This window comes from Trachypithecus francoisi, unplaced genomic scaffold (assembly GCF_009764315.1).
Source record: "Trachypithecus francoisi isolate TF-2019V2 unplaced genomic scaffold, Tfra_2.0 Lachesis_group4, whole genome shotgun sequence".
NCBI lineage: Eukaryota > Metazoa > Chordata > Mammalia > Primates > Cercopithecidae > Trachypithecus > Trachypithecus francoisi.
In genome coordinates this window covers 119,235,525-119,375,866 of record NW_022681469.1, presented here as the reverse complement: position 1 = coordinate 119,375,866, position 140,342 = coordinate 119,235,525, and the positions used below count along the sequence as shown (strand labels likewise).

The window sequence follows — 140,342 nt, the reverse complement described above, 5'->3', positions numbered from 1 at the left end:
TCCTTCCCTCCTTTCCTTCCCTCCCTCCCTGCCTCCTTCTTCTCCTCCTCTTCCTCCTCCTCATCTTCCTTTTTTTTTGAGACAGAGGCTTGCTCTTTCACCCAGGCTGGAGTGCAGTGGTGCAATCTAGGCTGACTGCCACCTCTGCCTACCAGGTTCAAGTGGTCCTCTTGCCTCGGCCTCCCAAGTAGCTGGGATTACAGGCCCACACCACCAAGCCCAGCTAATTTTTGTATTTTTAGCAGAGACGGGGTTTTGCCATGTTGGCCAGGCTGGTCTTGAAGTCCTGACCTCAAGTGATCCACCTGCCTTGATCTCCCAAAGTGCTGGGATTACAGATGTGAGCCACCACACCTGGCCTGGAAGACTTAATATTATTGTGATGTCAATATTCCAATACTCCCCAGTTCACATATAGATATAAACCAATCCCTATCAAAATCCTCAGCTGGACCGGGAGCAGCAGCTCATGCCTGTAATTCCAGTGCTGTGGGAAGCTGAGGCAGGAGGATCACTTGAGGCCAGGAGTTCGAGACCAGCCTGGCCAACATGGTGAAACCCCATCTCTACTAAAAATATGAAAAATTAGCTGGGTGTGGTGGCAGGTGCCCATGCCTACCAGCTACTCAGGAGGTTGAGGCAGGAGACTCGCTTGAGCCCGAGAGGCAGAGGTTGCAGTGAGGCGAGGTTGCACCATTGCACTCCAGCCTGGGCGACAGAGCAAGAGTCCGTCTCAAAAAAAAAAAAAAAAATCAGCCTGGGAGGTCAGGAGTTTGAGACCATGTCTCTACAAAAATTAAAAAATCAGCAGGGCATGGTGGCATGTGTCTGTATTCCCTGCTACTCAGGAGACTTGAGATGAGAGGATCACTTGAACCGAGGAGTTCCAGGCTACAGTGAGCTGGGGCTGTGCCAACTGCACTCCAGTCTGGGCGATAGAGTGACATCTCATGTCTAAAGAAACAAACAAACCCCCCGTTGGCTTGTTTTCAGAAATTGACAAGCTCATCCTAAAAATTCATGCGGAGGCCAGGCATGGTGGTTCACATCTGTAATCCCAGCATTTTGGGAGCCTGAGGTGGGTGGATCACTTGAGGTGAGGAGTTGGAGACCAGCCTGGACAACATGGTAAAATCCCGTCTCTACTAAAAATACAAAAATTAGCTGGGCGTGGTGGTGCATGCCTCTAGTCCCAGCTACTTGGGAGGCTAAGTTGGGAGAATTGCTTGAACCCAGGAGGCAGAGGTTGCAGTGAGCTGAGATCTCGGCACTGCACTTCAGCCTGGGTGACAGAGTAGGACCTTGTCTGAAAAAAAAAAAATTCATGTGAAATTCAAGGGACTTCAAATAGCCAAAACAATCTAGAAAAAGAAAAACAAAGCTGGAAGATTCATATTTCTCAATATCAAAAGTTACGACAAAGCTACCATAATGAAGACAATTAGTATTGATACAGGCATACAGGTAAGCCCCCAAATTGTGATTAGCCTGAGAGGGTTTGTGGTTTCACTCAGAGAATTCAAGGGTAAGCTGGTGGTGTTAAACAGCAATCTTTTATTGAACCAGAGCTGCTCCTTGCAAAGCAGGACTTAACTCATAAGCAATGCACCCAGAGCTGTGCTTGTGGGCATTTGGCTAGGTGTAATTTTTTTCTTTTTTTTTGAGACGGAGTCTTGCTCTGTCGCCCAGGCTGGAGTGCAATAGCACGATATCAGCTCACTGTAACCTCTGCCGCCCAGGTTAAAGTGATTCTCCTGCCTCAGCCTCCCAAGTAGCTGGGATTACAGGTGTGGGCCAACACACCCAGCTAATTTTTGTATTTTTTTGGTAGAGACAGGGCTTCGCCAAGTTGGCCAGGCTGGTCTCAAACTCCTAGCCTCAAGGGATCCTGTCTTGGCCTCCCAAAATGTTGGGATTACAGGCGTGATCCACCGCGCCTGGACTCTTCTTTTTTTGAGATAGCATCTTGCTCTGTTGCCCAGGCTGGAGTGCAATGGTACAATCCGGCTCATTGTAGCCTCGACATCATGAGTTCAACCAATCCTCCTGCCTCAGCCTCCCAAACAGCTGGGACCACAGGTGTGTGCCACCACACCCAGCTAATTTCTTTCTCTTTTTTTTTTTTGAGACAGTGTCTTGCTCTGTCACCCAGGCTGGCACGATCTCGGCTCACGGCAACCTCCGCCTCCCAAGTTCAAACAATTCTCCTGCCTCAGCCTCCCAAGTAGCTGGGATTACAGGCACCCGCCACCATGCCCATCTAATTTTTGTATTTTTAGTAGAGACAGGGTTTCACCATCTTGGCCAGGCTGGTCTCAAACTCCTGACCTCGTGATTCACCTGCCTCAGCCTCCCAAAGTGCTGGGATTAAAGGCATAAGCCACCATGCCCAGCCTAATTTCTATTTATTTATTTATTTATTTATTTATTTATTTATTTATTTATTTATGATGGAGGCTTGCTCTGTCGCCCAGGCTGGAGTGCAGTGGCACAATCTCGGCTCACTGCAAGCTCTGCTTCCCGGGTTCACGCCATTCTCCTGCCTCAGCCTCCCGAGTAGCTGGGACTATAGGCGCCTGCCACCACACCAGCTAATTTTTTGTATTTTTAGTAGAGACGGGGTTTCACTGTGTTAGCCAGGATGGTCTCAATCTCCTGACCTCGTGATCCACCCGCCTTGGCCTCCCAAAGTGCTGGGATTACAGGTGTGAGCCACTGTGCCCGACTCTTTTTTTTTAAAAGTAGAGATGGGATCTCCCTACATTGGCCAGGCTGGCTTGAACTCCTGGGCTCAAGAGATCCTCCTGCCTCAGCTTTCCAAAGAGCTGGGATTATAGGCGTGAGCCACTGCACCTGGCCCCTAGTGGCTCTTTTCTTTTTCCTCTTGGGATATTCCTTCTGGAGGCTGCTGTGGGGACTCTGAAGTAGCCCTATGGAGAGGCCCATGAGATAAACTGAGGCCTCCTACCAGTGAAACCGTGCCCCAAAGAGTTAAAGAAACCAATGACTAGCAGAAATTTTCCAGTTTGCAGGATGGCAGATAAAAAAAGAAACGACTTGCAGAAATGCTGAAATTCATCTGCTGGTGGGATTAACACGCTGGCTGAAATAGATTGGAACCAATATGGCCAACTGCAGTTTGCACGGAACAAGCTTGCTGATGTCACAGCGTGAATTTCCACTGCATGTTACATACTAACCACCCCCAGAATTTGCACATGCCCCCCATGAGGTAGCATGAATAGGGACCTGCGCATGCCTAACTAAGCACTTTCCAGGCCTCCTCTTTCCTTCCACCAATCACCTAAACTCAGAATCCACTCCCTAAATCTTTCCTAATAAAATTACTGCCCTAAAGCCGGCACAGGGAGACAGATTTGAGCTAGTCTTAGACTTCTGTCTCCTTATTGGTTGACTTGCAATAAAGCTATTCTTTTCTCAAAAGCCTGGTGTCAGCTGGGTGTGGTGGCTCATGAGTGTAAGCCTAGCACTTGGGGAGGTCAAGGCAGGAGGATCATTTGAGCCTTGGAGTTCAAGACCAGCCGGGACAACATAGCGAGACCTCAAGTTTAAAAACAAAAAACTGGCCAGGCGTGGTTGCCCACGCCTGTAATCCCAGCACTTTGAGAGGTTGAGGCAGGTGGATCACTTGAGGTCAGGAGTTTGAGACCAGCCTGGCCAACAGGGTGAAACCCTGTCTCTACTAAAGATACAAAAATTAGCCTGGCATGGTGGCACACGCCTGTAGTCCCCAGCTACCAGGGAGGCTGAGGCATGAGAATCGCTTGAATCTGGGAGGTGGAGGTTGCAGTGAGCCGAGATTGCGCCACTGCACTCCAGTCTGGGTGACAGAATGAGATTCTGTCTCAATAAATAAATAAATAATAAAAACGAAAAACCAAAAGCCTAGTGTCATAGTATTGGCTTGTAGCACATTGGCTCAAGCCCGTTGTGCTCTGTAGAATCAACTGCTAGCACCAAATTGCCCGCCATGTGAGTGTGAGCCACATACGAGGGTTCTTGGAAGGGACTTTCAGCCCCAGTTATACCCTCAAAGGACTACAGCCCCAGCAGAGACCCCCACATCCAAATCCTCCACCCAAATGACTACCAAATTTTTGACAAACAGAAATCGTGAGCAATGAGTGACCACTGTTAATTTAAGCAACCAAGTTGAGAGGTGATTTCCTGTGCAACATTAGGTAACTGTGGTCACGTCTCCCCTTCAATCCCCCCGCCAAGGGTGGTAGCTCTCTCCTGCAATCATCTCTGGGTTACCTAAGTATCCACTTTTGGCCTTTCCTCTTTCAACAGCCATGTAAAAAATTCCTCGAATTAAATGTGGCTGAGCATGGAGGCTCATGCCTGTAATCCCAGCAGTTTGGGAGGCCCAAAGTAGAGACTTCTTTGAGCCCAGGAGTTTGAGGCCAGTCTAGACAAGAAAGTGAGACCTTGCCTTTAAACTTTTCTTTTGAGGTGGAGTTTCACTTTTGTCACTCAGGCTGGAGAGCAATGGCGTGATCTCGGCTCACTGCAACCTCCGCCTCCCAGGTTCAAGCGATTCTCCTGCCTCAGCCTCCCGAGTACTTGGGATTACAGGCGTCTGCTACCACATGCGGTTAATTTTTGTTTTTTTAGTAGAGATGGGATTTCACCATGTTGGCCAGGCTGGTCTTGAACTCCTGACCTCAGGTGATCTGCCTGCCTTGGCCTCCCAAAGTGCTGGGATTACAGGCGTGAGTCACCGCGCCTGGCCTCTCAAACATTTTTTTTTTTCTAATTAACTTGGTGTGGGGGCGTGCATCTATTGTCTCAGGTACCTGAGAAGCTGAGACAGGAGGATTGCTCGACCCTGGGATGTTGAGGCGGCAGTGAGCCATGATTGTGCCACTGCAGTCCAGCCTGGGTGACAGAGTGAGACTTGTCTCAAAACAACAAAACAGAAACAAAAAAACAAACTAAATGCCCTATATTTGCAATACCTAGTGTGTTTTTTAATTTTTTTATTTTTGAGACAAGGTCTTGCTGTGTCATTCAGGCTGGAGTGCAGTGGTATGATCACAGCTCACTGCAGCCTTGACCTCCCAGGCTCAAGTGATCCTCCTCCCTCAGCCTCTCAGTAGCTGGTACTACAGGCACACACCACAGCATCTGGATAATTTTTTTATTTTTTGGGTAAAAACAGGGTCTTGCTATGTTGCCCAGGCTGATCTTGAACTCCTGGCCTCAAGTGATCCTTCCACCTCGGCCTCCTAAAGCGCTGGGATTATAGGTGTAAGCCATCATGTGCAGTCCATCTTCTCGATAGGACCCTTTAGTTTTGTTTAAGATAGAGTTTCGCTCTTGTTGCCCAGGCTGAAGTCCAATGGTGTGATCTCGGCTCACCGCAACTTCCTCCTTCCAGGTTCAAGCGATTCTCCTACCTCAGCCTCCCGAGTAGCTGGGATTACAGGCATGCACCGCAGCACCTGGCTAATTTTTATTTTTAGTAGAGACGGGGTTTCTCCATGTTGGTCAAGCTGGTCTTGAACCCCCGACCTCAGATGATCCATCCACCTTGGCCTCCCAAAGTGTTGAGATTACAGGCGTGAACCACCGTGCCTGGCCAGGGCTCTTTAGTTTTACAAGAAAACATTAAGTATGAAAGCAGTACCTCCTGAATATGTGCGGCCATCCAAAACCCAGCTTTTGAAGAATCTTCACTTGGCCCGGCTGGGCCACCACCTCAGCTCCACCTAAAACTGAGCTGTGCTCTCTTCCCCTCTACATCCCCTGACAGGCCCTTGCTGCCCCTCCATCCCTGCCTTTTTTTTTTTTTTTTTTGAGACAGGATCTTGTTTTGTTGCCCAGGCTGGAGTGCAGTGGTGTAAACATGGCTCACTGCAGCCTTGATCTCTTGGACTCAAAGGATCCTCCCACCTCAGCCTCCTGAGTAGCTGGGACTATAGGTGCATGCTACCATGCCCAACTAATTATTATTTTTTTGAGACGGAGTTTCAATTTTGTTGCCCAGGCTGGGGTGCAATGATGCGATCTTGGCTCACTGCAACCTCTGCCTCCTGGGTTCAAGCAATTCTCCTGCCTCAGCTTCCCAAGTAGCTGGGATTTCAGGCATGTGCCACCACACCTGGCTAATTTTGTATTGTTAGTAGAGATGGGGTTTCATTATGTTGGCCAGGCTGGTCTCAAACTCCTGACCTCAGGTGATCCTCCTGCCTCGGCCTCCCAGAGTGCTGGGATTATAGGCGTGAGCCACTGTGTCTGGCTTGCCCAATTATTATTATTATTATTTTTTTGAAGACAAAGTCTCACTGTTGCCCAGGCTGGAGTGCAATGGCACCATCTCTGCTCACTGCAACCTCCGCTTTTTGGGTTCAAGTGATTCTCCTGTCTCAGCCTCCCAAGTAGCTAGGACTACAGCCATGTGCTACCACGCCCAGCTAATTTTTGTACATATATATGTGTGTGTATATATGTATGTGTGTGTGTGTATATATATGTGTGTGTATATATATATATATTATTATTTATTTATTTTTTGAGACGGAGTCTCACTCTGCCGCCCAGGCTGGAGTACAGTGGCGTGATCTCCACTCACTGCGAGCTCTGCCTCCCGGGTTCACGCCCTTCTCCTGCCTCAGCCTCCCGAGTAGCTGGGATTACAGGCGCCCGCCACCTCGCCCAGCTAAATTTTGTACTTTGTTTAGTAGAGACGGGGTTTCACCATGTTAGCCAGGCTGGTCTCGAACTCCTGACCTCGTGATCCACCCGCCTCGGCCTCCCAAAGTGCTGGGATTACAGGCGTGAGCCACCGAGCCCGGCCTAATTTTTGTATTTTTAGTAGAGACGAGTTTTCACCATGTTGGCCAGGCTGGTCTCAAACTCCTGACTTCAGCTGATCCACCTGCCTCAGCTTCCCAAAGTGCTGGGATTACACGCATGAGCCACCACACCTGGCCCCTGCCCAACTAATTTTAAAAAATTTTTTATAGAGACAGGATCTCACTATGTTGTCCAGACTGGTCTTGAACTCCTGGGCATAAAGGATACGTCCTGTCTCAGCCTCCCGGAGTGCTGGGATTACAGGCATGAGCCACCAAACTCATCCTTGTCTTCTCATCAGGGAAGACTAACTCCTCTTATCTTGACTGTTTCCCCAGGGCCCCAGACACACATCGCCACGCAGGACCTGGGTGGGGAGTACGGAATTTATTTTATTGTTCTGCGTCTGGGTTTGGTTCCTTGGACGTCACGGTTCCTGGATGGGGGTGGGTGGGTCCCACCTCCCTAAGTCATGGTCCCACGGGCCTGTCGGGATTGTTTTCCAGGTTCAAAGTGCACTGAGAAAGCTTCACAGTTTTAATACTTCTAGATGCTCAACTGAGGCAAAGTGACAAAATGGCCCTCCCACCCCCGCCCGCCACAAAAATAAAACCCCAAGCCCCTGGCAGCTGCTGCTGCAGCCGTATGAAAAAATAATACAAACTCTTCTTAAAAAATAGATTACACAGAAAAAACGCAGAGGACAGAGGGGCATGAGGAGGGGCAGGGAGCCTCGGGGGAGAGGCCCGGGAAGGGGCTCTGAGATGACTGCAGGGGTTGAGCTGCTGGTGGACACCTGCCCCGTCCACTGTGCCTATCCTCTCGCTGCCCGAGCCGGCTCCTCCCCATCAGCTCTGGCCCAGGCACCACAGCTCCACGCTCCCTCAAGGGATCCCCTTCACCCTGAGGCTTGGTACCTGCTTCTCACTAAAGTGGCTTTGAGAAAGAAACAAACAAAAAAAAGACCCAAAGCGAGAGAAGGGGCTGTTTGCTCAGCCATCGGGGACCTCCACCCCATGGGATCAGTCCTCTCTCTGCTTTGGGGGTTTGGAGAGTCCTCGATACCTGTTGCTACCTAGACACCCCCTGGGGGGAAAACGGGCCCCAGACTCCCCGTTTGGTTCCTGGGAACACAGACACCTGGGAACTTGGCCTCTGCCCTGATGTGCGCCCGCCCATGCACCCAAGCGTTACATGGGGCATGGTTCAGAGGCTGCCTCCTGGCCCAGCCTCTAGGGAGCTACGGACCAGACAGGTGGAGCGTGCACAGGGTGGCTGGGGCAGCAGCGTGTGGAAAGGGGCACAGCTCACACACGCCCTCCAGCTCATGCAAAGAGAAGCGAGAGGGGACAGCCCTGCCAAGACAGAAGTTACAGCAGGGCGAGGGCATGGTGTGTGTGTGCAGCTCGGCCGGCTCTGGGCCATGGCAGAGAGAAGGCAGGGGAAGCGGTCCATGGGGTGGGAGAAGGCAAGTCAGGACCTGGCTCTGAGGAGAAGCCTGGGCCCCCACTGTCCCAGTTGAGGGCCACCTCCCATGGAGGAATCTGGTGGGGGTGGATTCCCTGGAGGTGGGGACAGGGGCGGCTGAGTGGCCCTGGCTCAGTCGGGGACCTCAGGGTGGGCAGGCAGTCCGCTCTCGCCGCGCCGGTAGGTCTCCCAGAAACCCCTGTCCAGCTGCTCCAGCTGCGGGCCCAGTGGCAGGTGGCCAGCCAGGTGCATGCGGAGGGTCTCCAGCCAGTGTTCCAGCTTCACGAAGGACGGCCTGGGTGACAGGCGGGTGGGGAAAGGTGGGTCTGGCTCTCCCAGGAATCGGCCCCGCCGTCCCCCAGGCCAGGGCCCCACCCTACTCACCTCTTCTCGGGGTCCAGATCACAACAGCGCACGGTGATGGGGAAGAAGCTCGGGGGGCAGTTTGCAGGGCAGTAGCGGTCCAGGAAGCCTCGTACGTTGAGGCCAAAGTCCATGGTGCGGGGCAGGTAGTCGGGGTCTGCGTTCACCCGCCCGATGATCTGTCCAGCACAAGGCCCAGCAGTTACTCCAGGGGGGCCCTCAGCCTGGGCATCTGGGTGCCATCCAGGTGGCTTGAGGGCAGGTGGCACCGGGCCTGGCTGCAGCCTGACTGCGGCACCTCACGGGGGACAGCCCGTGCCTTGCTGTGGGCAGCCTTCCTGGCCTGCAGCCCCTGCAGATGCTGAGCCTGCAGCCTGGGTGAGTGGGGAGGAGCCCAGGCCTCAACACCCCTGGACCTACCTCGCACAGGACGATCCCAAAGGAGAACACATCCACCTTCTCATCATAGCTGCGGCCTGAACAAAGAGACTGACTGTCAACAGATGAACACACAGGGGTGCCAGGGATGCCAAAAGGCAGGGGACCGGGCCAGCTGGGAGGATGCCCCAGTTGGGAGGTCCAGGCCCAGGAGGCAGATGCCGGCAATCTCCTTGGGAACCCAGGCTTAGGCTCTTTCCCCCAACCCCACCAGGTCTGAGCAAGTCTTTGGGAGCTCTGAGGAGCAAGGGGCAGAGGCCTGGACAAGGAGTTCTAGGCACCAATCAGCTGCGTGACTTTGGGCAGGTCATGAACTCTGTGCTGGTCCTAAAAGGCAACCATGTCAGGTCTCTGGAATCCGTGAATGTTACTGGATCAGAAAAAGGGTCTTTTGCAGATGGGATTAAGTTAAGGATCTGGAGATGAGATGATGCCAGATGATCTGGATGGGCCCCAAATGCCACTGCAAATGCGCTCTTGAGAGAGACACAGAGAAGACACAGCAGAAGAGGAGGAGGTGGCCCTGTGAAGACGGGGGTAGAGACTGGAATGATGTGGCCACAAGCCCAGGAATGCAAAACAACCAGAAGGTGGAAGAGGCAAGGAATGCATTCTCCCCTAGATCCCCCTGGAGGGAGTGCAGCCCTGTTGGATTTCAACCTTCTGGCTTCCAAAACTACGAGGGAATACATTTCTGCTGTTTATTTTATTCTGAGATGTAGTCTTGCTTTGTCGCCCAAGCGAGAGTGCAGTGGCACGATTGTAGCTCACTGCAACCTCTGCCTCCCGGGTTCAAGTGATTCTCCTGCCTCAGTTTCCTGAGTAGTGGGATTACAGGTGTCTGCTACCATGCCCGGCTAATTTCTGTATTTTTAGTAGAGATGGTGTTTCACCATGTTGGCCAGGCTGGTCTCGAACTCCTGACCTCAAGTGATCCACCTGCCTCGGTGTCCCAAAGTGCTGGGACCACAGGTGTGAGCCACCATGCCTGACCATTTTCTGCTGTTTTAAATAATCAAGTTTCTAACAGTTTATTACAGCAGCCTCAGGGAACTGACATGGACTCTCTGAGCGTGTTTCCTTATCTGTAAAATGGGAATGATACCAGTTGCTTAATGATGTTAAAAACAATTGGTACATGGCCGGGTGCGCTGGCTCACACCTGTAATCCCAGCACTTTGGGAGGCTGTGGTGGGCGCATCACCTGAGGTCAGGAGTTCCAGACCAGCCTGGCCAACATGGTGAAACGCCATCTCTACTAAAAACACAAAAATTAGCCAGGCGTGGTGGCAGGTGCCTGTAATGCCAGGTACTTAGGAAACTGAGGCAGGAGAATCACTTGAACCCGGGAGACGGAGGTTGCAGTGAGCTGAGATCACATCACTGTACTCCATCCTGGGCAACATAGCAAGACTCCATCTCAAAAACAAAAAACGAAATGCCCAAAACAATTAGTACTGAATACCAACTCTCATTTACTGAATGCCAACTAGGTGGAAATGAGTTTACACCCTTTAATCCTCACACCAATCCCTACAGATAGGAAACACTAAGACTGTTTTGTTTTTTTGAGACAGAGTCTTACTTTGTCACCCAGGCTGGAGTGCAATGGCACGATCTCAGCTCACTGCAACCTCTGCCTCCCGGGTTCAAGCAATTCTCCTGCTTCAGCCTCCTGAGTAGCTGGGATTACAGGCGCCCGCCACCACACCCAGCTAATTTTTGTATTTTTAGTAGAGATGGGGTTTCACCGTGTGGGCCAGGCTGGTCTCAAACTCCTGACCTCATGATCTGCCTGCCGCAGCCTCCCAGAGTGCTGGGATTACAAGCATGAGCCACTGTGCCTGGGCACTAAGACTGTTTTATAGTCTTCTTTGGGGGCTATGTTAACTCTGTGTGTGTGTGTGTGTGTGTGTGTGTGTGTTTGAGACAGAGTCCCACTCTGCTGTCAGGCTGGAGTACAGTGGTGTGATCTTGGCTCACTGCAACCTCTGCCTGCCGGGTTCAAGCAAATTCTCCTGCCTCAGCCTCCCAGGTAGCTGGGACTATAGATGTGTGCCACCATGCCCAGCTAATTTTTTTTGTATTTTTAGTAGAGATGAGGTTTTACCATGTTGGCCAGGATGGTATTGATCTCTTGACCTCGTGATCTGCCCACCTTGGCCTCCTAAAGTGCTGGGATTACAGGTGGGTTTTTTTTTTTTTTTTTTTTTGAGACAGTCTTGCTCTGTCACCCAGGTTAGAGTGCAGTGGTGCAATCTTGGCCCAGTGTAACCTCTGCTCCTGGGTTCAAGTGATTCTCCTGCCTCAGCTTCCCAAGTAGCTGGGATTACAGGCATGCACCACCACACCCGGCTAACTTTTGTATTTTTAGTAGAGATGGGGTTTTACCATGTTGGCCAGGCTGGTCTCGAACTCCTGGCCTCAAGCAATCTGCCTGCTTCAGCCTCCCAAAGTGCTGGGATTACAGGTATGAGCCACTGCGCCTGGCCTATTTTTTGTTTTCTTGAGACAGGGTCTCGCTCTGTTGTCCAGGCTAGAATGCAGTGGTATGATCATAGCTCACTGCAGCCTTGACCTCCTTGGCTCAAGTAAATCTCCCACCTTGGCTTCCTGAGTAGCTGGGACCACCGGCGTTAGGCACCACGCCACATGCCAGGCTAATTTAACTAGGTTAACTATGATGAGGTGATGGCTGGGGTCTGCCTGCCCTGAACCTATGTTCGTGTGCCACCTGCTTATAGAAGGACTTTATAACCTATACTCTGGGCATATATAGGACCACTGACAGTAAAGAAATGGACTGAGGGAGGTAGACCCTGTGGGAGGCAGAATTACGGTCCCCAAAGATGACTGCATCCTGATCCCTGGGACTTGTAAACGTCCTACCTTCCATCGGACTCTGCAGATGGGATTAAGTTGAGGGTCTTGAGACGGAGGGCTGATCTTGGATTTTCCAGGTAGGCCCAATGTCATCATAAGGGTCCCTATCAGAAGGATGGAGGGCCAGGCATGGTGGCTTATGCCTGGAATCCCAGCACTTTGGAAGGCCAAGGCAGGAGGATCACCTGAAGCCAGGAGTTTGAGACAAGCCTGGGCAACACAGTGAGACCCCTGTCTGTATTAAAAATTAGAAAGAATTAGCTGGGTGTGGTGTTTCATGCCTGTGGTCCCAGCTATTCAGGAGGCTGGGGTGGGATGACAGTTTGAGCCCAGAAGGTCGGGGCTGCAGTGAGCTATGGTGGCACCACTGCACTCCAGCCTGGGCAACAGAGCAAGACTCTGTCTCTTTAAAAAAAAAAAAGGAAAGAGGAAGATTAGAGCCAGGGAAGGAGATGCAGGGATGGATGCAGAGATCAGAGAAGAGAAGATGCTTTGCGGCCAGCCCTGAAAATAGAGGAGGGGCAGCAACATGAGGAATGAGGACGCCTCCAAGAGCCAGAAAAGGTAAGGAAACAGGTGCCCCAGAGCCTGCAGAAGGAGCTCACCCTGCTGGCGCCTTGATTTCAGCCCGGTGAGGCTGACGCTGGACTTCAGACTCCAGAACTGTATGATCATTTATTTAAGCCACTAAATGTCTTTTACTTATTTTTTTGTTGTTGTTGAGATGGAGTTTCGTTCTTGTCACCCAGGCTGGAGTGCAATGGCGTGATCTCAGCTCACTGCAACTTCTGCCTCCCAGGTTCAAGCGATTCTCCTGCCTCAGCTTCCCTAGTAGCTGGGATTACAGGCACCTGCCACCATGCCCGGCTAATCTTTGTATTTTTAGTAAAGATGGGGGTTTCACCATGTTGGCCAGGCTGGTCTTGGAACTCCTGACCTCAGGCGACCCACTCGCCTCAGCCTCCCAAAGTGCTGGGAATACAGGTGTGAGCCACCTTGCCCAGCTGCCACTAAGTGCCTTATAGGAGAAAGAGGGAGCTGATGTAGGACCCATAGGGTAACTGAAGAGCCAAGGAGGCTGGGAGGGGCCGGGGCTCCAGAGGTTGCAGCTCTGCTGGGCCCCCCGTGGCTCCCTGTGAGGGCCATGACGGGCAGGGCTGAGCAACTCACCATTGATCATCTCGGGTGCCATCCAGTAGGGGTTGCCCACCACGGTGTAACGCTTCTTGCGGTCTGGCTTCTTGAGGCTCCGCAGGTCCTCGGGTTGAGTCTTTTCATCTACCATGAGCCGCGCCAGCCCGAAGTCGGCCACCACCACATTCTTGTTCTGGGAAGGTGAAGCCGGGTCACACTGGGACCCGATCCTGGTACTGCCTGCCTGGCCTGCCCCTCGCCAGGACCCCAAGCCAACCCGTAGACAGACCACAGAACATACCTCTGATACCCTGTATTGGCACAGGGTGGGGACTCCTTCCTTCCCCAAAGCCATCAGCTCTTTGCAAATGGAGCTGCTGAAAGCACCTGAGGATGGCAGTGTGGCTTCCTCCCTCCCACCACATGCTGCACCCTCTGCCCCTTCTCCACGTGCTCCCCAAACCATCCCGGTGCCCCCACTGCTCCCTCCTGCAAGCGCTCCCTCCCACCTACGAGGGTACCGACGCTGCTTTCTTTTGGAAAGATAGGCATTCTTTTTTTTTTTTTTAGATGAAGTCTCACTCTTTTGCCCAGGCTGGTGTACAGCATTGCGATCTTGGCTCACTGCAACCTCTGCCTCCCAGGTTCAAGCCATTTTCCTGCCTCAGCCTCCTGAGTAGCTGGGATTATAGGTACCCATCACCATGCCTGGCTAATTTTTGTATTTTTATTAAAGACAGCGGTTTCACCATGTTGGCCAGGACGGTCTCGAACTCCTGACCTCAGGTGACCCACCCACTGTGGCCTCCCAAAGTGCTGGGATTACAGGTGTAAGCCACTGCCCCAGCAAGACAGGAATTTTGATGAGAGACCCAGGTCCTGTGCATGGCATGCCACCAGGTTTATTCTTTATTTATGTTGATTGACTGATTGAGATAGCGTCTTGCTATGCTGCCCAGACTGGTCTTGAACTCCTGGCCTCAAGTGATCCACCTGCCTCAGCCTCCCAAAGTGCTGGGATTACAGGAGTGAGCCACCATACTTGGCCCAATTTTATCTTTAATATTCCCAATAACTAGGTGAGGTCTGTGTTCTTTGCTTTTTGGGTTTCTTTGTTTTTAGGCAGAGTCTCCCTCCCGTGGCCCAGGCTGGAGTGCAGTGGCATGATCACAGCTCATTGCAGCCTCAACTTCCCAGGCTCAAGCAATCCTTCCACCTACGCCCCCTGAGTAGTTGGTACTATAGGTACTTGGCACCATGCCAGCTACTTTTTTTCTATTTTTTTGTAGAGACAGGGTTTTGCCATGTTGCCCGGGCTGGTCTCGAACTCCTGGGCTCAAGTGATCTGCCCACCTTGGACTCCCAAAGTGCTGGGATTACAGGTGTGAGCCAACACAGGTCTATGTTATTTTTTATTTTTTTATTTTTATTTTTTGAGATGGAGTCCCACTCTGTTGCTGGAATGCAGTGGCGTGATCTTGGCTCACTGCAACCTCCGCCTCCCGGGTTCAAGTGATTCTCTTGCCTCAGCCTCCCGAGTAGCTGGGATTACAGGCATGTACCACCATGTCCGCTAATTTTTGAATTTTTTAGTAGAGACAGGGTTTTGCCATGTTGGCCAGGCTGGTCTGGAACTCCTGGCTTCAAGTGATCCACCTGCCTTGGCATGAGCCACAGTGCCCGGCCTTGTTTCGTTTTGTTTTTTGAGACGGGGTCTGGCTCTGTCACCCAGGCTAGAGTGCAATGGCGTGATCTTGGCTCACTGCAACCTCTGCCTCCCAGGTTCAAGCGATTCTCCTGCCTCAGCTTCCCTAGTAGCTGGGACCACAGGCTTATGCCACTATGCCCGGCTATTTTATTTGGTATTTTTGGCAGAGATGGGCTTTCGCCATGTTGCCCTGGCTGGTCTTGAACTCCTGAGCTCAAGCAATCACCTACCTTGGCCTCCCAAAATGCTGGGATTATAGGTGTGAGCCACTGTGCCCATTTCTGTTGTTTTGAGCCATCTGGTTCACAGTACTTTGTGATGGCAGCCCCAGGACGCAAATACACCACCTCTCCAGACAGGCATGGTGACTCCCTCCTCTGCTTTTGGTGGAGAACCAGGCTCCCCTCCCTTGACAATCCTTGGACACTGGGCTCTTGGACCATGGGCTCTTTTCCTGCCCGTCCTCTGCTTAAATATCCACCTAAAGCCTCCTCTTTCAGAAAGCCTGCCCTGACCACTCCAGCCCACATGCCTATGACCCCGCTCTGTGGCCCCCAGATGCTGGTGCTGTCTAGTGTAGCCCATGGCCACTGTGCCGTGGGCTGCACTCTATGAAGACCAGGGTCCTGGTCCTTTGCAGCTTACATGTCACTTTCTGCACTGATTTATAAGACCCTCCTACAAACCTGGGATGCTGATGGTCCACCATGAGTCAGTGGCAGAGACAGGACTCAAACCCAGGTCTGTCTGCCTCCTGAAGCTGGGCTCTTCCCCACAGGCTGCTGCCCTCTACCCCCACCTCAAATTGAAGTCATGGAGGCAACCCAGGGGCCTCCAGTTCTGGGAAGGCCCCGAGGCTGGGAGTGGTTGGGCTCCTGCTGTCTCCCCGACACCCAGCCACGTGGGGCCCTGATGCTCACCTCACGGACCAGGCAGTTGTGGGAGTTGAGATCTCGGTGGATAATGTTCATGGAGTGCAGGTAGGCCTGGGGGCGGGGACACGGGAGTCAGGGGGCAGCTGTGCCGAGGGACCCCAGCCCATTCTGGCCCCCCAGGAACTCCCTCTGCTCCCACCCCAATCAGGCCAGTCAGGACGATTCTTCCCACTCTCCCATCGATCCCCTCTGCCCTCTTTCAAAGTTTCTCTGTGGGTTCTGTTTGCAAATTCCTGGTGGGATTGTGAATGGAGCTGGAGCACCCGGCTCACTCACCATCCCCGACGCGATGTCCTTGGCAAAGCTCACTCTCTGGCTCCATGGGTACTGGCTGTCCTGGGATAGAGAAAGAAAGGCCAGGGTGGGGCCGGCGGGGGCCCCGGTGGCAGGGATGGTTGCATGAGAGGCAGGAAAAGGCAAGTGTCCTAGAGGGTTCTATGAGCTCCTCAACACCGTGATTTCTTCAGGTGCCCACAACTGTCTGCTTCTAAAGAGTATGAGTCAACACAGCTCACAGGCCCCATTTTCTTTCTTTTTTTTTGTATTTAGATGGAGTCTCACTCTGTCACCCAGGGTGGAGTGCAGTGGTACCATCTCAGCTCCCTGCAACCTTCGCCTCCTGGGCTCAAGTGATTCTTGTGTCTCGGCCTCCTGAGTAGCTGGGACTAAGGGCATGCACCACCATGCCCAGCTAATTTTTTGTATTTTTAGTAGAGATGGGGTTTCACCATGTTGGCCAGGCTGGTCTTGAACTCCTGACATCAGGTGATCTGCCCACCTTGGCCTCCCAGTGTTGGGATTACAGGCATGAGCCACTGCACCTGGCCTCAAGCAATTCTCTTGCCTCAGCCTCCCAAGTAGCTGGGATTACAGGTGTCTGCCACCAAACCCAGCTAATTTTTGTAGTTTTAGTAGAGATGGGGTTTTATCACATTGGTCAGGCTGGTCTCAAACTCCTGACCTCAAGTGATCCACCTGCCTCAGCCTCCCAAAGTGCTGGGATTACAGGCGCTCTGAGCCACCGCACCCAGCCCCTACAAACATTATTTCCTAACAGAACTGATTTCAAACTCTAAGCAGGGATAGCTCCCAATCTGCCTCCTCTGAGAAAACAAGATAGATTTATTTTCTATAGAATCTCATCTTTCTGTCAGGTGCGGTGGCTCATGCCTGTAATCCCAACACTTTGGGAGACCAGAACGGGTGGATCACGTGAGGTCAGGAGTTTGAGACCAGCCTGACCAACATGGTGAAACCCTGTCTCTACTAACAATGCAAAAATTAGCCGGATGTGGTGGTAGGCGCCTGTAATCCCAGCTACTCGGGAGGCTGAGGCAGAAGAATCACTTGAACCAGGGAGCTGGCGGTTGCAGTGAGCTGAGATCGTGCCATTGCGCTCCAGGCTGGACAACAAGAAAAAAACTGCATCTCAGAAAAAAAAAAAAAAAAAAAAAGAAAGAAAACCAAGAAAACAAAAAACTCATCTTTCTAGGTTTTTAAAAAATTGGAACCTACTTTCACAGATAGGTAAGAAGTAGAAGGGCCCGGCAAGGTCACCTGCAGAGGGGCAGCACCGAGCCACGCCAGGAGAACGGGGCAGCACTGAGCCACGCCGGGAGAACGGGGCAGCACTGAGCCACGCCGGGAGAACGGGGCAGCACTGAGCTACGCCAGGAGAACGGGGCAGCACTGAGCTACGCCAGGAGAACAGGGCTTTGGGCTCAAATCATTTGGGGGAGACGCCTCATTCCCAAACCCCATTCCCTTGGAGATCTTTATTTTTTATTGAGACAGGGTCTCACTCTATCAACCAGGCTGGAGTGCAGCCTCAACCTTCTGGGCTCAGGTGATCCTTCTGCCTCAGCCTCCCGTGTTGCTGGAATCGCAGGCATGCGCCACCACATTTGGCTAATTTTTTGATTTTTTTGTAGAGATGGGATCTCATTATGCTGTCCAGGCTGGTCTTGACCTCCTGGCCTCTAGGGATCCTCCTGCCTCAGCCTTCCAAACTTTGGGAACTCAGGTGTCAGCCACTGCACTTGGCCTAGCCCAGAGTTTCCAAATTGCACTTGACAATGGAACTTGCTGTGAAGTTACACCTAGCAGGAGCCCAAAGGGTCCACAATTTGGATACAAAGTAATCCAACCTGAGGAAGATCCCATGGTCTCAGGGTGGTACAGAAATGGGGCTGGAGGCCAGGGCTGGATCCCCAGGACATAGTCCAGGACAGGGCTCTGCGAGGCTTCCTCCGAGCACTTTCTTTTTTTTTTTTGAGATGCAGTCCCACTCTTGTCACCCAGGCTGGAGTGCAATGGTGCAATCTCGGCTCACTGCAACCTCCGCCTCCCAGGTTCAAGCGATCCTCCTGCCTCAGCCTCCCAAGTAGCTGGGGTTACAGGTGCCCGCCATCATACCTGGCTAATTTTTGTATTTTTAGTAGAGACGAGGTTTCACCATGTTGGCCAGGCTGGTCTCGAACTCCTGACCTCAGGTGTTCTGCTGGCCTTGGCCTCCCAAAGTACTGGGACTACAGGCATGAGCCACCGCGCCAGGCCTGAGCCCTTTACTTCTAAAGATGGATTTGTAATTTTATTCAAACCCTTAAGGAAAGCTCTGAATTTTATTTTAGTTTTTGAGACAGGGTCTTGCTCTGTGGTCCAGGCTGGAGTGCAGTGGTGAGATCACAGCTCACTGCAGCCTTGAATTCCTGGCCTCAAGTGATCCTCTTGCCTTGGCCTCCCAAAGTGCTGGAATAACAGGTGTGCACCATTATACCTGGCCTTTCCCAGCTTTCAATGGAGTCGGTCATTCCCCTATTTGACTAGGAATCAGGGTTCAGAGGGCCTTTGAGACTCCCGTGACTGCCCCCCACTGAAGAGAAGAGACTGAGGCCCACAGAGGGAGCTGCCTTGCCCGGGGCCACACAGCGGGGGTGGCTGGCTCTGCCCAGGACTCACCATGCTCTTGATGATGCCCCGGAGGGTGCCGCCCTTGATGTACTCTGTGATGAAGTTGAGCCTCTTGTCCTTGTAGAGCACCCCGATGAACTTGAGCACGTTGGGGTGTTCCAGGCATCGCATGACCTTCACCTGGCAGGGCACAAACAGGCTGGGCCTGGGCGCTGTGTGGTCTGAGCTGTGCCTGGGTTTGCTTCTCCTTTCTCCATCCCACCAGGTGTTATAGACGGTCTCCCCAGCTCCCCTCTCCTGTCTCTGCCACACTCAGCGGCTGCTGTGCCCTCTGCTTGAGCTGCCCCCACCCCCAGCGATGCTCTTTTTCCCAGTCCCCTGCCTGCAGTTACTTTCTTTTTGTTTTTTTTTTTTTGAGAAGGAGTCTCACTCTGTCACCCAGGCTGGACTGCGGTGGCACGATCTTGGCTCACTGCAACCTCTGCCTCCTGAGTTCAAGAAATTCTCCTGCCTCAGCCTCCCGAGTAGCTGGGACGACAGGCACCCACCACCATGCCTGGCTAATTTTTGTATTTTTAGTAAAGACAGGGGTTTCACCATGTTGGCCAGGGTGGTTTCGAACTCCCGACCTCAAGTGATCTGCCCGGCTCAGCCTCCCAAAGTACTAGGATTACAGGCGTGAGCCACGGTGTGCGACCAATGCAGTTACTTTTTTTTTTTTTTTGGAGACAGGGCCTTGTCTCATTCCCCAGGCTGGAGTGCAGTGGTGTGATCATGGCTCATTGCAGCCTCCAACTCCTGGGCTCAAGCAATCCTCCCACCTCAGCCTCCCGAGTAGCTGGGATGACAGGTGCACATCGCCAAGCTCGGTAAATTTAAAATTTTTTTGTAGAGACGGGGTCTTGCTATGTTGCCCAGGTTGGTCTCAAAGTATCCTCTCTCCTTAACCTCCCGAAGTGTTGAGATTACAGGTGTGAGCCCCTGCGCCTGGCCTGCTCTCTCTTCTTTCCATGGGTCTCTGAGCCCTTTCCTGACCTGTGTTGAGGGGCAGGGGTGAGCACTTGGAAGGCCCTCTGGAGGGAAGAGGGCCTTCTGATCACTGACCTCCTTGAGGAACGTCCTCTGGGTCTCCTCGTCGAACCGAATCAGCTCCTTCATCACCATCACCTCACCCGTCTCACGGTGTGTCACCTGCGTGTGGGACACAGAGGTGTAAAGACAGAGTCTCTGCTGTAAGCTCGCCTTCTTGGAAGCCCCATCTCCACCCCAGGACTGCCAGGGAGACGTGTAGATGGCTTCACACTCTAGGCTGCGCATGGGATGTTCCCAAACACCCAAGTGGAAGGGATGTATTCATTTTCTTTTTTGAGATGGGGTCTTGCTCTATTGCCCAGGCTGGAATGCAGTGGCATGATCATAGCTCACTGCAGCCTCGAACTCCTGGTTCACAATCCTCCCGCCTAAGCCACCCAAGTAGCTTGGACCACAGGCGTGCACCACTATACCCAATTAATTTTTAAATTTTTTGTAGAGATGAGGTCAAGGCTGGTATTGAATTCCTAGTTCAAGCAATCCTACAGCCTTAGCCTCTCACAGTGCTGGGATTACAGGGATAAACCACTGCGTCCAGCTAGGGGCCACCTTTCAATGACCTCCTGCATGTAAGGTCTTAGTCTACCTGTGGGAGGTCCCCTGCTCCTAATTAGCTCCAGGAGGCCAAGGTGGAGGAGAGGGCACTGGCCAGGGAGTCTAGAAGCCAGATACCCCTTCCACTGTGTATCCATAGACTGGGGAGGAAGGAGAATGGAGGGGTCCCACCCAGACTGTCCCCCGAGACCCTCGCATGCTCTGTACCTTGATGGCCTGGCCAAAGCAGCCCTTGCCCAGCACCTCCCCGTGGATGAGGTCCGACGGCCGGAAGATGCGGTGTGGCCGGCAGACTACGCGGAGGGACTCAGAGCGACCCAGGTCCTTGCGCTGGGAGGCCGGGGAGCCCAGTGAGCCGGCACCTGGAGACCTGTCGATGCTGCAGCTTCTCCTGGGGGGCACACATGGTGCCCAGTGCCACTAGGGGACAGGTGGCACCTGGCCAAGGCCCTGCCCCTTCCTCCTCCTGCCTGCATGCTCCTGTCCATGCCAGTCTATGCAATCACCCCCTGCTTTGGGAGGGCCTGCCTGGACAGTCCAAAGGCTGCCCATCCCAGTGTCTCAGCCTATCCTGGCTCTAGTGGCAGCCCCCAGCTCCCCCCAACCCCTCAGATCCCACGCTGTCATCCTTTTTGTTTTTGAGACAGAGTCTCGCTCTGTCACCCAGGCTGGAGTGTAATGGTGTGACCTTGGCTCACTGCAACCTCCGCCTCCTGGGTTCAGGTGATTCATCTGCCTCAGCGTCCCAAGTAGCTGGGACTATAGGCACCCGCCACCAAGCCTGGCTAATTTTTGTTATTTTCAGTAAAGATGGGGTTTCACCATGTTGGCCAGGCTGGTCTTGAACTCCTGACCTCAGGTGATCCGCCTGCCTCGGCCTCCCAAAGTGCTGGGATTACAGGCATCAGCCACCACGCCCGGCCCCGCCCCCGGTTTTTTAGAAAATGTGTTTCCTCTCTTTTTTTTTTGAGACTGGGTCTTGTTTTGTCACCCAGGCTGGAGAGCAGTGGTGTGATGACAGCTCACTGCAGCCTCCACCTCCCTGGCTCAAGCCTGGGCTGCATTTGTGCAGGGCTGGCTCCCTGACCTAGGTCCCACAGCCCCTGAGTCCCAGCAGGAGTGAAAGCACCCAGCTGAACCGAGGAGCAGACTGACTTACAAGACAGGTTTCTGCCGGGCAGAGCCGCCTGCCTCCCCGCTGGGAGTGTGAACCGGAGAGCTCAGGGGGCTGGTCTCAGGCCCCAGCCCGTGGCCCAGTGTATCATGAGGGTCGTGCTCGAGGGTGAGCTGGAGCAGACGGCTGGTTTCCTGAATCAGCAGGTCAATCTGGGGACAGCAGGCATGTGAACGGGGGTGGGGTGGGGAGGGGGCTAGGCATGAAGGCACTGCCTCCCATCCCGCCCCCCAGACTCAGGACCGTACCTCATCCAGGGGCACATTTCGGATGGGTGTGCCATTGATTTCCAAGATCCGGTCTCCGATGTGGATGGAATTCTTCACATCTGGGCTCATGCAGCCTGGATCCACTCTGTGGGTAGGGCACGGGTCAGGCCAGTGCCCGCCTGTCCCTCACCCCAACAGGAAACCAAGGCGAAGGGGACCAGATCTGGGGTGAGCAGGCGGAGGATTCTACCTCACGTGACTGGGAAGTAGTAGATGGCCAGAACACCGAGTTCTGGTTTCAGAGGAGGAATTCTGTAATCAATTACTGATGTCTGCCACAGGTGTGAGCTGGAGAAAAGTGGCGCGCTTGTAGGCACTGGCCACCCACACGAGATGCTCAGCTGCTCCCATTCAATGGACCATTGTCTCCACCCTGGGGGAACAGATCTATCCTTCCAACTCCCAGGTATGCTTGGTCTCGATATTTGGGTTTTTTGTTTTTTTTTTTTTTGGGACACAATCTCACTCTGTTGACCAGGCTGGAGTGCAGTGGCACAATCACGGCTCACTGCAGCCTCCACTTCCCGAGTTCAAGCGATTCTCGCACCTCAGCCTCCTGAGTAGCTGGGATTACAGGTGCACACCACCACACCCGGCTAATTTTTTGTATTTTTGGTAGAGACGGGGTTTCACCATATTTCCCAGGCTGGTCTTGAACTCCTGAGCTCAGGCAATCTACCCGCCTTGGCCTCCCTAACTGCTAGAACTGGCCGGGCATGGTGGCTCACGCCTGTAATCCCAACACTTTGGGAGGCCGAGACGGGCGGATCACTTGAAGTCAGGAGTTTGAGACCAGCCTGGCCAACTTGGTGAAACCCCATCTCTACTGAAAACACAAAAATTAGCCGAGCGTGGCAGTGGGCGCCTGTAGTCCCAGCTACTTGGGAGGCTGAGGCAGGAGAATCGCTTGAACCTGGGAGGCGGAGGTTACAGTAAGTTGAGATTCTGCCACTGCACTCCAGCCTGGGTGACAGAGCGAGACTCAGTCTCAAAACAAAAGCTAAAACAAAGTGCTAGGATTACAGACATGAGTCACTGCGCCTGGCCTGTCTGGTATGCTTGGGGCAGGTGAGTGCCTTGGGTCCCAAAAAGGTCTTGGATTAGTGGCTTCCTATCTGACTCCCAAACTCGCCCTGCAAGAGGAGGCCAAGCTCTATTGCTCCTGCATTGGCAGAAGGGATCTGGCAGCTTGCTCTGAGACACAACTGCAGGGCGAAGACGGGAAAGAGACCCTCAATCAGTTGCCCATAAGCTAACTCACAAAAAGATCAATTTGCCAAATGTACTTGTTTCTTTTAACTCTTCGGTGTTAGGGACCTGGTTTCCCTTCCCTTTCCCTTTCTCTTTCCCTTCCCTTTCCTTTTTTTTTTTTTTTTGAGACAGAGTTTCGCTCTTGTTGCTCAGGCTGGAGTGCAATGGCACAATCTCGGCTCACTGCAACCTCCGCCTCCCAGGTTCAAGTGATTCTCCTGCCTCAGCCTCCCGAGTAGCTGGGACTATAGGCATGCGCCACCACAACCGGCTAATTTTGTATTTTTAGTAGAGATGGGGTTTCTCCATGTTGGTCAGGCTGGTCTCGAACTCCCGACCTCAGGTGATCTGCCTGCCTCGGCTTCCCAAAGTGTTGGGATTACAGACGTGAGCCACCGTGCCCAGCCTGGGACCTGGTTTTCATTCTGCCTCATACAAGCTCTTCAGGGAATGGTCGCTTTGTCTCCGCCCTAGGTCCTGGAGATGGAAAAGGGGATGGGGTCTAAGGCAGAGAGGAGACTGAGAACTTTAAGAAAAACGGCCAGGCGTGGTGGCTCAAGCCTGGAATCCCAGCACGGAGGCCAAGGTGGGAGGACTGCTTAAGACTAGGGGTTTGAGACCAGCCTGGGCAGCATAGCAAGACCCCATATCTATGAAATTTTTTAAAGAAAATTAGCTGGGCATGGTGGCACGCTCCTGTAATCCCAGCTATTTGGGAGATTGAGGCCAGGAGTTCGAGACAAGCCTGAGCAAAATAGTGAGACCTAACCGTTACAAAAAATAAAAAATTAGCCAGGCATGGTGGTGCTGCCTGTAGTCCTAGCTACTTGAGAGGCTGAGGTGGGAGGATCGCTTGAGCCCATGAAGTCGAGGCTGCAGTGAGCTATGATCGTGTCACTGCACTCCAGCCTGGGCAACAGAGCGAGACCCTATCTCAAACAAACAAGCAAGCAAACAGAAAGACTATTCTCATATTGGGGAGAAGCTCTTCCTTACAGTCATAAACGCAGAAGGAAGAACAGAGTTAGAAATTCAGCATTTGGTAGCCACCCTAGTAATAATTGCTACAGGCAAGAATCATCAATAGATGCTAAAATCATTTGGGGAAGGGTTTTTGGGAACAGGATATTTACAGACTCAAATCTCACAAATGGTTTATTGATGACCAAGGGAAAAAAATCCTTACAGTAGAGAAAAAACAAGTAATCAAAGCGAACATCCTCAGCAAAGGGCACGCTGACATCATATGTCTTGTGGCAAGATCCACTCAGAAGGACAGAGGATCACTTATTCAGTGTCAGGCCAAACCCGCAGAGCCTGTCTCCCTAAGAGGAAACATTAGTCAAACCCAGATACGAGGGCAGGCGCGGTGGCTCACGCCTGTAATCCCAGCACTTTGGGAGGCTGAGGAGGAAGGATCACTTGAGCCCAGGAGTCTGAGACCAGCCTGGGCAACACAGTGAGACCCTGTCTCTCTTTCTAAAAAAAAAAAGGAAAAACATTTTACTTTAATGACTGGCCTGTATACTTCAAAAATGTCAAGGTCATTAAGGGCAATGAAAGGCTGAGGAAATGGCCGGGTGCAGTGGCTCATGCCTGTAAACCCAGCACTTTGGGAGGCTGAGGTGGGTGGATCATTTGAGGTCAGGAGTTCAAGACCAGCCTGGGCAACATGGTGAAACCCCATCTCTATTAAAAATACAAAAATTAGGCATGCATAATGGTGCACGCCTGTAATCTCAGCTACTTAGGAGGCTGAGGCAGGAGAATCACTTAAGCCTGGAAGGCTGAGGTTGTGATGAGCTGAGATTGCGCCATTGTGCTCCAGCCTGGGCAACAAGAGCTAAACTCCATCTCAAGAAAAAAAAAAACAAACAAAGATACTGATGAGACATGATGATTAAATGCAATGTTGATCATGGACTGGATTGTGAATCGGGGAGACTGCTATAAAGGACAGTTTAGTAGTTCAGTATAGAGACAACTGGCAAAATTTGAATATGGTCTGTGTATTAGATAATGGTATCAATGTTAAATTTCCAAAATGTGATCACTGTACTATAAGATACAATTGATAATTATATAAGAGAATGCCTAGTCAGGTGTGGTGGCCTGTGCCTGTAGTCCCAGCTACTGGGGAGGCAGAGGTGGGAGGATCACTTGAGCCCGGGAGGTTGAGGCTGCAGTGAGCTGTGATTGCATCACTGCACTCCAGCCTGGTTGACAGTGATACCCTGTCTCCAAAAATAAAAAATAAAAAAGAAGGCCCTTCTTTTGAGAATCTCTAGCATATTTGTGGGGGAGTCAATCATCCCTGCAACTTACTCCCAAACGATCAATAAATAACAACATATACATATAGGTACAAATATAAACAAGTCACTAAACATCTATATGTATCTGTATCCGTATACGTATATACAGAGAGACACACATATAACTCCCAAATATGGTAGTTACGAATTGGTGAACCTTGGTGAAGGGTGTGTATGTATTCAACGGACTTATTATTTTAGATTTTCTATAAATCTACAAAATGTGAAGATGAAAAGTTGAAAAAAACCAAAGAAAATATTTTTATTGATACAGGCTTTGCATGCATATAGCCTTAAAAATAAGCCAGGCATGGTGGCTCACGCCTGTAATCCAGCACTTTGGGAGGCCAATGTGGGAGGATCGCTTGAGTCCAGGAGTTCGAGACCAGCCTGGGCGACACAGCCAGGCTCAGTTTCTACAAAAATTTAAAAAATTAGCTGGGTGTGGTGGTGTGTGCCTATAGTCCCAGCTACTCAGGAGGCCAAGATGAGTGGATTGCTTGAGCACAGGAGTTTGAGGCTGCAGTGAGCTATGATTTTGCCACTGCATTCCAGCCTGTATGACAGAGCAAGACCCTGTCTCAAAAAAAATTATATATGTGTGTGTGTGTGTGTATATATATATATATATATATATATAAAACATACATATATAAATTACTTATAATCTCACATCCTCTCCCTTGGTTTGCTCAAGCAGCAGGTGGCCTGGATAAATTAGACCTTCCTTAAAATGCTGCTATACACAAAATGAAAAGCAGGCAACTAAAACCAGTTTAAAACAAACAAGTAAATCTTTGGCAAGTTGGACTCTTTCCGGGAAGGGTGTGGCTCTTTGCAGAAATTACTGGGATGTTCCAGATGTTGGCTGGGCAGAATGCTTACCCAGTGAGATAGACAGGGAGGAGATGTCATTAACTCTCTTTTTTATTTTTATTTTAGAGACAGGGTCTCGCTCTGTCCAGCCCAAGCTGAAATGCAGTGGCATCACCATAGCTCGCTGCAGCCTCCACCTCCTGGGCTCAGGCAATCCTCTCACCTCAGCCCTCTGAAGTGGCTGAGATAACAGGGATTAGCCGCTGCACCCAGCTAACTGTCTTCATTTCTAAAATTCTGCCTGGATTTCAGGGACCAGCTGCAGCCTCTGACTCTGTGGGGACCTCCCTTGGCCCTCTGGAAAGAGCCGTTGGTCTGGGAGTTTCCTCGTCTCTTTCAGCAGCTGTCTGCTCACTTGTGTATGTAAAGCAGCTGCTGGCTTGGTTGATGTCAAGGCAGGGATGGAGACATACAGTCAAGCCCAGTATCATTTTCTGTCCCCAGGGCCACCTTCGCATCTCACCAATGCCTATGCAGTCCTCGGCACCTGACAGGTGTACAAGAAACATTCACTGCATCAAATGAAAGCTAGCACTTGGGCCGGGCATGGTGACTCACAACTGTAATCCCAGCACTTTGGGAGGCTGAGGAGGGAGGATCACTTGAGCCCAGTAGTTTGAAACTAGTCTGGCCAATATGGTGAAACCCTATCTTTACTAAAAATACAAAAATTAGCCAGGCATGGTTTGCCTGTAGTCCCAGCTACTTGGGAGGCTGAGATGCAAGAATTGCTTGAACCTGGGAGGTGGAGGTTGCAGTGAGATGATATCATACCACTGCACCCCAGCCTGGGTGACAGAGTGAGACTCTGTCTCAAAAAAAAAAAAAAAAGAAAGCGAGCAATGGCCCAAAAGTGGAAACACTGCATGCTACTTCTCAAGGTGTCAATAAAGTCTCCACAGAAATCTTAGAAGGCTCCAAGGTATCCACCTCCCTCATTGTTCAAACAGACTCCCAAAGCCCAGAGAGAAAGGAGCTGCTCAAAGTCACACAGTAATCTCATCTTTATTGGCCCTGCCCCATTTTTTTGAGACAGGGTTTTGCTCCATTGCCCAGGCTGGAGTGCAGTGGCACAGTTATAGCTCACTGTAGCCCAGACTTCCTGGGCTCAAGAGATCCTCCCGCCTCAGCCTCCCAAGTAGCTGTGACTACAATGTTGCAAAGGCTGGTTTCGAACTCCTGGCCTCAAGTGATCCTCCCATCTCAGCCTCTCAGAGTGCTTCGATTATAGGTGTGAGCAACCATGCCCAGCCTCTATGTGTTCAGTGATTTCAACATGCCTGGTCAATTTTTAATTTTTTTTTTTTTTTTGTAGAGACGGAGGTCTCGCTATGTTGCCCAAGTTGGTCTCAAACTTCTGGCCTCAAGTGATCCTCCCACTTTGGCCTCCCAAAGTGCTGGGATGACAGGCGTGAGTTACTGCACCCGGCCTCTTCACTCATTCCTGACTTGGTTCCTCCTCTTTCTTGTTGGATCAGACATGGACTAAAGAAAATGTCTTTTTATTTTTTGGGTGTTTTTTTTTTATTATTTATTTATTTTTTTTTGTTTTTTTTTTTTTTGAGACGGAGTCTCGCTCTGTCACCCAGGCTGGAGTGCAGTGGCCTGATCTCAGCTCACTGCAAGCTCCGCCTCCCGGGTTCACGCCATTCTCCTGCCTCAGCCTCCCGAGTAGCTGGGACTACAGGCGCCGCCACCTCGCCCGGCTAGTTTTTTATATTTTTAATAGAGACGGGGTTTCACCGTGTTAGCCAGGATGGTCTCGATCTCCTGACCTTGTGATCCGCCCGTCTCGGCCTCCCAAAGTGCTGGGATTACAGGCTTGAGCCACCGCGCCCGGCCTATTTTTTATTTTTTGATACGGAGTTTCACTCTTGCTGCCCAGCCTGGAGTGCAATGGCAGTCTGGGCTCACTGCAACCTCCACCTCCCGGGTTCGAGTGATTCTCCTGCCTCAGCCTCCCAAGTAGCTGGGACTACAGGCACCCACCAACACGCCCGGCTATGTTTGTATTTTTAGTAGAGACGGGGTTTCACCACATTGCCTAGGCTAGTCTCGACTCCTGACCTCAGGTGATCCACCCACCTCAGCCTCCCAAAGTGCTGAGATTACAGGTGTGAGCCACCATGCCCGGCTGAAATGTCTTTTTATTGTGTCTGGCATTTGTAATGGTATTCAGAGGAATGACTGGGCCAGAAATCTGGTAAACCAGGTTGTCAGAGCTGGGCCCCAACTGCACCCAAACACTCGCCCATTCATTGTCAGGGCCCCCAGTGCCAGACTCTGCCACCCACATCAACGGCCACAGCCACACCCACGGCAGCCTTGACAGGCCGGCCACTCACCCCTGGACGCGGACGGTGTGTGCGTGTTCGGTGCCGCAGCCTGGCGGGCCGTGCGGGGGGTCGATGGAGACTGAAAGTCCACGCTTGCCATGAGATGAGGCTGGGATGGACACTAGGGTGACGGTGTGGGGCAGGTGGGAGCCGGGGGAGTCGGGCAGGATTTGCTCGATGACGGGGGTCACCACAGTCTGGTAGTAGCAGTGCCCACTGCAAGAGCCGCCAGGGGTGGGAAGGAAAGAGTGTCAAGAGCATCATCAGTTTCAGCATCCCTGCAGCCCCCAGCCCCAGGCTCCTCCCCGACCCACTTCCTTTTTTTTTTTTTTTTTTTTAGAGATGGAGTCTCGTTCTGTTGATTACAACACTGCACCCCAGCCTGGGGGACAAAGCGAGACTCCATCTCAAAAGAAAAGGAAAGCTAGCTATTGCCCAAAAGTGCCGTGGTGCGATCTTGGCTCACTGTAACCTCCGCCTCCTGGGTTCAAGCGATTCTCCTGCCTCAGCCTCCTGAGTAGCTGGGATTACAGGCACACACCACCATGACTGGCTAATTTTGTATTTTTAGTAGAGACAGTTTCACCAGGTTGGCCAGGCTGGTCTCAAACTCCCGACCTCAGGTGATCTGCCCACCTCGGCCTCCCAAAGTGCTGGGATTACAGGCGTAAGTCATTGCACCTGGCCAGCTTTTTCTTTCACTTCTCCTATGGAACTGGGAGCAGGAACTGTGCGTGCCCAGCCAGCCCTCATCCCTCTGAGTCATTCGGGTCTGTCTACCCACTGTGATCCTGTAAGGCGGCCAGGACAAGGCCTGAGGATAAATCCAGTTCAGGAGGAAGTCATTAAAAGCCCATCTGGGATCAAGCCACGTTGTCCTCTAATCCAGCTTGATCAGTGTTGTATAAGAAAGAATCTGTCTGGGTTTTGTCCTGATTCCTGGGAGGGAGACTCTAAGTCCTTGGAATGGGGTATCTTTGTTATTCATGAGCCCCTCAGACTATTCCTGAATTGATACTAATGAGATGACTCAGCCCCGCAAAGAGACATCATGTGATTTGAAGAGAGTTGCAGCTTTCAACCAGCCTGACCTCCAAGAACGGAGGCTGGAGACTAAGTTTGATCATACGGCCAATGACTCAATCAGTCATGACGATGTAATGAAATCCCAATAAAAACTCTGGCTGCTGAAGCTCAGGGAAGCTTCCTGGTTGGCAATCACATTGATGTGCTAGGGGAGGGAGGGGAGATGCTTCTTCATTTGGCCGGACCTGAGCTGTGCCCTTTATAATGAAACTGGAATCCTAAATGGAGGCTTTCCTGAGTTCTGTGAGTCTGTTAGCAAATGATCAAACTTGGCAGGGTCTTGGGAGTCCCTGAATTTGCAGCCAGTCGGTCAGAAGTGTGAATGAGTTCGGGACCCTTTGTGGCTGGTGTCTAAAGAGGGAGCAGTTGTGCTGGGGATGGTGTCCTTAACTTGTAGTATCTGCCCCAACTCTGGTGGTTCGTGCCAGCACCATGCTGCAGTCATGGCCAGTAAGAAAGCTGATGTCTGAGGCTTTTTTTTTTTTTGAGACAGAGTCTTGCTCTGTTGCCCAGGCTGGAGAGCAGTGGTGCAGTCTCGGCTCACTGCAACCTCCGCCTCCCAAGTTCAAGCGAGTCTCCTGCCTCAGCCTCTTGAGTAGCTGGGATTATAGGCCCATGCCACCACACCAGGTTAATTTTTGAATTTTTAATAAAGATGGGGATCCATCATGTTGGCCAGGCTGGTCTTGAACTCCTGGCCTCAAGGGATCCACCCGCCTTGGATTCCTGAAGTGCTGGGATTACAGGCGTGAGCCACCATGCCTGGCCGTCTGAGGCTTTTTCACACTGACTTCTGTGTGTTACTTTTCCCTTGTTTCCACGTCTGGACAAGAAAGGAGATATGAACGTTTGCCCTGCAAAACCAGCGTGGAAGGGGCAGGAGGCCTGGGTGTGGGACAGTCAGTGTCCTTGCAGACATGTGACACAGGTGGGCCCCTTAGGCTCAGGGAGGGGCCAAGGCACTCACCAGTATAGCTTGGAGTGCTCCACCAGTGTGTACGTGTCCCCGTCGCCGATAAAGGTCCCACACGTGAGGCAGATGAAACACTCAGGGTGGTACTTCAGCTCCCCAGCCACCTGGTGCGGGGGTGAGGAGGGAACAGCCCCACTCAGCGGCCCCAGCAGCCCCCACAGATCCTCCCCTAGGCCTCTTCTCCGAAGGGCATCACCAAAAAAACAACTGCGGGGACCTGGCTGGCCAGCTGCTGAGCTCCTGGACAGAGCTGGCTCCATAGATGGGGGCGCTGAGGGATACAGACAGACAGTCAGGCTCAGAAAGCGGGGGACACTCCAAAGACTAGCAAGGAGAGACAGTGATGGGAGAGAGACCTGGAGCATGGGGTCTGCTTGGACACCCCCACCCCAGGTGAGTGTGCAAGGCAGGGGGTGCTCACCATAACCAGTCCCTTGGTGATTTGCTCCGAGCACCCATGGCAGGACTCGCCATAGCGGGCCCAGTAGTCCTTCTTGCAGAAGAGCTGTCCATCCTTCTCATAGTACTGGTGCGACAGGGAGGCACTGCAGTCACAACACCTGCGGGAGAGGGGCCGGGCTGAGACGTCCACTCCCACCCTCCTCTGTTGCACCCGGGACCCTGCCTTGGCTACAGGCACCTTTGTAAAAATTAGAAAAAGTTTTTTTGTTTGTTTTTTGAGACGGAGTCTTGCTCTGTCGCCAGGCCTGAGTGCAGTGGCACGATCTCGGCTCACTGCAACCTCTGCCTTCCGGGTTCAAGTGATCCTCCTGCCTCAGCCTCCTGAGTAGCTGGGACTACAGGCAGGTACCATCACACCCAGCTAATTTTTTGTCTTTTTAGTAGAGACAGGGTTTCACCATGTTGGCCAGGATGGTCTTGATCTATTGACCTCGTGATCTGCCTGCCTTGGCCTCCCAAAGTGGTGGCTCACACCTGTAATCCCAGCACTTCGGGAGGCTGAGGTGGGCAGATCACTTGGGGTCAGGAGTCTGAGACCAGCCTGGCCAAGATGGCGAAACCCTGTCTCCACTAAAAATACAAAAATTAGCCAGGCGTGGTTGTGGGCACCTGTAATCCCAGCTACTTGGGCGGCTGAGGCAGAAGAATCACTTGAACCAGGGAGGCAGAGGTTGCAGTGAGTCGAAATTGTGCCACTGAACTCCAGCCGGAATAACAGAGTGACACTCTGTCTCAAGAGAAAAAAAAAAAAAAATTAGAATGGAGGAGAATCCCCAAGTGTACAGGGCCATCAAAGTCAGGGTTCCCCTGTTTCGTCACTAGAGGCTACCAGGGAGGCCTGGTTGGTGGGGCCTTGAAGGGCAGATGGGGAGGAATGACAGGCTGTTGGTGCTACAACACAGGCCAGGGGTTAGACCTACATTCCCAGCTTTTTCCCAGCCAAGCATCCTGGTGGGGTGGTGACCAGCAGCCCTGTCCAGCCAGGATGAACAAATATAGAAATGTGGGTCTGGGCTGGGCATGGTGGCTCATGTCTGTAAATCTCAGCACTTCAGGAGGCTGAGGTCGGAGGATCACTTGAGGCCAGAGGTTTGAGGCCAGCCTGGGCAACACAGTAAGACCCCATCTCTTAAAAAAATTATTAAAAAATTAGCCAGGATACAGTGGTGTGGGCCTGTACTCCCAGCTACTAGGGAGGCTGGGGAGGGAGGACCGCTTGAGCCCAGGAGTTCAAGGCTGCAGTGTGCTATGATTGCACCACTGCACTCCAGCCTGGGTGACACAGCAAGACCCCCTCTCTAAAAAATAAAATAAACAAAATGTGGGTGCCCCAGTGAACCGCAGGCACGCAGGTGCCCCACTGGGTCCTGGTGTGGGTGCACATGTCTGGGTCAGGGTACAGACCCACACAGAGAAGAGGCTAGGGGGTCCGTCCAGCTCTGCCGCTGTTTGGGTGCTATGGGTTGGTCACACAGAGATAGAAGAACCCAGGCTCTATAGGGCCACAATCTAGGAGAGAAGCAGGTAGGAAAGACTGGGACCTGGACGAGATGAGGGAACGTTAAGGGCTGTTTCGTACCCAGGAAACCCTCCACCGCCTGGGGCCTGCATGAGTATCACTCACGGGCTGTCTGCCATTGCTAATTCCCTATAACTAGGGAACTGGGGTTGAGGAGGGGAGTTCATCAGTAAGCTGGCAGGATACTGTCCCTTTAAGAGGATCCAGCCAGTTCCCCTTTGTCTGGGAGCCTGGGGGAGGGGCTGGGAATAAAGGGGGAGCAGAAAATGCCAGGGTTTGGAAGCATGTGGGTGGGGGCGCATCCAGGAAAGGGGGCCTGGTGCATTCCTCCATGGGGGTGGGGAATGCGGAGGCTGGGCCACTGGAGGTGGTGGCGGTGGCAGGGGCGGTGGGAGACATGATGTCAGGGTCACTGCCCCCGCTCGGTGCACACCAGGGGGCGGGCAGTTCACCAGATGACTGTGGGGGTGGGGCGGAGGAGGGAAGGCAGTGAGGGGGTGGTCCCCAGGGCACTTCCCATGCCGGGGTTCTAACCTAATACGAAAGAAGTGCTGCAGCCACGAGGCCAGGCCGACTTTGGGTCCTGCCCTCGTGGAAGCCCCCACACCCGGTGCAGACCAATGACTCGCTTCCTGCCCTTACACAGATCACACATGACCTTGGTCACAGGGGTGCCACATCACAGGAGTGCCCCTGACTCCCGCCTGCAGGAAGCAGGGCCCCTGCATGCCTCTGCAGTGGGCGGTGGGTGGGTGGGGGATTAGGAACTGCCATAACCAAGTGTCTCCATCCTGGGGAGCCTGGAAACTGCTACTGGTCCATTCACTCGCTCATGCAGAAACTCACAAACCTTCATCACTGCTGCTCACTTTCAGCAGCTGTGAAAGACCCGGCGGTGCGGTGATGACTCACCCGAGGGTTTGAGTACACTTGGCTTCTCTCCGGTCACCACTTCCTTGAAGCCTGTTCTACCAGACACTAGGTCTGCCCACCAGTGTCTGCCACTGACCTGCCAGCTCCCCACAGCCCCAGGCCGGGCATCCACAACACTTGTCCCAGGAAAGAGTATACGCAATTCCTGCGGGCGAGGCCCCCGCTGTGCACCCAGCATCCTCAGAACTGTCCCGAGACCCTGTCTCTGCCTCCACTGCAGACAGGGTGCCCAGGCCTGGCCCGGGTTGACTTGGTGGCTCAGTGGCTGGGGCTCGGGGCCTCAGTGAACCTTTGCAGATGGAGAGCATGCAGGAGTTCCTGTCCCTGCCCTTGCCCCGGCCCTCACCCCTCAGGCCTGCATTCTGGCAGGAGCTACAGGTGTTTGGGCCTGGCTCTCTTGGGTGCCCACACAGAGGGCCTGACTGTCCCTAAGAAGGATGTCAAGGGAGGCACACCAGCTACTGAGGCTGTGCAGAGCTGCCCTGGGGCCAGCCAGAGAGGAACTCCCTGGGGGGAGAGCCATGCCCTGGTCCCACTCCAGGGTACCCCTCCCTGAGAGCAGGGTCGGACAAAGCCAGGCTGGGGCAGGAGAAGGGAGAGGCACGCGGAGGGCATGAAAGGGGTGCTCCGCGGCCCAGGTGGCTGGCTGGGCTGGGAGACAGTGGTGGCTTCCCTAGTGACAGGAGTGGAATCATCGCTCTACCCAGGGCCACATCCCTGGCCACCAGGTGTGAAGAAACAGCAGATGGAGGACCGGCCTCATGGGGTGACTGTCCTGGAAGCTTTGGCAGTGGCCTGCTCCCCTGAGAGCAGCCTAGGGCAGCCAAGGAGTTTCAGTTCTGCCCCAGAGCTTGGACCTAGGTGGGTCAGCTTCCAGCCCCAGGCCTTACACCAGGGGCCCTGCCTGGGGCCAGGGACAGGTAGGGAGGGGGATTCCCACTTACTTAGCCCTCTGGAGGAAGCGGCGTCTTCTTGGGGCTGAAGCCAACAGCATCCTCTGTGGCTACGCTGGGGGCTCTGGAGGTCTAAGGGAGGGCAGGGGTGGCCAGACCAGCCGCTTCCCCATCCTCCCTCAGGGGCTCAGGATTGGAGGCTGCAGAGGGTGGGGCCAGTGTGGCTGCAGCGCACAGGAGGAGGATGCAGCGGCGTGGGTGCCAGGGGACTTGGTCTGAGCCTGCAACAGGAAGTGGCTGAAGCACCCTGTGCCTGGGCTTTGGTGTCAGTGGGGAGCGAGCAATCTAGGCTTGGACCCCAGGCAGGGAGCCTATGGCCCGTCCCTGAACACACGCTGTAGGCTCCTCAGCCTCCACCCTGACAACAGCACTGAAGGCCTCAGGTTTCTCTGGGGACAGGGACAAGCTTAAAAGCAGCTGCCTCTTCCACTGCTGCCCCCAAGGGAACAGAGGTTGACTTCCTATGGACAGTTTGTCCTCGCCAAAAAGGTTCCCTGAAGAAAGGGAGGTTGCATCCTGCCCCAGCTCCAACCCCGCAGGCCAGCAGCATGCTCAGCCCCCCTTGCCCAGGGCCAGCCCACCCAGCTGCCAAGGAGATGCTACCAGGGCTGCGGCAGCCCTGAGGGTTGTGCACTGGAGGCTTCCCGGAGGGGACCACAGAGGCAGTATCTGAGCCAAAGGGAAGCCTGGACCAGTCTGAGCCTGGTCATAACCTTCTGGGAGGCAGGGCCTGTAAGGGGGCGGGGCCTGCAAGGGGTTGGGAGGTCAGAACAGAAAAAGGGGCAGGCCCCGTAGTGACAACCCTGCAGCAATTGTCCCACTCTACAAAGAGGGGCAGCATCTGGTCCCGGCTGAGCCTCCAGCAGCCCACAGGCTCCCATCACAGCACTCATGACCCTGTCTGTCCTATCAGCCTGGGACTTTCTCAAGAGCAGGGGCCAGGAGACAGGAGCAGCTCTCAGATGCTCAGGTTATGACATTCAAAGATGCACAGTTGGCTGTGCGCAGTGGCTCACGCCTGTAAACCCAGCACTTTGGGAGGCCAAGGTGGGCAGATCGCTTGAGGTCAGGAGTTCGAGGCCAGCCTAGCTAACATGGTGAAACCCCGTCTTTACTAAAAAAAAAACAAAAATTAGCCAGGTATGGTGGCGGGCGTCTGTAGTCCCAGCTACTGGGAGGCTGAGGCAGGAGAATCACCTGAACCCGGGAGGCGGAGGTTGCAGTGAGCTGAGATCATGCCACTGTACTCCAGCCTGGGCGACAAGAGCGAGACTCTCAAAAAAAAAGAAAAAAAAAAAAAAAAGCTGCACGGCTAACGGCACCTTCCACGGGGCCAAGGCTCTATGCACTCCCAGCCGCTGACTGCACTCCCACACACTGGCCTCCTCGTGGTCCTCAGTTGTGCCAAGCACATTCCCACCCCAGGGTCTTTGCACACATGCCCCCGCCCACCCCTGACATCCTCTAAACACTGCTCCCCTTAAACATCATCTCCTGAGAGTGCTGTCCCCCGGCAACTGACACTACATTTGTTCACCGAGTGTCTGGCCCACTAGGAGGCAGGGACCCTGAAGGTCTGGGAGGTATGGGTCTAAGCTGTGGTTACACTGTAGGCTCTGAAGCCAGGCTGCCTCAGTTCGAGTCCTGATGCTACTCCTCACTCGCTGTCAGACTTTTGGCAAGTGAGTGAACTCTGCACCTCATTTGTAAAATCGCTTTTTAAAAATTTGAGACAGTGTCTTGCTCTGTCACCCAGGCCAGAGTGCAGTGGCATGATCACAGCTCACTGCAGCTTCGACATCCTGGGTTCAAGTGATCCTCCCATCTCAGCCTCCTGAGTAGCTGGGACTACAGGTATGCACCACCATGCCAGGCTAATTTTTTTGTAGAGATGGAGTCTCACTACGTTGCCTAGGCTGATCTCAAACTCCTGGCCTCAAGCAATCCTCCCACCTCAGCCTCCCAAAGTGCTGGGATTACAGGCGTGAGTTACCAGGCTTGGTCTTAAAATTGCTTTAATAAATAGCACCCCCTTCCTGGGTTGTCATGAGAGGGCCCTAATGCAGAGTGGGCGTACCATAATTATTTGCAAGTGACTGACTCAGGGACCCTAGGAAGTTCCACTGGGAAGGGCATGCAGAGGGGCCAGGAAGGCTGCAATCACTGGCCACCTCCCCAGTGGGGCTGGAGGCTGCAGACAGACCCCTCATGGCCTTATCACACTGCTCCTGCCCGAACACCTTCAGAGGGGTGAGGGGCCCTGGAACAAAGGTCTCAGTGCATGCAGTGAGGTCCGGGCTGGGCCTCAAAGCCCAGGGCCCGAGGAAAACTAAGCAGAGTCTAGCACCTTGGGCATCCCACCAAAAGCCAGCCTGGCTGTGGTCAGCCATGCACCCAGGTGAGCGGTGACCCCCTCTGAGCTGTTTTGCTCACTGTCATGCGGCGACGACACTGTTAGCTCTGCCAGCTTTGGAGGCTGTTGGGAGTATCACACCCACAAGCCACAAGGTGGAAGCCCTGGCTCTTTGGCTCTTACTTCTGATGGATCTTCCCCTATAGCGAGACTTTTTTTTTTTTTTTTTTGAGATGGAGTCTTGCTCTGTCACCCAGGCTAGAGTGCAGTGGTGCGATCTTGACTCACTGCAACCACAGCCTCCCGGGTTCAAGCGATTCTTCTGCCTCAGCCTCCTGAGTAGCTGGGATTACAGGCGCCCACCACCATGCCCAGCTAATTTTTGCATTTTTAGTAGAGACGGGGTTTCACCATGTTGGCCAGGCTGGTCTCAAACTCCTGACTTCAGGTGATCTGCCCACCTTGGCCTCCCAAAGTGCTGGGATTACAGGCGTGAGCCACCGCACCCGGCCGCTTTCTTGTGTTTCACTACACCAGGGACAGCCCAAACACACCTCTTCCTTACTGCCCCAACCTGGGGCCTCACCCCTCTCCTGGTGAGTGATTCGGGGTAGGCCACTCCAAAGCCAGGTATATCCATCCTGTATCACAGCCTCCCTCCTGTGGTTTCTGTGGCTACCTACTCTTGACCCTCTCTCCATCACCCAAGACTCCATCTCCTCACTCACCACAGACACAGGGGTCCCCAAGTTCTTCCCTTCATTCCTCTTGGCCCCATCACAAATCCCATTCACTATATCAGGGCCAGCTCTCAGGGGGCCATTTTTTCTGGCTTTCCTACCTCCAACTGGACTCAGGCTCCCACGGCTAGCTCTGGGCAGGGCACAGCCACCCTGGATAGCCCATGTCTCCTCCAGCTTAACACAGATGAGCATGTCTCCTCCCCAACCAGACCCCCAACTCCACCAGAGTCAACAAACCACCACCTTCCCAGTACCCAGGTTGGAAAACCAGACAGCTTCAGGTTCCACCCTGCCATTCGCCAGTGCTCATGCCCTCCTGGAAGCCCCAGCCTTTTCTTTCCTTCCTTCCCTCCTTTCCCTCCCTTCCTCCCTTCCCTTCTTTCTTTCCTTCCTTCCCTTCTTTCTTTCCTTCCTTCCTTCCCTTCTTTCTTTCCTTCTTTCCTTCTCTTCTTTCTTTCCTTCTTTCTTCCCTTCCTTCCTTCCCTTCCTTCTTTCCTTCTTCCTTTGGTTTTTTGAGACAGGATGTCACTCTGTCATCTAGGCTGGAGTGCAGTGGTGTGATCATAGTTCACTGCAACCTCCACCTCCCAGGCTCAAGCAACCTTCCCATGTCAGCCCTGCTGAGTAGCTGGGACTACAGGCACCACCACCACGCTCAGCTAATTTTTTTGTAGAGACGAGGTTTCGCTATGTTGCCCAGGCTGGTCTCGAACTCCTGAGCTCAAGCGATCCACTCACCTCCGCCTCCCAAAGGGCTGGGATTATAGGCATGTGCCACCGTCAGCCCCTGCCTTTCCTACTCTGCGGCGATGTGGAGTGAGGTTTGAGTCCCAGCTCTAGATGTTACAACCTTCAGTGAGGCACTTGACTTCACAGAATCTGTTTCTCCCATGCAAACTGGGCACATACAGTAAAGTTATGAAGATTTAATAAATTACCATGAAGAATGCTCAATGCATGATAGCCAATATGACAAATACTCACCCAAAACTGTCCCTTCTGCCTGAAATTCTCTCCATCCTCAGTCACTGTCCCAGGTCAGGTCCTATGAGCTCGGATCCTTGAGTTACTGGGACAGTCCCTTCCCTGCCTAGATACCACCACCAGCCCACTGGGATGGCATTCTTCAACAGCATGTCACCCCAGTCTCTCCCTGGCTTTCTGCTGGCTCTCTTCTGACTTTTTTTTTTTTGAGATGGAGTCCTGCTCTGTCCCCCAGGCTGGAGTGCAGTGACGTGATCTCAGCTCACTGCAGCCTCCACCTCCCAGGTTCAAGTGATTCTCCTTCCTTAGCCTCCAGAGTAGCTGGGATTACAGTCATGTGCCACCATGCCCGGCTAATTTTTGAATTTTTAGTAGAGGTAGGGTTTCACCATGTTGGCCAGGCTGGTCTTGAACTCCTGGTTCTCAAGTGATCCGCCCGCCTCGGCCTCCCAAAGTGCTGGGATGACGGGGGTGAGCCACCGCGCCTGTCCTGACTTCTGAAGCTCCTTATCTTGGCATTCAAGGCCCTTCACGAATCGGTCTCAAGTTTGTTTCTTGTTGAATCCCTTGACTTATTCTGTTCCTTCCAAGTGAACTGTTCCTGTTCCCTCAGCAGTCCGAACCATCCCACCTCTGTGCTGATGGTTTTTTCTGCCTGTTGAGAGCCCTCTTGCCCCCCGAAGGCCTCCTTCTGAGCACCTGATGCAGAACCCCAGGGTATGCTGTCTGTCTCCTTTCAGCCACACCACTAAGTGTGTTCATTTCACTCACCGGCTGTGTGACTTTCATCAAGAGAATTAACCTCTCTGTGTCCCAATTTTCTCTCTGGCAAAACAAAGACAGCACTAATATCTAACTATGCAAAGTGCTTAGAACAAGGATTGTCCCTTACTGAATGTTAGAAAACGTTAGACATTACACCTAAAAAAGGAAAACCAGGCTGGGCACGGGGGCTCATGCTTGTAATCCCAGCACTTTGGGAGGCCGAGTCAGGAGGATCGCTTGAATCTAGGAGTTGGAGTTGGAGGCTGCAGTGGGCTATGATCTCGCCACTGCACTCCAGCCTGGGTAACACGCAACACCCTGTCTCTAAAAAAAAAAAAGAAGAGAAAAAACAAAGAAACAAACTAAGGCCAGGTGCAGTGGCTCATGCCTGTAATCCCAGCATTCTGGGAGGCTGAGGTGGGCAGATCACTTGAGGTCAGGAGTTTGAGACCAGCCTGGCCAACATGGCGAAACCCCATCTGTACTGAAAATACAAAAATTAGCCAGGTGTAGTGGTGCACGCCTGTAATCCCAGCTACTTGGGAGGCTGAGGCAGGAGAATCGCTTGAACCTGGGAAGTGGAGGTTGCAATGAGCCGAGATCGCGCCATTGCTCTCCAGCCTGGGCAACACAGCAAGACTGTCTTAAAACAATAAACCAAGGCAGAAGCCTAAAATAAAGTCCTGGTGCTGGATGTCTTGACCCCTACTGGGCATCCCAGCTTCACCTTCTACCCTTTTATGGAGTTTTCTCCCCCGAACCTTGCTGTTTGGTGACTGTGCCTGTAATTCTTTCCCACTCCATTTGTTTTTCTTTCTTTCTTTTTTTTAAAATTGAGAAGGAGTCTCACTGTGTTGCCTAGGCTAGAGTGCAGTGGCGTGATCATAGCTCACTGCAGCCTCCACGTCCCAGGCTCAAGTAATCCTGCCATCGCAGCCTCTCAAGTAGCTGGGACTACAGGCGTGCGCTACCATGCCCGGCTAATTTTTTGTATTTTTGGTGGAGATGGGGTGTTGCCATATTGCCCAGGCTGGTCTCGAACTCCTAAACTCAAGTGATCTGCCCGCTTCAGCCTCCCAAAGTGTGGGATTATAGGTGTGATCCACCATGCCCCTTCTCCACTCTACTTTTCTACCCAGGAAATCTCACATCCTTTGAGATCCCTGCTCTGGCCCTACAGCCAACTCCAAGGCAGGTAGACTCCTGCCCCTGGTTTCTCAGGATGGTCCTACTGGTGACCTTCAGGTCCTCATGTACTCTTTGTCCTCCACCACAACCCTGACCCTACTTTCTTCCTACATGCGGGTGTGTGTCTGGAGGCTGGAGCTGGTGTGACCGGGTTACGCATCTTCGCAAGCAGCCTGGAAGACACTGAAGGTGGCTCGGTTTCCCTCAAGGCCTGGTTTGTCTTCCCTCCCTGCAAGAGCATGAGCAACCAGAAGGCAAGGGGGACATTCCTTCTAACTCTTCCCCCTGTCTGGGTGCCAGCAGGGGGCTGAATTGCAGGTGTTGGCTCAATTGGAGGCCTCTCCTATCCTCTCGAAGATTTAGATCTCAGAGATCTAAGATGACATCAGATGCCAGGGCAGTAGCTCACGCCTGTAATCCCAGCACTTCGGGAGGCCGAGGCAGGAGGACTGCTTGAGGGTAGGAGTTCAAGACCAGCCTGGGTCTCAATAGTGAGACACTGTCTTTACAAAAAATTTAAAACATTTGCTGAGCATCGTGGTGTCTACCTATAATCCCAGCTACTCGGGAGGCTGAAGCGGGAGGATCACTTGAGCCCAGGAGATGGAGGTTGCATTGAGCCGAGATGGCACCACTGCACTCCAGCCTCGGCAACAGAGCAAGATCATTTCGAAAAAAGAAAAATACATAAAATAAAATAAGGCCAGGAGCGGTGGTTTATGAGGCCAGGAGCGGTGGTTTATGCCTGTAATCCCAGCATTTTGGGAGGCCGAGGTGGGAAGATCACTTGAGGTCAGAAGTTTGAGACCAGCCTGGCCAACATGGCAAAACCCCATCTCTACTAAAAATACAAAAATTAGCTGGGCATGGTGGCACACACCTGTAATCCCAGTTATTCCAGAAGCTGACACAGGAGAACTGCTTGAGCCCAGGAGGCAGAGGTTGCAATGAGCCAAGATTGTGCCACTGCACTCCAGCCTAGGTGACAGAGCGAGACTCCGTTTCAAAAAGAAAAAAAAAAATAGATAAATAAAATGACAACAGGAAGGCCTACAGGGATCTTCTGGTCAAAACACCTCATGTCATAAATGGTAAACTGAGGCCACGAAGTCACAATGGGGGACGGCACCAGGAGGCATACCCCAGCCTCCTCCATTCCTTGACCAGCCTGTCCTCTCTGGCAGGCCTTGCTTAGGGCAACGCAGGCCCTGGGCACCCCACCCTACCTGAAGCAGTCTGCGTGCCAGTCCGCGTTCAGGGCCTGGAGGTACTGGCCATCATAGATCCTCTGGCCGCAGCTTGCACACACGGGCAACTCGCTTCCTGCAGGGGTGGGAGGGGAGTTGGGAAGCGTTCTCAGGAGGTGTGCTCTGGTGCAGGCCCAGGCTGCCCTGCCCACCCCACATGTACCTACACCTGGACCAATCCTCATACACTGCACCCATGCAGCACCCAGGCAGGGCAGTCACTGTGCCAAACAGGAGAAGAAAGGGTGCTGGCCTGTCTTGCTGAGATACTGACTAGGTTGCCAAACCTCTCTGGCCCTGTTTCCCTATGTATCAGCCTAGGAGGAGGATCAGGTCCACCCTCCCGCTATAGCACTGGGTCTGGCAAGGTAAATTGGGAGAAAGGAAGCGGTGGCTTTAGGGATAAGGCAGTGGGGGACATTCCTATCACAGCCTCCTTTCCTCCCTTGCCTGCCCAGGAAGAAGTACTAAGATGGGGCCTTCAAAGGCAGGCACTGGACAGGGCTGGATTAGTGCATTCTGGGCTGAAGCCACCTGGGAGGTCAAGGGCAGGAAGCCTGGAGGTGCCAGCCCTAACAGACCCTTGGCAATGAATTCCCTGGCTTGGCGAAGGAAAGGGGCTGCAGAGCTGGGTACTCCCAGACACCTGTCCTAGGGAGGCCTGGCACCTCCTCTAGCCAGCCACAGGCATGCTTAGTCATCCCTGGGGCCTGGCACCCTTGGAGCTGGTGGGCCCTGGAAAATGCCCCAGGTCTGCTGCTCCCCACTGTACAGAAGGGGAGACTGAGCCCCAGAGATGGCATGGCTTGCCCAGTCACATAGCTAGATCCCAAGGCCACAATGGCCTGCCCCTCCATGAAGATGCAGGGACCTTAGGTAGGTAGGGGCTACAGGAACGTGGGCCCCTACCCCAATCAGGCCTGGGAAGGGTTGGTGGCAGGGGGAGGTGCTGAGTCAGGCCCTGCCTTGGGGCCAGGTGGATCTATGTGACAGGTCAGCGAAGGAGAACCAAGGAGGGTCCCCCAGACCCTGTCCTAGGCTGGGGAAGTCTTGGGGGAGTCCTTGAACCCTAACTGCAGTACAGTACTGCGCCTTGGGCCCCAGTGAGGGAGAAGGGGCTAAAGAGGAGGTTAGGATGAGTCATGCTCCCAGCCAAGACTGACGGCAGGCACCGGGTTTGGGGCACGGGGAGGGAGAGTGGATGAGGGTCCCGCAGTACACGGCCTTCGGCTCCCTGGACGCCTTTCTCCGCTCTACCCATCTGGCCCCCAATCACCGACACTGGGGGGGGCAACTACCCGATTTCCAAATGTACAGAAGGGGAAACTGAGGCCCAGGGAGTCGGCGCCTGGCTCAAGGTCACAGAGCCGGGCAGGCGCCGGGCGGCCACTGGGACCCAGGGCTGCGGCTTCCCTGGCCGCTCTTTCTTCCGAGACTGGATAAAGGGTGGCCCCAGGGCGAGGCCCGGGTGGACAGAGCACGCGGATGGAGGCCGGCGCGGGGCTGGCAGTGCCTGGGAGTCCTTCGCGAGGGGGAGCAGGGGGAGGAAAAGGGTCCAGGGGTCCCCAGACCCGCGGGAGGGCAGCTCGCCGGGGAGGGGGATCCCGGGCGGGAGGGGGACAGGGAGGGGCCTGCGGGCTTCGGAAGGACAAGCTCATCCCGGAGGAGGCAGGGGCGCGGTCTCCTGGCAGCCCCGGCCCCCTCCCATGCCCCGGGCTGCCCCGGGCACCCCCCCAGGCCCTCGCCCCACACCCCGCGGCCCGCGCACCTTCCTCTCCCATACGTTCTTCCCTCCAGGTGCAACAAAGTAGCGTCAACCTCATGCACTCGACGGGGGGCGGGGCCCGGCGGGGCTGGGGCTGGGGGCGGCCGGGCCCGCAAGCTCGCCCACCGCCGCCGGCCCGGGGAGGCGGGGGCGGAGGGCGCGGGCCGGGCCGGGCCGGGGGCGCCTCTCGGACACCGGCGGGGAAACCGGCTCGGTGCCGCGGCGGCTTGGGGAGCGAGCAGAGGGGCGGACCGAGGCGGGGCCTGCGAGCTGCGGCACGGGGGCGGGGCGCGGGCGGCCGGCGGCGGGAACAGCCCTGCGCGGCCCCGCCCCTACCAGAAACCCCGCCCCCACACCCAATGACACGCCTCTAGAGGCCACGCCCCGCTGCGGCCCGGCCAGGGGGCGCAGCGAGCCTGCGCGCCCCGCCCCTCCCCGCCCCTTTCCGCTTTCATTCATTCATCTTTCTCCGAGCGACAGCTCTCGTCTGGGAGCTGCGAGGCCCATCTGCCTCAGAGAGCCGCGCGCTCTGCTGGGGCAGCCCAGGAGGATGTGGGAGCCTAGAGAAGGGGCCTCCGTTTTCCCGCGGGAGGCCCCCACGGACGCAAACCAGCTGCAGCCAGGAAGCCGGACCAGAGCTGGAGGAGGCCCTGTGCCCCGCCAGGACACTGGTGGTCGCCTTGGGGAGGGGAGGGAGGCGGGCAGGGTTTTGTCCCTCTCTCTGAGGCCTGCATTGAGGCCAGGCTGGGCCCTGGGAAGGTGATGGTCCGCGTCTCAGGCCTCGCGAATGAGCAGCCTCGGAGAAAGGAGCGAGCCCCTGCCAGGCGGTGACAGGTGTACTCTTCTCAGTGCTGGTTATCTGGAGCTGGGGCTGCCCTGCCCAGGGTCCTGGAGGGGGCACGGGTTTGGGCTGAGTCAAGCGGCCAAAGGAATTGGGTGGTCCAGTCCAGCACTGATGGTGGAACACCCTGCCTAGAAGTGGACAATTCTAGAATGCTGGACATGGGCAGGAGCAACTCTGTCCCCCCCCCAGGTCCACCTCCCACGTCATCCCACTGCCCAGGAAGCAGTGACCGGGGTGGAGCCGCGTGCCCACGTGAACCCAGTGAACAAGAGGCAGCGCTAGCCCAACTCCAACTCTAGCCATCATGTTTGTGGGGACAAGTCTAGGCAGGTCTGCAAAGTGGGGGGCACTCACCCTGGGTGCAAAACAATTACGTGGGGAGGGAAGAAAATAATAGATTTTTCTTTTTTTTTTTTGACGCGGTCTCGCTCTGTCTCGCCTAGGCTGGAGTGCAGTGGCGCGATCTCGGCTCACCGCAGCATCCACCTCCCAGGTTCAAGCAATTCTCCCACCTCAGCCTCCCGAGCAGCTGAGATTACAGGCGTGCACCACCATGCCCGGCTAATTTTTGTATTTTTAGTAGAGATGGGGTTTCACCGTGTTGGCCAGGCTGGTCCCAAACTCCTGACCTCAGGTGATCCACTCTCCTCAGCTTCCCAAAGTGCTGGGATTACAGGTGTGAGCCACCACGCCTGGCCGGAATTTTAAATTTCTCATTAGAAAGAAGACTGGAGGCCGGGCGCGGTGGCTCAAGCCTGTAATCCTAGCACTTTGGGAGGCCGAGACGGGCGGATCACGAGGTCAGGAGATCGAGACCATCCTGACTAACACGGTGAAACCCCGTCTCTACTAAAAACTACAAAAAACTAGCCGGGCGAGGTGGCGGCGCCTGTAGTCCCAGCCACTCGGGAGGCTGAGGCAGGAGAATGGCGTGAACCCGGAGGCGGAGCTTGCAGTGAGCTGAGATCCGGCCACAGCACTCCAGCCTGGTGACAGCGCGAGACTCCGTCTCAAAAAAAAAAAAAAAAAAAAAAAAAAAGAAAGAAGACTGGGCACAGTGGCTCACACCTACAATCCCAGCACTTTGGGAGGCCAAGGTGGGAAGATCACTTGAGGCCAGGAATTGGAGATCAACTTAGGCAACAAAGTGAAACCCTGTGTCTTCTAACTTTTTTTTTTTTTTTTTTTTTGATTAGCCAGGCATGGTGGCTCATGCCTGTAGTTCCAGCCACTTGGGAGGCTGAGGTGGGAGGATGCTTGACCTCAGGAGGTTGAGGCTGCAGTGAGCTATGATTGCACCGCTGCACTCTAGCCTGGGTGACAGAGTGAGACCCTGTCAAAAAATATAGGGAGGGAAAAGGAAGGGAAGGAAAGAGAGGCGAATGAGAGGCTTGTAACTTGGCTGTAGGGCGTATACCGGGCAGGACCCTGGCTGGAAACAGAAAGTGCCACTTACTGGGGCTAACTGGAGAGAGTTTGATAAAGGGGATGTTTACCATGCACGGGGGAGGGGGGTTAAAGGAGATCAGTAAGGACTGGCACATTTGGAGGGGTGGCAGCAGTTACCAGCCCAGGTTGAGGGGGCATGGAGGGGGTCCCTGGAGGAGAGGCCTGCCTGAGAGGAGCTGTGTAAGAGGGGTCCCCAGTTTTGGGGGACTCATGGGGAAGAGGACCCAGAAGGGCTATTCTGATCTGACTGCCGTGTCCTTCTTATTCTTTCATTGCCTCCCGTTAACCAATCCTGTCTGGATGCAGCAGGCAGGGCTGTGTGGCTGCTGTGCCCACAGTGCAGGGTGGAGAAGTGCACAGTGGCCTGGAGGGGCTGTGAGCCTGAGCCAGCTTGGTTGAGTGATGTTATCTGGTTTTGACTAAATTAACCCTCACAGAATGGACTCATAGCTGAAAACAATTCCTGCAAATAAAGCACAGATTGTGCCTGGCACGGCGGCTCATGCCTGTAATCCCAGCACTTTGAGAGGCCGAGGCTGGCAGATCACAAGGTCGGGAGATCGAGACCATCCTGGCCAACACGGCGAAACTCCGTCTCTACTAAAAATACAAAAATTAGCTGGGCATGGTGGTACGTGCCTGTAATCCCAGCTACTCAGGAAGCTGAGGCAGGAAAATCGCTGGAACCAGGGAGTCGGAGGTTGCAGTGAGCCAAGATTGCACCACCGCACTCCAGCCTGGTGACAGAGCAAGACTCCATCTCAAAAAAAAAAAAAAAGAAAAAAAAAAAAGAAAGCCCAGATTGAAGATGATGCAACTGGGTGCAGTGGCTCACACCTGTAATCCCAGCACTTTGGGAGGCTGAACTGGGAGGATCGCTTGAGGTCAGGAGTTCAAGACCAGCCTGGGCAACATAGTGAGACCACCCCCCCCACATCTCTATGGAAAAAATTTTTTTCTGGGTGTGGTGGTATGCACCTGTAGTCACAGCTACTCAGGAGGCTGAAGCGGGAGGATCACTTGAGTCCAGGATTTGGAGGCTCTAGTGAGCTCTGATCATGCCACTGTACAGCCTGTCTCAAACAAACAAACAAACAACAACAAAAGAAGATGCTAACGCATCCAGATGAGTGAAAAGATGGAGCTGTCACTTCCACACCCTGTAGGAGCTCCTTGTCAGCCACAGTTCCAGATGAAACATCAGATCTGACATATTCAGTCATATTGCTCATGCAAGATATTTTTTTGCTGAAAGCAAAAAGGATTTTGCTTTTTATTTTTATTTATTTATTTATTTATTTTGAGATGGAGTTTTGCTCTTCTTGCCCAGGCTGGAGTGCAGTGGCACGATACCAGCTCACTATAACCTCTGCCTCCTGGATTCAAGCAATTCTCCTGCCTCAGCCTCCCAAGTAGCTGGGATTACAGGCATGCACCACCATGCCTGGCTAATTTTTTGTATTTTTAGTAGAGATGGGGTTTCACCAGGTTGGCCAGACTGGTCTCGAACTCCTGACCTCAGGTGATCCACCCGCCTTGGCTTCCCAAAGTGCTGGGATTATAGATGTGAGCCACCTTGCCTGGCTGCAGAAAGGATTTTTGTACTTTTTTTTGTTTGAAAAGAGAGAGGGTCTCAGTCTGTCATGCAGGGTGGCATGCAGTGGCACTATCGTAGCTCACTGCAGCCTCGAACTCCTGAGCTCAAGTGATCCTCCCACCTCAGCCGTCTGGGTAGGCGTGACCACAGGCACACAGTACCACGTCTGGCTAATTTTTATCTTTTGTAGAGATGGGGGTCTTACCATGTTGCCCAGGCTAGTCTCGAACTCCTGTGCCCAATTGATCCTTTCCATTTTGTGTTCCCAAAGTGCTGGGATTATAGGCGTGAGCCACAGAGCCCAGCCTGATAAAAGTTTTTTGTTTTGTTTTTGTTTTTTTGAGATGGAGTCTCGCTCTGTTGCACAGGCTGGAGTGCAATAGTGCTATCTTGGCCCATTGCAACCTTCGCCTCCCGGGTTCAAGTGATTCTCCTGCCTCAGCCTCCTGAGTAGGTGGGATTACAGGCGCCCACCACCACGCCTGGCTAATTTTTGTATTTTTAGTAGAGACAGGGTTTCATCATTGGCCAGGCTGGTCTTGAACTCTTGACCTCAAGTGATCGTCCCACCTCGGCCTCTTAAAATACTGGGATTACAGGCATGAGCCACCATGCCCGGCCAATGAAAGTTTTGTATATGAGGAGTTGAGCGCCCCATGGGGAATGGCTCACTCACTCCAGAAGTTGGAATTGTCCAGTTTCAAATTTGTGCCTGACTGGACACAAGCCAGTGACAAGCAGGAGGCTCCTTGGGGACGTTGCCATAACGTGAGCCCAAGGCTGTTGCTGAAGGCAGGGCCAGAGCCAAAGCTGTCCTAGCATGCAAAGCGGGCTGGCGTCATGGGGTCCCTGCTATCAGACTCTGCCTGCTCACTTCTCGCCCACTCTGGGTGACCTCACTTAGATGCATGGCTTGGTGACTTCTCCGACCTCTCCTCGAACTGCAGACACAAGAACCCGAATGTGTATTTGGGATCTCCATTTGGATGGCAAACAGGACCTCATACTTAGCATGTCCAGGTCAGAGCTCATCATTTGTGCCCGGATGGTTCCTCCCCAGGTGTTTCTTATCTCAGTAAATGACAGCACTGTCATCCAGTAATTTAGGCTAAACTCATGGGCTTTTTTTTTTTTTGAGACAAGATCTCTCTCTATCACTCAGGCTGGTGGGCAGTGGCACATTCAAAGCTCACCGCAGCCTTGACCTCCCAGGCTCAAGCGATCCTCCCATCTCAGCCTCTCTAGCTGCTGGAACTACAGGTGCACAGTATGGCATGACTGCTCCCATTTCCTGATTCCCTGCCTCTGATCCATTGTCAAATCTTATTGGCTCTATATGTAAAATACATCCAGAATTCCAGCACTTCTCCCTCCTTCTTGGCCTAGTTGGGTATTTAGAGCAACAGCCTCCCAAGTCATGTCCCTATGCCCTGTCATCCTGCAGAGCCTCTGAACATGTGTGACACTCCTTTGCTTTCTAACCTTAAGGTTCTTGCTTCTGTGCTTATGGGACCTAGCCTCTGGCTACTACTTTGCCCTTGTTTTTATTCTCCTTGGTCATTTTTGTTAAAATCATGATGGTCAGTCATGGTAGCTCACACCTGTGATCACAGCCATTTGAGAGGCCAAGGCAGGAGGATTGCTTAAGGCCAGAAATTCAAAACCAGCCTGGGCAACATAGTGAGACCTCATCTCTAAAAAAAAAAAAAAAAAAAAAAATTAGCCAGGTATGGTGGCATGTGACCATAGTCCTAGCTACTTGGGAGGCTGAGGCGGGAGGATTGCTTGAGCCCAGGATTTCCAGGGCAGTGAGCTAGGATTACACTATTATACTCCAGCTTGGGCGACAGAGGGAGACCCTTTCTCTAATTATTTTTTTATTAAAAAAAAAATTTTTTTTGAGACTGAGTCTCACTCTGTCGCCCAGGCTAGAGTGCAGTGGTGCCATCTTGACTCACTGCAACTTCTGCCTCTTGGGTTCAAGCAATTCTCCTGCCTCAGCCTCCTGAGTAGCTGAGATTACAGGCACTTGTCATCATCCCTGGCTAATTTTTTTTTGGTATTTTTGCAGAGACGGGATTTCACTATGTTGGCCAGGCTGGTCTTGAACTCCTGATCTCAGGTGACCCACCTACCTCGGCCTCCCAAAGTTCTGGGATTACAGGCGTGAGTCACCGCGTCCAGCCCCTTTCTCTAATTTTAAATAAAGAAAAATCGTGGTGCACCTCTCTGCTGTTCTAACTTCCCAAGTATGTGGTTGTTACAGGGCTTTTGACTTGAGGCCAAGTCCCCTAACCATTCTAGGTTAGGATGGTAACATTCCTTGTCACTATCTCCTCCCTGACTTTTTATCTTCATAGCACCGATTTACCTGGTATTAGAGTTATTACTTATTCACTATACTATATCAGTTTTCCCTGGCTGCTATGACAAATTACCAAAAACTTGGTGGTAAAAACAACAGACATTTATTTTCTCACTGTTCTGGAGGCCAGAAGTCTGAAATCAGATTGTTGGAAATCAATCCTGAAATCAATCTGCTCTGTCTTCTTTCATGCATTTTGTATTTTGGGTCTACATTTAGTTCTTTAACCTGAGTTAATTTTTGTATATGGTGTAAGATAAGGATCAAACTTTTTTTTTTTTTGAGACAGGGTCTTGCTCTGTTGCCCAGGCTGGAGTGCAGTGGTGTGATCTCGGCTCACCATAACCTCCGCCTCCCCATAACCTCCGCCTCCCAGGTTCAAGCAATTCTCCTGCCTAGCCTCCCAAGTAGCTAGGCTTACAGGCGCATGCCACCAGGCCCAGCTGATTTTTGTATTTTTAGTAGAGACGGGATTTCACCATGTTGGCCAGGCTGGTTTCAAACTCATGACCTCAGGTGATCCACCCGCCTCAGCCTCCTAAAGTGCTGGGATTATAGGTGTGATCCACCGCACCTGGCCCCTGAATTTTATTCTGAGACAGGGGTCTCACTCTGTCACCCAGGCTGGAGTGCAGTGGCACGATCTTGGCTCACTGCAACCTCCACCTCCCTGGTTCAAGTGATTCTCCTGCCTCAGCCTCCCGAGTAGCTGGGACTACAGGCACCCACCACCAAGCCCAGCTAATTTTTGTATTTTTAGTAGAGACTATATTGGCCAGGCTGGTTTCGAATTTCTGATCTTGTGATTCATCTGCCTCGGCCTCCCAAAGTGCTGGGATTACAGGCATGAGCCACCGTGCCCAGCCACTTTATTCTTTTGTATTCAGTTTTCCCAACACAATTTGGCTTTTTTGTTTTGCTTTTTGTTTTTTTAAAGAGAGATGGGATCTCACTATGTTGCTCAGGATAGTCTCAAACTCCTGGGCTCAAGCAATCCTCCCGCCTTGGCCTCCCAGAAGTGCGAGGATTACGGGCATGAGCCACCGTGTCCAGCCACCAGCGTCGCTTGTTGAAGAGACTATTCTTTCCCCATTGAATGGTCTTAGCATCTTGTCAAATATCATTTAATCATATGCACCAGGGCTTATTAATATTTCTGGACCATTATGAATATTCTGTTCTGTTGGCCTATTTGTCTGTAATGCCAGTATCACACTGTTTGGGTTACTGTAACTCTGTAATATGTTCTGGAATCACAAAGTGTGAGTCCTCCAGCTTTGTTCTTCTTTCTCAAAATTGTTTTGGCTATTTGGGGTCCCTCGAGATTTCATATGAATTTTAAGATGAAATTTTCTATTTCTGCAAAAAATGCCTTTGGGACGTTGATAGCAATTGTGTTGAAACCATAGATTGCTTTGAGTACTACAGACATTTCAACAATTAAGTCTTACTATCCATGAACATGGATGTCTTTATATTTCCCTGTGTCTTGTTTAATTTCTTTCAGCAATGTTTTGCAGTTTCCAATGTACAAATCTTTCACTTCCTTGGTTAGGTTTATTTCTAGTATTTTGTTATTTTTGATGCTATTATAAATGTAATTGTTTTCTTAATTTCCTTTTTAGATTGTTCATTGTGAGGATATGGAAACACAACTAATTTTGTGTGCATGTTTGATCTTTAGGGGTTTTTACATATAAGAGCATGTAATTTGTGAACAGAGATAATTTTACTTCTTTCTTTTCAATTTGGATGTCTTTAATTTCTTTTTCTCTTTTTCCTGGTTGTTCTGACTAGGACTTCCAATACTATGCTGAATAGAAGTGATAGGAGTAGGCATCCTTGTCTTATTCCTAATCTTAGAGGAAAAGCTTTAAGTCCTTTTTATTTTTTATTTATTTATTTTTTTTGAGACAGGGTGTCACTCTGTTATCCAGGCTGGAGTACAGTGGCATGATCACGGCTCACTGCAGCCTTAACCTCCTAGGCTCAAGCAATCCTCTTGCCTCAGCCTCCTGAACAGCTGGGACTACAGGCATGTGCCACCATGCCCAGCTGATTTTTGTATTTTTTGTAGAGACAGGGCTTTGCCATGTTGCCCAGGCTGGTCTCGAACTTCTGGGCTCAAGGGATCTGCCTGTCTCAGTCTCCCAAAGTGCTGGGATACAGGTGTGAGCCACCACTCCAAGCCCAGTCTTTCACCGTTAAGTATGATGTTAGCTGTGGGCTTTCACCTATAGCCTTTATTAGGTTTAAGTGGTTTGCTTCTATTCCTAGTTTGTTGAATGTTTTTATCATGAAACAGTATTGGATCTTGCTGCCTTTTCTGCAGCAACTGAGATGATCATGTGATTTTCTTTCGTTCTGTTTACATGATATATTTCACTGAGTGATATTCACATGTTGAAACATCCTTACATTTCAGGAAAAATTCCACTTGGTTGTGGTGTATAATCCTTTTAATCTGCTATTGAATTTGGTTTGCTTATATTTTGTTGAGGATTTTTGCATCAATGTTCATAAAGGATGTTGGCCTGTAGTTTGCTTTTCTTGTGTCTTTGGTATTAGAATAATGCTGGCCTCTTAGAATGAGATTGGAAGTGCTCCCTCTTCTTCAATTTTCTGGAAGAGTTTCAGGAGGATTGGTGTTAATTTTTTAAATGTTTGTTAGAATTCTCCAGTGAAGCCATCTGGTCCTGGGCTTTTCTCTGTTGGGAGACTTTTTATTACTGATTTAATCTCCTTACTCATTATTGGTCTATGCTGATTTTCTACTTCTTCATGATTCAGTCTTGGCAGGCTGTGGCTTTCTAGGAATTTATCCATTTTATCTAGATTTTTCAATTTTTTTTTTTTTTTTCTAGAGATGGGGTCTTGCTCTGTCACCCAGATTGGAGTGCACTGGCACAATCATAGCTCCCTGCAGTCTTGACTTCCTGGGCTTACGTGATCCTCCTGCTTTGGCCTCCCAAAGTGTTGGGATTATAGGCGTGAGCCACTGCTCCCAGCCCCAGCTTCTCATAAAAACACCTATGTAGCATTTAGGGCCCAGCAGGATAATCTCTCTATATCTCAAGACCCTTAACTTATATCTCAATATCTCAAGACCCTTAACTTAAGCACAACTACAAAGATCCTTTTTCCATGAGGTAACTCTTAGGGGCTGAAGTGTGTCTCCTCAAAATTTATATGTTGAAGCACTTACTCCAATACCGCAGAGTATGACTGTATTTGGAGATAGGGTCTTTTAAAAAAAAATTTTTTTTTTGAGACAGAGTCTTGCTCTGTTGCCTAGGCTGGAGTGCGGGGGCGCAATCTCGGCTCACTGCAACCTCTGCCTCCTGGGTTCAAGTGATTCACCTGCCTCAGTCCCTGGAGTAGCTGGGATTACAAGCATGCACCACCACACCCAGCTAATTTTTTTTTTTTGTATATTTAGTAGAGATGGGGTTTTGTCATGTTAGCCAGGCTGGTCTTGAACTCCTGACCTCAAGTGATCTGCCTGCCTTGGCCTCCCAAAGTGCTGGGATTACAAGTATGAGCCACCGTGTCTGGCCTATGTTATTCTTAAAGCAGTGCCCCTCTTAGAGTTTACAGTCTGGTGTAGAGAGGCAGAAAAAGAAGTAAAACATATTTTGTACATGGTGACAGGTGCTCTGGAGTCAAAGAAGGCAGACACAGGCTGGGCGAGGTGGCTCATGCCTGTAATCCCAGCACTTTGGGAGGCCGAGGTGGGCGGATCACCTGAGGTCAGGAATGCAAGACCAGCCTGGTCAACATGGTCAAACCCTGTCTCTATAAAAATACAAAAAATATTTGCCAGGCATGATGGCGGGTGCCTGTAATCCCAGCTACTCAGGAGGCTGAGGTGGGAGAATTGCTTGAACTCAGGAGGTAGAGGTAGCAGTGAGGTGAGATTGTACCATTGTGCTCCAGCCTGGGTGACAGAGTGAGACTCCGTCTCAAAAAACAAAACAAAACACGGAGGTAGAGCCAGGTGAGGGAGTGCTGAGCAGGGGAGGAGGGTGCAGCTTGCAATTTTATTTATTTTCTAAATAGAGATGGGGTCTCGCTATGTTGCCCAGGCTTGTCTTGAACTCCTGGCCTCAAGTGATCATACCACCTCAGCCTCCCAAAGTGCTGGGATTACAGGCACGAGCTATCACATCCAGCCCAGTTTGCAATTTTAGAAAGGGGTCAGTGTGGCCGGGCGCGGTGGCTCAAGCCTGTAATCCCAGCACTTTGGGAGGCCGAGACGGGCGGATCACAAGGTCAGGAGATCGAGACCATCCTGGCTAATACGGTGAAACCCCGTCTCTACTAAAAAATACAAAAAACTAGTCGGGCGAGGTGGCAGGCACCTGTAGTCCCAGCTACTTGGGAGGCTGAGGCAGGAGAATGGCGTAAACCCAGGGGGCGGAGCTTGCAGTGAGCAGAGATCCGGCCACTGCACTCCAGCCTGGGCGACAGAGCAAGACTCCGTCTCAAAAAAAAAAAAAAAAGAAAAAAAAAAGAAAGGGGTCAGTGTAGGACCTTCTGAGAAGGTGACACTTGAGTCAAGACCTGTAGCAGGTGAGGGAGCCAGAAACACAGATAGCTGAGGGAAGGGCGTTTTGGGCAGAAGAGATAGCAGATGCCAAGGCTGGTAGTGGGGTGACCTGCTGCACTCAAGGAAAAGTAAGATGGCCAGGACGACCGCATGGCTCGAATAGCAGAATGTGGGGTCAGAAGAGCTGGTGCCATGCAAGAAGGGGCTTCCTGGCCATAGAAAGGCCTCTGGCTTTGTCTCTGAGTGAGACAGGAACCACTGCAGGATTTTGAGTAGATGCATGACCCGAGTTGACTTACGCTTTGAAAGAATTGCTTTGGGCCAGATGTGGTGGCTCATACCTGTAATCCCAGCACTTTGGGAGGCAGAGACAGGCAGATCACTTGAGGCCAGGAGTTTGAGACCAGCCTGGTCAACACAGTGAGACCCCATCTCTACTAAAATTAAAAAAAAAAAAAATGGCCCCTGCTTGGTAGTGGGTGCCTGTAGTCTCAGATACTCAGGCTCAGGAGTCTGAAGTGGGAGGATCACTTGAGCCCAGGAGTTTGAGGCTGCAGTGAGCTATGATTGTACCACTGCACTGCAGCCCAGGTGACAGAGCAAGACTCTGTCTCTAAAAAATAAACCCCCCCTTTTTTTTTTTAGACGGAGTCTCACGCTGTTGCCAGGCTGGAGTGCAGTGGCCTGACCTCAACTCACTGCAACCTCCGCCTCCCAGATTCAAGTGATTCTCCTGCCTCAACCTCTCGAGTAGCTGGGACTACAGGTGCCCACCACCACGCCCAGCTAATTTTTGTATTGTTAGTAGAGATGAGGGTTTCACCATGTTGACCAAGATGGTCTCTGTCTCTTGACCTTGTGATCTGCCGCCTCAGCCTCCCAAAGTGCTGGGATTACAGGCACGAGCCACTGTGCCCGGCCAAAAATAAAAAATTTTAATTAAAAAAGAAAGGATTGTGGCAGGGAATGGTGACTCTTGACTGTAATCCCAGCACTTTGGGAGGCCGAGGCAGGCAGATCACCTGAGGTCAGGAGTTTGAAACCAGCCTGGCCAACATGGTGAAACTCTGTCTCTACTAAAAACACAAAAATTAGCCAGGCATGGTGGCACATGCCTGTAGTCCCAGATACTCAGAAGGCTGAGGCAGGAGAATCACTTGAACCCGGGAGGCAGAGGTTGAGTGAGCTGAGATCACACCACTGCACTCCAGCCTGGGCAACAGAGTGAAACTCCATCTCAGAAAAAAAAAAAAAAAGATTGCTCTGGTTGCTGAGTGGAGAGAAGGCCATAGGGGAGCCAGGGGAGAACCACGGGGCTCAGGAAGCTATTTCAGTAATTCAGGCAAGAGACACTGGGGACTGTGGTTTAGCCCTGAGATGTGGTGAGACTCTGGATATATTCTTTTTTTTTCTTTCTCTCTCTTTTTTTTTAGACAGAGTTTTGCTCTTGTTGCCCAGGCTGTAGCACAATGGTGCGAACTCGACTCACCGCGACCTCCTCCTCCTAGTACCAAGTGATTCTCCCGCCTCAGCCTCCTGAGCAGCTGGGATTACAGGCATGCACCACCATGCCTGGCTAATTTTTTTTGTGTTTTTAGTAGAGATGGTGTTTCTCCATGTTGGTCAGGCTGGTCTCGAACTCCTGACCTCAGGTGATCTGCCCGCTTTGGCCTCCTGATGTGCTGGGATTACAGGTGTGAGCCACCGCGCCTGGCCGACTCTGGATGTATTCTGAAGGTGGTGCCGTATTATTTGCTGGTGAATCCGCTGTGGGGAATGAGGGAAGAGCAGAGTCAGAGATGGTTCCAGAGTTGTAGGCCAGAACCTCTGGAAGATTAGGGCTGCCCTTTACTGAGATGGGAAAGGCAGGGAGGGAAAACCATGCTCCCTATGCCACGTCTATGAGATTTCCAGGTAGAGATGTTAGAATTGGCCTTGGATGTGCAAGTCCTGGGCTCAGGGGAGTGGTCCATGCTGCAGATGTCAATTTGCGAGTCACCCATGAATAGGTGGTATTAAATATTTAAAGCCACGAGCACACCAGGTGAGGTGGCTCACACCTGTAACCCCAACCCTTTGGGAGGCCAAGGCCAGGAGTTTGAGAGCAGCCTGGGCAACATAGCAATATTCTTTTTTTTTTTTGGACAGAGTCTTGCTCTGTTGCCAGGCTGGAGTGCAGTGGTGCGGTCTCGGCTCACTGTAGCCTCCACCTCCCAAGTTCAAGTGATTCTCCTGCCTCAGCCTCCCAAGTAGATGGGATTACAGGCACGTGCCACCACGCCTGGCTAATTTTTGTATTTTTAGTAGATATGGGGTTTCACCATGTTGGCCAGACTGGTCTCGAACTCCTGATCTCGTGATCTGCCCACCTCTGCCTCCCAAAGTGCTGGGATTACAGGCATGTGCCACCGCTGCCCAGCCACAACATAGCAAGATTCTGTCTCTATAAAAAATTTAAAAATTAGCCGGGCATGGTAGCATGTGCCTGTAGTTGGGAGGATTGCTCCAGCCTGGGAGTTTAAGGGTGCAGTGAGCTGTGATAGCACCACTGCACTCCAGCCTGGGCGAAAGACTAAGGCCCTGTCTCTAATACATAAATAAATAAAACCATGAGCTATGAGAAACCAAGACAGGGAGTCCACAGACTGGAATGCTGGGGCTTACTGACTTTTAGAGGCCAGAGACCTGAGGAAAAACCAGCAGTGGATATTTTTGTTGAGTGAAGTAATGATGGATGGATGAATGGATGGATGGACTGGTGGGTGGATGGATGCATGGATAGATGGGTGGATGGATGGATAGGTGGATAGGTGGGTGGATAGATGGGTGGATGGATGGGTGGAAGGAGACATGGATGGATGGATGAATGGTTGGGTGGGTGGGTGGATGTGTGGGTGGATGGATGGATGGATGGATGGATGGATGGATAGGTGGAGGGATGGATGGATGGGTTGATGGAGGGACGGATGGATGAGTTTGTGGACAGAGGTATGTATGCATGTGGGTATGTATGGATGAATAGATGGGTGGGTGGATGGGTGGATGGATAGGTGGAGGGATGAGTGAGTGGATAGAGGGATGGGTGGATGGGTGGAAGGGCAGATGGGTAGATGGATGGGTGGATGAGTGTATGGATGGACGGGTGTATGTATGGATGGATAGATGAGTGGGTGGGTGGATGAGTGGGTGGATAGCTGGGTGGGTGGGTGGATGGATGGATGGATGGAAGGAAGGGTGGATGGGTGGATGAGTGCATGGATGGACAGATGGGTGGATGAATGGATGGATGAATAGATAGATGGATAGACGAGTGAATGGGTAGATGGGTAGATGGATGGGTGGATAAGTGTATGGATAGATGGGTGGGTGGGTAAATGGATGGGTGGATGGATGGACAGGTGGGTGGATAGGTGGGTGGATGGGTGGGTGGATGGATGGGTGGATAGGTAGACAGATGGATGGGTGGGTGGATGGATGGGTGGATGGGTGGATAGATGGATGGGTGGTTGGATGAACAGGTGGGTGGATGGGTGGGCGGATGGATGGGTGGATGGGTGGATGGATGGATGGATGGATGGATGGATAGATGAATGGATAGATGGGTGGATGGGGGATGGGTAGATAGGTAGACTGATGGGTGGATGAGTGTATGGATGGATGGGTGGATGGATGGACAGGTGGGTGGATAGGTGGGCGGATGGGTGGGTGGATGGATGGGTGGATGGGTGAATAGATGGATGGATGGTTAGATGGACAGGTGGGTGGGTGGGTGGGTGGATAGATGGGTGGATGGGTGGATAGATGGATGGGCGGACGAGTGGATAGATGGATGGGCGGATGGGTGGATAGATGGATGGGTGGATGGGTGGATGGATGGGCAGATGGGTGGATAGGTGGGTGGATGGATGGATGGATGGATGAATGGATGGATGGGTGAATGAGTAGATTTATGGGTGGATGAGTGTATGGATGGATGGGTGGGTGGGTAGATGCATGGGCGGTTGGATGGACAGGTGGGTGGATGGGTGGGCGGATGGATGGATGGATGGATGGATGGATAGATGGATGGATGGGTGGATGGGTAGATAGGTAGATTTATGGGTGGAAGAGTGTATGTATGGGTGGGTGGGTGGGTGAGCAGACGGATGGGTGGATGGATGGACAGGTGGGTGGATAGATGGGTGGATGGGTGGATAGATGGATGGGTGGATGGGTGGATGTGTGGATGGATGGATGGATATCCTTTGCCACTACTGTAGGACAGGCTGTGTCACCTCACCCTGGACTATTACAGCAACCCTCTTGTGCATCTCCTTGAATCGCACCGCTCACTCTCCCCTGATCTATCCTCCATAAGTCCTCAGTGCTGCCCTCTCCTACTAGACATTCTGGTTGTCCTGTCCTCTGCATGAAAGGCCTGACCCTCCTCTCTGTTCTATTCCTTGCCTGGTAAAATGTTTTTTGCCCTTTGTTGTTCTCTGGGAAGCTCTCCCTGAGCGTACCTCTACCAGCTTTCTCTTTCCCTCCCAGCTCCTTCTGGGATCACAAGGATCCTTGTGTGCAAACCCATATATGCTCCAGTCTGCACAGTGAGCTCCATCCACACTCTCCACGAACAGCTGTTGCCACGTTTCTGGCTTAGAAGTGTGCACACTCAGCACGGGGCCCACTCTCAGGAGGACGGCACAGGCCTGAGGCCGAGTGAGCCCTGGTACCCAGAGCGTGGTCCAGAGGTAGAGATGTGGGCTGCAGGTAAGCGCATTCCCGGGCCCCATGGATTTCTGGCCTCAAGGGGAGGAGGAAGGGCCAGAATGGGAATGGGTGCATCTGAATAAGGGTGGAGCTGAACCTGCCGCTGGGTGTCACCTGCATTTCTCAAGCCAAATGATGCCTTACATGGGCCACCCATGAGAGCTAGTCTTCCTCAGAGGGGACTGTTTCGGAGGAAAATGGTTACCCTTGACTATCTTCTGAGTTCTCTTAGGTAAGCCACCTTTCCTATCTCTCTCTCTCTCTCTCTCTCACTTTTGAGACAGGGTCTTGCTCACTTACCCAGGCTGGAGTGCAGTGGCGCAATCATAGCTCACTGCAACCTTGAACTCCCAGGCTCAAGCGATCCTCCCACCTCAGCCTCCTGAGTAGCTGGGACCACAGGCATGCACCACCACTCTTGGGTAATTTTTTTTGTTGTTGCTATGGGGGTCTCACAATGTTGTCCAGGTGGGTCTCCAATTCCTGGCCTCATTGTTAAAGAACAAGCCAAACTTGGAGAAAGATCGATGCCCCAGAAGCCGGCAGCAGGGGCTTTTGGTTGGCAACCTCTCAAATACACTGTGGGTGGTGGAGGTTCCCTGAAGCAGAGCCCTGATCCCCATCCAGGCCAGGGAGTTGAAGGCAGATTAAATCATACGAAGGAAGCTAAGACAGTTTCCTTTAAAGGTTTTCATTTATTAGTCATTTCTGAAGCAGTTAATTCTCTTTTCTTATTAAAAAAAAAAGGTGTGTTTCATCCAGAGTTATATCAGAGTGATTAAAATGATTTTTCTACTGGGGATACAGCTCCCCTGATCAGAAAAAAAAATTTTTCTCTTTTTTTCAATGAACCACAAAAATAAAACCAAAAGAGAACATCAACAATCAAAAATAATCCCCAAATATCCAGGACAAAAAATAAAATATTTATTGATCTATCACAGCGAGACACAAAAAGATGGGCAGGGCAGGAGTGGGAACTGCTCTGAAGTTCAGTGGACTGAGGGAGGGATGGGGGGGATACAGTACTGCATGTGGGGACACCCCGGGTGGGGAGGAGATACCTAGCACCCCAGTCTGCACAGCCCCGCACACCCTGGGGGAGTGTAGGATGGGGGTGGAGGCAGGGCACAGGCTGCCACAACAGGTCAACCAGGTTGATGGTGGGTGCACCCAGCCAGCTAGTGGTGCTGGGCGGTCAACTGGGGACATGGATGGATGGACGGATGGGTGAATGGACAGACGGGCGGATGGATTCCACAAGAGCAAGGTGGCTATTCCCAGTGTGGGGTGGTTTTCCAACCCAAAGGTGCCCCAGATGTGGGGAACAGCGATCGGTGGGGAGGAGACGGCCAAGTGGACCCAGGAGAGGAGGGATGCTATGGGCAAATCCAGCTTTGAGGCTTCAGGTGCTTGGGTACCAACTGGACGGCAGCCAAGGGTGGGTCCTGGTGGGCAGGGGGAGCTGGGACTGCCCAGGAAGTGTCTGCACCATCTTTAGAGGAGTCCCAGGGAGGGGGTTCCCCAAGGGGCCATCCTTCCCTCCTCCCTCCCCCCAGGAAGATAAGAGCACCAGCGTGTAGCACCAAGTTTCCCTGGAGATGGAGGCTGTGTGGAGGGGGAGCTCCTAGGTGGGAAGGGATGGGGTGGGGGGCCAGGACCACACAGCCCTTGCCTCTGAAGTAGGGGGCCCCCTGTTCGGGGCACTTGGCCGCTCCCCTCTTATTTCCTTGCCCTGTGGATCTGCAAGGCCGCCCGGCCTGCCCGTTCCCTCCTGGGGTGGGGAGTCGGAGGGGCATGGGATGGGGTTACAAAGGGTTTACATTCTCCACCAAGCAGTAGCACCAACGTTGATGAGGTCGTGAGTCAGGGGTCCTAGGAAGCTCATTTTCTCTTCCGGCCACAAGATTTCCCCAGGCAGGCCCCACCTGGATGGGAGGAGGTGCACATCACTGTGAGTCCGGCCCCTCTCAGTTTCGGCTCTAATCCCCGCCTGCTCTGACCCACTCGGATGGAGGCTCCAAGAAGTCACCAGAAGCCAAGCCGTGGCCCCAGGCCAAACTCACACCTGATCCATGCCATCAACTTCCACTGGACAGATGGGGCGGGAGAAGCCCCCAAGATATTACTTGGATGAAACCAACACTCGCAGAAAAGGGGGCAGGTCATAGGGCCTGGCTGGGGAAGGACTGGGCCTTGGCACGGGCTCCTGGCTCCACTGCTCCAAGAAGCCTTTCCGGGAAAGGCTAAGGGCAGCTCCATCAAGGAACATGGGATGAAGGGAGAGTCAGTGTCTGCAGGAGATGGCTCTCTCAGGGAGTAGGGGGGACTCATACATTTGAGAGGGCATCAGATAAGTAAATCAAGGCCCAGTAGAGGGAGAGAGGGTCTTATCCACATAGTGTCTGAGCTGGGACCCAAACCCAGGATTCCTACACCTCCTGGAAATGGTCTGATGGGTGAACTCTGTTTCAAGGCACCAGTCTGTGTTAGTTAAGGCATCATTGTCTAGTAGCGGGGCCGGGAGTAGTTCCTACCCCTGCTTGAGCCAGATATGGCTCCTTGCCGCCACCTGGTGGCAGTGAGCAGAGAGTAGGGCAGGAACAGACATCTGCCTCTGAAGTTTCTGTTTTTTGTTTTGAGACGCAACCGTCTTGCTCTGTCGTCACCCAGGCTGGAGGGCAGTGGTGCGGTCTCAGTTCACTGCAACCTCTGCCTCCTGGGTTCAAGCAATTCTCCTGTCTCAGCCTCCAGAGTAGCTGGGATTACAGGCGCACACCACCACACTCGGCTAATTTTTGTATCTTTAGTAGAGATGGGGTTTTGCCATGTTGACCAGGCTGGGGTCTCGAATTCCTGATCTCAGGTGACCCACCTGTCTCAGCCTCCCAAAGTGTTGGGATTACAGGCATAAGCCACCACACCCGGCCCTCTCTCTGAAGTTTGTCCCCTGGTTTAGGAAATGCCATGATAGGGCCACAAGCAAGACTGTCACCCTGTTGAAAGCTGGGCACCCTGGAAACAATCAGTTTGGTTTTGCCTCTGCCCCTCCCACCCCGGCCTCAGCTGTCTCATCTGTGCAATGGGGAACAGGACTGCGTGGAAGGGAATTCATAGTCCTGAGTAACCACAGGGGCACAGCTGTGACTTCTCTGGGACTCCTTTTGGTATCATATGGAGGACCTTGCGGGGAGGTAAAAGAACCGCCCACACCCTCCCCAGAGGTGGATCGGCATATTTTATTTTTGAGGCAGGATCTTGCTCTATTGTCCAGGCTGCAGTGCCGTGGCACAATCACAGCTCACCGCATCCTTGAACTCCTGGGCTCAAGCGATCCTCTCGCCTCAGCCTCCAGAATACCTGAGACTACAGATGTGCACCACCACACCCAGCTAAGTTTTAAAATTTCTGTAGAGACAGGGTCTCACTCTATTGCCCAGTCTGGTCTCAAATTCCTGGGCTCAAGCGATCTCACGCCCCGGCCTCCCAAAGTGCTGGGATTACAGGCATGAGCCATCGCGCCTGGCTAGGTCTGCATCTTTTTTTTCTTTTTTGAGATGGATTTTCGCCCTTGTTGATCAGGGTGGAGTGCAATGGCATGATCTCGGCTCACTGCAACCTCTGCCTCCCCAGTTCAAGAGATTCTCCTGCCTCAGCCTCCAAAGTAACTGGAATTACAGGCGTCCACCACCATGCCTGGCTAAGTTTTTGTATTTACAGTAGAGACGGGGTTTCACCATGTTGGCCAGGCTGGTCTTGAACTCCTGACCTCAGGCGATCCACCCGCCTTGGCCTCCCAAAGTGCTGGGATTACAGGCATGAGCCACCACGCCTGGCCGGGTCTGCATCTTTGTGAAGGAATGTGGCTTAGCCCTAGGTGGTAGCTTCAGCCCTTGCTGCCCAGCCCAGGGCACCTTGCGCACCCCACGCCCACAGCCTCCGGTTTCCCTGACTCTGCGGCTCCAGTGGTCCCAGCCCTTCTCCTTCCCTTCTCCTCCAATGTTTTTCTTCTCTTTTCCAGTTGACTTCCTGTAGCAGGCTAAGGGACTTTGGGAGGGACAGCCAGGCCTGGCCCGGGGTGAGCTTGGAGGGCCCTGAGTCCACACCCAGCTCTGAATATCTGTGTGGGAGGTAGGAGGGATGGGCAGGAGGTATCCATCCCCCTTCCCTAACCTCCCTGCTCCAGAACCCGGACTGGTGGACCATCCCTCCACCTCTGTCTCTGCCCCTCCTGCCCTGCCTCTTTAGGGAGCTGAATCTCTACTCACCTTGGTATCCCAGGGCTCCCAGGGCCCCTCCAAAGGGCTTGGGGGGTTTTCCTGTGGATGGGGAGGACAGGATGGAGGAGGGAGCTGGGCTTTCCTGCCTCTCCCAGCCCCTACACCTTGGACCTGGCCTCCATTCTGTCTCTGCAGGTTCCAAAGTCCTTCCTGCCTCCAGCCTGTCCCTCAGCCCCACCTAGCCTGTCCCCCTCTGTCCAGCTATGCTCCTATGTTCCTTGCAAATCACAGATGCATCCTGTCTGTGGAGACCTCAGCGACTCAGCAGGTGCCCCACCCCACCCCACCCCAGTCAGCCCTGACACATTTCCCAGTTTTGGTCTTGCCCACGTGACCACTCAGCTTCCCCTCCCAGCCCACCCTGCTTGCCCTGACCTTATTCTTCCCTTACACAGCTTATTTTTCTTTCTTTTTGAAATATTTTAGGCTGGACATGGTGGCTCATGCCTGTAATCCCAGCACTTTGGGAGGCTGAGGCAGGCGGATCACTTGAGGTCAGGAGTTCGACACCAGCCTGGCCAACATGATGAAACCCCATCTCTACTAAAAATACAAAAATTAGCCAGGTGTGGTGGTGGGCGCCTGTAATCCCAGCTACTCAGGAGGCTGAGACAGGAGAATTGCTTGAACCCAGGAGGCGGAGGCTGCAGTGAGCTGAGATCATGCCATTGTACTACAGCCTGGGCAATGGAGCAAGACTCTATCTCAAAAAAAAAAGAAAGAAATATTTTGTAGACATGGGGTCTTGCTATGTTGCCCAGGTTGGTCTCAAATTCCTGGCCTCAAGCGATCCTCCTGCCTCAGCCTCCCAAAGTGCTGGGATTACAAGCATGAGCCACCACACCAGTCTTTATTTCCCTTTCTATGGGACCTTGTCAATCTCTTCAGTTAGACAGTAAACTCCAGGGTGACTCAGGTCCCTGTCTGCCTCTGGGTGCCTTGTCAAGGGCCAGGCCAGGAGCCCCAGGAATCAGGATCCTTGGCTCCTTTCCCCACAGCCTAGCGCTGGAGTTCCAGCTTCCATGATTCCCCTGTGGGCTCCCTGAACCCCCCACGCCAGGGGGCCAGCCCAGGTCCATGGTCACTCCAGTCACCCCATGAAGGGAACTCAGTGGCTCCCTGCTTGAAATGGGCCCCACCAGGCATCAGGTGACTTCTTGTTGCAGACTCACCACCAACTCCCAAGCCTCCAGCGCCGCCACCTGCAAGGCGAAGAGAGGGGCTGTGAGTGTATCCATTTCTGGGGCGCCCGTCAAGCCCTCTCAGATAGCATGGGTTCAGCCTGAGGCTCGGGGCGGGGGCAGTGTGAGCTGCAAAGGGCCAAGTTCTGGGCTTGTGTGCCAGGGCCCCTGGGCTCTGCCTCTGCTCACTGTGTGATCATGGAGCAGTCCCTGGCACTCTCCGAGCCTCAGTTTCCCCCCTTTACAACATGGTGGAAAAGCTATCTGTCCTCCATGGACCTTGAGGAGCACGAAATCTGAGTTTTTTTTTTTAAACAGAGTCTTGCTTTGTTGCCCAGGCTGGAGCGCAGTGGCGCCATCTCAGCTCACTGCAACCTCCACCTCCTGGGTTCAGCCAATTATCCTACCTCAGCCTCCCAAGTATCTGGGATTACAGGTGTGCGCCACCACACGTGGCTAATTTTTGTATTTTTAATAGAGACGGGGTTTTGTCATGTTGACCAGGCTGGTCTCAAACTCCTGACCTCAGGTGGTCTGCCTGCCTTGGCCTCCCAAAGTGCTGGATTACAGGCGTGAGCCACCACACCTGGCCATGAACTGTTTTTAAAAACCGAATGTTCCCTGTTTTTGTAAGAGGTCAGCAAGAAGGAGAGGAGGCTCTATGTTCAGCTTGGGGTCCAGCCTCGTGTGACCTGACGCTGTGGGGTCCACCCGTGGGTGCTGGCTCAGCCCTTCTGAGCAGGAGATGACACAGGAGAGGAGGGAGGAGGTGGCTGGAGCTCTAGGGCAGGGCCCAGGGGCAGGGAGCCTGGTGTACCTGGGAAAATGGGAGACAATCCGAAGCCGGGTCTTGCTGCCACTCCTGCAGGAGAGATTTCAGGTTGGTGGGTTGGTAGGGGTGGGAACTGGCTCTAGCCTCATCACTCTCTGCCTGCACTGGCTCACCCAAGACCCTCTGTCTGGGATCATCTTCTCTCCATCCCCCTACTATATAATTTTTTATATTTTATTTTATTATTATTTTTTGAGACAGGGTCCTGCTCTGTCGCCCAGGCTGGAGTGCAGTGGTGTGATCTTGGCTCACTGTAAGCTCTGCTTCCCAGGCTCCAGTGATTCTCCCGCCTCAGCCTCCCGAGTAGCTGGGATTACAGGTGCCCACCATGTCTGGCTAATTTTTTTTTTTTTTTTTTTAGTAGAGACTGGGTTTCACCATGTTGACCAGACTGGTCTTGAACTCCCGACCTCAAGTGATCCGCCCACCTAGGCTTCGCAAAGTGCTGGGATTACAGGCGTGAGCCACCACGCCCAGCAAATTTCCCCCATTATAGCCAGAGCAGCTTTCTCAACACAACGTGCCCCCACCTAGCAACCAGGTGTGGCACCCCATGGCCTCAACCCTGAGCTCAGCCTGGCACTGTCCCCAACCTTATAGCTTGCCCCTTTGCCCAGTACATCTGCGGTCCTAGAGTACCCTCTCCAGTCCCAGTCTCCTGTCCTCGTGTGGACATGGGCTCCGGGAGTCCCCACTGCTAGAGAGACAGGCCCTCTCTAGATCTGGACAGAGCTGAGGACTACATAGCAGAGCTGGCCGCCCCTACCTCCAAGTGGGAACTGCCCGACACCCCCTAGGACACCTCCAAGGCCAGCAGCACCTGAGAAGAGGCAGGTGGGGTCAGGATAAGGCACTCCCATCTGGAAGAGGCCCTGATATCCCTGCTGGGTTCTGGGGTAAGGGATGTCCCAGACAAGATCTTCAGGGGTAAGGGGAGCCAGAGGGAGGCCTGAGCTGGGCTGGGGGAGGGTGGTGATGGGCATAGCAGGGGGTGCAGGCCACTGGCAGGAAGGCATCAGAGGGGAACTCACCGTATTTAGCTGCTTTGGCGGCTGCAGCTGGAGACACACCTGGGGAGATGAGGCACATGATGGCTCAGGAATGCCACCTGTCAGGCCCTGTCTCCTTTTTTTTTTTTTTTTGAGGCAGTCTCGCTCTGTCTCCCAGGCTGGAGTGCAGTGGCGTGATCTCGGTTCACTGCAACCTCAGCCTCCTAGGTTCAAGCAATTCTCCTGCCTCAGCTTTCTAAGTAGCTGGAATTACAGGCACCCACCACCATGCCTGGCTAATTTTTGTATTTTTAGTAGAGACGGGTTTCACCATGTTGGTCAGGCTGGTCTTGAACTCCTGACCTCAGGTGATCTACCTGCCTTGGCCTCCCAAAGTGCTGAGATTACAGGTGTGAGCCACTGCACCTGGCTGAGCCCTGTTTTCTGACCTACTCACCCTTCATCGTCTGCCCACGGACTCATCCTCCCAGTATCTATCCCCCCATCTTTCCTTCATCTGTCTAGGGTCTTGCTTTGTTGCCCAGGCTGGAATACAGTGGCTCGATCACAGCTCACTGCAGCCCTGAACTCCCGGGTTCAAGTGATCTTCCTGCCTCAGCCTCCCAAGTAGCTGAAACTACAGGCACACACCATGCCCGGCTAAGTTTAAAATATTTCGTAGAGATGGGGGTGGGGCGGGGAGGGTCTTGCTACATTGTCCAGGCTGGTCTCAAACTCCTGGCCTCAAGCAATCCACCTACCTAAGCCTCCCAAAGTGTTGGGATTACAGGCATGAGCCACCATGCCTGGCCCCAAAAGTCCTTAATTGTTAAGCTCCTCTCATGTGTCTGGTCTTGTGGAACTCACAGGAAGAGCTGTGCAGGCCGGTTTAGAGGGGGAGACACAATGACAGCCCAAGAAAGGGGGAAATGGCCACACAAGGTCAGCCACGATGGCGGAGACTTAGGGAAAGAAATTTCTTTTTTTTCTTTTTTTTTTGAGAAGGAGTCTCTCTCCGTTGCCCAGGCTGGAGTGCAGTGGCGCGATCTCAGCTCACCGCAAGCTCCGCCTCCTAGGTTTACACCATTCTCCTGCCTCAGCCTCCCGAGTAGCTGGGACTGCAGGCGCCTGCCACCGCACCCGGCTAATTTTTTGTATTTTTTAGTAGAGACGGGGTTTCACCGAGTTAGCCAGGATGGTCTCGATCTCCTGACCTCGTGATCCACCCGCCTTGGCCTCCCAAAGTGCTGGGATTACAGGCGTGAGCCACCGCTCTCGGCCAGGGAAAGCAATTTCTTTCCAAGCTTTGATTTCTTTCTTGGAGAATGGGCAACTCCCACCGCAGTGGTCATGTGGGTTGAAAGAGAGAGGAGAGGGGGAGGATTGGGACCCTGGCAGCCAGGGATAGCCCCAGGTCCCGTTTGCCACATTGTTTTTATTTTGTTTTGGGATGAGGTCTTGCTCTGTTGCCCAGGCTGGAGTGCAGCAGCGCGATCTCGGCTCACTGCAACCTCTGCCTCCTGGGTTCAAGCAATTCTCCTGTCTCAGTCTCCTGAGTAGCTGGGATTACAGGCATGCATCACCATGCCCAGCTCATTTTTATATTTTTAGTAGAGACATTGGTGGAGTTGCTGGAGCCCATGTTGGCCATGCTGGTCTCGAACTCCTGACCTCAGGTGATCCACCCACCTCTGCCTCCCAAAGTGCTGGGATTATAGGCATGAGCCACCATACCTGGCCTCTTTTTCTTTTCTTTTTTCTTTTCTTTTTTTTTTTTTTATGACAGGGTCTCACGCTGCTGCCCAGGCTGGAATGCAGTGGTGCTATCTCAGCTCACTGCAGCCTCCGCCTCCTGGGCTCAAGTGATCCTCTGGCCTCAGCCTCCCAAGTAGCTGGGAATACAGGCGCCCACCACCACGCCCGGCTAACTTTTGTATTTTTGGTAGAGATGAGGTTTCACCATGTCACACAGGCTGGTCTCAAACTCCTGACCTCAGGTGATCCGCCCGCCTTGGCCTACTAGAGTGCTGGGACTGTAGGTGTGACCCACCGCACCTGGCCGAGAGGACGTCTTGAGCAAAGACATGGCAGGGGTGGGAAAGAAAGTCTCTGTCTCTGTCTCCATCTCTGTCTCTCATACACACACTCCATGCACGCACTGATTTCAGAACAACGCTTACCTCCAAGGCCCCCAATACCTGGGACGACTCCAAGCCCTCCGACTCCGAGTCCAGCGGGTCCCCCTAGGCCTGTGGAGAGAGCTCAGCATTGGACTCTGCCGGTCAGAAAGGTGGGACTGGGGGCCGGGCACGGTGGCTCAAGCCTGTAATCCCAGCACTTTGGGAGGCCGAGACAGGCGGATCACGAGGTCAGGAGATCGAGACCATCCTGGCTCACCCTGTGAAACCCCGTCTCTACTAAAAAAATACAAAAAAAAAAAAACTAGCCGGGCGAGGTGGCGGGCGCCTGTAGTCCCAGCTACTGGGGAGGCTGAGGCAGGGGAATGGCATGAACCCGAAAGGCGGAGCTTGTAGTGAGCTGAGATCCGGCCACGGCACTCCAGTTTGGGCGACAGAGCGAGACTCCGTCTCAAAAAAAAAAAGGAAAGGTGGGACTGAAGCCTCAGCCTGAGGAGGGTGGAGGTGTCCTCTGGGGACCCAGGTGGAGCCTGAGCTCTCCTGGCCTTCGATGGCACAGTGGGGCCAGGAGGTGTCTGGGGCAGGGAGTCTGAGTCTACAGTGTCTGGTCAGAGGCTCCTCCCACACCCTGGGGGCCTGGGGGTCTGGCAGCAGCTCCCACCTCCACCCAGTGCTCACCAAACTGGGCGGCTTTGGCAGCAGCTTTGGCTGCGGCAGCAGCGGCGGGTGCGGCTCCTGGGAATACAGACTGAGTTTAGGGAGGGACTCAGTACTGATTAGCCTCCCTCCCCAGCCAGCCCCTCCTGGGGTTTCAACTCACCCACCACACACCTGGGATGCCTACTCCACCGAGAGCCCCGACCCCTCCAAGGGCCCCAGGCACTCCTGCTCCTGCGTGGAGAGGAAAGAAGATGAGTGGTCCATTTCTGAACGATGGGTCTCCCTGCCCCAGGGACAACAACGCAAGCAGACAGGTAGCAGGGGCCATGTGACACAGGGGAGGAGCAGCGGATAGGAAGTCCAGTCCTTGTTTTGTTTTGAGATGGGGTTTTGCTCTGTCACCCTGGCTGGGGTGCAGTAGTACAATCATAGTTCATTGCAGCCTCCGACTCCTGGGCTCATGTGATCCTCCTGCCTTAGCCTCTCGAAGGTGTGAGTCACTGTGCCTAGCCTTAAAAGTTCTTTTGTAGGCCGGGTGCGGTGGCTCACGCCTGTAATCCCAGCACTTTGGGAGGCTGAGACTAGTGGATCACCTGAGGTCAGGAGTTTGAGACCAGCCTGGCCAACATGGTGACACCCAGTCTCTACTAAAAATACAAAAATTAGCCAGGCGTGGTGGTGCGTGCCTGTAATCCCAGCTATTTGGAAGACTGAGGCAGGAGGATCACTTGAACCTGGGAGGTGGAGGCTGCAGTGAGCTGAGATCGTACCACTGCACTCCAGCCTGGGCGACAGAGCAAGACTCTGTCAAAACAAACAAACAAACAAACAAACAAACAATGGCAATAGTATCTACAGCAGGCACTTGACATTCTGAGTGCTTCACACTTAGCAGCCCATTTTTTATGCATTGCAGCAGGAAAGGTAGGCACTATTGTCATTCCCATTTTGCAGATGAGAATGCTGAGGCAGAGCAGAGGTTAAGCAGTGTGCTCAGGGCTTCAAGGGCGGGAAGTGGCTGGGGAGCCTGCGCCCTTCGTGGCTCTACCACGTGACGTCACTCTGTTTCCCTGGCAATGTCTGTTGACTCAGGCCTGCCAAGCAGTCAGCAGTGAGCAGGGGAGGAGGCAGGGCCGCTGGGGGTCAGCGCTAAAGAAGCCAGGATTTTCTGAGGTAGAAACTGGCCCCAAGTGGACCTGCCCGGTTAGTTGGTGGATCCCTGGGGGAGTCTTCTACCTCCCCCTAACTCTGCTCACAGGAGGCCAGGAATGCAGGGGCCACAGACAGCATGGGTCTGGCCAGGTGGGGCTGCCAGAGCGCCAAGCGCAGAGGCTGTGGGACTGCCACGTCCTCTGGGCTGGCTTGTGGCGGGAGCAGTCCTCCTGGCAGGACAGGAAGGCAGGCGGGGGGCCGGGGGTGCCCAGATGAGGAATACCAGCTCCTCTGCTCGGGCCAGAGAGCTGGGGTGGAGGCAGAGACTGTCCAGACTCCTCATACCCACAGCAGGCCCAGCCCCTTCCTGGACGCAGGGACTATGAAACTGTCAGGGTCAGAGCGGGCTTAGGGACGGTGGAATTACCTCCTGGGGGGCAACTGGGATTTCAAGGGTGTTTTTGGTGATCACAGGGGTTGAAGACACCACAAGCATTTAGTGGGCAGGGGCCAGGTTTTTAAACTGTCATAAATGTGTCCTAGAGACTGTCTTTTTTTTTTTTTGAGACAGAGTCTTGCTCTGTCGTTCAGGTTGGAGTGCAGTGGTGTGATCTTGGCTCACTGCAGCCTCCATCTCCTGGGTTCAAGTGATTCTCCTGCCTCAGCCTCCTGAGTAGCTGGGATTACAGGCGTGCACCACCACGCCTGGCTAATTTTTGTATTTTTAGTGGAGATAGGGTTTAACCATATTGGTCAGGCTGGTCTGGAACTCCTGACCTCAGGTGATCTGCCCGCCTCGGCCTCCCAAAGTGCTGGGATTATAGACGTGAGCCAACATGCCCGGCCGAAACTGCCTTTTTCTATCATGACCACCCCAGTCCTGTGCTGTCAGGGATGGTGTGGTGGCAAGGGAGCCACAAGTGGTTGTGGGGTGCACTCACCATATTTGGCTGCTTTAGCCGCAGCCAGGGCTCCAGGTACTGAGGAGAAAGAAAAGTCGGGGGGTGGTCAGCAGCCGAGCTCTGTGCCTGGGAGTTCTACCGCCTCCTCTAGGGAGCCCTCCCTGACCTCCTTGGCCTTTTGCTTCCTCAAAGCCCTGAAGCTGTACAGGCACAGAGCTTTAGTGCTGAACAGTGCCTCTGCCTTCCATCTGGCCCCTCCTTCTCTCCTCAGGCCTAGCATGGCTTGCCTGAGGCTGGGCACAGAGTGGGGCTCAGTAACCAGCTGGTGAAGATCTGTAGTTCCTAGTGGCCCCCTGGCCACAGAGCACTGCTGAAGGGGAGCCAGGCTGATCTACCTGCTCCTTCCCTTGGTGGAGGGCAAGCTTTTTCTCAGTCTGCAGCCCTGTCACCCCTCTACTGAGAAGGCAGATACTCTGCAGTTGGGCAGCCTGGGGTCTCTTGGCCTGGTCTGCCCTCCTCCCTCTGTCCATTACCCCCAGATACTTAGGAGAACCTAACGAGGATTTTACTATGCACCCCTGGGTGGTGAGGGGGTGCTGGGGAGGTGCTAGGAGTAGGAGGGATCTCGTTCCCTGAGCTCAGGGGACAGGCTCCGCCTAACCCCTAGAAGCCCCCTCACCCGCACCTGCCCCGAAGCCAGGAACACCAACACCAACTCCAAGTCCAGGAACGCCGGCACCAACTCCAAGTCCAGGAACAGCACCAACTCCAAGTCCAGGAACAGCACCAAGCCCAGCTGCAGCTCCTGCAGACAGAGGGCAGTGGTGGCGACAGCAGGCAGGGAGCATGCCCCTGAGGAGGTGTCCTGCCCAGGGAGCTGAAACTAGTCCCAAAGGAAGGGGCCCAGATCCAAGCAGCAGCCTCTGCCCTGGTCGTTGCTCCTAACCAGCTCTGGGCTCATTGGGGAGAGGAGAGAAAGGTGGGCGAGGCACTCACGGAGCTGGGCTTTGGCAGCTGCCTTGGCAGCAGATTTCGCTGCAGCTGGGGCTCCCACTCCTGGAGGGAGAGAGTGGGGATTAGAGATGGAGGTGGGGCCGATGGAGGCTTCGGGGGCCCCTCAGGCTCACTGACTCATGAAACTCACCTGCAACTCCAGGGCCAATGCCAATGCCAGGAGCCACGCCAACGCCAGGAGCCACACCAACTCCAGGAGCCACGCCAACGCCAGGAGCCACGCCAACTCCAGGAGCCACACCAACTCCAGGAGCCACGCCGACACCAGGAACTAACCCTGTAAGATTGAGAAGAGCTGATCATTAACCAAGGCCCGATCAAAGAAGACAGAAGCTTATGGAAAGAGGGCTAGAGCCTCGGCCCTGGCATAGATTTGCTGTGTGACCGTGGATCAGTTACTTTCCCTTGCTGGGCCTCAGCTTCCTCATCCCTAAAATGAAGTGTGTGCAGGCTCAGGAGTTCATAACCTTGTTTTTTTGGAGACAGAGTCTCACTTTGTCACCCAGGCTGGAGTGCAATGGTGCGATCTCGGCTCACTGCAACCACCAACTCCCAAGTTCAAGCAAGTCTCCTGCCTCAGCCTCCTGAGTAGCTGGGACTACAGGTGCGCACCACCATGCCCGGCTAATTTTTTTGTATTTTTAGTAGAGACAGGGTTTCATCGTGTTGACCAGGCTGGTCTTGAACTCCTGACCTCAGGTGATCCACCTGCCTCGACCTCCCAAAGTGCTGGGATTATAGCTGTGAGCTGCTGCATCTGGCCAGGAGTTCTTAACTTTTTCAGGGACAAGGACCCCTTGGAGATTTGAGGCTGATGGAGGCAGATTTACATTATATAAGGGGCTTTGTAAGACAGAAAGGCTTTGGGTTCAAATCTCAGCTCAGCCACCGTTTAGCTGTGCAACTGTAGGCAAGTTACTTAAGCTCTGGGAACCTCAGTTGCCATATCTGTAAAAGGGAAAAATAAACTCAACTCTATAAGATCGTTTGTAGGCCAGGCACATCGGCTCATGCCTGTCATCCCAGCACTTTGAGAAGCCAATGTGAGAGGATTGCCTGCAATTTTTTTTTTTTTTTTTTTGAGACGGAGTCTCACTCCGTCGCCCAGGCTGGAGTGCAGTGGCGCGATCTCCACTCACTGCAAGCTCCGCCTTCCGGGTTCACGCCATTGTCCTGCCTCAGCCTCCCGTGTAGCTGGGACTACAGGCACCCGCCACCGCGCCCGGCTAATTTTTGTATTTTTAGTAGAGACGGGGTTTCACCGTGTTAGTCAGGATGGCCTTGATCTCCTGACCTCGTGATCCGCCCGTCTTGGCCTCCCAAAGTGCTGGGATTATAGGCGTGAGCCACCGCGCCCAGCCTTTTTTTTTTTTTTTTTTTACACTGGGCATGGTGCCACGTGCCTGTAGCCCCAGCTACTAGGGATACTAAGGGGGAAGAATCGCTTAAGTCAGGAGTTTGAGGCCTGCAGTGAGCTATGACGGCATCACTGCACTCCAGCCTGGGCGACAATGTGAGACCCTGTCACAAATAAATAGGTAATAAAGATTGTTGTGTGTGAGAATTTGGGGCTCAGCAGGCCTGCAGTTGAAATACTGTCTGGCCTATTCAGCCTTAGAGATTCTGATCTGAACCTTTTAGCCCACAGGTCCCTGGTGCCAAGGCCTACAGACCCCATGCCCAGGGCCTGAGATACAGTTGAGCTCTACAGTTGGTGCTGCTACAATTTGCCATGTTCAGAAAAGTGTGGGCACCTGGGGCTGCCAGGGTGGCCCTCAAATATAGCAAAAGATGGGGAACAAGAAGTACTGCAGGCCGGGCATGGTGGCTCAAGCCTGTAATCCCAGCACTTTGGGAGGCAGAGGTGTGAGGATCGCTTGAGCCCAGGAGTTTGATACCAGCCTGATCACCATAGTGAGACCACTGTTGCTACAAAAAAAATTTAAAAATGAGCCAGGCATGGTGGTGGGCACCTGTGGTCGCTGCTTGGGAGTTGGACGCAGACAGATTGCTTGAGCCTGGCAGGTTGAGGCTGCAGTGAGCTATGATTGTGGCACTGTACCCCAGCCTGGGTGACAGAGCTAGACCCAATCTCAAGAAGAAGGAAGAAGAAGAAGGAGAAGGAGGAAAAAGAAGGAGGAGAAGAAAGAAGAAGGAGGAGAAGGAGGAGAAGAAAGAAGGAGGAGAAGAAGGAGGAAAAAGAAGACGAAGAAGGAGAGAAGGAGAAGAAGGAGGAGGAGGAGGAGGAGAAGAAGAAGAAGAAGAAGAAGAAGAAGAAGAAGAAGAAGAAGAAGAAGAAGAAGAAGAAGAGGAGGAGGAGGAGGAGGAGGAAGAGGGAAGAAGAAAGAAGAAGGAGAAGAAGAGGAAGAAGAAGGAGGAGGAGAAGAAGAGAAGAAAGAAGAAGAAGAAGAAAGAAGAAGGTGAAGAAGGGAGAAGAAGCAGGAGGAGGAGAAGGAGAAGGAAAAGAAGCAGGAGGAGAAGAAGAAGAAAGAAAAAGAAGAGGAAGGAGAAGAATAATGAGAAGAAGGAGGAGGAGGGAGAAGGGGAAGGAGAAGGAGAAGAAGAAAGAAGAAGAGGAAGGAAGAGGAGGAGGAGGAGCACAAGAAGGAGAAGGAGAAAGAGAAGGAGAAGGGGGAGAACTGGAGTCCGTCAAGGGGAGCTGGAGTTCAGCATGAGGTCAGGTCCCTAATAGCCTGGGAGGCACCAGGGACTTTAGGAACAGGGAGGCTCACACTGCTCACCCTGCTTCCCTAATGTGAAACGTCACCCACACTCCTAGAGGTCATCAGTGGACCAAAAGCTCTAAGGAGGGCCCACCCCAGAACGTGACAGCCTAAGGGGGGTGGAAAGGAACAGGGAGCTGGGCGGTCAGATCCCAGAGCAGGGCACATGAGAAGGCAGCGCTCCGTGAGCCGATGGCGGGGGTGAGGACTTACCAAACTGGGCGGCTTTGGCGGCTGCTTTAGCAGCTGCAGCTGCTGGGGTCCCCACTCCTAGAGGTGTGAAGAGAAGGGGTGAGGGAGTGGTCTCTCGCACCCCTCCCTGCTTCCCATCTCTAGGCTCAGTCTTCCCGTTTGTAAAATGGTGCAGTCGACCTTGGTCAACTCCAGGGACCCTTCCATGAGACAAACTAAACCGGTCTCTGGGCTGGAGAACACAGCTCACCTGGCACTCCTCCCACGCCCGGCACACCTGGGACTATGCCTCCAGCACCTGGCACCAGCCCACCCAGCACTCCTGCTCCTGCAGCACCTGGGGGAGTGGAGAACTTTCAGCCTTGCCCCTCCCAGTGCTCACTTCTTGGGGGAGCATGGGTGGGTGGGAGAATTGGGGGAAGAAGAGAATGGCTTCCTGGCACCTTCATTTCTTTTTACTTATTTATTTTTATTTTTGGAATCGGAGTCTCCCTCTGTCACCCAGGCTGGAGTGCAATGGTGTAATCTCTGCTCACTGCAGCCTCTACCTCCCAGGTTCAAGCCATTCTCCTGCCTCAGCGTCCCAAGTAGCTGGGACTATAGGTGCCTGCCACCATGCCCAGCTAATTTTTGTATTTTTCAGTAGAGACAGGGTTTCACCATGTTGGCCAGGCTGGTCTTGAACCCTTGGCCTCAAGGGATCCACCTGCCTCGGCCTCCCAAAGTGCCGGGATTACAGGCGTAAGCCACCCAGCCTGGCCAGGCACCTTCGGTTCTAGGGGTGGGGGGTGGGGTGATGAGCAGGTCACCAACAGTACTAACAGGAAGCATCTGAAAAGGACAGTAAGAGTGGAGTGTGGCTTTGGAAGATGGGGCAGGGGCCTGGTGACCTTGGTCCAGGCCATTTCAGTCCTGGAGGCCTGGGAGTCAGTTTGCCCTGAGGTTGGTCCTTGAGCCCCGCAGGAGAGCAGGGCTTGGGGTCAGGCAGGACAGGGGCACTTACCGTACTTGGCAGCCTTGGCAGCAGCTGCTGCCTGAGCTTCAGCTACAAGGAAACGAGAAAGAAAGAGACCCTCAGAAGCCTTGCCTGGGTCTCCTCTGAGCCGTGTTTAAAGCTCTTCTGCCCTGTAAGGCATGGACGACCTCACTTCTTCCCCAACTCCTCCCTGAGCACATTCAAGCCCGATCTACAGTCCCCACTGCCCCTGCAGAGCTGAGCAGACAAGAGGCCCCATCTCTTCTCAACCCATGTCCCCAGATGTGATGAAGGCTCACGGGAAATGGCAGCTCCTGGGACACCTCCGACTCCGGGGATACCTCCGACTCCGACACCATAGCCGGGAAAGCCCCCAGCTCCAACCCCAAAAGTAGGAATGCCTCCAACTCCGACTCCGGCCCTGGCCCCTGCAGAGGGAAGGGAGCCAAATGGAAAGGAAGCTCAGTGAGAGAGGCTGGGCGGGCTCTGAAGGATGTTGATGGACTGGGAAAGAGGATGCAAGTTTCCCCAGGCCTTGTCCATAAAAGACAGAAAACTGGGATGCCTGGGTTCTCTGCAGCCTCCACCATGAAGCCTTTAAAAAAAAATTCTGGGCCAGGCACAGTGGCTTATGCCTGTAATCCTAACATTTTGGGAGGCTGAGGCGGGTGGATCACCTGAGGTTAGGAGTTCGAGACCAGCCTGGCCAATATGGTGAAACTCCAACTCTACTCAAAATACAAAAATCAGCCAGGCGTGGTAATGTGCACCTGTAATCCCATTTACATGGGAGGATGAGGCAGGAGAATCACTTGAGCTGGGATCATGCCACTGCACTCCAGCCTGGGTGACAGAGTGAGACTTCGTCTCAAAAAAAAAAAAAATTTTTTTTTGGCTGGGTGTGGTGGCTCATGCCCATAATCCTAGCACTTTGGGAGGCGGAGGCAGGTGGATCATTTGAGGCCAGGAGTTTGAGACCAGCCTGGCCAACATGGCAAAGCCTTGTCTCTACTGAAAATACAAAAATTAGCTAGGCATGGTGACGTGTGTCTGTAATCCCAGCTTCTTGGGAGACTGATGATGCATGAGAATTGCTTGAACCTGGGAGGCAGAGGTTGCAGTGAGCCAAAATCATGCTACTGCACTCCAGCCTGGGCAACAGAGTAAGTCTCTATCTCAGAAAAAAAAAAGAAAAAAAAATTTAATTCATTTTTTATTTTTTGTAGAGATGGGGTCTTGCTATGTTGCCCAGGCTGGTCTCAAACTCCTGGCCTCAAGTGATCCTCCTGCCTTGACCTCCCAAGTAGCTGGAAAAAACAGGCACATGCCACTATGCCCAGCTAATTTTTACATCTGATGTAGAGACAGGGTCTTGCTATTTTGCCCATGCTGGTCTCTAATTCCCAGCCTCAAGCGATTCTCCTACCTTGGTCTCCCAAAATGCTGGAATTACAGATGTGAGCCACTGCACCCAGCCCCGCCATGAAGCCTTTACGGATACTCTTCAGTCCTCCTCTGGCCCCTCTCCTCTCTGAGCACTTGGGGAAGCCCCCCTTTGTTGGATGTAGAGAGACTATTGGCAGAATCCCCAGACAGTTTTGGGCTCCTCTGAGAGGGCCTTGGCCAGAGCAGGGAGGGTCAGGGTCACTGTCCCCACTGGGAATGCCATCCTGGGACTTTCCCGCCATTCAGCCCCATGGCCCTGTGGTGGAAGACAAACGGGGCAGACATCATCCTGAGGCCTGTCAGTGACTTGCTCGGTGACCCTGGGCAAGTCACTTTCCTTCTCTGGGCAAGTAGAGGAGAGTCCTTTAGTTCTGGTAAGTAGAGGTCAGGACAGCGTGGTGCAGAGCTGTTAGCACAGTACTCACCGTATTTGGCTGCCTTCGCAGCTGCCTTAGCAGCTGCAGCTGGTGACACAGCCCCTGGAGAGACCAAGAGGGACACAAATGCTCAGGAGAGATTGGAGGAGAGCTGCACAGTATGTATCCGTCTGTCTACTCATCTGTGTGTTGGGCCTTCTTCTTTCACGCCAACATAGAGTTGGCTACATCTCCATTTATGCACTGATGATGTCCCCCACCTGCCCGTCTGTATACCCAGCCACCTCCATCATCCATCTACCCAATGACCCACCTCTATACCTGTCTATTTTTTTTTTTTTTTTTTTTGAGACGGAGTCTCAGTCTTGTGGCCCAGGCTGGAGTGCAGTGGCGCGATCTTGGCTCACTGCAAGCTCCGCCTCCCGGGTTCACGCCATTCTCCTGCCTCAGCCTCCTGAGTAGCTGGGACTACAGGCGCCCGCCACCGTGCCCAGCTAATTTTTTGTATTTTTAGTAGAGACGGGATTTCACCGTGGTCTCGATCTCCTGACCTCGTGATCCGCCCGCCTCGGCCTCCCAAAGTGCTGGGATTACAGGCGTGAGCCACCACGCCCGGCCTGTTTCTTTCTATTTTTAGTGGAGGCAGGGTTTCACCATATCGGCCAGGCTGGTCTTGAACTCCTGACCTCAGGTAATCGGCCCATCTTGGCCTCCCAAAGTGCTGAGATTACAGGCGTGAGCCACCCGCACCCGGCTGTCCATTTGTCTGTCTATCCTTGGATCTCAATCCACCCACCCAGCCACCTAACTCTCTGTTCACTCATCTATCTACCAGCTTATCCCATCTGCCTATCTATCCATTCGTCTAACCTTCTATCCAATCATCCATTTTGCATTTGCCTGCCCACCCTTCCACCCACCCATCGATTCATCTGCCCCTCCAACCATGTGCTCATTCATCCATCCATCTACCCATCCATCCACCCATTCTTCCATCCAGCCTCCATCCATCCATCCATCCATCCATCCATCCATCCATCCATCCATCCACCCATTCTTCCATCCAGCCTCCCATCCATCCATCCCCCCATCCATCTACCCATTCATCATCATTCTTCCATCCATCCTCCCATCCATCCATGCCCCCATCCATCCACTCATCTATCCATCCCCCACCCATCCACCCACACATCCACTCACCTACTCATCTCTCCACCCATTCATCCATCCACTTATCCATCCATCCATCCATCCATCCATCCATCCACCCACCCATTCATACACCCATCTATCCATCCATTCATTCATCCACTCACCCATTCATCCATCTACCCACCCATTTGTCCACTTATCCATCCATCAACCCACTTACCCTTCTATCCACCATAAACTGAACACCTACTCAGCTAAGGGCTAGGAACATGGAGTTGAAAAAGACATGGTTCCTGCCCCCCAGAGAACACTGATAACCAGAAGGTCAATTGGAAAATATGATACTGGTTAGAAGCTAATTAGGAGATTGGTGTAACCCAAGGAAGAGAAGATGAGTGGGTGAGATGTGGTCAAGGGTATGGGCAGATGGTTAAGGTGTTAGGGAGAATGCACAAATTTTGGCAATACTCTCAGTATTTCTCTCTTACACACACACACACACACACACAGCCCAGCTCACCTGGAACCCCAGCACCTGGGACAACTGGAATGGCAGCTCCTGGGACACCAACACCTGGAATGGCAGCTCCTGGGACACCAACACCTGGAATGGCAGCTCCTGGGACACCAACACCTGGAATGGCAGCTCCTGGGACACCAACTACTCCCGGGCCAAAGCCTGGCCCACCAGGCACTAAGCCTGCAGCAGCTCCTGTGGAAGGAAAAGCATTGTTCTCCTAACTTATGGGAACCTCAGAGGGGCTCCAAGTGTGGTTAGTAGAGTATGGAAGTGACAGTTGGTCCTGAGTGCACGACTGCAGGTGGGTTGACATTTCCTCTGCATGGATCCAACTCATCAGAGAGACACAGAGAGACTAAGAGGGTCCCTAAAGAGCTCTAGGGATTTGAATCTGTGGGCTGGAGGAATGTGATCTCTTTCTTTTTCTTTCTTTTCTCCTTCTTCCTTCCTTCCTTCCTTCCTCCTTCCTTCCTTCCTTCCTTCCTTCCTTCCTTCCTTCCTTCTTTCTTTCTTTCTTTTTTTTTTTTTTTTTTTGAGACGGAGTCTGGCTCTGCCGCCCAGGCTGGAGTGCAGTGGCCAGCTCTCAGCTCACTGCAAGCTCCGCCTCCCGGGTTCACGCCATTCTCCTGTCTCAGCCTCCCGAGTAGCTGGGACTACAGGCGCCCGCCTCGTCGCCCGGCTAGTTTTTTGTATTTTTTAGTAGAGACGGGGTTTCACCGTGTTAGCCAGGATGGTCTCGATCTCCTGACCTCGTGATCCACCCGTCTCGGCCTCCCAAAGTGCTGGGATTACAGGCTTGAGCCACCGCGCCCGGCCTCTTTCTTTCTTTCTTTCTTTTTCTTTCTCTTTCTTTTTCTTTCTTTCTTTCTCTCTTTCCTTCCTTCCCTCTCTTTTTCTCTTTCTCTCTCTTTCTTTTTCCTTTCTTCCTTTCTCTTTCTTCCTTTCTTTCTTTCCTTCCTGCCTCTCTCTCTCCCTCCCTTCCTCCTTCCCTTCCCTTCCCTTCCTCCTTCCTCCTTCCCTTCCCTTCCCTTCCCTTCCCTTCCCTTCCCTTTCTTCCCTTTCCTTCCTTCCTCTGTCTTTCTGTCTCTCTTTCCTATTTTATTTGAACCAAATTCTCACTTACCCAGGCTGGAGTGCAGTGGCATGATCAGAGCTCACTGCAGCCTTCAACTACTGGGCTCAAGCCATCCTCCCACCTCAGCCTCGTAGGTAGCTGGGACCACAGGCATGTGCCACTATGCCTAGATAATTTTAAAATAATTTTTGGAAAGATGGGGTCTCAGTATGTTGCTCAGGCTGGTCTCAAGCTCCTGGTTTCAGCCTCTCAAATTGTTGGGATTACAGGCGTGAGCCACTGCGCATAGCTAGAATGTGATCTATTTCTAAAACACAGTCAGAATTCCCTCCACTGGGCACCCACTTAGTTGATGCAGCAGACACCTGTGGGCCAGCCCTGGAGGGGATGGAGTGGGGGCAGCAAGGTCCCCTCTGCAAGGTCCTCTCCCTTTGCTGAGTGAATCAGGACAAAACAATAGAGATGGCATCTCAGGTAGAGTGATCAGAAGGAGCAAAGGTAAGGAGGCATGAACAATGCATATTTGGGAAGGGACAAAGACCAAGTCCATCTGGCTTTAGAGCTAGGGTCTCCGAGGTCCATGCAGGGGCCTGAGCTGTGGGCTTGCCACCCCGGCAGGCACTTACCGTACTTGGCTGCCTTAGCGGCTGCTGCTGCAGCTGCAGCTGCAGCTGGAGTCCCGGCACCTGAAAATACAGCCACAGAGGGTGAGGTCCTTGCCCTGTGGCCATCTCAAGGACACACCCACCCCCCCACCCCCCCTCCCCCGCTGGGACAGATGTTACCTGCGATGCCTCCGATTCCAGGAATTGCCCCAGGCGCAGCAGGAACACCGCCCCCTCCAACACCAGGGAGGACTCCAGCACCTGTTGAGATGGGGACAGTGCAATGTACTTTCCCAAGGACCCTCCTGAGGACAGGCAGGATGGCCACTTAGACACCAGCATTTTCACCAGTGCGATCTCATCCAGGAATGGGGCCCAGGTGTCTCCAGATGGGCCTGTTTGGGGAGGCCCCCACCCGACTCTACTGTTCCTTGACTCTCCCCTAAAGTGTCCATTTCAACACGCTCATTAAGGGACTTGCATGTTTTCAGACAAATCCCATTCTAATCACTGCCACATACTGAGAAACCACAAGTGGCCGCTCCCTGGGCCAGAGGGGCCCCTGCAGGAATGTTCAAGACTTCCTCTCCCTGTGTTCCGAAGATGCAGCCAAGTTTGTAATCCAAGCGCCTGGCCACTTGGCTCTGGCAGCCCCTCACAGCCCCGCTCTCCCGCTCCCACATTCCAGCCGTCCCACCAGCCGCTGGGGCCAAGGAGCCTCCTGTGCTGGGAGGGGGGCCTGCAGGGCTTCCGCTGTGAGGCCCAGCTCCAGGCTTCTCCCCACATTCCGCTCTCTTGGACTGGTGGGGAGATAAGGAAAGGGCTTCCCTGGGGCTGAGGATGAAGGAGGACTTCAGCCCTAGTGGTCTGACCCTGAGATGGGCACTACCTGGGGTGGGGGACAGATGCCCACTCCACTCACTGCACGGGCACAGGAATACCACATTCCATCTGCAGCCATGCTAGCCAAGAGCTCACTGGCCTGAGCAGTGAGTTAAAATTTTTATAGTACACATTAAATTGATACATAACTATTAAATGTTTTAAATGCTTATATATGCACCACCTAAAATTATCTTTCTAACCACCATGGTACCCATTTCCTCTGCTTGGCCTCCTCTTTCCTGTTTTAACCACATAGTAAGCTCCATCTTTATTTTTTAAGGCCTGAATCACACGTCACTTTCTTTGGGAAGCCTTTCCCCAGGTAGAAAAAAATGCCTCCCATTTCTTGACTCCCACAACAGTGGCTATATTCTCCACAAGAACTCTTGCTTGTTCCTGATCTCTGAGATGGATGTGTGGGAGGAGGCAGTGAGGGAGGGAAGGAAGGAGACATGGATGAACGCATGGAAGAATGAATGGATGAATGAATGAATGAATGAAGGAAGGAAGGAATGGATGGATGGGTGCATGGATGCATGGAGGAATGGATGGATGCATGCATGCATGGAGAAATGGATGGGTGGGTGCATGGAGGAATGGATCGAGGTATGCACGGAAGAATTGGCAGATGGATGGAAGAATTGATGGAGGGAGTGATGGATGGATGGATTGATGGATGAATGGATTGATGGATGGATGGATGGATATATGGATGAGTGGATGGATGGGTGGATGCATGGAGAAACGGACAGATGGGTGGATGGATGCATGGGTGAGTAGATGGATGGATGGATGAATGGATGGATGAATGGATGGAAGGATGGATGCATGCATGGAGAAATGGATGGATGGCTGCCTGGAGGAACGGACGGAGGGATAGATGGATGCATGGAGGAATGGTTGGATGGACGAATGGGTGCACGGAGGAATAGATGGATAGATGATGGATGGATGAATGGAGCGAGGGAGTGATGGATGGATAAAAGGATGGATGGATGAGGGGATGGATGGATGGATGGATGGGTGTATGGATAGATGGATGCATGGAGGAATGGATGGATGGATGGAAGAATGGATGGAGGGAGGGATTGATGGATGGATGAATGGATGGATAAGTGGATGGATGGATGGATAGATGGATGCATGGAGGAATGGATGGATGGATGAATGCATGGATGTGTAGATAAGTGGATGAATGGATAGATGAGTGGATGGATGGATAGATGGATGCATAGAGGAACGAATGGAGGGATGGATGGATGGATGGATGAACGGGTGAATGAATGAATGGATGGATGGATGAATGGATGGAGGGAGAGATGGATGGATGAATGAACAGGTGGATGAGTGGATGGATGGATGCATGGATGGGTAAATGAGTAGATGAATGGATGGATGGATAGATGGATGCATGGAGGAATGGGAATGGATGGAGGGAGGGACAGATGGATGGATGAAAGGATGGCTGGATGAGTGGATGGATGGATAGATGGATGCATAGAGAAATGGATGGAAGGAGGGAGGGATGGAGAAAGTAATAGACGGATGGAAGGATAAATGGATGCACGGAGGCATGGAAGAATGGTTGGAGGGAGGGATAGATAGATGGGTGGTGTTGAAAATTTTGAGTAAATGGGGATAAGTAGGGGCCACTTTGGTCATTCATCTATGAGGCAGGCTCTCAATAGTAATGGGAATGGAGAGGCTAGGGGGCTGGAGGCCACCAGGTGGGGACTCCAGGGGCACTCACCCAACTTTGCTGCCGCTTTAGCTGCCGCTGCTGCTGCTGCCTGGGGGCCAACCCCTGGGGGAGGGGAGCAGAGGGGAGAGACCTTGAAACAGTGCTCCTGTATCTCCAGAGCCCACTTGTTTCCAGTCCCGAGAGAGCCAATCCACTGACATGCGGGTATATGCGGGGGCTTCAGACCTGGAAGAGGCTGACGGAGCTGCCCCACCCCTCCCCCAGGAGCCTGCTGCAGGTTTGCACCAGGGTCTGGATGCAGGGTGGGCTGCTCTGCTTTCAGGAGAGAACCTCACCCACCCTAGGGCTCTGGAGCCCCGAAGATCAGTGATCCCTCAGCTGGAAGTAAGGTGAGGCTTTCCTTACCTGTCCCGGTTGGGTAACCAGCCTTGCCCGCTGCACCAGCCACTCCTCCGGGCCCATAGCCTGCAAAACAGGGAGGCTTGGTGGTTATCTGTGCAGACGTCACCACTGTTGCCCTCCCCCTCCCCCGGCCCTGCCCTCGGGGCCCAAGCTGTCCTGAGTCTGCACCTGTCACCCCTAGCCAGAGTGAAAACAAATACAAATACGTGTATGGAATTGTTCTGTCCATTTTACAGATGAGGACACAGAGGCTCAAAGAAGGAACACAGCTCACCTAAGGTCTCATTATTGATAGGTGGGAGGGCAGGGATGGAGACCCATGCTGAGTACAAAGTCCATGCCCTTTCCTTCTGAGATTCCCACTCCAAGACCCCAACCCTGCCCCAGCGAGGTGCTCTCCTGGCCCAGGGCTGGAAGCACAGCACCCTTGCTAGGACCCTGGAGTAGGAAAGAGCTGGAAGCCCACAGTCTAGAAGGGTCTCACTCACCGAAAGGTAGTTTCCCTGTGCTGTAGGGCAGTCCATAGCCACCTGGAGAGAGGACGGAGCAAGCTCAGGGGTTTCCCCATGCCTTGCTGGGCTCCCACCAACCTGGGTGGACAGATCTGCCCCCACAGGTGCTGAGGCCTGAGACCTCCCACACCAGGGTCCTGAGCTGCTCCCAGGAGAGCAGAGGTGCTGGGTGGAGGAGGCAGAGGACACTTCTGCCCCGGGGCCCGATGGAACACCCATCCCCCTACAAATTCAAGCCCCATCATGTCCCTGGAGTCTGAGTATTTTCCTTACACCCCCTCCTCAGTGGAAAGCATCTCATTGTCTAAGCTGATTGCAGAGGTAGGGGCAGGAGCACGAGTGGGTGGATGTTAGAGGGATCTTTCCAATTAACCATGTTCCTTTCTATCAGCATAATAGCTTCAGATCGGAGCTATGGGTCTCTGTGCATGAGCGTGCGTGTGTGAGTCCAATATCTGCAGACGACTTTCCCATGCTCTCCTTGGCTGGTGACCATATAGGGGCTTCAATACCTCTTCCCTGCTACCAGAGACACCTGTACCCAGGCTGACTTCTGTGCAGGGAGGTGCAGTGAGTGGTGCATTTTTTCTTCTTCTTCTTGTTTTCTTTTTTTGGAGACAGAGTCTCACTCTGTTACCCAGGCTGGAGTGCAGTGGCGCGATCTCAGCTCACTGCAACCTCCGCCCTCCGGGTTCGAGAGATTCTCCTGCCTCAGCCTCCCCAGTACCTGGGATTACAGGTCTGCACTACCACACCTGGTTAATTTTTGTATTTTTAGTAGGGACGGGGTTTCGCCATGTTGGCCAGGCTGGTCTTGAACTCCTGACCTCAAGTGATCTGCCCGCCTTGGCCTCCCAAAGCGCTGGGATTACAGGCATGAACCACCGCACCCGGCCGAGTGGTACATCTTGAATCATCCCTCTGACTTACCGGGCAGCTTGGGGGCCTTGATGGGGTACCCCAGTGGGACTCCAGGTTGCTGTACCCCAAAGGGTCCAACTCCTGTGGGATTAAAGAGAGCAAGTTCTGGTCCCAGCAGCCCCTTCCAAACCCTCCACCACCCACTCCACTTTCTGCTCAGACAGAAGGAGCTTGCTACAGCATCCAGAAACCATCCTGCTTCGAAGGAATCCCTGAATCTCCATCATGGGTCAGTTGAGAAACTCCCAGCAACAGGCCACTTCCTCCAGGAAGCTGCGGGATTCTCTCCCTCCTGGGGCCTGGGCCCCAGTTCGGGCCTGTAGCCCTTGGCACAGGCTGGCGGGTTTTCTGGACTCCTCTGGACTTTGGGCTGCTATGCCAGCGGAGGCAGCAGGCCTGGGATGGGTGCCACTTTGTGCTACAGCCACTGCAAGGCCTGGTGCAGCAGGCATGGGGGAAATTGGGCAGGCTTGGATAGGATCTTGGGTGCCCAGCCCCTCCCAAGGTAAGAGCGTCTGCCTGGCTGGCCACCCTGCTTCTCCCACCAGCCTTGCCTCACCTGGGATTCCAGCCAAAGCTCCACCTACACCTGTAATGATAAAAAGCTGTCACTGCAGCCCTGGCACTGTGGACACTGGGCCAGACAGTACCAAGGGGCCAGGAGGCCCAAGGAATGGCCAGTTCTTCCCAGACCAGTCCTCGCATGCTGCCCTCACATGAACTCTGGGATTTCTTTTTTTGGAGGCAGAGATTCGCTCTTGTCGCCCAGGTTGGGGTGCGACAAGATCGCAATCTCAACTCTCCGCTTCCCAGGTTCCAGCGATTCTCCTGCCTCAGCCTCCCAAGTAGCTGGGATTACAGGTGCAGGCCACCACACCCAGCTCATTTTTGTATTATTAGTAGAGACGGGGCTTCACCATGTTGGTCAGGCTGACCTCAGGTGATCCACCCACCTCGGCCTCCCAAAGTGCTGGGATTACAGGTATAAGCCACCGCGCCCAGTCTTTTTTTTTTTTTTTTTTTTGAGACAGAGTCTTGTTCTGTTGCCCGGGCTGGAGTGCAGTGGCATGATCTTGGCTCACTGCAGTCTCCGCCTCCCAGGTTCAAGCAATTCTCCTGCCTCAGCCACCTGAGTAGCTGGGATTACAGACATGTACCACGACACCTGGCTAATTTTTGTATTTTTAGTAGTGATGAGGTTTTACCATGTTGGCCAGACTGCTCTTGAACTTCCGACCTCATGTGATCTGTCTGACTCGGCCTCCCAAAATGCTGGGATTACAGGCATGAGCCACCGCACCTGGTTTTCTTTTCTTTTTCTTATTTATTTATTTATTTTTTTGGAAACAGGGTCTCTCTATTGCCCAGGCTGGAGTGCAGGGGCATGATCTCAGCTCACTGCAACCTCTGCCTCCCAGGTTTGAGCGATTCTCCTGCCTCAGCTCCCAAGTAGCTGGGACTACAGGTGCATACCACCACACCTGGCTAATTTTTGTATTTTTAGTAGTGATGAGGTTTCACCATATTGGCCAGGCTGCTCTCGAACTTCTGACCTCAAGTGATCCACCCACCTCGGCCTCCCAAAGTGCTGGGATTACAGGCATGAGCCACTGCATCTGGCCCTCTTTTCTTTCTTTCTTTTTTTTTTGAGGGGGGAGCAGGGTCTCTTTCTGTTGCCCAGGCTGGAGTGTAGTGGTGTGATCACAGTTCACGACAACCTTGATCTCCTGGGCTCAAGAGATCCTCCTGTCTCAGCCTCCTGAGTAGTTGGGACCACAGGTGTGTGTGACCACGTCTGGCTAATTTTTTAATCATGTTTTTGTAGAGGTAAGGTCTTGCTATGTTGCCCAGGCTGGTCTTGAACTCCTGGGCTCAAGCGATCCTCCCAGCTCAGCCTCCCAAAACACTGGGATTACAGGTGTGAGCCAGTGCGCCCAGCCACACGCTGGTGTTTCTCAGCACTAGGCTGCCCAGGGCTGGAACATAAAAGGTGTCACCCAGAGGGCCCTGAGCCAGTCCAGGATCCCACCCCATTTCACACCCAGGGCCAGAAGGTGGTGGGAGAGTCCCCACCATCAGCTCTCTGTCCAGACAGCTGCATACCTGGAGCCTTGGGCTTAACTCCTGTTCCAGTGGGAACTCCAGGGAGCACCCCCACACCGGGGAACCGAGCTCCTGCCGGGGGACAAAGCAGTGAGCATAGGAAGGCAGGCCTTGCAGGCCCTGCTGGGAACCCCTCCCCTCCTCAGGTCCCCCAGCTGACCTCCCTTGGGACCGACTGTCAGCGACAGGCACGGCTCACGGGGCGGGTGGAGAAAGGACCTGTTTAGTGCTGACTTTCCTTCCCTGTCTGGCTCAAGGTCAGAAGATCTGAGTTTTAATCCTATTTCCCAGCCATGTGAGCTTGTGCCTCAGTCAGCCTCATCTCTATGCTGGAGTTAATCACAAAAGCCGTCTCGACCACCCTCCGCAAAAAAGGTAAAGAGAGGGACAGCTGCTGGGTGGTGCCACTCGCCCGTAGACTAGGGAGGCCCATGTTCTCTGGGGCTCTCGTTCACAACCCAGGCCCCCAAAGCAGCCATCCAGCTACAGCTGGGACCATGCCAGCGTCTTCCACCTCTCCCGTCTCCCCTGGGGCTGGGCAGCCTTGGCTCTCGGCGTAGCAGGGGAGAGAGGGAGGAAGGGCCACTCTGTCAGCAAATCCCACAGAACAGCCTAAATCTGGGCTTTTGGGGGAATTCAGGAGGTCACATGTTGGGTGGGGTGGTCAGGCCCTGGCAGGGGAAAGGAGGGTGAGGGGCAGCTCTTTAGGATCTCCTGCAGGGCAGACTCATTGGGTGGCCCCCTGGTGACTCACAGCCTTTGGGAAACAGCTGGTCACTCTGGGGTCTGTCTTCGGGGGCCCACCTCAGGCTGTGATGATGGTCTGTGCCTGGGATCAGGGCTTGGGTGGGGTGCAGGAAGGATGATTGACCTTTAGGGGATGGACGGACTGCCAGGAACCTTATGTCTGTTAGCCTGAGCTTTGGTGTTTGGGCAAATGGCTCAGGTCAGGACCCAGGGCTTCTGGTGGCCTCTGCTTTTTCGGGGAGGCGAGGTGGGTACTAGGGAGGTTGAGGGGGTTGCTTTTCTGTTTCTTTTTCTTTTTCTTTGTTTTGAGACAGGGTCTTGCTCTGTCACCCAGGCTGCAGTGCAGTGGCGCCATCATAGCTCAATGCAGCCTGGACCTCCTGGGCTCAAGCAATCCTCCCACCTCAGCCTCCTGAGTAGCTGGGACTATAGGTGCACACCACCATGCCTGGCTAAATTTTTTTGTAGAGACGAGGGTCTTACTATGTTGCCCAGACTGGTCTCAAACTCCTGGCCTCAAGCCATCCTCCTGCCTCAGTCTCCCAAAGCAACAGGATTATAGGCGTGAGCCACTGCCTCCTGGCTGCTTTCTTCCTATACAGTCCCTGTTTCCCTCCTTGCCCTCACCTGCACCTGGGAGCACTCCACCTGGGTATACACCTGGCAGCCCCACACCTGTGGCAAAAGAAAGCAAAGTTATGAGCAGTAGCTCAGCCTCCAGGGATTCCCTCCTCGGTCCTCCCCACCCAGGCAGCTCCAAGGCCCTCAAACCCACAGCCCCTTGCCCGACAGGGGCAGCCAGGGACAGACGTGGGGTGGCCACAACCCTCCTCCCACGAGTTTCGGAAGTCATCTGCAAACTCTTCGGTGTGTGGATTTATCTCTGTCTCCTGGAGCCTGTTTACATGGCTGGGCCAGCCCACCTCTGGCTAACAGCTTCCAGATGTCCCTCCCTGCTGTGTAGACTCAGGCAGTCTTTTGTTTAACCTAAAGTCACTTCCTAAAGGGCTTGGTTCGGCAGAACAAGTACCAGATGGGGAGTCAGAGGACACGGGGCTCCCCTACCTCTGTCAGGACTTGCTGCAAGCCCTTCCACACTGACTCGCTTCTTTGAGCCTCAGTTTCCCCATCTGTCGCCCGACAGCCTGCCACAGAGCCCGTCTCTTTCTACCCCAAGATCCTGGGAGAAGGGCCCAGGAAGTAGGCCAGGCCCCTCCTCCCCATTTCACAGACGCAGGCACCACACTTTGGGCCTGGCTAGTTTCTCTGCCCGACTGAAGCCAGGCCCTGCCCTTCCTCCCCAAGTGCAGTGGCGTGGAGAGGGCTCTGTTCCTTCCTGCCCTCTGCCCCTCCCTGCCCTCTGTCCTCCAGCCTCAGGGATTCTGCACTGACCCGGCACTTTCCCAGGCTTCACTCCGGCTCCAGGCTGAGGAACCACCGCACCTGGCACAGAAGGGGCCACATCAGAGTTGGCTCCACCCAGGCCTGCAAGCTTGACCCAGGGAGTTCGGGGACAGCCATTGTACCTGCAGACACTCCTAAGCCACCAACACCGCCAACGCCACCAATGCCACCAACTCCTGGGACACCACCAAGCCCGGCGCCTGCAGAGCCAGGATAGGTGAGGCATTGCACAAGGAACAGTGGGGAGGCAGAAGGGCCCGGGGCTGCATGCTGAGGGCCTGGCATTGAGGTCTGGCCCCGTTACTAACTCGCCTTCAGACTGGGCACAGCTAGTTGCCTCCCTGAGCCCCAGTAGATTGCACCTAACAATCCCACCCACCCAGTTCCCAGGCCTGAGTTGAGGGAAGGTTCTTTGCAAAGCGGAGGGGCCCCATGGAAGCCAGAGGGCTTGTGGCATGCCCCAAAGAGCACCACTCACCAGCCTTGGCAGCTTTGTAAGCTGCAGCAGCATCAGCCACTCCGCCAGGCACCAGAGCCCCCGGAAAGGCACCTGCAGGGAAGGCGCCGAGCCCTGTGGAGGGGAGGATGGGGTGAGGTCCTGAGCTACCACAGCCATGAAGACTCCTACACTCTGGCCCTGCCTGGCCGTGCCCCACTCAGGAAGCATATTGGAGGCTCTTCTGCTGTCTGCCAGACATCAATGCCTGCAGGACATCTATGTGAGCACTGCTCACCAGTACTGGATTTTTTTTTTTTTTTTAAAGACAAGGTCTCACTCTGTCACCCAGGCTGGAGTGCAGAGGTGCGATCTCGGCTCACTGCAGCCTCAACCTCCCAGGCTCAAGCAATCCTCCCACCTCAGCCTTCTGAGTAGGTGGGACTACAGGTGCATGCCACTGTGCCTGGCAATTTTTTTTTTTTTTTTTGGTATTTTTGTAGTGACAGGATTTCACCATCTTGTCCAGGCTGGTCTCGAACTCCCAGGCTCAAGCCATCTGCCCATCTCAGCCTCCCAAAGTGCTAGGATTACAGGTGTGAGCCACCGTGCCTAAGCACCATAACTAGATTCTGTGCTGAGGTTAATGTGTCAGACAGCTGTGACAAAACTGTAGGGCTCTTTTTTTTTTTTTTTCCTTTAGAGATGGAGTCTTGCGGCCAGGCACGGTGGCTTGAGACTGTAATCCCAGCACTTTGGGAGGCCAAGTGAGTGGATCACTTGAGGCCAGGAGTTCGAGACCAGCCTGGCCAACACGGTGAAACCCTGTCTCTACTAAGAATACAAAAATTAGCTGAGCGTGGTGGTGTACGCCTGTAATCCCAGCTATTTGGGAGGCTGAGACACAAGAATCACTTGAACCCGAGAGGCGGAGGTTGTGGTGAGCTGAGATCGAGCCACTGCACTCCAGCCTGGGTGACAGAGTGGGACTCTGTCTCAACAACAACAACAACAACAACAACAACAACACAACAACAACAACAGAGATGAGGTCTTTCTCTGTCGCCCAGGCTGGAATGCAGTGACATGATCATAGCTCTCTGAAGCCTCAGCCTCCTTGGGCTCAAGTGATCCTCTCACCTCAGCCTTCCTGAAAACTGCATGGATCTTTTGGGATCAAATTTCCCCACCCACCCCCTCTAGAATGCCTTCCTGAACCCCTGCTGAGTTAAGTGACTCCCCTGGGCTTCCTTGGCCTGTGGGGCTTCCTCCATGCAGCCTTCACTACTATGTTATAAAGGAACCCAGGTACTCAGCTGTCATTTCCTCGTGTCCTGGGCAGCTGCTTGGGGCAGGTGGTATCAGCATCAGTCCCCATCAGTGCCCAGGACGGAACCTGGCCTGTACCCTTGTTCCATGACTGTGCTTCATACCAGCCCTGGGTTGAGCTCAGAGTCTGGTCCCCACAAGGGGCATCTTGCTGGGGTGTCAGTACTCACCTGCCCCAAGGCCAGTGCCCGCAAGCCCTCCGGGACCTGTGGATAGGAAACAGAGACAGGAGTATAGGCAGCATTCCCAGGCCCAGAGTGGGAAGGGTCTCATGGAGTTAGGGCAGTGCTGTGATCAGCCACTCAGGTCCCTGGGCTGGTCCCTAAGCCTGTGATGCTCAGGGTTGATCCTGATAAAATAGCATTCACCAGTAGTTTAGTGAGCGACTACTATGCACAGTGCAGGTGTCATTGCACCGATCCCCAACAAGCCTGGGCCAGCCCTGTGCTTCTCCAAAAGTCCTGCTGGCTAACAGGATTCAGCAGGGCTTTCGGCAAGGGCTGGAACAGAGCAGAGTCCGTGAGCGAGACCTCACCCAGGCCAGTGAGATCTCTCTTCTGCTTCCTTGCAGATATCTCTTGACTCGGTCCCCTCCCCTTCACCTACATTGGGGAACTCCTGTGTCCCCACTACCCATCTGTCCTTCCATCCAGCCTGCCCTGCAGCCCAGGAGCCTCCTTGCTAAGATGTTTATGAGACATCAAATGGGTCCCTCTGGCTCTCTCCTCCCCACATCTGGGCCCAATCGCTTCGTCTCCCGCGCCGGGAGACATTCCATTGCCTTGGCCAGGACCAATGGGCCGTCAGGTCGGAGTTCACAACCGTGCCAGGTTTGTTTCTAATTATGTGACGATCTCTCCTACAAGTGCCAGTCCTGAGCCCCAGGGGCGAGTCCTCTCCGGAGATGGATCCCAAACATGGAACCCGCTGTACCCTGGATAGGTCCCCCTTGGCTTTCCCTGGGTGTGGTCTCTGTTACTAACCACTCCTCGTCCTCTATTTCCTACTAGTGGGACCTGGACCCCTCTGAAACTCAGCCAGCCTCATGTAAGAAGTGTCTCTGCCTCCGGGCGGGAGTGCCTGGTGATCAGGCAGGAGTCACTTCCCAGCACTCGGGCCCTGCCCCACCAGCTCTGGCAGTCACTTGTCTCAAGCCAGGCCTGTTTCCTGAGCTCTGAGAGGTCAAGGCACATGCTCAGACCTGTCCACAGAGGGACTGACAGTGGAAGCTGAGGACTGCACAGGAAGTGAGAAGAGGCTGGGGCTGCAGTGGGGGACAGGTGGCTTCTCTGGAGCCATCTTCCTTTTTCCCATGATCCCAGCCTGAACGTCCTGTCCTGTGGCCTGACCACTTCTGCCTCTGCCTGCCCTCCTTCCTTTGCACTAACCTGCCCCAAATGCCCCAAGGATTCCAGCACCTGGAAAGGAGGAGAAAGTGGGGAGGGGCTGACCACAGCTGGGAATCCAGGGACCTGGCCAGCCCCATCCTCCTTTCTTTCTGGAATCAGAGAGTTCTAGATTCAGACCCTGCTGCTGCTACCCAGCCTCCATGAGCACAAGCAGGTCAATTTGCCTCTCTGATCAGGCTCAGTTTTCACCATCTATAAAATGGCCATTATATCGCCTGCCTTCCTGGGACCAGTGAGTATGTGCGCAGAAAGCACCTAGTGTGTGTAACCTACCCAGGGCGCACCGTGGGTGCTCCCAGGTCCTTCTTGTCCTTGCCCGTGACCCTCTCAGTGGGCGACTGGCCTCTGGCTAGTGCTCAGGGCGTGGGGCGTGCAGGCTCCCAGCTGCCCGGTCCCCCGCTGAGAGCTGAGGCAGGGCGGGGCCAGCTTGGACCCGCGGTGGCGCCCACGTGGAAAAGCAGCTGCCAGGCCACCCACCCTCTGTCACCAAGGGATTAATTGTTCCCAGGCATGACACGCGCTGCCTGTGCCCCATTCCATTCTGCCTGGGCAGGCCCGGACGTCCTGGTAGCCCGGATGTGGGGGCTTCCCTGGGGGTGCCATGGGGGCTCTGCCAACCCTTTTGTAGCCCTGAGTCTTCGGGGAGGTCATGGAATCCAGTCCTTTGCCTGGAAACAGCGCCCTTTTTATCAGAAGGAGATAAAACTGACTTTCCTTTGGACTGACTCCTTCACCCTGAGCTGGAAGTTCTTTCAGAAGTCTACCCTAAATCTTTCATTAACAAAAGCTTCACTTTCGCAACTACACATCCTGGAACTCCACAGGGAGTTATCTGTCTTTCCTCTGGTGTTTAACCACAACCTGCTCTGTGTCTCTTGCTGCCAGTGGGATCAATGAATGTACCTTCCAGCTTTGTAGGCACAACCTCCTCCATTTGGGTCTTCTAGGCCAAGCACAGACCTACCTCCACACCTCTGTGCCACTATCATCTCCCCTGTCCTCTCTCCACCATCAAAGACCCTGCTAAGAACTCTCACCCACTCCAGGAAGACGGGGTATAGGTGCTAGGAGGGATAAGTGGCAAGCCCCCAGGGCCTCCTGGCCTTGCAGAGCCCTGTAGACCCCAGGCATCCCGTTCTCCCGCCTCTCCTGGCCCCAGCCTCAGTGTTTCACAACCCAGATGGACTTTCAGCGCAGGGGAATCTGGGTCTTGAAGATTCATTTGCACTTGGATTATCAACGATCAGGATTTCATAAGAGCTCTTGGACATCTAAACTGTGTCCTGGAGACTTGGGCTTCTGAGCCAGGGCAACACAGCTCAGGGTGTGGGGCGGCCAAAGTCACATGTGGAGCGTCTCATGCCGAGGGGCCATCAATCTGGAGAGAGACGCTGTTTCCTCCACCTGCTCCTTATCCGCCAGTATTTCCCGGAGGGACTTGCCCCGCCCTCCTTCCTGGGGGTGCATTCCCCAGAGCTGAGAGTGGACCCTCGTGGCAGATCCCAGTCCCTTGGGTGAGGCCAGGATAGATCCGGCCACACCTTCTTACTGGAAAACTCCATGGTCTGGACACAGCTGGAAGGGGCCTGAGATTAGGAGGGGAGCTTATCCGGGACCAGGGTTGGTGCTCAGCTTGGGCTTGGGGTCAGGGTTTGGCCTGAGGCCAGGATTGGGGGTCCTGTGGGACCAGGGTCAGCAGGTTCAGGGTTCAGCCTGGGGTTAGGCTCAGGGCTTGGACTGGGGTTAAGCTTCAGCTTGAGACTGGTGCTCTGTCTGGAGTCAGGAGAAGGGCTCAGAATGGCATCAAGGTCAGGGCGATCTGGGGTATTGGTCTGGGGTCAAGGGCTAGGGGACCACTCAGGGGAAGTCTGGGGCTGAGGATCTGGGGCTGAGCTCCCAAGGGTCATGTAAGGCTTGGAGGTCACTGGAACCGGAGCAATCCCTGACGTTGCCTCTAGTGCTGAGGCTCTGAGACAGCCTCTCCTTTGCAGAGAGGAGTTTCTGGACAGCTGGGTGCACACACAAGCACGTGTAGGGTAGATGCTAGACGCCCTCACACAGGGAGGACGTGGAGCTGCTTGCAGCCTCCTGTTCCTGGAAGCCCTGGGACCTGGCCCAGGCCTACGCATCCTTGGGAGGCTAATCGGTGTCCACACCTCCCTCCTTCCTCCTGCCCGTTGGCTTCCTTGTCCTGTTCCCGGCTTCCTTGTCTCTTTCCCAGTTGGGTAGGTTCCTCCCTCCCCAGCCCCCTCGCTCTCTCTCAGTGCTCAGAGGCCTTGGGTCTTACCTGGCTTGAGAGGTTTGCCTCCAGGCCCCAGCGCTGCAGAGGGAAGAGAAGATAGTGAACAGGGGTGCCCAGCTCATCCATCTACTACTTATCCAACCCCCGTCCCAGGCAAAGTGTGGGCAGTGTGGAATCTCACGCCCCAGGTCCTCCCCCTCAGACACGGAGCCCCTGGGAACCTAGCTCTACTTCTAACTCATGGTTTATACTATTTGAGCCCCAGAGTCTCAGCCTCAAAAGGGGATGATGGGCCAGGCTCGGTGGCTCACGCCTGTAATCCCAGCACTTTGGGAGGCTGAGGCAGGCGGATCATCTGAGGTCAGGAGTTTGAGACCAGCCTGGCCAACATGGTGAAACCCTGCTCTACTAAAAATGTAAAAATTAGCCGGGCGTGGTGTCATGTGCCTGTAGTCCCAGCTACTCGGGAGGCTGAGGCAGGAGAATCACCTGAACCTGGGAGGTGGAGGTTGCAGTGAGCCAAGATCGCGCCACTGCACTCCAGCCTGGGTGACAAGAGCAAGACTTAGTCTCAAAACAAAAAAAAAAAGGATGATGGTACCTGTTCAGCTGGCTTGGCAGGGAGAGTTTTGAGGATCAAAAGAAATAGGAAGGGGCCGGGCAAGGTGGTTCACACCTATAAATCCAGCCCTTTGAGAGGCTGAGGCAGGCAGATCGCTTGGGTTGGGAGTTTGAGACCAGCCTGGCCAACATGATGAAACCCTGTATCAGCAGGGTGCGGTGGCTCACGCCTGTAATCCCAGAACTTTGGGAGGCCGAGGCGGGTGGATCACGAGGTCAGGAGATCGATACCATCCCGGCTAACACGGTGAAACCCCGTCTCTACTAAAAAAGACAAAAAGTTAGCCGGGCGTGGTGGCGGGCACCTGTAGTCCCTGCTACTCGGGAGGCTGAGGCAGGAGAATGGCATGAACCCAGGAGGTGGAGCTTGCAGTGAGCCGAGATTGTGCCACTGCATTCCAGCCTGGGTGACAGAGTGAGACTCCGTCTCAAAAAAAAAAAAAAAAAAAAAACCTTGTCTCTAGAAAAAATACAAAAATAAACTGGTGTGGTGGCACACGCCTGTAGTCCTGGCTAATTGGGAGGCTGAGGGAGGAGAATCACTTGAACCTGGGAGGCAGAGGCTGCAGTGAGCTTAGATCATGCCACTGCACTCCAGCCTGGGCGACAGAATGAGACTCTGTCCCTCCCCGGGCCCTACCCTCCTCCAAAAAAAAAAAAAAAAAAAAAAAAATAGAGGTAGAGAGCACCAGGGATAAAGTCTAGGGCAGGGACTGGGAAAGCCAATGGGTTCTGGTTCTCAAGGAAGCCTCTTCCCCCCCCCCGGATGCTGTCTGTGAAATGAGGGAGTCCTCGATGCTTGGGTCTCCTACGGTTCTCAGGTCTGAGGATGTGTGTGGCTCGGGTGAAACCCAGGCCCCTTCAGTGAGGAACAAGTGTGGTTTCTGAACTCACCTCCTACTCCAAGGCCTCCGAGACCAGCCCCTGTTGGGGGAGAGAGAGAGTGAGCATCAGTACTCCTGCCAGGCAAGCCCACTGCCACCCCCAGCTATGGGTGAATCCACCCCTGCCTAACACGGGACCTTGGGCAAGCCCTGTCCTCTGCAAGCCTCAGTTTTCTCTTCTGCTTGGCCAGCAGTCCAGAGCCAGTTTGTATCTGGGGGAGTGCTGGTGCCTCTCCCCACTTCCATGTCACTTCTGCACACTCAAATACTTTTTAAGTATTGAAAGTATTACTTTCGATTTTTCTTTTCTTATTTTTCTTTTCCTTTTTAGAGACAGGGTTTTACTCTGTCACCCAGACTTCAGTGCAGTGGTGCAATCATAGCTCACCACAGCCTTGAACTCCTAAGCTCAAGTGATCTTCCTGCCTCAGCCTCCCCAGTAGCTAGGACTACAGGCATGCACCACCATGTCCAGCCTGTATGCTCTTAATAGCTGTAAATCAGTGTCTTGTTAATTGCGTTTTAAGTGGGCATGACTTCCGGTAGGTGTGTCAATATCCCTACCTTCTGTAGTGTCAAAGTGTGTATCTATTACGGACATCATCATCATCTGCATGACTTGGGTGTGTGGAAGTTTCATGTACATTACCTGGGTAATAGACTCCTCCAGGAACTCCACCAGGAATGGCCCCAGGGACTCCTGGAAGGAAACAGGTAGAGTCAGTCCTCCAGGAGCCAGAACTATTAGGTTGGTGCAAAAGTAACTGTGGTTTTTGCCATTACTTTCAATGGCAAAACCCAGAATTACATGGAAAGAAGAATGATGCTGATGGCAATAATGACATTGCTTGTCTCCAGAGCAATTCACAAAGTGTTTACTTTGTGTTTACAAAGTGTGTTCTCATTCTTGCTCTTTGAAATCAGCCTGTGAAGTTGGAAGGGCAGGGCTTACTGTCATCATTTTGTTTTGTTTGAGACAGAGTCTCGGCCTGTTACCCCGGCTGGAGAGCAGTGGCGGGATCTCAGCTCACTGCAACCTCCGCCTTCCCGGTTCAAGAGATTCTCCTGCCTCAGCCTCCTGAGTAGCTGGGATTACAGATGCGTGCCACCACGCACAGCTAATTTCTGTATTTTTAGTAGAGATGGGGTTTCACTATGTTGGGCAGGCTGGTTTTGAACCCCTGACCTCAAGTGATCTGCCTGCCTCAGCCTCCCAAAGTGCTGGGATTACAGGTGTGAGCCACCACTCTCAGAGACTATCATTTTAACAGACATGAAATCAGGTTCAGAGAGGTTAAGGGACATGCCTCGGGCCACACAGCTGGAAAGAGACGGAGCCTGGATTCGAGCTCAGGCCAGTCCTTTATTTTTGAGACAGAGTTTTGCTGTGTCGCCCCAGCTGGAGTGTAGTGGCGCGATCTCGGCTCACAGCAACTTCCACCTCCCAGGTTCAAGTGATTTTCCTGCCTCAGCCTCCCAAGTAGCTGGGACTATAGGCGTGCACCCCCACGCCTGGCTAATCGATTTTTTGTAAAGACAGGGTGTCAGTATATTGCCCAGGCTGGTCTGGAACTCCTGGGCTCAAGCGATCCTCCTGCCTTAGCCTCCCAAAGCGCTGGGATGACAGGCCCCTGCACCCTGCTGCCAGTCCTTGGAGTATGATGGTTCTTGCTGTGTTACCTGGTTCTCCCTGCAGTCAGGGAGAGGGCCTGGGGTGGAAGACACTGGGTCTGAGCACCTCTCACCAGGCAGCCCACTCTCTTCCTGAGCTGAGCTGCCGGGTAGAGGCCAGAGCTTTGGGAAGGGCAGGCCGGGCTGCTACAGCAAGCATTAAGGAGGTGCAGCTGCCAGCACAAATGCAGCCATTCCCACAGTGATAGGACGGCGTGAGGTCAGCGTCCTCAGCCACTGGGCAGCCGAGCTTGGGTGGGGCTCTGGCCGTCTGACACGGGCTGTCTTAGGAGGCGCCGGGGCCGCAGGGGGACGCCATGAATGAGCACAGTGAATAGTTTCCTAAGGAAAAGCGAATTCACCGGCCAGGCAGGATCACGAGTTCAGTCCCCATGGACCAGTGAAGCTCTCACTGGGGAACGCTGTGATGCTGGATCCAGACCCTGCCTGAGCCATCACCATGGCAACACACGGGGTCCCAAACCGGGGCCCTGGCTCCACCTCCGAAGGCCCCCCTCTGAGCTTGACAAGCCACCTTGCCAAAGCCCCAGCCCAGCCCTCCTTCTCTGCTTTTTCTGAAAGGAGCTGAGAGCCCCGTGGGGCATGGGCGTGGCTGGGGGATGGTGTGTCTGCAATGTGTTCAGGGAGGCCTTGCGGCCAGACGTCTGGCCTCCAAGCCCTGGCGACGCTGCACAGCTGGGCTTGCTGGCCCCAGGGCCCTGTCAGCCTCAGCTGCAGCCCAGCAGGGTCAGGGCTGTGGAGCTGTCACAGCCGCCTGTGCCAAGACCCCGGCGCCACCCCCTCTCAGGGCTTGTGGCTCCTCAGGCACTGCAATCCAGGCCTGAAGTGTGCGAGTAATCTGGTCAGAACCTCAAGGCTCGCAGTGGTGGCCCCAGGGGGGCTGGGCCTGCTGGGAAGGAGCACTTGGGTCCTGTCATCCGTTGCCAGCACACACATGGTCCGCCTCGGGCCTCTGATGCCTTCCCTGGCTCCAGCCTCCAGCTCTTAACAGTCTCTTATGCGTCTTTCTCTGCCTCGACCTCTCTCCTTCCTCCTCTTTCTCCCCCTCTCCCTCCTTCTTCATGTCCCTCTCTCCCTTCCTCTCTTCTCTCCCGCTCCAGAGCGGACTGCAGGGAACAGTGTGGTGGAGGTTGGGGGAAGATCAAAGCGCTCAGAACAGACCCCTCTGGCTTCTAATTCTGCCTTCACTGCTTCTTACCATCTGTGTGACCTTGGGCAAGTCACTCAACCTCTCTGAACATCGGTTTCCTTTTCTGTGACATGGGGCAGATAATCACGTGGTGGCTGCAAGGTTGCAAGGTTGCTGCAAATTGTAAAAGGGTTCAAGTAACAGGCTATATCCTCTTCTGGAGCTGGCAAACAGTAATTGCTCAAAAATAAAAAGACAGTGGCCCTTACATTTCGTTTTCTTCCCATTTCACTGCACAGTCCGTTGTCCAGGGCTAGGTATACAGTAGTTACTCAATACATGATGGGTGAATTAAGGAGAGGGGAGGCAGGGAGGTTGTCTGTGAATCTGACTCTAACCTGTTTCATCCTCGTCTGCCCTGGGAGTCCCCCTGCCTCGGGCTTGTTGAGCCCCCGGGCTTGGCTGAACCCTGACTTCCTATCTCCTGGGGTTCTGTCCTCCTGCACCCCAGGCACTTTCTGGGGGGAAAGACTTAGCTTCCCCTCCCCCAGATCTCCTCTGTCCCCACCGTCCACCCCCACCATTCAGATCCTGATAATGGTGGCGTTTGCTAAACTTCACGCCTGAACTGCGACAGCCTGGGGAGACCCAGGTTTTAATCCCCATTTTGCAATGAGGGAATGGAGAAGGTTTAGGGGCTGCGAAGGATCCCTGCCTCTCTGCAAGTGAGAGGGGTGAGAATAAAATTAGACAGCAGCTGGAAATTGGAAAGGGCTCTGAAAAGGTAACAGCCGCTTCCCCAGGCCCCACAGGGCATCCTCACTTCTTCCTCCACTCCTTGGCACAAGCCGTTTCTCCTGCCAGGAATGTCCTTGCCTCCGTCCAAGCCCTACCCCTGCACCAAGGCTGAGCTCAGACTCTCCCGTCTGCCTTTCCCGAGCCCACGGCTCTCCCTGACTGTGCTGCTCAGCTGGCCCTAAGCAGTTGGCCTGGAGAACACTTGTCTTGTTTTATGTGGTTTTGGCGTGTTTCACCGACTAGCCTAGGGTGGAACTTGTCTCTTGCATCTTAGAATCACGATCCTAGACTCTCAGGGATCATAACAGTCTTCTGGCCTGGGCTGGACCTCCTTCTGCAAACATCCTTCGTGTTCTGCTTGCATACCTCCCATGACAGGAAAATCACCACCTCCAGATGCTGTCAGCACTAATTGCAGACAGGACTTCCTCCGATTGAGAGTCTGCTCTTCTGTCTCTTTGGTTCTGCCTGCCAGAGCCTGTAGTCTGGGACTTACCCCTCATCCACGGACAGCTCCTTCAACATTTACCTTTCTCTCTTATTTACTTATTTTTAAATGTTCATTTATTTATTTTTTAAATAGAGATGGAGGCCTCCCTATGTTGCCTAGGCTGGTCTCAAACTCCTGGGCTCAAGCAATCTGCCCACGTGGGCCTCCCAAAGTGCTGGGATTACAGGCATGAGTCACTGCACCTGGCCCCATTTACCTTTCTTCTTAGGTCTAACTCAAATGTCACTTCTGCTGGGAAGCCTTCCTGGATTTCCCAAGGCTCCTTCTGGCCACCCCCAACCCAGTCCTCTCTGCTTCTTTCATCATTGCACATCTATTTACACATTAGCTGCCTCTCCACTAGACAAAACATGGTGTAAGTAGCGAGAGGGAGTATTAAACCTTAGCAATGTGCACTAATTACAAGGATCCATGAGCCCAAATTAGCAGACTCTGAATAAGATAATAGATTATTTTAAAAATGTCCATTCCCACGGTCCTTTTATTTGATGCATTTTTTTCCCCAGATATTACATTGCTGGAACCTCTCATTGGCTCTAGGAGATACTTCAGGCAGGGCTGTTTCTCCCCATTTTGCAGCCAGGGAAACGGAGAACCAGCGAGCTGAAGTGCCTAGTCTGGGACCCCTAGCTGACCCCAAGTCACACGTAGGGCCATTTGCCCGGGCCCTGGGCTCTAGGTTCAAAGAGTTGGAAGCAGCCTGTTTGGGAGCGAGCCTGGGGCCAGCCGGCCTTGGCAGTGGGCTTTGCCAAACCAAAGTCCAGGGGACTGACTTGGGGAGCAGATAAGACCACACCAAGCTGTTTGTTGTTTGCATGCAGAAGGCTGCCAAGGGTTTTCAAAAACAAGCTGTCCTCCACTGGGTGACTGTGTCCCCTCCCACACAGGGCACATTTGCCCTCATGCCAGGGCCTCAGCAGACACACAGAGCAGAATCAACCTCTAAACCAGTGCTTCTTGGCTCTGGCGACCCATCGTCACCTGGGGAGCTTGAAAAGTCTGTGTCCAGGTCCCTCCCCAACCAAAGCAAGCAGGGATTTTTGGGTGGGAAGTCTAATAGATAGCCAGGTTGAAAACCCCTGTTCCTGCTTAAGGAAGGGAACAAAATAATTTTAAAAATATTTTAAAAGAGGCAGTGGTTCATGCCTGTAATCCAAGCACTTTGGGAGGCCGAGGTGGGAGGATCACTTGAGCCCAGGAATTCAGACTAGCTTGGACAACACAGCGAGACCCTGTCTCAGTTTAAAAAAATAAGAAAGGTAAAAAATAAAAATAAAAAAGGAAAATAAAAGAAAAAGAAACCTCTGTTCCAAACCATCTTCAGTTCTGAAATCAGGAAAAACAAAAACCAAAACCAAATCCCTGATACTATTTCTGGGGGAAGGGAAAGAATTATCCCTGGGTTCATTTCTCATGCTCACTTTTGAAACAGCCTGGGGGCTGGGCAGCTTGTCCCCTCCTCCTGCTCCCCCACTCCCGCAACAGGGTTCCTTCCTTGGAGCCGCTGAACTTGCATAAGTGACACCCTCCTCCTTGAGGGAGAAGCCAGGCTCCCCTAGGACAGCCAGGTGAGTGGCAGTGAGCGTGTGACCGAGCGCCTCACTCCTCGTGTTGGCTCACCGACCTCTGCAGACTTCAGTAGCACTTCTGTGCAAAACCCCACAAGAGCTCATCAGTTCACACACCCCTTATTTGGACCTAGCAAGTCCAGCCACCTGGGACAGAGCTGAGACTGATCTCTGCAAAGTGCGAGGCCAGCTGGGCGTTTAGCAGTGTCACTGAGGACACAAGGAGAGAGCTGATTCTGCCTAGGTCACGGCCGCTTTAAAGGACTCAGCCCCAAGCCTTCCCCTCCCCAAATGTTGCCTGCTAGCTCACTCCTAACCCTCTCGCCCTTTGACCTGGGGCAGAAAGTTGGCTGATACTGACCCCCAGGGACTACCTTAGCCTGCCGGAGCCTCAGTTCCCTTGTTTGTCAAGTGATGATAAAAATTTCTAATTCTCAAGGCTCCTTGATGATGAACTGCCGCCCTATAGGGGGTGGCCCCATCTGGGAAGGAGGGTGGCTGGGTGTTTGGGGGCTACACCTGGGGAGGAGGCTGAGATGGACCCGGGGTTGCCGCTTTCAGGCCCTGGCTCGTTGCCCCTGCCGGGCCCCGCCTGTGGGTACCCACGTCCCTTGGCCTCGTCCAGGTCCAGCAGCGGACACTGCACGGGAAGCTGTTCAATCTCACGGACACAGCTGCAGCTCCTGCCCCAGCCCCTGACTCCGCCCTGCGGCCCTCCTGCCCCCACTCGATGCCTGGTTCTCCGCCCTGTGGCCCTCCTGCCCCCACTCAATGCCTGGTTCTCATGGCAAGGAAGACTCCCAAGGAAACCAGACCCCACCCAGGCACCCCTACCAAATGCCCTCCTTTTTCCCATGCCAGGGGAGCATCTTCAGTGCTCCCCCGTTGGCCGTGGCATAGTAGCCCCACAGGGGGCACCCTCAAACCCCATAACCAACTGTGCCTGGGTTGGGGCACATAGCAGATGGCCCAGCAGTGCCCCAGGATCCACTCCAGCCTCTGTCACAGCCACACTGCCTCTGCCAGGAGACCGACACCTTCTCCAGCCCACCTTTCCACGCTTGCATACCACATCCCACACACATTCACACACACGGATGCACACACTCCATAACACACACAGTGACAGTCCACACCAGTACCACACCTGGATGCCAGATCGCCCGTGTCTACATGTGTACATGTCTGTCAGGTGGCAGACTTTTGCACACACTAAGGAGCAGCTCCGTATACCTCCTCCAAATATATGCATACACCTGTCTAAGGATGAACCTGTAAGCAGACATATGTACCCTTCCAGAAATCCCTTCCCCTGTTCAGTGACACAGCTGGGCATCTGCACATGTGCATACCTGTGCATGCACATATACACATACGAGCACACAGCACGCTTGTTCCTGCATATACACACACACACAAATGCATACCAGGAGTCCCCGCCCGCCTCAGCAGGGAGAACACAGCAGCAGCTTCCCAACCTGCAAACCCATCCTCAGCGGAGCCCTGGCCTTTCTCACCGGGGGGATCCTGACTTCCCAGGGATCAAGGAACCTGCTGAGATTACACAGCTCACTGCGGCTGAGCTGGTATCAGCCCAGGTTCCCGGTCCCCAGGGCTGGTGTGCACCCCAGCTGTGTCCACAGGTGTGCAGACTGTGATGTCTCCAGACCCAGGGGTTCCTGCTGGGCCCTCCCCCAGGATGCTCTGATCCCCCTACAGGGTGGGCACCCGGGCACCTGAGTAGGGGCCCCCTCAGCCTCGCAGGGCAGCAAAGCTGGATGCTGGGTTGGGACTATTCTGAGGGTGTCTGTTTGACAGGTTCCTCCTGGGCACAGGGCTGGCTCCTGGGAGGGGCAGTTCCAAGGACCCAGTGGCTGAGGGGCTCCCACCTGGGACCCCTTGGAGTTCCCAGGGATGAAAGTCTCCCGCTTGTGTGTCCAGTCACCTGGCCCAAAGGACCCACTGGGGACAGGGGCGAGGGGCCCTTACCTCCAGGCCGAGAGGGGTGGAGGATGGACAGCAGGAGCAGGAGGACTCCGGGCCGCGGGGCCGCCGCCGTCAGACCCGCCATCTCGGGGAGAAATGCCCCAGCCCGCTCTCCGCACCTCGTTTTATCCCCCAAGCCTAATTGCTGCCTCGTCGGCTGCGAGGGAAGGAGGGAGGGAGAGAGGGCGGGCGGGAGGGCGGGAGAGGGGGGAGGCCTGGGGGAGGGGGCCGCGGGGAGGGGACAATTACGAAAGGCCCAGCTCACAAGCCTCCCAGGCCCGGGCTGCTGGACTGCGAGCTTTTTTCCTTGACACACACACGCACACACATGCACACAAGCGCACACTCACACACACACACTTTCCCCCATCTCTTTCCTGCTTTCCCTCTGCGACTGTTCTTTCGCTGCTGGCCCTGTTCCCGCCAGAAAGAGCGAGGGGGGCCTCTGCCAGGACAGCCCTCGGGAGAGGAAGCAGGAGGGAGGGCCTGGCGGCCAGGCCAAAAATCCCAGCCCCAGCCAAGGCCCGAGTGGCCAGGCCCCCGCCCCTCCGGCTGGGCCCCGGGCCCAGTGTGGGGACACGGGCCAGCTGTCCCGCGCCTCAGCCCCCACTCCGGCCCTCCAGACTCCCCAACACCCCCAGGCCTGGCTAGAGACAGGTTCTGCCCACAGCTGGGGAGGGGAACTATTGGGCAGCTCTGGGGACTCAGGGGGTGCTATGTCTACAGAGGTCGGGGGGCTGCAGGTTGAATGGTCTGGAAGGTAGGATCGGGTTGGTATGGCTCTGGGAGGGATCTGGGGGGAGGTAGGGGACCCTGGACAGGGCTGCATTCTGCAGGGGCCAAGGTCTCAGCCTCCCACCTGAAGCTGGGTAGGAGGTGTTGGGTGGGTCTGGGGTGGATGCCTGCAGAGGCCAGGGGGCTAGAGGCAGGGGAATGGCCTGGGAGTTAATGCCATGTTGGTGCTGTCTCCATGGGCATCTGGGGCACATGGAGGATCCCGACACACAGGGTTCTATTCTGCATGGGTCAAGCTCACAGCCCTATATCCAGCCCCAAGCAGTTCTCAGGGTCTGGCAAAAATCAGCCTGGATCCCCAGGTGCTCTGTGGGGGAACAGGGAGGTGGGAGCCCCCCGGCAGACTGAGAGGCAGCCCAGCTTCCCATTATCACTGGGCCACCTCCCATCCCCACGCAGCGCACAGCTAGCTAGCGGCCAGACCAGCCTGGGAGCTTCTGGACTGCTGTTCTCCCGGGCCCCTCTGGGAAGGCTGACGTTCCTCTGCTGGCCAGGAGGGGGCAGCCTGCACTGAAACAGCTGGGACCACATTCCTGGAGAACTCTGCATTTCTGCCCCCAGGACTGAGCTGGATGGGGACCCTGGGGAATTTTTGGGTTTGGAGTGTGGGATGGAACAGGGGACGGTCATGTCCCCCACCCCTCACTTCCCACTACTGCTAGTGGAGAAGAAATGTGAGACCTAGAGAATAGGAGAGGGAAACTTGTCCCTTGCCTTAGGTCACAGCCGGTCGGGGACAGCATGGAAGCCACATGCTCTGTGGGCTTTTCCCTGCACCACGATGGCTCCAAAGGATGAGTTAAAGGCCCCTTGTGCAGGCAAGAGCACTGTGGCAGTCTGGGGTGCCAGCAGGGGTGGCCCAGCATGGAAAGGTCAAATGCAGGCATTGGTCAAGGCAGGCATTGGTAGACCTAAAAGTACATTTCTGGCTCTAGCCTTTCTGGTGGGATAACCTCTCCACAGAGTGTCAGTTTCCTCATCTGTCTACAGGTGATCAGTATTCCTAGCTAAGAGATTATTGCAAAGACAAATACAACACTGTCCTGCTTTTCTGCTAGATCAAAAATGCTCTGTGTTCAGCTGGTACCAGGACTGGTGTCAATACTACGATTGCCATCACTCGTTCGGCAAGCATTCTGCTTCTAGGACAGCTATCAGGCTCCGGTCTATACGGGGCCACCCCGGGACCCTGGACAAACCCTTCCCTTTCCCTGGGTCTTTGGAAGGAGCAGCTCTGGAATTTTGGAAGGTAGGGGTGTGCCTGGAGAATTGTGAATGATCTTGAAGATGTGCACACACAGCCAGTGTACAGCTCTTATTATGGTATGTGTTTATTTGGGGGTACTTTGAGGGTAGCTGACGGAGATTATGCTGGGGTGAAAGTCCCCCCCAAGCCACTCTTTGTGGGTAAAGGTAGGGGCTGCTCAGGGGCAGGGTCTGAAGCCCGATGCCTGGGATGTGCCTACTGCAGGGGAGGGGAAGTCAGTGCTGTATCTGCATGCCTTCCCCTTCCTGGGAAGGAGGAAGGCAGGGGGTACTGTGGGGAGCTGGACCCCTCTCCTCTCGAGGCAGTGACGTGGGCAGGAACCAGCTTTCAGACTTGCAAACCGCAGTCTGCACAGAGTCTTTATTAATTCCAGGACGGGGAGAGAGTCCGGAGCCAGGGGGAGAGAGCTTGCAGTGGGGGGATCCAGGAGGGGTGTGGAGGGGGCACTCGCAGGAATAGACTTGAGATGGCTGGAACAGACCTCTCCCCCGAGGCCTGGGGCCCTGTGTCCTGCCCCCCAGCCTGTGTGCTGCTCCTACTTAGCAGCCTCTGCTCACTGCAGGAGCTCCACGAACATACACGCCACGCCGTGGTCTGATGCATGCAATACATAATGTAAGGACTGGAGATGACAGTCATCAGCCACCATTCATTCATTCATTCATTCACTTGTCCATTCAAGACCCATCAGTGCTCAACTGCTTAGTATCACCTCCTTGCCTACCTGTATGACTAAATAAGGTCATACATACGGAATTGCCCACAGAGGGCTACCGGGTGCACCTGGCTGCCTGGTGACCGCTGATCTTGCAGTTATCATTGACAAGCCTTGCCCACTTGTTGCCTGGCTCAGTGCTAGCAAGGCGCAACCAGATGAGTCACCCACAGGCCATCCCTGTCTTCCAGCTCCTGTAGGTGCACCCATTTAGGAAGGACAGAGTTCCCAGTCTCTGGATGGCTCTGTGAACGTCATTGCTTTGCTCAGACACCCTCAGTCGCTATCCAGACAAAGTTCAGATTTCTTTTTTCTTTTTTGAGACAGAGTCTTGCTCTGTCGCCCAGGCTGGAGTGCAGTGGCACGATCTCAGCTTACTGCAATCTCCGCCTTCCGGGCTCAAGGGATTCTCCTGCCTCAGCCTCTCAAGTAGCTGGGATTACAGGCACCCACCACCACGCCCAGCTAATTTTTGTATTATTAGTAGAGACAGGATTTCACCATGTTGGCCAGGCTGGTCTCAAACTCCTGACCTCAGGTGGTCCGCCTACCTTGGCCTCCCAAAATGCTGGGATTACAGGTGTGAGCCACCGCATCCAGCCCCTCCTATGATCTTAAATTTACTAGTAGCCATATGAAATAAAAGAAAACATAAGTAAAACTATTCTTAGTAATATATTTAACACAACATATCTAAAGTATAATCCTTTTCAACATGTAATCAAAATAAAAAATATTGAGATATTTTGCATTATTTTTTGCACCAGGTCTTAAAACTGGCGTGTATTTTGCATCGAGGGTGCATCTCAGTTTGGACTTGTCACATTTCAAGTGCTCCATTAGCCACACGTGGCCAGCAGCTGCCATGGGGACAGCGCTGGTTTAGACCGTAAGAGGACTGGTGAGATGAGCCAGCCTTAGTTCTTTTTTGGTGGTTTGTTTTGTTTTTTGAGAGGGAGTCCTTCTCTGTTGCCCAGGCTGCAGTGCAGTGGCGTGATCTTGGCTCACTGCAACCTCCGGCCTCCCAGGTTCAAGCAATTCTCCTGCCTCAGCCTCCCGAGTAGCTGGGATGACAGGCATGTGCCACCATGCCTGGCTAATTTTTGTATTTTTAGTAGAGACGGAGTTTCTCCATTTTAGCCAGGCTGATCTTGAACTCCTGACCTCAGGTAATCCTCCCGCCTCGACTTCCCAAAAATGCTGGGATTACAGGCGTGAGTCACTGTGCCCAGCCAGAGCTAGCCTTAGTTCTGATGCACTTGGAGGGGAATCTGGATCCTGCTATGTAGAGGTTCAAAGTGAAACGGGCTTGAGGACAGGGCAGAGGGACAGAGAAGGAGGGATGTCCTTGGAGGCTGGCAAGGGGCACCCGTGACAAGCAGCCCCAAAGGAGAGGCCCTGCCTTCGTGCTGGTGACTGAGCCAGAGAGGGCGGCTACCTATTGTGGGGTGCCCGGCAGCATCGGCCCAGAGCCAGCACCTCAGCTGGAAAACGAAAGGGACTTCTGAAGCTCCTCTCTTTCCAGAGGCCACCAGGAGCCCCTCAGACGGCCGGCCAGGAAAGAAAGGGGTCTGGCGTGGGCACAGGTGTCACAGGTAAAGGAACTGCAGCTGAAAACAGATTGAATGCCCGTGGGTTTGGGCCATTTGCTGGGTGTGCCTTCATCACACAGAGTCAGCCCAAAAGAAGGACAGGCTGTGCTTCGAGGGGGTGCGTTGGACGTTGTGGGACGGAGGCTGAAATTCTGGAATACGGTGCTTCTGCAACCCCCCAGGCTGGGATTGGGTTCGGAAGGGTCGGCAGTCGTTGTTGTGGTTGTGATGGGGACTGATATTGATTAGTGTATGAGTTTGGCCAGATTATCTAATAATGACGACAGATAGTGGCATCGACAGTAATTAACCCCTAGAATACCTGGTTTCGTCCTATGAAGACAGTGATCTTCATAACCATTTAAGGGTACAAACGTATCTGTAAGAATCAGGTATACAGCAAGTGCTTAAACATGGGAGGGGGGTCCATGACACCATTTCAGGCCACTGATCATGGCTGGGTGGAGAGGTAGTCATAGGAGGAAACCCCATCCTTGTGAGTTCTGCCCCCTGCAACCTCCGGGCCATGCCGTGTTTCCTCTTAGCCCCGGGTGTTTGCGTGTCTGAGTCATTTGTCAGTCTGGATCTTTGGCCAGTGTGAGCTGGGGGTGGGGAGGTGGGTGTCCTGGACGAGCTGTTCTGCCCTGTGCTGTTCCTACAGTGCCTGACGGGCTGTCTGTTGCCATCTGGAGGGGAACATCATGAGCCGGCCCAGCTCTGTGCACCCCCTTCCCATGGGACCCGGGATGGAGGAGTCCAGAACACGCCTCTCATTTGCTTGACACTTGACCGTTTACAAAACACACTTCCATTTTCCACTGGGGATATTATTATTCCGGTTAACAAGCAGAAGGGTTAGGAGCCCTATCTATAAACTCGGCATTACCCGAAAGAGCATCTTGGTGTCTGCCTTAGATCTGTTTAATTTAATTTAAGCCAATGCCACACAGGTGGGTGGCAGTGAATTCCATCCCAGTTGCTGGGTCTGTCTTCCCCCACTTCCACCCCCTACCAAAATCCAGCTATCTTAGAGCCTGGAGATAGTAGGGGCCCTGACTCCCTGACCCCCTTGTTGGAAACTGTGTGCTCCTGTGCACCCCAAGACTGTGCTGGAGTCTGAGGCTGGGAAGCTCGGGGCTGCACCACCTCCGGAGGCGCTTCCAAGGCAGTGGCCTGCAGGGCATTCTGTCATCTCTGGGCTGGCAGGAGATGCTCCCAATCTAAGATACTCACTCTCATCTCAAAGATGACTTCCGGCGGCTTTTTCTTGCAACTTGGGGCTTTGCTTGGAAAGTGGCAAGAGGGGAGGGTTACAGGGTGGATAAGCACAGATATTCATGACTCAATCAACTATCCTGCCACACAGGTGAGGAAACAGATCCTTGAGGAAACGCGTGACTGGCGCAAGGTCACCCAAAAGCACTGTGACCCGGAGCTCAAGCCTCTAGAGTATTTCACTCCCCCAGCCACACTGCTCTAGGGTAGAGCAATGATCTCCGCCGCAAGTTCGGCTCAGCACCTGGAAAGCAAAGCGTTCTCTTCCCTGGGCTGGGCACGTCGTAGGACCCAGGGCTGAGCTGCCTGCTCCCCTGAGCTGGCTCTAGGAACTGGTGGGCAGAGCTGCTGCGGCTCTCACCCCACCCAAGCGCCCTCCCTGGAGCCCTTATCTCCCTGGCCTCCCGCAGCCCTCCGTGCTCAGGAGCCTTTCCAAGCGCCTGAGCCGGGGGAGCTCTCTTCCTCCTGGTTTTGCCCATCTCCATCCCCACACCACATTTGGCTGCTCCCCGCCCTGGGCAGAGCCCTCCACCCATGCCCGGAACCCTCAGCTGGCCTGATCCCTGTGGCGCCAGGCGGGTCCCGAAGGGCGGGCAGGGCAGCTGCCAGGATGCTGGATGGGAGGCAGGCGAGGCTGGGCCAGGGGCTCCCGCTGGGCCTGGGGTGATCCACTCCCTTGTTCATTCTGTTCTCCACATTCCTGAGTGGCCTGCTCAGGTTTGGGAAGGGGCGACAGGCATAGAGGACACCAGCACCTGCAGTCCTGGGAACAGAGGGTCAGAGCCTCTAGGAGGGGAGACAGTCAGGAAGGCTTCCTGGAGGAGTCGATGCTGAAGCTGAATCCTGTTGCTGCTTTCTGGTGGTGTACGCAAAAGCAGGAAGGCTGAAGGCAGCTGTGACCAGACACCCAGGCTTTGTCCTCCTGCCCACCCACACGGCCGCCTGCAGGGAGCTTCTGAGAGCACAGACTCCACGTGTCCCCGCCCTGCTTAAAGCCCTCCAGTAACAGACTCTCAGAGGACGCTGGTCCTTCCTACTCGGCCCAGGCCACTTCAGGGCTCCTATGCAGGACTTTCACTCAATCAGCACCTTTCAAATTTCAGGTTGTGACCCATTAGTGGGGCTTGAAATCACTGTAGTGGGCCAGGAATGACCTTTTCATTATTTATTTATCTATTTATTTATTTAGAGACAGGGTTTCACCCTGTAACCCAGATTCGGCTCACTGCAACCTCTGTCTCCTGGGTTCAAGTGATTCTCCCACCTCAGCCTCCCGAGTGACTGGGAGTATGGGCAGGAACCACTGTGCCCAGCTTAGTTTTGTATTTTTTGGTAGAGATGGGGTTTTACCATGTTGCTCAGGCTGGTCTCGAACTCCTGGCCTCAAGCGATCCACCCACCTCGGCCACCCAAAGTGCTGGGATTACAGGCATGAGCCACCGCGCCCTGCCAGGAACAGGATTTTCAGAAGGGATGGAATGTCATAGAACAGAATGGAGTTAAATAGAATAGAAAATAACAGAATAGACTAAATGCAAGTGATCAAATTCAACACTGTCTCTCGCGCTTTTTCTTTTTTCTTCTTTCTTTTATCTTTTGAGACAGGGTCTTGCTCTGTTGTCCAGGCTGGAGTGCAATGGCATGATCATAGCTCACTGCAGCCTCAAATCCTGGACTCAAGTGATCCTCCTGAGTAGCTGGGACTGCACGTGCATTTCACCACACCTGGCTAATGTTTTAAAGTAATTAATTAAAAAAAGATAGGAACAGGGTCTCACTGTGTTACTCAGGCTGGTCTCAAACTCCTGGCCTCAAGCGATCCTCCCGCCTCGGCATGATTACAGGCATGAGCCACGGCGCCTGGCCTGAACCTTTGTTTAAGTTTATGTGTTTGCATGTGTATACTGGATCGTGATGAATTGTTTTTTCTGCTCAGCACTGTCAAAAAGTCTAAAAGGCATGGTTGCCATGACTATTTACACATCATTCTCTCCGTCTACCCTGAGGGTTATTGTCATTCCTATAGCAAGCATCTGCAATGCAGCTGAGTGAATGTGTGAGTGAAAAAAATGAGCAGGGATGGGGGGAGACCCCTATTGCTATACACCTCCCCAGCCCCCTTGGTGGTCACAGATCAGACCCCTGCCAAGCAGATAAGAGCCGGGTGCCGGGTCTTGGGCCCCCAGCTTGGATCACACGTGGGGTCATGGGTCTCAGGTGGGGCCATGTCTGCTCCTGACCCCATAAGCCCTCCAGACTCCCAGGGGGACAATCAACTGGTTCAGGTCCTCAGAATCCCGAGGACGGGACCAGGCATAGTGGCTCACGCCTGTAACCCCAGCACTTTGGGAGGCCACGGCAGATGCATTGCTTTAGGTCAGGAGTTTGAGACCAGCCTGGCCAACATGGCAAAACCTTGTCTCTATCCAAAATACAAAGATTAGCTGGGCAAGGTGGTGCACAACTGTAATCTCAGCTACTTGGGAGGCTGAGATTGAGATCGCACTGCTGCATTCCAGCCTGTGCAACAGAATGAGACTGTCTCAACAACAACAACAAAAAAAGAGACCCTGTCTCCAAATACAGTCACATTATGAGGTCCTGGGGGACTGAGAGGACTTCAACATGTGAAGTTTGGGGTGACACAATTCAGTCCATAACAGAAGGCTTGTGGGAACCTGGGAGAGTGAGGGGGCCTCCTCCTTCCTCCCAGCTCCAAGTGCAGTAAGGGAATATTCTGGAGCTAAGACCTGCAGATGCCCTGATTCCTTTCTCAACCATCAGCACGCTCACTGCAAACCTTCCCTTGCCCTCTTCTGAAAGCAAACCTCTCTGGTTTAGGTTTGTGCCTGGGCTGGAAGGGTGGGTTTCCGGAGTTGGGAGCCCCTCCCAGAACCATATTCAAAATATCCTGGTTAGGAGAAAAGCCCCCACCTGCACTGACTTCTCAAGAGGTCCTTCCTGGTCACACTGTGTTACTAGGTGGTCTGGGTATGATGCCCGGCGAGGGGCATGTGATTGTCCCTGGCCCTTTCTTTGGTTCAGGCTGGGCTACCTACTCTTCTTCCATCAGCCCAGATTGGCGGGAGCCCTGGTTCCCCTACCCTGAACTGTGTATGGGAATTCACAGGTATATAAAGAAAAATCCACCTGAAAGTGATAATGTGGATTAGGGCGGGGAGTCATGCAGAAGCAGTGCCAGATGGTGCAGTCCAGGAGGGCTTTCTGGAGGAGGCAAGAAATGGCTTTAGCTTTCAACCTGAACTGCCCTCCTTCCCATTGTCAGACACCATGCTAGGGGCCTCTATCACAATAACTGGTTTAATATCCAGACAAACAGGGTGGTGCTATTATCCCCCTCAATCTTTTTTCTTTTTCTTTTTTTTTTTTTTTTTAGATGGAGCCTCGCTGTCTCGCCCAGATTGTCGCCCAGGCTAGAGTGCAGTGGCACAATCTCCACTCACTGCAACCTCCACCTCCCAGATTCAAGCAATTCTCCTGCCTCAGCCTCCTGAGTAGCTGGGATTACAGGTGCCTACCACCATGCCCGGCTAATTTTTGTATTTTTAGTAGAGACAGGATTTCACTACATTGGCCAAGCTGGTCTTGAACTCCTGACCTCAAGTGATCTGCCCGCCTCGGCCTCCCAGAGTGCTGGGATTAGAGGCATGAGCCACCGCACCCGGCCTCCACCCCTCTCTGCATCTCTGTCTCCCTCTCTGTCCATCTCCACATGTTCCTGTCTGCATCTTTCTCTGCACCCTGGGGTCTACTCCTGCACGGTCTGAGGCTCTCGTTACCCGGGTTTGCATTACATTGTTTATCCAGAGGAGATTCAGCTGCCTGAGCTCTCCTTCCGCTCCCAGAGGAGGAAGCATGCTCAGTGGGGTTGTCCCCGTGGCCCCTCATGCAGGTTTTGGCTTTAGGCTCTGGGCAGACAGTGCTTTTCTCTGCCTTGTGCTACTATCCTTGAAATCACCGGGGCAGCCTGGATAGTCTTCCTGCTGCCCCCTGCCCCCCCAGAGGAGGAGACTGAAGCCTGCTGGGGACATAGCAGTGAGGGTGAGTGTGTCTGTGTGTGTCTCTGTGTCAGCATATCTGTGGATGTGTGGCACTATGTGTGCGTGTTGTCGTGTTGACTTGCCAGACAACATCTGCTCACGCAACTGCTAATGCAACTCATAAGAATATTTTATTTATTTTTGAGACAGGTTCTTGCTCTGTTATCCAGGCTGCAGTGCAGTGGTGCTATCATAGCTCACTGTAGCCTCAGCCTCCCGGGCTCAGGTGATCCTCCCACCTCAGTCTCCCGAGTAACTGGGATTACAGGTGATTACAGGTGTGCACCACCACACCCGGCTACTTTTTAAATTTTTTGGAGTTGAGGTCTCACTATGTTGCCCAGGCTGGTCTCAAACTTCTGGCCTCAAGTGATCCTCCCACCTTGGCCTCCCAAAGTGCTGGGATTACAGGTGGGAGCCTCCGCATTGGGCTCCCAGTGTGACTTTAACTTTAATTTCCCTGATGAGTAATGATGGCACACACTTTCTTTCTTTCTTTCTTTTTTTTTTTTTTGAGACAGAGTCTCCCTCTGTCGCCCAGGCTGGAGTGCAGTGGCACGATCTTGGCTCAGTGCAAGCTCCGCCTCTTGGGTTTACACCATTCTCCTGCCTCAGCCTCCCAAGTAGCTGGGACTACAGGCTATTTTTTGTATTTTTAGTAGAGACGGGGTTTCACTGTGGCACACACTTTCTCACACTCTTCTTGGGCATTTGATTATCCTTGTTTGTGAAGTGACTTTTTACGTCTTATGCACATTTTTGAAAATGGGATTGATATTTCCTTACTGATTCGTGGAGTTCTTTGTGTTGATACAATTCTGCAGTTAGCTGTATGTATTAGAAAGATCTTATCTCAATCTTTGGCTTGCCTTTATTTATGTTTATTTTGATTGTTTGTAGAGATGGGGGTCTTGCTATGTTGCCCAGGTTGGCCTTGAACTCCTGGCTTCAAGCGATCCTCCCACCTTGGCCTCTCAGGGCACTGGGATTATGAGCGTGAGCTACCATGCCCGGCTTGGCTTGCCTTACTTTTAATACTGTCTTTTGATGACTACCATTCCTTGATTTTAACAAAGTCAAATGTATCTGTCTTTTCTCTAGGGGTTAGTGCTTTGTCTGTCCTGTTTAAGAAATCTGTACCCATCCGAAGGTTATGAAGATAATCTCTTATGCTTTTTTTGGGAAGCATTATAGTTTTACCTTTCACAATTAGGTCTATGATCTACATTGACACAGAGCATTTGAAATCTCCCCACAGCCAGGAGTTGGCCTGTCTGCCCTCACCCTTCCCAAAGCGTGGTGGCCCCAGCATTTGGAAAAAGGCTCTTCCCTCCTGGGTCGCCAGCTGCACGGCCTCTTTTGAGGGCCCCAGCCCTTCCTCCAGGCCCTGGAATTAATAAAAGCTCTGAACTGCCTGTGATTTTCAGGCTGAGAGCTGGTTCCAACGCCTGTTAGGATTCAGGCAGCAAGTTGGGGGCCACCATCCTTTCTTCACTTGGGTTTTTGTGCTCCCCCTCCTGGTGGTGGAGAAGCTCACCCATTCATGGAACTCTGAGGGTCCCCAGACCGGAATAAGGAATCTCTCTCTTTCTCTCTCTGTTTTTTTTTTCTTTTTTTTTTTTTTTTTTTGAGACAGACTCTCACTGTCGCTCAGGCTGGAGTGCAGTGGTGCGATCTCAGCTCACTGCAACCTCCACCTTCTGCGTTCAAACGATTCTCCTGCCTCAGCCTCCCAAGTAGCTGGGATGACAGGCGCCTGCCACTGTGCCCCGCTAATTTTTGTATTTTTAGTAGAGATGGGGTTTCGCCATGTTGGCCAGGCTGGTCTCGAACTCCTGACCTCAAGTGATCCACCCCCCCCCCCCCCAGCCTCCCAAAGTGCTAGGATTACAGGTGTGAGCCACCGTGCCCAGCCTGGAATTAGGAATCTCTAAAGAGCCTTGGCTGGGTGAGGTGGCTCACACCTGTAATCCTAGCACTTTGGGAGGTGGAGGCAGGCGGATCACTTGAGCTCAGGAGTTCGAGACTGGCCTGGCCAACAAGGTGTAACTTCGTCTCTGTTAAAAGTACAACAGTTAGCCAGGCATGGTGGCACATGTCTATAGTCCCAGCTGCTTGGGAGGCTGAGGCAGGAGAATCACTTGAACGTAGGAGGTGAAGGTTGCAGTGAGCTGAGATTGTGCCAGTGCACTCCAGCCTAGGTGACAGATTGAGGCTCCGTCTCAAAAAAAGAAAAAAGAAAAAGAAAAAAGAGCGTCTTATCTAGTCGCTCCTTACTGCTCCCTAAACCCACTCTACAGCCTATATTTCTCCTGCTGCCTCTCTCTTATGGGCTGGAGGAGCTCATTGCAACCAGGATGGCAGATAGATTCCATCACCAACTGTGTTTGATGGGCAATGGCCATCAGAAGTGGTGTTAAGAAGGATTCTGAGGATATCCAGGCTCAGCAGATGCGAATCACACAGTCAATGGGTCATGTCTGCTGGGAGCAAGAGGTGGGAGTGACGGCCTATACTTTGTGTATTAAATGACCCTGATCTAGTCTAAATCCCTTATTAGGATTAATCCAAAGTAGAGTTTAAATGATTCATTCAATGGTACTCAGGCATTAATTAACATAGATAGTTTGTCTGGGCGCAGTGGCTCATGCCTGTAATCCCAGCACTTTGGGAGGCCGATGTGGGAGGATCCCTTGAAGCCAGGAGTTAGAGATCAGCCTGGGCAACATAGCGAAACCCCCATCTCTGCAAAAAACAAACGAAACAATTAGCTGGCTATGGTGGTATACGCCTGCACTCCAGCTATTCAGGAGGCTAAGGTAGGAGGATCACTTGAATCCAGGAGTTCGAGGCTGCAGTGAGTCATGACTACGCCACTGCACTCCAGTCTGGGCCATAGAGTGAGTCCCTGTTTCTAAAAGAAAAATAATAATAATAAGAAGAAGATAGTTTAGAAGCTTGGCTATTACCCATTTAACAGAAAGGCACTTACTTGCTTATTCAGCTAATACTGATTTAGCAACTACTAATTTCTGTCCGTGTGCTAAGCATTGAGAATATGATGGTGAATCCAATCTAGGCTGATGTCTGCCTAGTTCTGCGTTTCTCCCTTGACTCTAATATTCAATGTATGGACTTAATAAGTCAGCCATCTCACGGGACAGTCATTTACCATCTGGTGGGCCAGCTGTTCCTGGGGTGGGATTATAGTAACATTTTTTAAAAATGGGGGCCAGGTGTGGTGACTATGCCTATAATCCCAGCAGTTTGGGAGACTGAGACAGGCGGATCACTTGAATCCGGGAGTTCGGGACTAGCCTGGGCAACATGGCAAAACCCCATTTCTACAAAATACACACACACACACACACACACACACACTTAGCCAAGCTTAGTGGCGTGTGCCTGTAGTCTCAGCTACTTGGGGGCACTGAGGCTGGAGGACCGCTTGAGCCTGGAAGGTGGAGGTTACAGTGAGCCGAGATCATGCCACTGCACTCCAGCCTGGGTGACAGACTGAAACCCTGTCTCAAAAATAAAGGAAGTTGGTAGGTAACCGGGGTTCTGAGGTTGTAATGTTTCTCTCCAAGTACCTTTGCAGAAAGAGGTCCCCAAATGAGGCCTGTAAATGAAAGGATGTGAAAACACAAATTACTAATGAAATGGACCAGGGGGTCTCCTGGGTTTCTATGATAGTCCTTGGAGACTGTTCGGGCACCATTCAGCGGCCATTCCTCCCCCGGTTCTGCTGGCCTGCAACGCCTGTCTCCTTCTGAGCCGGCCTCAGGACCTTCCACCCTTCCCCAGACACACCCTTCCCACTACACCCCTGTGGTTAAAAGCAGAGGTTTTGAATCCACACGGTGCAAGTTCAAGTCCCTCTTACTCCACTTTAGCACTTTGACGTTGAGCAAGGTACCCTCCCTGAGCCTCAGTTTCCTCATCTCTTAGAGAGGGTGTGGCAAGGAGTCAGGGAGCTCAAGCATCACACGTGCCTGGCACAAAGTAGCTGCTCAGCAAAATCTTAGCTACAGCCCCACTCAGATCCCTGGCTCAGGGCCGTTTGGAGAAACTGGGGCAGTACGAAGAGGTGTGGCCGCGTCCTGGGGTTCCATAGAAAATTCATTTCTGCATCCTCTACGTGGAGCTTTGCACTGAGCCTGGGACGTGGTAGAGACTCGATCAAGGCCCGTAACGGGTGGGAGAACCAGGGTTTTGTTCTCAACCTTCTGCTTCTTTCCCCATGGAAAAACCCTGATTTGTTTCAGGGGAGTGAAGGAGCGGGGTTTGTAGGTTTTCTGGACCAGGTGGGCTCGGAGAAGGCCCTGCAGTTTCTGTCGGATGAGAGGGGCCCCAGGAGGTGAGCCCCGACCCTGCAGCAGAGCCACTCCCTAGGGTCCAACTGTATCTCCACCGCCCACCAGACCCCATGTTCTAGGCTTCAATGATGTCCACCGCCCTGGCTGGGCCCTAGCCAAGCCCTCACTCGCTGGTGAGGGCCAAGCCGAGGCCGTGCCAGGCTCAGCGGAGGCCCTTGGCCAAGAACAGCAGAGCCATTCTCAGGAAAGCTGAGGGATTAAGCTGGGAGGCCAGCAGGGACTCAGGTATCCGCCCTCTGCCCCAGCTTGGCCATGGGAGGCAGGGCGACCTCACAGTTGTAAAGCAAAGGGACTGACCAGAGCCACCCACCCGGGGACCTGAGGACACAGTGTGGCCTGGGCCAGCTTGCTCCTGCGGTCGCCTCTGAGGGGGAGTCAAGACCACATGGACTGATGCTGAAGGACCGTGGTCTAGGACCTGTCCCTGATCTCAGGCCCACCCTGCCCTGGTGTTGGAATCTTAGCTCCTCTGGGTCTCCTGGGGACTGTGCTCACCTGGAGGGATGGGCAGGATGATGTGGATGGCTCACTGCAGAGAGTGCCTTCTGCTGGGGCCACCTTTGTGTCTGGCCGGGCTAGTGTGGGGTGGACAGGCCTGGCCATGGCTGCTGGGTTGTAGCAGCAGAGGCGATTGGGGTCAGAGGGCTACGTGTGTCTGCCCAGTTCCCGGGCGGAGGGTCTCCAGCTCGGCTCTGGTAGGGGTCCCTGAATTCCTGGGGATCTCTCTCCTCTGCTTCCCGCTGTGGAGGGGCGTCTGCTGCTCCCTCACTCCCCCTGAGTAGAATGTGGTTCCCGCATCCCTGTCCTGTCCAAATCCAACCCACGCTCAGGACTTGCTTACCTCTAGGAACCCCAGACTGGGCCATGTGCTCCCACCTGCTCCCAGCCGTCTATTCTCCCTCCAGGGTGACATTGGCTGCAATGGACTGCTATCATCTGCAGACAGCCCTGTCTCCCTTACACTGGAGCCCCTACCGGGCAGGGCTGCCCCCTTCCCTTTCTTCTCCCCCATCTCCCTCTCCCCACCTGGCTAATCCCAATGTCCCTGGGCCATGCTGGCCGCTGGCTGGGCCCCACCAGGGCAGGTGGCCGCCTGACCTGGCCTGGTCCCCATCTGGGCCGCCTCTAGGCCCCTCCCTATGGGCCCAGGCGGATGGGGTGTCTGCAGGGATGCTGACTCAGATGTTATTTTGGGCTCCCCTTGGGCCCGGCGGGCTCTGGGGCCTCAGGCCTGTTTAGACGGCTGGGCCGGATGTGACCGATTCCAGGCCCCGGGGCCTCCACTGACCGGGTGAGAGCCAGGCCAAGGTGGACGCCCTGGGCAGGGGGCAAGCAGGTCGGGCAGGTCTGGCGGGTCCAGAGATCCCAGGGCCAGCCCAGCCTCCCTCCTGGACTCCAGTTGCCTGGAGGTCCTGCCTTCCTCATACCTTATTCTCAGCTCCAGGGGTCCCAGCTGAGGGCCTGAACCTGGGGGCTGCCATCCTAGGGGTGTGACTGAGAGGTCATTTTCTTTTTCTTTTTGAGACAGAGTTTCACTCTGTTGTCCAGGCTGGAGTGCAGTGGCATGATCTCGGCTCACTGCAACGTCCTCCTCCTGGGTTCAAGCGATTCTCCTGCCTCAGCCTCCCAAGAAGCTGGGATTGCAGGCGCCCACCACCATGCCTGGCTAATTTCTGTATTTTTGGTAGAGACAAAGTTTCACCATGTTGGCCAGGCTGGTCTCGAACTCCTGACCTCAAGTGATCTGCCTGCCTTGGCCTCCCAAAGTTCTGGGATTACAGGCGTGAGCCACCGCGCCTGGCCCTGGAGAATTTTCATTCCCAGAATCCCTGAATTAGATTGCCGGCTGAAGAGGGCCAGTCTCCAAGGGCATAGCCTCAGTATCCCCTCGGCCCCAGATACACACCTGTGCCCCCAAGTTAGCGGACTCAAGGCCCAGAGACGCAGAAATGGGCACATTCCAACCTGGGTCTCTAACTCCCAGAAGACGCCCCCTCTTCAAAGCTGCCACCAAAGCTGCTCAGTGGAAGACCAAGGGACAAGTCCCCTGGGCTCCCCATGCCCCACATGGGCTCTGCACCGGCTGTCCCGGGCATTCAGAAAGCTCCCTCTGCTCCGTGGGTCTTGGCTTCCTCATCTGTCAAAGCCACTGTTTGGGCTCCATTGGGAGCCTATGGGCCAGGACAACCCCCAGATTTGCTGTTGTAAAGTGGTTGTCCAGGCAGGGGCAGCTGGTGCTCCTGGTCTTGTGGGCAGAGCTTCACCATCCAACCCCCTGGAGTAATATATAATTCTATTATTTGTGTTCTGAGAAGCTGGCTGTTATATCTAGAGGCTTGATTAAGGTAATGTTCTGGCTGGGCGCGGTGGCTTACGCCTGTAATCCCAGCACTTTTGGAAGCCTATGTGGATAGATCACCTGAGGTCAGGAGTTCGAGACCAGCCTGGACAACATGGCGAAAACCCATCTCTACTAAAAATACAAAAAATTAGCCAGGAGTGGTGGTGCACTCCTGTAATCCCAGCTACTTGGCTAAGGCAGGAGAATCATTTGAACCCGGAAGGCAGAGGTTGCAGTGAGCCAAGATCGTGCCATTGCACTCCAGCCCGGGCAACAAGAACAAAACTCCACCTCAAAATAAATAAATAAATAAATAAATAAAATAAAGTAATATTATTTCTTGATCACCCAGCCCGGATTGCAGTGGCACGATCACAGCTCACTGCAGCCTCAGCCTCCCGGGTCCAAGCAATCCTCCCACCTCAGCCTCCCGGGTAGCTGGGACCGAAGGTGTGTGCCACCATGCCTGGCTAGTTTTGTATTTTTTTGTAGAGGGGGAGTTTCACCATGTTAGCCACGCTGGTCTCGAACTCCTGAACTCAAGCAATCTGTCTGACTCGGGCCCCAGGCGGGAAATGTTCAAGGAAACATGCAAATCCTTAAGCTTGGCCCACTGTGTCCAAATTGAAAACAGGAGTGGGCTGGAGTGTGCAGTTAACCCCTGAAGAGCGGGTCGTTGGCCAGGGCTGGGGGATAGGGGGCGGGTCGTTGGCCAGGGCTGGGGGATAGGGGGCAGGTACCACCGGCCACCCCCTCTGCAGGCTCTATTGCTGGCAAATCTAGGACTGGCTGGTTGGTGGGTGCACGATGTCAGCCACCTTGTGCATTGGGCTCAGTGATACCCAGACTTGCTGCCTAGGTGGGAGGCATTTCTGAGGGACAGTGGGGCAGTGGGGGGAAGACTGGCAGCTGCTCGGTCCTTAACACTCTCTCCCTTGGCACCATTGGGTCCACAAGGAAGCCCACCACTGCCGATACTCAGAGCCTTGAGAGAGCCCATTGCATGGAGAGGAAGCCTGAGGTTCAGAGGACTGTGCTTGTGGCACCCCATCTGTCTCCCAGGGTGTCTCCTGTCAAAGACAGTGCTTGGTCAAGAGGGCTTGGGGGCTGGGTGGGGGGTGACCTCTCTTCCTTGCAAATTCTTTCCCTCTAGATCCCAGCCCCAGCGATGTTCCCCCAGGTTTCCCAGGCAGGTGGTACAGGGAGTGGCTTTGCAGAGGCCAGGCCCCACTGGAATGAGGACATGACTGGCATGGGTGGCCCTCAGCCCGGCAGCCGCCCAAGTATGCAAACGGCCGTGTGGACGGCTGTTCTCGCCGCGTTCCCAGAGCATGCACCAAGGAAAACATAGAATGTTTCTTGGATGACACAGTCTCCCTCCAAAGTCGTGCATTCCGGTGGGAGGTCAGCGAGGAGGGGGTCACAGCTGTCTGCGGCGGCGGGGGCTTGCCGTGGCACGCACAGTCCTGCCTTGTGGCTGCTGGGCCTTGGTGGCAGAAGCGATTGGCGTCAGAGGGCTGTGTGCGTCTGCCCAGTACCTGGGCGGAGGGTCTCCAGCTTGGCTCTGGTAGGGGTCCCTGAACTCCTGGGGCTCTCTCTCCTCCACCTCCCCCTGTGGAGGGGTGTCTGCTCCCTGACTCTCCCTGAGTAGAATGTGGTTCCCACATCCCTGTCCAGTCAAAATCCAACCCGCACTCAGGACTTGCTTGCTTCCAGGGACCCCAGACTAGGTCACGTGCTCCTACCCGCTCCCAGTCCCCTATTCTCCCTCCAGGGTGACACTGGCCACATTCTGCCACCATCTGCAGTGGAGTCTGGGTCACGCACACAGTCACAGGGGTCTGCATTGGGTACACCGCTGCGTGGCTGTGCCACGGGCTTGCAGCTGTGTTCCCGTCCACACAGGCAGTCTGCGGCCACCCGGCTTATAACACAGCCCATGCCCTGGTACTGTCTCCTGCCGGGGTGCTCAGCTTGTATGTCTATCTCCCTGCTGCCCGGGGACAACTGGTATGACCCTGCCCATGTGTGTCCTTAGTCCTGGGCAGGCAGCGGTGCATTCCGGCTCCTTGCATGCAACTGCCAGTCCCCTGACTGAACGTGCCTTGCCAGTTGTCCTGCCTGGGCACCAGCTGGTATGTCCCCGGAGTGGGTATGTCCTCAACCTACTCTGGACAAAGGGCCACTTTAGGGAGTCAAACAGCTTGCTCTCCCACTGTTTGCTATAAGGCGTGGGTAGATATGTCTCCCCACCTCCAGCCTCAGTTTCCTCCTCTGTCAGCGGGCCTGGTCATTCCCCTCACACGGCCGCTGTGGCCAGGATGAAGCGTCATTGCGGGTTGGCCCAGGGCTGAGTTAGCGGGCACGGGAGACAGTGTGTGTGTGGAGGGGAGGATTATGTTGGATGCTGGATCTTTTTCCTCTTGGCGTAGAGCCTCTTCACAAAAGGTGGGAGACTCTAGCTTTGAACTTGGAGATTCTTTTGTTTTAAGACAGGGTCCTGCTCTATCGCCCAGGCTGGAGTGCAGTGGCGCAATCATAGCTCATTGTAGCCTTGACTTCTGGGGCTCAACTGATCCTCCCACCTCAGCCTCTCATGTAGCTGGGACCAAAGACACACACCACCACACCTGGCTAATTTTTAAAACTTTTTTTGTAGACATGGGGTCTTACTTTGTTGTCCAGGATGGTCTTGAACTCCTGGACTCAAGTGATCCTCCTGTCTCTGCCTTCTGAAGTGCTGGATTACAGGCATGAGCCACCACACCCAGCCATGAACTTGGAGATTCTGAGTCCTCAACAGACCAAGGTGGAGGTCAGGGACCTGCAGAGGGCATTCCTGAGGCCTTCGCCCTGGAGAGCCTCCATCACGAGAGGAGTAGGCTTGCAAGAATGCTGAGTACTGTGACTGAGAGGACTGGATTGGGGTGGGGGTGCTGCAGGAGCTGAGGGCAGTTCCTACCTTAGTTTAGAGAGGCAGGAATGACTGGAGGAGGGCACCTGTGAGACGGGTTTTGAAGGTTGCATAGGGGTTCGCCAGCAGACCAGAGCAGAGTAGGATATTAGAGCCAAGGCATCATGTCTGCAAAGGCTCAGATGTGGCAAGAAGTGTGGGCACACTCAGGAAAGTACAGGAGGTCAGGATGGCTGAGCCTAAGGAGGGCCATGATGAACTGCAAAGAAGGAGAGGCTGGCAGGGTCTCATCATGAGGGGCTCACGCCTAGGCTAAGGGACTTGGATGTCATCCTGAAGGCAGCAGGGACCCAGCAGCAAAGTGACACAATCAGGTCTGGATGATGGAAGTGGTGGTCTAGGTGAGAGGTGGGGTGGCCTGGTCTGGTGTAGTGACGATGGCCCCTGAAGGACCCAGGAAAACGTCTGAGACTGGGTTTGCCTTGAGTGAGGATGCAGAGTTGGGCACGGTTGAAATGATTACGTGAAACCAGGGGTCCAGGCTGTCTGGAGGGGGAGCGAGGCCTGGTCCTGGGCGGCCATGGGGCCTCCTTCCATCTGAGATGCGAGCTTCACCCTTCCCCAGTCTGGGTGTCTTTGGCTGGTACGGGAGAGCTGGGGTGCCCGCTCCCAGCTGTTTACATCGCTTGCATACCTCTGGGCTCTTATCTCTGAGGGTCTGTCGTGCATGCCCACCTTGCCAAGTGGTCCCATCCCTGCTTGCCTCATAAATCAGGCTGGCCTCTCCCCAACGCTCTGGCTCCTACCCCACCCTCCTGGCGCTGCTCACCTTTGCCCCGCCTGGAGGCATAGAGGGGCCCTGAGGTTAGCCTGGGGCCTGCCCAGAAGCTCCTGGCTCTGCAGAACAGGTGCCCTGGGTGATCCAGGCCCTAGAAGTGTTCTCGAAAGTCCCCAAAGATGGCTCCAGGGGTCACCTTCCACCTGGTCCTAGAGGGGTGGTTGAGTCCGTTGTTCCCTACTGGAGCCTGACCCGGAGTGAGGTAGGAGTGGGCAGATCATGGTCCCACATCTCAGGGGCCCCAAAAACCAGTTCACATGCTCTGAGGATCTCTTGTAGAAGCCCCGTGCCTGCACTCCACTGTGGCCCAGAGCCACTGTCGCTGCTCTATTGGGACTCATGTGCCTTGTCTGTAAAATAGGTGTGTTCACTTATTCATTCAACAAACATTTACTGTGTGCCAGGCCCAGGCATGGAGATGAGCCAAGTACAGCCTTGGCCCTAAGTCCACAGTCTGGAGTGGGTGATAGACAAACGAAAAGCAGTGGCCCAAAGTGTCTCATGGCCCAGGGCAGGTGGCAAGAGGTACTGCAGGGGGACTGAGGTGGGGCAGTCAGAGAGAACAGGAATGGTTTATAGAGTGCTGGTGGCCAGTGGCTGGGTAGGATGAGTTCTCCAGGTGGAGGCAGTGTGGGGGAAAAGGGCTCAAGGAGGTGACAGTTTGGGGACCTGCCCTTATTTTCTCTGATAGAGTGAGGGCTGGGGATGGGACAGCAGACCCTGGGAACCAGACCAAGACTTTGTCCTGAGGCACTGGGGAGCCATGGAGGGTTTGAGGCAGGGAGCATCGCAGATCTGCAGGTAAGCAGGTGCTCTCTGCTTGCCGAGTGGAGAATGAGCTGAGGCAGGTGGGGAGCTCTATTAGGGGTCTGTGGGATCCTGGTAGGGGGGCAACTGAGGGCTCAGAGGAAGCTCAAATCAGAGGAGATATCCAAGGTTGGCTTTGGCCCCAAAGCCTCACCACTGCCTTGACACCTGCTGGCCCAGTGTGGAGGAGAGGCTGGCACATCCCTGGGAGACATTCGTCATTTGGGCCATCTGGCCAGGGCTCCCTGACATCTCCCCATGGAAGGGCACATCCAGGGCCTTGTGCCAGCCCAGACCCTGTGGGCCCATGTGTGGGGGTGTGAGAGGTCAGATGAGGCACCAGCCCTGCCTGGGCAATCAAGGAAGGTTTCCTGGAGGAAAAGCATTTTCAGCCGAGTCTTTGAAGATAAAGAGAACTTTGCTAGTTTAAAGGGGGGCAGGGAGCACTGCAATCAACTGGCCCCAATCCCAAAAGTACAAAGACGAGAAACAGCAGGCGAGGCTTGGGGTGGGAGCTCGGGAGGGGAGAGTGGAAAGACACGAGGCCAGGGGGGCCCGGATCCTGCTGAATGGGGCAGTAGGAGTGTCTTTGTGGAGGTCTTTGGGAGCCGTGGGAGGGTTAAAGCAGAGAGTGACATGGACAGATTTGCATCCTGGAATGACCTTGGGGGCATCACCTCTTACGTAAGAAACAGAACCTGGCACAGGCACCAGCGGTCCTAGAGAAGGAGCTGCAGGGTCTAGGAGGGATGGTGACAGAGGGGAGGTGTTACTCAATCTGGGTCTTAGAGAAGAAGAAGGTTGTCTGGACAGTGGGATGTGGCCCACATCTGTGTCCCTGGGCCTGGTACAGACCCAGGGCTTGCGAAGGGAGCATGTGGGTTGATCGTCCCACGGACGCCATCCTCTCTTAGAGAGAGGTGCAGACAGTTTGGAGGTCTGAAGCTGCATGTCCATCCACAGGAGCTGTCCCGCATCAAGCCTTTCCAATAGGGCTGCAGACTGAAGAGGCTCCTTGTCTTGCCTGCAAGGCAGCTGTTTGCTCCCAGCACCTGCTCTTAGCTTCCTTTTCCATGGCACGTTCCTGGAAGGATGAGGGAGGGTCCAGGGAAACTTGGACCCATCCCTGTGGTCTCTCATTCCCCATTGCCCAAGACATAGATCTGGGAGCTCAACAGAAGTCCCAGAGGCCATCTCCTGTCTTGGTGGATCACAGCTGCACAAAACTAGAGATGTTTGTTTCCTTGCAAAGCCTTCCCCTAGAATTTTTCCCTTCCTTCCTTCCTTCTTTCCTTCTTCCTTCCTGCCTTCCTTCCTGCCTCCCTCCCTCCCTTCCTTCTGTCTTTCCTTCCTCCTTTCCTTCCTCCCTTCCTTCCTTCTTCTCTTTCTTTCTCTCTGTCTCTCTCTGTCTCCTCTCCCCTCCCCTTCCCTTCTCTCTCTCTTTTTTTTTTTTTTTTGACGGGGTCTTACTCTGTTGCCAGGCTGGAGTGCAGGGGTGCGATCACAGCTCACTGCAGCTTCAACCTCCTGGACTCAAGCAATCCTCCCACCTCAGCCTCCCAAGTAGCTGGGAACACAGGCACGTGATACCAAGCTTGGTTATTTTTTTCTGTGGTTTTTGGAAAGACAGGGTCTTGCTATGTTGCCCAGGGTGGTGTAGAACTCCTGGCGTCAAGCAATCCTCCTACCTCAGCCTCCCAAAGTGCTAGGATTACAGGCATGAGCCACCATGCCTGGCCTCCCCTAGGATTTTCTCCCCAATAGTGGACTCCTGAGAATTCGGCGGGAGAGGGGCAGAGTCGTGGGAATGCACAGGCTGTAGCCTGCATAAAATAATATAATATAAAATAAAATAAATCATGCAACAGCTTTGATGGATCTGAAACATAAGGGTAGATAATCTAGGATTCTATTTACATCAAATCAAAAAATGGCAAAAAGGAATCTATGGTGAAGTCAGAGCTGTGGTTGTTCTCAGGGGGAGATTGGGGACTGGGAGGGCAATAAGGGAAATGGGGGTCAGAGGCGCTGGTATGTTGATCTGAGTGCTGTCAACAGCAATGTGTGCAGTTTGTGAAAATTTCCATTCGATTTGATGCAAATTCACATATGGTGTGTTCATGTCTCTGTATAAATAATATCTTAGGTCAGGTGCGGTGGCTCACGCCTGTAACCTCCAACACTTTGGGAGGCTGAGGCAGGCAAATCACTTGAGGTCAGGAGTTCGAGACCATCCTGGCCAACATGGTGAAACCCCGTCTCTACTAAAAGTACAAAAATAAGCTGGGTGTGGTGGTGGGCTTCTGTAATCCCAGCTACTTGGGAGACTGAGGCAGGAGAATCACTTGAACCCAGGAGGTGGAGGTTGCAGAGAGCTGAGATTGTGCCACTGCACTCTAGTCTGGGCAACAGAGTGAGACTCCACCTCAACAATCAAATAAAATAATAAAATAATTGTAAATAAATTTGATTTAAAAGTTCAGGCCAGGCACTGTGGGTCACACCTGTAATCCTAGCACTTTGGGAGGCTGAGGCAGGTAGATTGCTTGAGCCCAGGAGTTTGAGAAAATGAGATCCTGTCTCTACAAAAAATACAAAAATTAGCCACACATGCTGGAACGCACTTGTAGTCCCACCTACTTGGGAGGCTGAGGTGGGGGGATCGCTTGAACCTGGGAAGCGGAGGCTGCAGTGAGCTGAGATCGCACCACTGCACTCCAGCCCGGGAGACAGAGCGAGGGCCTGTCTCAAAAAATAATAATACTAATACTAAAAAAAAATTAAAGTTAATTAAAAGTTCAGACGTCAGGTGGAGTATTTTATTCTATGTGATATCATATCTGTGTATGTACATGTATGGATGTGTGTGTATGTAGGTATATGGATGGATGGATGTGTGTGTATACACACATATACACATGTATGTATGCATCTATTAATCATCTGTCTCTATACTTTGGCAACAGTTGGGCCAGTACTCTTTCTCCATGCACATTTGGTTTTCTGTTGGGAAGTGAGGTGGAGGGAGGTATTGACCATGGAGTAGGTCCCCCGTCACCTGCTAACCCAGGACAGAAACCCCACAGACCAGGCACCCAAGGAAGGGGAAGGGCTCCAGGGTATACCTTTAACTACAGAGACACACAGCAACACAGGCGAGAGGGGTCAACTATGTCCTCATTCCCAGTCCCTGCAGACCAGTGGATGGAGGTGGACCAGACAGCAAGCCCCCAGGACTGCCTATATACACCCCCAAATAAACATTTGTTGACCGACTGACTGCCCACGCACAAGCTGCTGCCTAGCACTGCCCAGGGACCCCCGACAACAGGCTGGAGGACACAGGGACTTGTCCCAGTTACCAGGAACCTTCTGGAAAAAGTGCCATCAGCACAGTCAGCCCAGACTCAGAGACTAAGTACAGGGGATAGACGGCTGAACACTTACATGCACATGTCACATGCAGAGACATCTGCAGGCACACATGTGGGCCCACGCACAGGCTTGTACCCGGGTGACAGACATTGGCAGAACCGGTAAGCTCTAGGACCCAGACCCAAAGGACTCAGCCCTCCTGGGATGAAGGCGCGGGCTGGCGCTGGTGTTGAGTCACCCTCTGTCGGATGACCAAAGGGGTAAGACACAGATGCCCAAAGAGCTCTGGGGACACCCCAGTGAGCATAGACACACCCTTGCTTGTTCTCTCAATGGCTTTGGCCTGAAGGGGATTGGCCTCAAAGGGCCATTGGAGAAACAAAAGAAGATTCTAGAAGGGGTAGAGGGTGCGTACTGTCTCAGATCCGAGATCCTAATCTGGGCCCTCTCTCCCCTAGAAATAAGATTCTGGAAGGGGTTGGGAGTGAGGACAGGCTCAGATCGGAGATTCTAATCTGGGGCCCTCTCTCCCCTGGAAAGAAGATTCTGGAAGGGGTTGGGGATTGGGGACCCTCTCTCCCCTGGCCTGGTGTACCTGTCCCTGTTCCCCCAACCTGGTCACACCGTGATGACACGAACCCCTCACCACCCCCAGCCCTGGGGCCTGGCCGGGATCCCTTAAGGGTCTGCTTTGCCTCCCACCCTCACCTCCAAAGTGCAGTGACAGCTTTGCCAGCGACCTCTGACCTCTCCCTGACCCTCCGCTGCCTCCTACCTCCCACCCTCATCCCATCCCTGGCCCTGACCTCATGTCTGTGGGGCCATGGGCGAGGGTGAGATAAGGCAGCCATTGCAGGCTGTGCTCCCTCCTGGGTACCGACGGGAAGGGCGGGCCAGGCCGCCAGCCTCGGAAGAGAGTGGCCCATGACTCACCAGGTGGGCAGCGCCCAGGCCGGCGTCCGGGAGGAAACGCCACTTCCTCTGGGTGAGGCAGGAGGCTGGCGGGGGAAGCTTTCTGGTTTGTGCATTTTTTGAGGTTTTGTTTCAGGAGTCCTTAACTTCTATGTCAAAAGATCTACCACAATTTATTCTAGCAACTTCAGAGTCTTGCTTTTTTGTTTGTTTTTGTTTTTAGAGACAGGTTCTCCATCTGTGGCCCAGACTGGAGTGCAGTGGTGTGACCTAGCTCACTGCAGCCTTAAATTCCTGGGCTCAAGCAATCCTCCCACCTCAGCCTCCCGAGTAGCTAGGACTATAGGCGCGAGCCACCACAGCCAGCTAATTGTTTATTTTTGTAGAAATGAGGTCTTGCTATGTATTTCCAGTACCTTGGGAGGTTGATGTGGGAAGATCGCTTGAGACCAGGAATTCAGGACCAGCCTGGGCAACATATTGAGACCCTATCTCTACAAAAACATTTTTAAATAGATGAGCCAGGTGTGGCGGCATGCACCTGTAGTCCCAGCTACTCAGGAGGCTGACGCAGGAGGATTGCTTGAGCCCGGGAGTTCAAGGATGCAGTGAGCTAGGATCACACCACTGCACTCCAACCTGGGAGACAGAGCAAGACCTTGTCTCAAAAGAACAAAACAAATAAGAAAACCAGACTCAGAGAGGAAAGAGTAAGAAAGAAATACAATCCATGGCCCATTTCCACTTGGGTAAATCAAAACCTCTCCAAAACAGTGATACACATATTATGAAATGGAGGTAAAATTTGCATAACAGAAAATTAACCGTGAACCACTTGTAAAGGGTACAATTCAGTGGCATTTAGCACACTCACCTCTATCTGGTTCTGAGGCATGTGTGTCACCCCAAAAGGAAGCCCTGTCCCCATTACTAGTCATGAGTGATCCTCGTTTTACAAGAACACACATGAATGCATGGACATACCTTGAATGCATTGGAAAGGTTGCCTGTGGGTGTGGGTGGTGGGTTAGGACTGACGGGAATAAAAGGGACTGGATAAATAAAACCTCTGTATTCCAGGGTCAAAAAGAGATTTAAAAACTAAAAGAGGCCGGGTGCAGTGGCTCACGCCTATGATCCCAGCACTTTGGGAGGCCAGGCGAGTTTGAGACCAGCCTGGCCAACATGGTTAAATCCCGTCTCTTCTAAAAATACAAAAATTAGCCAGACGTAGTGGTGGGTGACTGTCATCCCGGCTTCTAGGGAGGTGGAGGCAGGAGAATCGCTTGAACCACGGAAGCGGAGGTTGCGGTGAGCCATTGCACTCCAGCCTGGACAACAGAGTAAGACCCTGTCTCGGGGAAAACAAAACAAAATAAATAAAACAACAACAACAAAACAGAAGCTGCAGGTTCTGATTCCCTTTACCCCATGCATTCAGGGAGTAGAGACCCTGGAAGGACCCTGGACCCCAGGAGGCTGCCCCTCATCTACTAGCCAGCCTCCTGGTGCAGGGCAGAGAACAGGCTGGAGTTGGTGCTTGGACTTGGGCCTGGGGAGGCGCCCAGCAGAGGGAGCGAGGCGATGATCGGGAGGCTGTTGGTGTGAGGCAGTGAGGAGGGGACAGACAGAACAGGGCTTGAGGACTCTCTTGGGGGGTGTATGGCGTGGTGCTGTCTGGGTGGCTGCCAGGGAAGGGGGCAAGGACCTGAGAGGTGTCAGGCCCCACTTTCTCGTGGTCCCCAGGCTTGGGGCAGGGCAGGGCTTCCTTTTCCAAGCAAGAAACCCAGACATGTGGCTTGCCAGAGGCCGTTTTGTTTTTTGGATTTGAGAATTTATTTATATGAAAAGTCTTACCAAGGTATAAACATTCTGGGCCTTTGCACATGCTTTGGCCTCAGCTGGAACGTTCCTTCCAAGCAAGCCCCCTCTCCCACTGCGTGTCCGCCTGGTGAACTCCGGCCCCTCTCAGGGTGCAACTCCCTTCAGAAAGCTTTCTCAAACCAGCGTCCTCCCCTGCAGCCCCAGAGCGGCCGCTCTCTCCTCAGGGACCCACAGCCCTTCCAGCCTCCTGGTCTCACTTGACAGTCACCTCCATTTTTCCATCTGTCTTTCCTCCGTGCCCCACTTAGCAGTGAAGCCTCCTCTGCCTTGGTTTCCCCTTTTTGCAGGTGCCCGGGACACAGTGGAACTCAGCTCGGGTCAGACAGATGGGTGACACGTGAATGTTCAGTTACACCTGCGAGGCTCGGGGCTGGGGCCAAGGCTATCTTCCCAGCATCGGGTCATCTGATTTGAGTGTGGGTGGTCTCCAGGCCCCCTCTTCACCTTCCCTCCGCTACCGCAGGCAGCATCCCCAGTCTCTCTGCTGCCAGAGATCTAGGTGCCCAGGTCTGCGAGGGGCTTGCTTTTTGGACAGTCAAGACCCCAGAACCAAGACGGCAGAGGGGAGATGAGATGAAGCAGGTTCCCACCTCAGGGGGCTTGGTGACAGGGCCCAGGCTGATATGTGTTGTGTTCATGTCAACTGCCCTGGGTTGGCCAGAGAGGTGGAGTCACCATGGAGATCCTGCCCCCCAACCCCCTGAGGCCGAGCTGCTGAGCTTGGGTCTGAGAGAAGGAGCAACTTCCTCCAGGGACCCCAGGGACGCCCCCCTGAGAGCGTCGCAGGCCCTGTCTCCAAGGGGAACTCTGTTCCCAGACCAGAGGCCTGCCCGGGTCATGCTGGGAGACCTTGTTTAAGCCCCAGTTTGGGAACTTGAGGGAGAGAAGGGATTTCTTTTTCTTTCTTTCTTTTTTTTTCTTTTTTAATGCATGTACTTTGGTTTTCCGTGCAACCAACTCCTAAAGCCACGACTCCACTCCCCCCTTGGCAGGGATGCCCGCCTCGTGCTGTTGACCTTGGCAGTGGGTCTGCGGGGACTGGAGCTCTCACACCATAAATTCCTGTCTTCTAGGAATTCAGCCTGGGAAAGAAAAGAAACACGGAGGAGAATATTTGATTAACATTTTTCCAACGTGACCACATCACAGGGGCGTGTGGCCGGAATTCTCACCCTGGACTGGGTGGGGCGGGACTCGGCTCGTGGCCCGGCTGCTGGAGAGGGTGGGCCTGGGTTTTGGGGGGCCCTTCTGGCCTGAAGGAAGAGTGGGGTCTGGCCTGGCATTTCCCCTTGGGATCGGGATTGGGGAGGTTCCTGGGCAGAAGCCGGGCTGAGTCGGCCACCCAAAGGGTGAGCAGCTCAAGGAGCTTATCTTCAACTTAGGGCCGCGAGGGATTGGACTCTGAGCTCAGGATGAACCTCAGGGGTGGGGGGCTCTGGCCTTGACTTCTGGCTCCTGACTCTGGGCAGAACCTTCTCTGATCCCAGATTGAGTCTTTTATTTATTTATTTTTTTGAGATGAAGTCTTGCTCTGTCACCCAGGCTGGAGTGCAGTGGCGCCATCTCAGCTCACTGCAATCTCCACCTCCCAGGTTCAAGCAATTCTCCTGCCTCAGCCTCTCGAGCAGCTGGGATTACAGGTGCCAGCCACCTTGCCTGGCTAATTTTTGTATTTTTAGTTGAGACAGAGTTTCACCATGTTTGTCAGGCTGGTCTCAAACTCCTGACCTCAAGTGATCCTCCCGCCTCAGCTTCCCAAAGTGCTGAGATTACAGGCGTGAGCCACCATGCCTGGCCTACGTCTTAACTCCAACTCCAGACTGAGACCTGGCTCCAGGTCTACAGTGTCCTCTGAGCCCGGCCCACGATGACTTGTGGCCCAGACCCCAGCTGGTTTTGGGCTTCCCTCTGTTTGAGCTCTTGCACAGCAATCCTGCATTCCCCCTTCACTGTCTGAGAACTTTTTTTTTTTGAGACAGAGTCTCACTCTGTCACCCAGGCTGGAGTGCAATGGTGCCAACTCAGCTTACTGCAACCTCCGCCTCCCGGGTTCAAGAGACGATTCTCCCACCTCAGCCTCCTGAGTAGCAGGGATTACAAGCGTGCACCACCATGCCTGGCTAATTTTTTTTTGCATTTTTAGTAGAGATGGGGTTTCACCATGTTGGCCAGGCTGGTCTCGAGCTTCTGACCTCAAGTGATCCGCCCTCCTGAGGCTCCCAAAGTGCTAGGATTACAGGTGTGAGCCACCGTGCCCAGCACTATCCAAGAACTTCTGACCCTTCGTCCTCAGCCTCAGGCTAGCTCTAGGGGACTGTCCTTACCCTTATGACTCCAAATGTCCAAGCCTGTGGCCATCTCCCTGTGGATGAGAGGCCACTTCTACCAAAGGGTGATCCCACCCACGTCGGTTCCCCTTCCCTCCCCTCCACCTGCTCAGACGTCTCAGCCCACGCACCGCCTTTAGGGTTCCAGTCACACCTCCTTTTATTGGCCCCTTCTCGTTGGCATTTAAGCATTCCTTGAACAAAATAAAAGAAACCCCTCCTTGAACCCCACTCCCACCTCTGGCTGCCCCCATTTCTCACCTCTCTGTCACAGCCAAAGTCTTCAAAGAGCTGTCTGCATATATGTTTCTACTTCTCACCTGCTGCTCACTCCTTGGCTGGCTCCTGCCTGGATCTGGCCCACACCCGCCACCCAAACACTCTCACCCAGGTCAGCAGTGACTTCCATGCAGCCCAACCTGATAGCACTGTTGTGTTTGGTATTTATTTATTTCGAGACAGGGTCTTGCTCTGTTGCCCAGGCTGGAGTGCCGTGGCGTGATTCTAGCTCACTGCAGCCTCCAACTCCTGGGCTCAAGTGATCCTCCTGCCTCAGCCCCCTGAGTAGCTGGGGCCACAGGTGCATGCCACTATGACTGGCTAATTTTTTTTTTTTTTTTTTTTTTTTTACTTTTTGTAGGGATGGGGGTCTCGCTGTGTTGACCAGGCTGGTCTTGAACTCCTGGGGTCAAGCAGTCCTTCTACCTTTGCCTCCCAAAATGCTGGAATGACGGGCATGAGCCACCACGTCTAGCCCAGCTTGATGTATAGAAATGCAAGTCTTTGCCGGGAGCAGTGGCTCATGTCTGTAATCCCAACAGTTTGGGAGGCCGAGGCAGGAGGATTGCTTGAGCCCAGGAGTTCAAACCTGGGCAAGATAGTGAGACTCTATCCCTACGAAAAGTTTAAAAAAAAAATTACCCAGACATGGTGGTGCACACCTGTAGTCCCAGCTACTTGGGAAGCTGAAGTGGGAGGATCACTTGAGCCTGGGAGGCGGAGGTTGCAGAGCCCAGAAGTTTGAGGCTGCAGTGAGCTGTGATGGCACCACTGCACTCCAGCCTGGGTGACAGAGTGAGACCCTGTCTCAAAAAAAGAGAAAAGAAACCAAATCTTATCATGCCACTTGCCTAAAGCCAGTAACTTCCCACCAGCTGTAGGATAACAGAAAACCCCTTTCATGCCCCAAGGGCCCTGTGATATCTGGCTCCAGACTACTGCGCCCATCTCACCCCCAACTCTCTTTCTCCAGCTCTGCTCCAGCTATCTTCACCCCCAACCCCTGGCCTGAAGCCACTTTGTTCCCCTCTGAGCCAAGACTTGGCGTCCCTCTCCCTGAAGCCCTCTCTTCCTCGTCTCTCTTCTCTTGCGACTGGCTGGCTGATGTCCGCTCAGCTACTGTCTTCACTCAGACATCACTCCCACCAGGAAGCCTTCTGTTATCTCCAAGTCTGGCCTGGGCTCTCCCACATCACATACGTCGTGATTTCCTGGCTCTCTGACTTCTAGTTTGGAAGCCCCCAGGGGCAGAGGCTGGGTTCGTGTGCCCACTGGTGGTTTTCCTGTTCCGGTGATAGGGTGGCCACTCAGGAAACACTTCTGGAATGAATAAAGAACAGGTTTGTCTATGAAAGGTCCTCCAGTGGATCATGAGCTCCAGGTGGCTGGGTCCCTGGCTTATGTTTCTTGTTTTCCTAAGGACTGGGGAAGCCCCGGTACACAGGACAGTGGGGATTGGCTAAACCAATGAATGAATGAAAACAGGGGCTGGGGGCGGTGAAGACGGGAGGAGAGGGGCTGCGGGTGTTCCCCTCTCCTAGAAGTTCTTGGACCATGGAGTTGTGAGCAGGGAGGCATGGGAACCAAGGAGACCAAGTGTTTCTCCTTTTCTGAGATGGGGGAGTTCTACTGAGGTCAGGAGTTAGAGACCAGCCTGGCCAACATGACAAAACCCATCTCTACTAAAAATACAAAAATTAGCCAGGTGTGGTGGTGCACATCTGTAATCCCAGATACTCGGGAGGCTGAGGCAGGAGAATCCCTTGAACTGGGAGGCAGAGGCTGCAGTGAGCCAAGATCCTGCCACTGCACTCCAGCTGGGTGACAGAGTGAGACCCTGTCTCAAAAAAAGAGAAAAGAAACCAATCTTATCATGCCACTTGCCTAAAGCCAGTAACTTCCCACCAGCTGTAGGATAACAGAAAACCCCTTTCATGCCCCAAGGGCCCTGTGATATCTGGCTCCAGACTACTGCGCCCATCTCACCCCCAACTCTCTTTCTCCAGCTCTGCTCCAGCTATCTTCACCCCCAACCCCTGGCCTGAAGCCACTTTGTTCCCCTCTGAGCCAAGACTTGGCGTCCCTCTCCCTGAAGCCCTCTCTTCCTCATCTCTCTTCTCTTGCGACTGGCTGGCTGATGTCCGCTCAGCTACTGTCTTCACTCAGACATCACTCCCACCAGGAAGCCTTCTGTTATCTCCAAGTCTGGCCTGGGCTCTCCCACATCACATACGTCGTGATTTCCTGGCTCTCTGACTTCTAGTTTGGAAGCCCCCCAGGGGCAGAGGCTGGGTTCGTGTGCCCACTGGTGGTTTTCCTGTTCCGGTGATAGGGTGGCCACTCAGGAAACACTTCTGGAATGAATAAAGAACAGGTTTGTCTATGAAAGGTCCTCCAGTGGATCATGAGCTCCAGGTGGCTGGGTCCCTGGCTTATGTTTCTTTGTTTTCCTAAGGACTGGGGAAGCCCCGGTACACAGGACAGTGGGGATTGGCTAAACCAATGAATGAATGAAAACAGGGGCTGGGGGCGGTGAAGACGGGAGGAGAGGGGCTGCGGGTGTTCCCCTCTCCTAGAAGTTCTTGGACCATGGAGTTGTGAGCAGGGAGGCATGGGAACCAAGGAGACCCAAGTGTTTCTCCTTTTCTGAGATGGGGGAGTTCTACTGAGGTCAGGAGTTAGAGACCAGCCTGGCCAACATGACAAAACCCCATCTCTACTAAAAATACAAAAATTAGCCAGGTGTGGTGGTGCACATCTGTAATCCCAGATACTCGGGAGGCTGAGGCAGGAGAATCCCTTGAACCTGGGAGGCAGAGGCTGCAGTGAGCCAAGATCCTGCCACTGCACTCCAGCCTGGGCAACAGAGTGAGACTCCATCTCAAAAAAACAAAAAAAAGAAAAAAAGATGGTGAGGATACTGGGTCACTCACTGGTGGGAAAACAGGGCAGACAAACTAGCCTGGGGCTGTCTGGGAAGAGGAAGAGTGGGTTGCGGGTGTGGGGATACCCCATGGGCAGGGAAGAGGTTCAAAGCAATTATGGCACAGAGAGGTGCCTCTCCTTTGACAAAGAGAATCTGAGGACCAGAGCGGGTTGGCAGCTTGCCCAGACACACACAGTGGCCGGGGTTAGAGCTGGGCACTGGAACCAGGACCCTGACTTTGAGACATGGGCTCAGCATACCCAGGAGACTGTACCACTCTTGGCTTTAACCTTCATTTCCTGTGCCCACATTGTCATACCTGGTGAGACCACCTGGCTGTCTACAACTCCTGACTTTTTCAGAGTCTCTTTTCTCCTCCGCGACCTGCTTATAATACCCACCCATCAGCCCTCCTGAGCCAGCTTAGTCATGGGCCTCAAATTCCCTGGAACCCACTGACTTCTCCCCGCCCACCTCAACCAGGCCCTGCCACTCTCATTATGCACTTGACCCTTGACCCCTCTGTAGTGCAAGCTTTGTACTAAAGTGCAAGCTTCCCTTTCTCTGAGTTTTGCAGGCTATCCTTCTAGTTCTTCCTGTTTGGGATTCATTCCCACCCTATCCGCCAGAGTCATTTACACACTGATGCAAGGTGGGGAGTGGGGGGCAGTGAAGGGCTGGAGGAAAGTTGAGACAGGGTCTCACTCTGTTGCCCAGGCTGGAGTGCAGTGGGGCAATCATGGCTCACTGCAGCTTCAACTTTCTGGGCTCAAGTGATCCTCCTCCCTCAGCTTCCTGAGTAGCTGGGACTACAGGTGCACACAACCAAGCCCAGATAATTTTAATTTTTTTTGTAGAGATGGGGTCTTGCCATGTTTCCCAGGCTAATCTTGAACTCCTGGCCTCCAGCCATCCTCCTGCCTTAGCCTCAAAGCCCTGGGATTATAGGCATGAGTCACTGTGCCCAGCTGGAAATATTTTTTCTTAGGACATCACCAAATGATCCTACATTTCATTTAAAAGAAAACACCAATGACAACTGTTTTAGAATTCCAGGACAAGAGGAGAAATGAAATGAAGTAAGACCTTGCAAATAGTGATATTAAGAACAGTGTTTATTGTACACCTACAAGTGTGGCAGGCACCAAGCCAAGTGCTTCACAGAGATTATCAACCTGTGCTCACTACAGCCCTAGATGAGGTTGTTGCTGGGGGAGTCTCCACCACTACCTCTACCTCATATGTGAAAAGACTTTTGCTAAAGGAACATTCCTGTCCTTGCTTTCCATCCTTGTTTCTCCTCTCTCAGTATTTTCTGCTGTGCTCCATAGTAATTTTCTGGGCATAGGGTTTATCTGAGAAAGTGTGTGTGTGGTGAAGACCTAGGGGATCTGGTACTATGTATGACTAGAGTGCTTGAGTCTATCTAAAGCAGGGGTGGATGTCAGAATGCCCACTGAGGCTTTGTTTTTTATCTTGTTTTTTCCATCATTATCCCTTTCATTTCCTTTTCCTGTCTTATTGCATTGGCTAGGAACTCCAGTGCAATGCTAAATACAAGTTGTGACAGTGGATAGCAATCACCTGTACTCAACAATAAGGCTGATGTTTTATCAGCCATCTGATGTCTATATCTAGTTCTCAGTTTGCTCTGAATGTGTGAGGGAGATATTACAGGCCTCTGTATTGGTTTGTTCTTGCACTGCTATAAATAAATGCCTGAAACTGGGTGATTATAAAGAAAAGAGGTTTAATTGGCTCACGGTTCCACAGGCTGTACAGGAAGCATGGCTGGGGAGGCCTCAGGAAACTTATAATCATGGCAGAAGGGTGAAGGGAAACCAGGCATGTCTTCACATGGCTATAGCAAGGGGAAGAGAGAGAAAGGGAGGTGCTACACATTTTAAACCACCAGATATCACAAGAACTCACTATCACGAGAACAGCACCAAAGGGGAAATTCCCCCACAATGATCCAATCACCTCCCACCTGGCCTCACCTCCAACTTTAGGGATTATAATTTGACATGAGATTTGGGCGGGGTCAGAGAACTAAACCATTTCAATCTCCCAGAAGTCCATTTTACAGATGAGGAACTGTGAGGTAACTCGCCCAAGGTCACACATTTATTAAGTGGCAAAGCTCTTATGTGGATCTCCGCCAGTTTGACTTCAAAGCCCATAATCTTAACTACTGTGCTATAAAGTCTTCCATAAAATGTAGCCTAAGGGAACAATCATGTAATAGCATGATGCTGGAGTAAGATCACGGATACGCACTATTCGAATGGGTTACAAAGCAGCAATTATGTGTAAGAACCAATGCTACATAAAAATGCAATCCATGATAACACAAGCATTACACAACAATGGGAAACGGGGCAGGCATTTGAGGTGGGAGCAAATAAGCTAACACTTTATATCTAACACTAAAACGACCTCCAGACAGATTATAAAGTTAAAACTTATATAAATAAGTAATAAAATTCTAGACTAGCTAGTAGGAAATAAATCGAATTCTTTTTTAGCCTCTGGAAAAGCGTTCATAACTTTTCCTTAACTTCCTTAACGTTCCCTAAGTTTTCTAAGGACTTTTATAAATGTTCTAGCAAAAGAAGAAATCACATGGAAAAAGATGAATCTGTTTGGCCATGTGTTGAGTGGTGTTGTGGGGTGGCGAAGGGGTCCCCAGGAGTGCCCCTACTGAGGACGTGGCAGGAGTGACCGACCGTGTAGGAGGAAGCCATGGCAACCAGCAGTGTCCATCATTTTTGAAGGCCGAGAAATGACACCAACATACTTTCGTGATTGCCACGTTGCACTCTCTGGAATTCCCCCGCCCCGGCAACCTTTGGATGTTCACGCAAGTCACACCCTTAGGAACACTTACACCCTTGATCGTGCACAAGACCTTACACCCTTGGAGTTCCACAAATGCATTTTCCCCCGGCTTCATGCACCCATTGGTCTCCCACAAAAGTGCTCCTTTGGGGCCAGGCACAGTGACTCACGCCTGTAATCCCAGCACTTTGGGAGGCCGAGGTGGGCAAATCACTTGAGGTCAGAAGTTTGAGACCAGCCTGGCCAACATAGTGAAACCCCATT

The 140,342-nt window shown here is 53.5% G+C and overlaps 2 protein-coding genes across 18 annotated transcripts; both read right to left on the bottom strand.

Annotated features, from left to right (window-relative positions):
* Positions 1-7,190: 7,190 nt before the first annotated feature.
* LIMK1 (LIM domain kinase 1) lies at positions 7,191-43,760 on the bottom strand. 2 transcript variants are annotated; one of them, XM_033192865.1, is made up of 16 exons: positions 43,503-43,760; positions 41,714-41,810; positions 31,009-31,147; positions 30,582-30,691; positions 28,538-28,744; positions 21,730-21,835; positions 21,467-21,633; positions 20,515-20,698; positions 19,765-19,851; positions 18,709-18,840; positions 16,027-16,086; positions 15,736-15,801; positions 13,144-13,300; positions 9,073-9,128; positions 8,674-8,831; positions 7,191-8,584 (listed from the first exon to the last, which is right to left on the bottom strand). In XM_033192865.1, exons 1-16 carry the CDS (start codon positions 43,555-43,557, stop codon positions 8,422-8,424), a joined length of 1,944 nt encoding a protein of 647 aa, XP_033048756.1. In that variant the 5' UTR covers positions 43,558-43,760; the 3' UTR covers positions 7,191-8,421. The 2 variants fall into 2 exon arrangements, with proteins under 2 accessions (XP_033048756.1, XP_033048757.1); XM_033192866.1 differs by lacking the exons at positions 41,714-41,810; positions 43,503-43,760 and adding an exon at positions 34,446-34,684.
* Positions 43,761-59,730: 15,970 nt separating this feature from the next.
* On the bottom strand, positions 59,731-105,050 carry ELN (elastin). 16 transcript variants are annotated; one of them, XR_004432842.1, is made up of 34 exons: positions 104,554-105,050; positions 97,516-97,566; positions 96,877-96,906; positions 95,407-95,439; positions 91,881-91,916; positions 90,424-90,516; positions 90,068-90,145; positions 89,934-89,984; positions 89,169-89,216; positions 87,795-87,866; positions 86,251-86,280; positions 85,701-85,772; positions 84,747-84,788; positions 84,262-84,321; positions 83,905-83,958; positions 81,450-81,530; positions 81,291-81,350; positions 79,644-79,781; positions 79,590-79,613; positions 77,966-78,019; positions 76,394-76,522; positions 76,122-76,163; positions 75,369-75,455; positions 75,140-75,196; positions 72,334-72,480; positions 72,186-72,245; positions 71,875-71,994; positions 71,229-71,267; positions 69,296-69,366; positions 69,154-69,210; positions 68,518-68,586; positions 66,380-66,418; positions 66,115-66,168; positions 65,334-65,378 (listed from the first exon to the last, which is right to left on the bottom strand). XR_004432842.1 is itself a non-coding variant. In XM_033192860.1 (29 exons), exons 1-29 carry the CDS (start codon positions 104,633-104,635, stop codon positions 59,834-59,836), a joined length of 2,337 nt encoding a protein of 778 aa, XP_033048751.1. In that variant the 5' UTR covers positions 104,636-105,050; the 3' UTR covers positions 59,731-59,833. The 16 variants fall into 16 exon arrangements, 1 of the variants encoding a protein (XP_033048751.1); XR_004432843.1 differs by having other exon boundaries at positions 79,590-79,673; positions 79,704-79,781; XR_004432844.1 differs by having other exon boundaries at positions 79,590-79,697; positions 79,728-79,781.
* Between the last annotated feature and the right edge of the window lie 35,292 nt (positions 105,051-140,342).

What these genes read in the sequence shown, in the direction of transcription:
- LIMK1 (XM_033192865.1), bottom strand. Translation starts at nt 43,557, where the DNA reads ATGAGGTTGACGCTACTTTGTTGCACCTGGAGGGAAGAACGTATGGGA. An exon ending in GAAATGTGCCCCTGGATGAG is followed by an intron (nt 21,634 to 21,729) that starts GTACGGTCCTGA and finishes TGCTGTCCCCAG; the next exon opens with ATTGACCTGCTGATTCAGGA. An exon ending in TTGGGATCGTCCTGTGCGAG is followed by an intron (nt 8,832 to 9,072) that starts GTAGGTCCAGGG and finishes TGTGCTGGACAG; the next exon opens with ATCATCGGGCGGGTGAACGC.
- ELN (XM_033192860.1), bottom strand. Translation starts at nt 104,635, where the DNA reads ATGGCGGGTCTGACGGCGGCGGCCCCGCGGCCCGGAGTCCTCCTGCTC. An exon ending in AGGCAAACCTCTCAAGCCAG is followed by an intron (nt 91,917 to 95,406) that starts GTAAGACCCAAG and finishes TCCTATCCACAG; the next exon opens with GTCCCGGAGGGCTTGCGGGC. An exon ending in CCCAGGTGCTGGGGTTCCAG is followed by an intron (nt 78,020 to 79,589) that starts GTGAGCTGGGCT and finishes TGGTCTCTCCAG; the next exon opens with GGGCTGTGTCACCAGCTGCA.